Source organism: Tauraco erythrolophus, chromosome 28 (genome assembly GCF_009769465.1).
Source record: "Tauraco erythrolophus isolate bTauEry1 chromosome 28, bTauEry1.pri, whole genome shotgun sequence".
Taxonomy (NCBI): Eukaryota; Metazoa; Chordata; class Aves; order Musophagiformes; family Musophagidae; genus Tauraco; species Tauraco erythrolophus.
In genome coordinates, this window is record NC_141492.1 from 4,274,399 (window position 1) to 4,389,092 (window position 114,694).

Genomic DNA, 114,694 nt, shown 5'->3' on the forward strand with positions numbered 1-114,694 from the left:
TGGAAGCAACTTTGTCCCCGATGGAAAAGGCGGATGTGGCCGGGAGCCAACCCTTATTGCTTGGCAGCATAAATAAAACAGCTGCTGCTCAAACAGCCGGGAATGAAACCTCCGCTCCCCTGACTTGCTGAGCAAAGTCAGACTTTGTCCAGCCCTCAGGAGTGGATGTAACAAAGGTGAAGCAGCTCCTGGCTCGCTAACGGGGATGGAGATGCTTCTTGCTGGCTTCTAGTCCCAGCCATGTCCTGTGCTGTGACTTTCCCCCAGGCTGGACGCTTGCTGGCCTGCCTGCACTCGTGTGTGTGCGAGGCACAGCCAAGCTGGGAGTTGCCCCATTCTCCAGCTGCTGCACAGTTGGACTTGATGGTCTTCAAGGTCTTTTCCAACCGTAACAATTCTGTGATTCTGTGCTGCTGCCTGTGGTGCTCCAGGCTGGGTTTGCAGGGCAGGCTGTGGGCTCCTCTCCCTGCAGCCTGGTGCACAAGCCTCTCGTTGGGCTCGGCAAGCGATGGAGAGGCGGCACGGCAAGGGAAAATGGAAAAAGGCCCAGCCTGGGGGCTGAAAATGGCAGAGGCATCAGAAAACAGGATGGAAGTGAAGTCAGTTTATCTCCTTCAGCCACCAGCAGCAGGGCAGCTTGCTTCCTTCCAGTCTTGCCAGTTCTTGCCTATACTAGCAGTGAGGAAGGGCTGTGACATTGATTTATTTAACTCTGAAATTGAATAATGGATCACACCCAAACCATGCTTCTGTGGTGAGACAGTTGGTTGTACCGTTGCTGCCCGTTTCCTCTGACCGTGCCCGTTCCTGTCTCATACCTCCCAGCCTAAACAGAGCTTTTCCTTCCCACCCGCTGCCCCACCACCACCTGCAGCAGGGCCCGGAGCACACAGCCCTCGGAGAGAGAAGTGGCAGCGCTTTCCTCCATTATTTTGGCAGCGAGGAAACCCAGCTCCGTGGAGGGTGACCAGGTAAGGGCAGAGAATAGCTTGATCTTTGGAGTTTTAAACAGATTTGCGTGTCCTTCAAAGCTAGAAGGCAGTATGAGACCTGAGCTTTCCCAAGTCCCGCGTTACAACGATATGGGAAGATCTGAGCTCTCTCCGGCCGATGAAGGTTTGGACTCTCAAGCAGGGAACGCTTTTTGCTATTTTCCTAAACATTATCTCCAGTGTGGGCTGGGCAAACTTGCAGCTTAAGCATACAGAACAGGCAAGGGACATAGTGGATTTTATTCAGATTTATTGAAGCAGCTCCAGGCTGAGTAATAAACACACACAACTGCTGTATAAAAAAAAAAAAATTAAAATAAATGTACAGAACCAGCCCACGGGCAAAGTACTGTCATGTATTAAGACATTTCAGGCAACTGCCTCTGGTGCCACCTGCGTTCCGAGTCACAGCAGACAGCAGCGCAGCCCAGAGCTGCCCACCACTTACTTAAGTTTCCTGTGTCCTTTCTAGTAAATATCACTTAAACAAAATATTCAATGAAAGAAGTAAAAAAAAAATATTCCTCTGGTTCCTGCTCTGAGATCACACGAGTTAGGAGAAAACTTGGAAACCTTTTGCTGTCTCACGGGACAGCACAAGCTGCCAGTCCAAGGAGGTCCCTCCGTGCTCGTGTCCCCCCCCGGTGTGAACGAAGGGGATTTACAGAAGCGGTTCAAGGCCAAAGCTGCGCTGCCTGAGCCCGGCTGATGCTAACGAGAGCCACGCAAGGGCTGGCATCCAGGACTTGCCAGGTAGGAAGAAGCACTTCTACTGCCCATGTCTTCGGTCTGGATCCTCGGTGAAGTGAGACACTGGCAAAATCAGGTGCAAAGCCTGTAATGCAGAAGAGAGTATCGTGAGACCAGCGTGCAGCAAACCTGAGAACACTCCTCGGGCCTCGAAACCTCGAACGCGCTTACGGTGGAGTGATGGCTGCTTATTTCCCTCTGCATCCAGGGATCTTCTATAGGTATCACAAGATATTTCATGACATTAAACAAGTTCATTTGAGTAGTACGTCTCTTGCAAGGGGAGAAGAAAAAGCCTGCAGGGATGTGTGATTTGCTGGCATCTTTTCTGCCAAGAGCCTTTAGAAAGGTTTAATTCCAGTTGTAAATTTTTAAAAAGTTAATCGCTGCCTAGCAGTGAAGAAATGGCACAAAAAAGGACACCAGAGAAAAATGAGAAGCGGAGAAACCCTGTGTTTATATGCAGACAGGGCTTGTCTTACAAATGCAATTACCAACCCTTCTGGGACTAAATCCCAGCTATAATCTTGTTCTGGCACCAGCTCGCAGCCCTCGCGTCCCACAAGACATTTGGGTGCCACGAGCAGATTAACCGTGGCACCGGGAGGAGGCGGCTGTGCTAAAAGCAGCAGCCAGCCCCCCATGGCACCGCGCGGTCTATCCCAGCTCCTGCAGACAGGCTGCCCGTTCACAGGAGGATCGACTCCAGGAGCATTCCCCAAAGTCTTTGCATAGGCCAAGGCTCGGAGGAAGGGCTCGGATGCCCGGTTAAGTGTCTCGTTATTTATACTAATCTTCTCCCTACAGCATTTCAGCACCTAAAGAGAGTTCCTCTTGCAGAATTTTAGATTCCAAACTACCAGCCTGGAAGCACATTTCTGGAGCTGATGTTTGCACAAGGCTAGGACAGCTCCAGTCCGGATCCACCCGCATCTGCTCCTCAAGGTTTAACCCTAGTGCAGTGCAAGGTTAAATAGAGGAGCTCTGGGTTGATCCACAACTATTTACCTTCCAGGTTCTTCGCCACACCGTGACTCAGGCAGACAGGTACTTCCAGGTGCTGACGAAGGCGGTGGGGATGAGGGAGTAAGGCACCGTCGTGACGCTGCTCCAGGTGTCGGATGATGGGTCGTAGCAGTCCAGCGTCTTGCAGCGCTGAGCCCCGCAGTAGCCTCCCACCACGTACAGTCTGTTGCCCGACGTTACAGCACGGCAGCTGATGCGCTTGGCGGTGACGTCCCCAAATTTGGACCACTGGTAGGTGTCGCTGTGGAAGCGGTAAGCGGAGCTGGCGGAGAACTCCGTGTCCCCCCCGATGACAATGATGTGGCTGCCCACCACGGCGGCGGCTGTGTAACGCCAGGGCTGAGGGCAGCTGGCGGGCACCGTCCAGCGGTTCTGGCAGGGATCGAAGCACTGCACCTTGGGCAGCTTCTCCTGGTTGGCGCTGGTGCCGCCGAAAACAAACAGCTTCATCTTGGCTCCCACCACGGCGGCGTTGCTTACGCCTTCTCGGAGAGGAGCCACCAAGGACCATTTGTCCAGCTGCGGGTCGTAGTGCTCGACTTGCTTGAGAGAGACGGAGGGAGAGGCCGGGAAGGCACCGCTCACTGCTGTGTGACCCCCCACCACGTACAGGCAGTGGTCCAGCTCAGCGGAGCCGTGGCCAAACCGCGCCACCAGCATGGCAGCAGCTTTCGCCCACTCGTCATGGAGGGTGTCATAAACCCAGACGTCTTTGGAAGCGCCGTTCTCGGAGCCTTTGCCGCCGGTGATGTACACTTTGCACCCGATGGCGCAGGCACTGCACTCTTTACGAGGGCTGGGGATGTCGGCACGAGGAATGATCTCGCTGGTTTTATGATCCAGCATATAAATCTTGTCGCACATGAAGGTCTGGCCACCGAGCAGCAGCAGGGCCTGGCTGACCTTGCGGGGTCGGGCACAGCAGCCTGTCACGAGGCCATCGTTCTGCAGGATCTTCATTTTGCACCGTACGGCGTCAGCCACGATCTCCTCCCCCAGCTTGTGGCTGGTCACCAGCTTCTCGCAGGCCACTTGCTTCCGCAGGTAGGACTCGGGCAGAAGGGCCAGGCGGACGGAACGCAGCAACTCCGGCAGAACTTCATGGCGTCGGGGCAAATCGTACCGGATCCAACCTATAACAGCTTCGTAGACCAGCGTCTCATCCTCTACCTCCAGCTCTTCGCTCTCCACCAGCTCCAGCAGCTTGTCTTTGGGCAGTCGCAGGAAGTCTTCGGTCTTGCAGAGCGAGGTGAAGTTGGCCAACGCCATCCTCCAGGACAGCTCCAGCAGCCGCTCGCAGCAGTGGGCGTCGGACAGCAGCAACATGTTCAAGCAATTCCCAGGGTAGAGATTCTTCTCCAGAAAGTCGGCCGAAGCATCCCGAATGTCCTGAAACTGCAGCATGTCCCCAGCCTCCAGCAAGGACTCCGCGTTCTCCTCGTTAATCAGCACCCGGGCCGAGTAGGCGTAGTCCAGCAGCAGCTCCAGCACCTCGGGGTGGAGGGAGTCGTGGAAGTTGACTTCGGCGTCTCTGCTCTCCTTCAGCCCCCCGCTGAACATCGCGTCGAAGTAGCGGCTGCAGGAGGCCAGGACGGCGCGGTGGCAGTGGAAAGCCTCGTTCCCCGCCCGCAGCACCACGTCGGTGAAGAGGTGCCGCTTGCGCAGCAGGTTGAGGTGGGTGAGGAGGCTGTCGGCGTGGCCCGGTTTGTGGAAGAGGTGGATGTTCATGGAGCCGGAGCTCGAGCGGGATTTCCGGTTCTCGTGGCTGCTGACGGACATGGTGGTGAGGCTGCTCTGCAAGAGAAAACCGGGGAGTCAGCACGGGAAGCCCGGCAGCGCGGTCACCGGGGCCCGGGACGGGCAGGGGTGCAGCTGGGGCCGCGCCGAAGGGCTGCGGAGGGAGCACGGTGCCCGGCCGGTAAGGGGAGCTCGGAGCGGGCCGTCCCGCAGCGGCGGGGCTCGCCCAGCGCAGACCGGAGCGGGGTACCGGGCAGTCCCGGACCCAACGCCGGTGCAGGGCACGGCCCCACCGGGCCCCGCGGAGTACCGGCGGGCGATGTGCGCTGCCGGTGCTGCCCTCGCCCCCCCCGCCCCGCGCCCCCTCACCGCTCCGGGGCTCGCTCCGAGGCCGCCGCACTCGCCACTCGCCACTCGCCGCCCGCTCTGCCGCCGCGCCCCGCCGCCGCCGCGTGGCCGCCCCGCCGCCGGCCCCGCCCCCTCCCCCGCCCGGCGCGGCGGAGCAGCCAATCAGCGCCCGCAGCGCCCTCCGCTCGCGCTTTTTTGTGAATGGGAGCCGGGGCCGGGCGCGCGCATGCGCCGCCCCTTAACCCCTTCCTCGCCGTGCCCCTCGCTGCCCGTGCGTCTCCGCCTCACAGCGCTGCTCCCCACCGCGGGCCCAGGGGCCGCTCTCCCGGGGCAGGAGCCCCGCTCCCTCCCGCAGCGAGGCGCAGGCCGCAGGCAGGAGCCGAGAAGGGGACGGTGCGGCACAAGCGACGCTCCCAAAGCCCGGCGTCACGCCGCCATAAGCGGCCGTCAAAGCGGGAGCCGGGGGTGGGAGCTGGAATCAGCAGCTCGGCTGCGAACGGCCTCTAGATCCCTTGCTGACAAAGGGAGGTCACGGCCGGAACACACCGTCCCTGCTCAGCAAATGTTTTCTTGCACGGGGCAAAGCAGGAGCGGAGTTGGGCTGATGGCTGCCCCAGAAAAGAGGGAAAACAAAAAGAAAAGGGAAAAAAAAAAACAGTTTTGGGAAGATCAGGTCTGCCTACAAGGTTTTGTGCTGAAAAAGGGCGAGTGCTGCCCTGGACAGTCGGCAGCAGCAGCCACCACCGGTGCTTAAACACTGTCACTGGGGACCAAACACTCTACAGAAAATAAGAATTTCAGAAATTCTGAATTCCCAGATTTTGCTTTATCATTGCACATTTCAATTTGTCCTGCGCTTCACCAGCTGCAATTTAAGATGACTTCATCGGGAAGCGGATGAAGCAAACACGCTTAGACCGGTTTACTGCGTCCTTTCTCTATGTTAAACCAAAAAGCGTGGTTTGGAGTTTTACTAATTTGGCGTTGGAGGCACATGGATTTGGTTGGGGTTTTTTAAATGGCTGTAGCCACCCCTTGTCCCATGCTAAGCAGGGGAACGTGTCCTGGAGGAATGGTTTAATGAGGTTAAGAACACAGAGAATGTGATTTCTTATTAAATCACCAAACTGCAGCAGGAGCCACCACAGCTGGTGGCAGCTCTGGGCAGGAGCTGCAGCTGCCCCGAAGCAGCAGGACCCGGCTGCTCCGCCTGTTGGCACAAGACCTGCAGCCTGACTAGAGAAAAAAACAAGTCTCTTCCCGATAACACCTGCCTACGCTCCGAGTTGCACCAAAACCTGTAAATCTGACAGCAAATTCTGAGCACAGTCAGGAAGGCGTCCTCTGAGGCACTTGGCAGGGTGAAGGTCCAGGTAAGCAACGAGGACAGGGCGAAGGATAAAGAGTACCAAGACCTCGCTCTGCTCTTTGGACACTGGCAGGAGATGGCTTCCCTGTGTCCGTGCCAAAAACAACAACATAAAAAAAGAGTTCAAACATCCCAGGTCTGCGCCGCAGGGAGCACAAGCGCCGCGCAGAGTAAGCAGAACCGTTTTCAAAAGATGCATTTCCATGACAGTTAGTCAGGTGCTCCGAATTATTTCGGTAGAAGGAAGGCTGGTAACAGATGGGGAGCTGCAGCCAGCACAGCACAAACGTTTCCTGTCGCCCAGGCGCTGTTCGGAGCTTTCCAGAACCAGATAAAGAACGTTTGCCCCGTTGTCAGGAGTAACAATCACTCGAGGCCACCTTTGAAGCATTCGTCTCGTTTATTATTTTATTGGCACCGCCTTGAAACATAACTGTAAAACTCATCTTGGCATTGGTTTGATTGGTCCTTTGAAAGGTGATTAAAAAAACTGCCTTTTTTTTAAAAAAAAAAAAGGCTGCTGGTTGCTGCCAGAGCCTGGTGGAAGAGCTCCACCCGGTGGCATCCCGTAAAGGCACAGCTGGAGGCTCAGCGCTGCCCCTTGTTTACCCGGGAATCAGAGAATCATGGAATGGTTTGGGTTGGAAGGGACCTCAAAGACCATCCAGTTCCAACCCCCCTGCCACGGGCAGGGACACCTTCCACTACACCAGGTTGCCCAAAGCCTCATCCAACCTGGCCTTGAACACTGCCAGGGAAGGGGCAGCCACAGCTTCTCTGGGCAACTTGTGCCAGTGCCTCACCACCCTCTGAGCGAAAAATTTATTTCTTATATCCAATCTAAATCTCTCCTCTTTCAGTTTAAATCCATTTCCCCTTGTCCTGCCACTACACGCCCTTGGAAAAAGCCCCTTTCCAGCCTTCCTGTAGCCCCTTTAAGTACTGGAAGGCTGCAATAAGATCACCCCGGAACCTTCTCTTCTCCAGGCTGAACAGCCCCAACTCTCTCAGCCTGTCTCCATAGCAGAGATGCTCCAGACCTTGGATCATCTTCGTGGCCTCCTCTGGACGTCTCAACTTCCAATATTTCTCCCTAAACAAGCTCAGCAGACTGGAAGAAAGCCTCACCAGGCACTGCCTCCAAGGAAACACAACCGTCACAAACGAAATAACCGCCCTGGGCTCAGACAACAAAACATCTGAGGCAGAAACTCCTGCGACATGGGTCACCTCCCTGGTTCAATGGGGCACCAAGCACCGAGCCTGGAGCTCCAACTCGCAGGATCCGTCCCGTAGAAGTCTTGGCTGACAGAACCGTGGCCATTTCTCCACCTCACGCTGACTTTGTGCTCTTTTAAGTGACAGCGAAGACTGGACGGGCGCATTTGTCTTTTGGGGCATGGGGAGGAAGGACGGAAGTGACTTTTTTCTTCTCTATTTTATCAGTCCTAGGAGATTTCTTGATTTTTCAGAGGATTCACCTGAAAGATTTCTCTGATGAAGAGTGGTAAAAATCGTTAATTGTAAACAATCCTCTTGGTAATAGACATCTTGGCTACGGTCCCAGTTACAGGATGCATGGGATTACAATCATGGACACCCAGGAAAATTAAAATACATCCTGCCTCACTAAAGGCATTTTTACCATGTAAAAATGTGGCTTCTGAAGCTTATTTATGGTTTATACAGCCTCAGAGTTTCCTCTTCTAGATGCTTGGTAGATACCACTCAGGGAAGTCATGGTCCCCAGGAGACCTACCAACCATGGAGGAAACCGCCCAGCCCAAAGAAATCCCGGAGGCAGCCAATGGATTGCGTTGGAGAGATCTGCCATGTTTGTGAGGATGCTCAAAACTTCAGTCTTCGCTTGGGCTTTCACTTCCTTTTCACTCAGAGCTGAAGGTGTACTGTCGGAAGCAAAAGTAATACCAGTGGTAGCCCATAATGCAATAATAAATAGTGACAGCTCACAAATGACAACAGAAACGTCTGGGTTAAATCGGCTGTACAGCCAAGGAGAGGAATCATACCGCTTGTGCTGCCTCAGCTTTCTTCTGAGCAGGAACAAGACTCTCAAGGATCTGAAAAGAAGAGAACAGAGTTCTTTCTCGATTAGCATCGAAGCGGAGGTTTTCCACCACCATCAACCACATTTGTGAGGAAGAGCACCCTTCTGCAGCCCAGAAGGTCCTTCATTGCAGCCTGATTACAGGGAACATAGAATCACAGAATGGTTTGGGTTGGAAGGGACCTCAAAGACCATCCAGTTCCAACCCCCCTGCCATGGGCAGGGACACCTTCCACTACACCTGGTTGCCCAAAGCCTCATCCAACCTGGCCTTGAACACTACCAGGGATGGGGCAGCCACAGCTTCTCTGGGCAACCTGTTCCCTGTGGGTCTCCGTGCTGCCGCGGACTGCGCGCCCCCGCCAGCCTTACCGCAGGATGCCCAGGAGCAGGGAGACGGCCCAGAGCGCCGTGCTCAGCGCCCACCACTTCTGAGAGCCAACGCGGACGACGCCGGCATCGGCTGCCCACGCGACGTGCTCGCAGGGGTAGTAGAGCTGGTTGGCCACATTGCAGAGCACCGACAGTGCCCGCACCAGCCCGTCCTCTTCCTGTGGGGAGCCGGGGGGAGAGGCCTGGGTGCCTGCGGCGCGGCCGGGCAGGCTGCCGGCGTGTCCCATGCCCTGCGCTCACCTTGGGGCCCAGCCCGTAGCCGTAGCTGTAGCGGAGCATGGCGAGGTCGTCGAAGAGGCGCAGGGCCGCGCGGCAGGCGCTCAGCTTGGCCGACACGGCCAGGAGGCTCCCGGGCAGACCGGACGGCGCGGCCTGCGGCCCGGCCAGCACCCCGCCCGCCAGCTGACAGCCATAGCAGAGAGCGCGGACCTGCGGAGGCACAGCCCGGTGAGGGTCCGGCCGCACGGGCAGCGCAGGGCCCCACCGGGCCGCTCCCGCCACTCACCGCCCGGTCGCGGCCGCGGTAGGTCTCCAGCGCGGCGACCAGGCCGCTGAGCGCGCCCGCCGCCATAGCAACGCTTCCGGGGTGCGCCGCCTGGAGCTGGCGCGGGGCACGCCGGGAAGGTGGCGGAGCCGTCGCCATAGCGACGCGGCCTGGCGGCTCCCCGGGCCTGGCCGGGGCCTCCCGCCCGCCCGGCGATGGCGGCCGCGGCGGTGCCCGCCGTCCCGGCGCCTCTCCCGGGCCTGCCCCGCGTGCGGCCGGGAGCGGCGCGCTCTGCGCCGGGAAGCGCCTGGCGGCCGTTTTCCCACAGCCAGTTCCGCCCTTTCTGGGGGTTTTACCGGGCGGTGCCGGCCCCGCCGCCCCGCAGCGGGCAGGTGCTGAGCGCGGCTCGGCGCGGCGGCTGGGAAGAGTGCTCGGAAACCCGCCGGGCGTTCCCAGAGAGGCCCCTGCAGCCGGTGGCCTCGGTTGTTCCCCCGCAGTCGGCCGTCTGCATCCACGCAGACCCCCGCGTCCGCGTCCTCACCTCGGTGGCGAGGGAGAGCTTCCCCTGTCCCCCGCCCGCCCTCCGGCCACCCCCGCTGCCCGCCGCCCAGAAGTGGAAGGACGCCATTCCTCGTGGGGACAGAGAGAAAATCGGGCTCCCCCCGTCTCTCTCCCGCTCCTCGTACCCGGCGCACCAGCCCCAGCCTGCGGCCAGAACGTGGCACCCGCGCCGGGGTGAGCGGGTGCACGGTCCGGTCTGTCCCCCACACACCGTCCCTGCAGCCCGCGATGCCCTGCAGCCTTCCCGGGCACCGGGCGTTCCATGGCTCAGAGTCACACTGCCAGCGTTAAAACCATGAGAACCATTTGGAATTTTGCTTTCTCTGTTTATAGCTGAGCAAATCGATCTGGCGCCCATCAAACGGGTCACTAGCACTACCTAGAGCCGCTCGCCAGCCACGCGGGTGCTGAGCAGCCTTTCCAGCCGTCGTCTTCGCTCGTTGCATCCTCAGATGCAGCAGTTCTCGCATCACGGCTGCAGCACTTCGAGGCACTGCATCCACGCTCTGCAGGGTTGCAGCTCACCCTGCTGCAATTTGGGCAGAAAATTCCATTTTTGCGTGCAAACTAGTGAATAACCATAAGCCTGGCCTATACAGGTGTGTGTACCTGCGTTCTTCAGGCAAGCAGAAAGCTCTCCAGGGAACTAGTTTTGTTCTTTTTCCCTTTCTTTCGCGATAGATTTGTGAAAGAAGGAACAAATGAAAGAAAAAGAGTGGTCTGCATGTAATCGCGAGAGTGAATGTTAATGGGACATGTGGGAAATACTTCTATATTACAGAGCACAATGTTGCTCATTTGCTACAAGACATGATGGAAAACCAAATCTTTCCCTTGTATTTTGTTTTCCATTGTTTTGCCATTTCAAAGTGCGGATCTGATTCAGGAGCACGAAAACGCTAAAAAGAGCAGCTTCGATATCGTTGATATTTCCTTACACTGGTAAGCAGCATTTTTAGAAATAACACCATTTCCCCCTCTGGCTGTTTGCAGGATGCGTTCCCGTTATTCAAGGAGATGGACAGTCCTATTACGAGACTTCTCATCAAGCGCAGTTTAGAGGGGAATGGAGTCCACCTGCAAAGCCAAGTAAAAAGGTAACGGCACGACTCTGGGCAGGACCAAGACACAGTTATAGGGCAGCACGTTCCCATGTTAAATTGTGTCCCAAAAGGGGGGGGATCCGTGCAAGTGAAAACCAGATGGCTGGAAAGAGAGAGGGGAAATGAAGGGATTATGTTTTAAGCCTCTGTTCCGTAGCTCTGTTGGCTTCCCTTCAGCGCCTGTCTGCTATTAAATTTGGGGATGCCAGAATCAGTGGATCGATGAGCGAGCAGAAACACGCCTTCAGAGCCCCAGACAAGAGAACACACAGGTATGAGCAGGAGAGCCTGACAGGCATCCCCAGGAGCTGCTCTTTCTGATGAACATTGCTATTTCAGCAGCTGGTGTCTGGTATCTTGCAGGACCTATAACAAGGAACATGCTGCCTCCCAGATCCACCGCACGAACCTGCAGCTGGGAGATGGCTGCACCAGACTCCCCACCTCGACATCAGAGCTCTTCCCAGTACACAATCCAGGTAGAGTAAGTCTGTGACACAGAGGCAATGTGTACAGACCACTACTGAGGTTTATAGTCAGCTGAACAGTGTATTTTATCACTTAGTTTTAATGATCTAGATAAAGATACAATGCATTCGTGTCATATGATGCGCTGGGAAGGGTGGCAGCCCGGACATCTGGGCTTGGAGATGGCAGGAAGGCACTGATGCAGCAGCAATGTCTTTAGTGAAATGAGGACAGGACAGCCGTGCTCAGCCCCGTGCCTGCTGCTGCTGGTTCTCACAGCGACTGCTAATCTCGGGCACTTTCACTTCCCCAAGTGCCATCTCATTACCAGCCCCTTTGAGGCCTGTGCCAGCCAGAGGCATTCGCTGCCATCGGACAGCAACGTTTTGCGTGTTCGGTGCCGTGAATGATTTCTGAGACACAAACCAGCGGCTCGATCTTTCCCCCTTGCTACATTTGTTTTTAGAAGTTGTTTTGGGTTCGTGTTTGGGAGGAAGGAGAGGATTTCAATCAAACGCTGCTTATGCATCCTCCGGAAGGGATGCGGTTAGAGCTGGTCAGGGGAGGCATGAACAGCCTCCTCCGACACTGGTTCCTGTTTCTGATGGCCAGTGCTCTGCAGCTGAGAGAGAGGTCTCTTCATGCCATGTATCTGTTTTTTAGCCATTTGTTTTACCAAATGTGGAACAAATCACAGTTGAATTGATCTTTTCCTTGGCCTCAAACTTCTGGAGCAGCTCCATAACTACCGTCTGGAGTGATATTCCTGTAACTGCCATGTGAATTTCTTCATTTACCTCTTCACCCTGAGAATCATTTTCTGTCTGGGCAAAGGTTTTCAGCAAAGTGCTGACGGCAAAGCCCGTCTTTTCCTCTCGTTAATGGAAACGCGCACAGATCTGTGACTGCAGGTCAAACTGCAAAGCTTTTCTTGTCGCTTCCTAATTTACTGACTTGAATTTACTTTTTACTTCAATTCCATCTGTCGGTAGATGAAAGTTCTGTCTCAACCATGCAGGCCTTGCTGGTCCCACACGGACAGCAGAAACGACAGCCCTCCAAAGACGTGCTGCAGCAGGTAGAGCCAAGAGGCCTGGATTTACCACGGGGTGGCTTGGGGAGTGGGATTGCACCAAGCAAAGCTGTAGCCTCCTCATTAACATCGTCAGTTTTGGTGTGTGCTCTTGAGCTACTTGAGGTGGGGCAGCCACGCATCAAATCCTGTCCACCTCCAGTCTCAAGTAAATGCTCTGTGGGAAGCAGAGTCGTAGCTGAGAAAAGTCTTTGAAGGGAGAGGAAGGACAGGCCACTGAATCCCTGAGCCAAGGAACGTTGGATGGAGAGGGAAGGTGGCTCTGGTCCCCTCAAAGGATCAGATGAGGAAAATCTCAGGCATAAATTGGCATGGCTGGAGGTGTCCAGCCAGGATAAACGTCCCTTTGCACCACCAGCCATAGAGGAGGACGCGGGCAGGCACGGCTTGCAGCTGCAGGGCGGGTGACCCTTCAGGCAGCAACGCGGGGCTCAGCCGTAGGGGCTGCCAGGTCCTGCGTTACGTCCTGCCCCTTCCCCAGCCCCGTGCCCATCCGCTGAAAGCTCTTCTCTCTCCTCAGATCAAACACTCCCCCCTGGGGCTACCCCGGAGGGCGCAGGATGTCTTCGGGACTGAGCAGGAAGACGAGTTCACACCCAAGTCCAGAGCCCCAGCAGGAATCCAAAAGACAAACTCCCAAGTGAGCTGCATCCCCCAGGGGACCCGGAAAGGATCCTGTCCACGGAGGAAGGTGCACTTTTCACTGTGATGTCCTCCCTTCTTCAGTGACCGCCCAGAACTTCCTGCACCGTGGGCTGCCTACACGTCGCGGTACCTGTCAGCCGTCCTGGTGCCCGGCGCTTGGCCCATCTCTGTGTTGTTACAGGGAATGTTTATTTCTCAGATTGAGTTAGGACATAAGAAGGTGTTGTGGAGCAAGAATAAACACTGGGGGATTAGCCAAAGGCGTGGGTGACACATCTCTGGATCGTGAGACCCACTGGAGGAAGCAGGTGGGGTAGGGGGAAGCTCAGAGAAAGGACAAGAGATCAGAAGCAAAGGGAGGTGCTGTCAGGGCTGTGTGGGCTGGAATATTCTCTAATTTTCTGTTTGGATTTTGGTGTCAAGGCCTGAAGCCAAAGGTCAGTGACCAGCAGGGCAGAGAGGTGGCCCTCCCCAGCTAATGATGAGTGAGCTGTTTGCCTAGAGGTGAGCCGTGTGGGTTTGTGGAGTTGATAATTCACATGGGTTTCCAGAATGCTGAGCTTGCACTAACTCTGTTTGGGATACAGGGATTTTAAAGAGGGATCCACGAGGGTGGATGAGCCCCCTCCCTTGGGAGGCCGAGTGAGCCGGGTCAGCTGCTGCTTCTCCCAGCTGCCACTCCACAGTTGTGCTCTTCTCAGCCTTTTCATGCCGATGGGCCTGATGGACGCGTGCCGTGAGCCAGCACCGAAGCATTTGAGCATGGATCACTGAACCGTTTCCGATTGCTGCAGTTCGTGCGTGCGTGAGCAGTGGCTGAGCCCACGAACCTCCGTGCTTTCCTCTTGGGATTTGACTCTGCATCTTGTGGGGAAGGTTCAGGCTTTGCTCCACACGTAGCAGGCTCAAGTCTTGTAGATGCACGCTGGCACCTCGCATCGGTGTCTTACACCGGTACGGTGCAAACACCTCGATTCAAACACCTAGATTGCATCGTTGGGTTTAGTAATAGGGACTTGCATCTGCTACCAGTCTGCCCCATTGCTTTCACGTGCCCCTGAGGTGGCCTTGCCACCCGTGCTACCGCAGAAACAGAGAACATCCCCCTTTTGGTGGAACCAGCTGGCTGGGGAGCTGTTGCCGGGAGAACCCTGTGGTTATTCACTTTCTTTTTCATGTGGGTTTTGATACAACTTCAGACATAGAAAGTACAACTGGCTTTTGGGGTGAAGGTGCTTTCTAAACTCCTCTCCCACCCCTTCCAGGAATGCCTGAACCGGGAAGGCCAAACAGCCTTTCTTTGATTCCTCCAGCTCTGTGAAATCTGCCAGCACGGCTTGTGGTGCGTGACACCCCTCCCTGCCAACGGAGCCACCAGCACGTACCAGTTGCGCGTCAACAGCGTCTGCAACTCAGAGATAAGATGAAGTCATGTTATTTCTCGATCCGTTTAAAAACACATCACTCATCCCCGCGGGCCCGTCCTCGGCGCGGCATCCGCCTCACGCACACGAGGTCAGCGCTAAAGCGTCACCGCAAAACAGGATCTCAGTGCAACCCTGGGGAAGATTAGGCCTTCAGGGCTGGGCCAGTTAGGGACAGGGGGAAATTAGGGGATCTTGGCGTAGCCTTTGCTCTTTCCTCCCTTCCCTGGAGGGCCGCACAGCTGCCCGGTCCGCTCGCCTCAGCCCGGTGGGACCGGCCTCCCGGCGCTGCCGGATAAGCGGGGCTGGCAGCGATGCAGCCCCCAGGGCGTGTGCGGAGTTTGGTGGTGGAGCTGGAGCACGGGCAAGCCTGGGGCGCCTACGGCAGCGGGGAGCTGCTGCACGGCCGGGTGCAGCTGGAGCTCCGCGGCACGCTGCGGCTCCGGGCACTGGAGGTGTACGCTCGCGGGCGCGCCGTCACGCACTGGCTGGAGAGCCACAGCGTGGGGCTCAACATGGTCTACCGCGACTACACAGCCTACCAGACCTTCCTGTACCGCCGCCGCCAGCTCATCCCCGGTAAGGCTGGGGTGTGGGGGTGATTCTCTGCTCCAGGGCAGTGGGTTGGGACCCCCTTGGAGGTCTCCTGCAGGATCCCCTCTGGGAGGACCTCTGCGCTGGTGGGTGCTTGCCAACCGAAGCAGGGTTGTCCCTCTTGGACACCTTCTTCTCACCTTTGCCAAGGTTTTCTCGGCTGCTGGTTTCTAGGAGGCTGCCTGCAAACTCGGGGCTGGTGAGCACGAAAGAGTTGTGGCTTTTGTTCTGTTTGCACAGGGAAGTGCAAATATAAGTGTCCGTTCGCAAGTGTGGAAAGAGCACTTAGTAGTTGAGTCAATATTTATTTTCAGTTTCCTGATGCTGGGACTGCGTGCCCAGCTGGCACCTTGCTTGCAAGAGGACAAGCCACTTGAATTCTTTGTGTGGTTAGGATTAAGTGATCCAGAGCCGAGGGATATGGAACATCTCAGCCCTCCATCCGTTCATGACATGTCTTTTCTTACGAAAGTGCGTGTCTTTTATCCTCCCCTCCAATGACCCCGTTACAGTCATGGCTCTGTGGCTTTTTCTCCCCCTTTCCCTGCTCCTGATGGCCTCGTTACTGCCTGTGGCACAGTGCCACGTGCTGCCCAGCCCTGGAGATGCCCGTAGGACTTCACTCGTGCTGAAGGCGTTTAATTGTGTCAGTGGCCAAGCGCAACCCAGAGAGTCGTGCCAGCCCTCGCTGGCGAACGTAGGGGTTGCAGGAGGAATAGAGAGGTGGAAGCTCAATCCCAGCAGGTCCCGAGCACTTGGTCGCTGCAGCGGTTGGACAGTGGCCACGATACTGTAAGGTCACAGGGCGAGTTTTATTCCCCATTATCCCTGCAGTGAATGTCTATAGGGAAGCCACGAGCTGCTGCGAGCGTGTTTGGATTTTGCTGCTGGGATTGTGTGCGATGGAAGCCCCTGGAGCCACGCAGAGAAGGGTGCTCGGGCAAGGGTGGGAGGAGCAGCACAAGCTGCTCGGCCTCAGCACCCTGCGCTCCAGCAGCTTGGAGCTGATGGGTTCTGGCCCTCACCTACGGCACAGGGAGAGGTGAACTGGGCTCCCTGGGGAGCAGAGAGCCTCGCCAGAACTTGTGGGTTGGGGTTTTATTGTCTCTGTCCATACACGGGTTCCTTTTCTGCTTCATGAGAGGGACACGGGCGCGTGATCACGGGAGTGTTTTAAGGGAGCGAAGGCTGTGGGCTGCAGAGAAGGGCTGTTCTGCAGCCAAAATCATTTCCTTTGGATCCCGCCGGGTCCTGCTCCATCCCACTGTCCCCAACGGCAGCGTGAGGACCTTCCTGACGTCAGCGAGAGGCTGCTGGAAACCTGCCATCATCTGAAGGTCCCTGTGACTGCTCCCTTCTTGTTGCTTCTCCAGGAGATCAACTGTGTCTGTGCAGTGTTTAAAAACGGCAGGTTTTTGCCATGGTAACGGGGTAGCTCAGAGGAGGGAAGCTGGGCAGAGATACCAGCCCTCCCTCCTGCTCTCCCCCGAGCCCTGAGTTTATCTGCAGTTCCCTGGCCGGGCGGCGAGCGCTGGCACTGGGGTGCTCTGCTGCGAGACAAGAAAAAGGGTGAAAAAAGGATGTTGAGGCTGCGTGGCAGGGCCATGAAGTGTGGATTGTGTAATCATCTGAGGGAGAAGAGGACAGGAAAAGATGGGGGTCTCGTGGTCCAAGGCAGCACGAGGAAAGCCCCCGACTCTTCTGCACGAGGCGGTGTGCGAGCCCTAGGAAACATAAATGCTTTTTGTCTGTCCCAGGATCCTGCAGCACTTCCCAGAGGTGCAGGTCCTGCCCCGGTGAGAGGCGAATGTCTAGAAGCCGTTTTATTTTCACGGAGACATCTGGGAGAGTTGTGGCATGGGGGTAAGGGCACGCCAGGGCCCTGTCCCGCTGTGGGGTGGCCCTCGATCAGCGCCTTAATCCTCCTACAAACGCAACGCGCGCAAATCTGGCGCCGACGGAGCTTATTCCTCAGGCTGGGAGTGTGCGCTTGTGCCAGGCTCGGTGTTGTCCCGTCTTGTCCCCGTGTCGGGTCAGGGTAGAGCTGCTGACTCGCCTTTTCACCCACTGCATCCCCCTCTCTCTGGCTTTCCAGGGTCCCTCGTGTGGCTCCGGGGGCACTGGGGAGAAGCCACTGTGTCCCAGCAGGACCCCTTGGAGCCGGGCAGGGTGTCAGCTCCTGCTGGGACCAGCTTGAGCTGGGCCAGACTCTAGGTGGGGCTGAAGGGTTGGAGATCTTTCCTGCACCCGGCCTGGCGTTCAGTTGGGTTTGGGCACCCAGGAGCCTTCTGGAATGGAAAGCCCTTGGCTGGGCTGTGGTCCCACAGCCCCTGGAGATCCCGGGCAAGAGGCGAGACCCTCTGCGGGCAGTGGGGTCCCGAATGGGTCAGAGAGGGGTGGGAAGCTGACGCGGAGCCGACGCGGGGTGGCCGCGGACGTCTGGTGCAGCTGCCGCAGGAGGGAGGTTTGCAGAGATTCTGGTCCCGTGGGCGAGGGCTGAGTCACGGGCTGGGGGCGTGCGGCGACAGGCGGCAGGGGGAAGATGCCAAGTGCAGGATGGAGCTGCCTCGGCTTGGCCAAGGCTCCAGCCCCTCTCCAGAGCCCCACCACCTCTAATGTCACCGTGGGGACACCAGGCACCTTCCCAGAGCTGGCATCACCCATCAGCTTGTGCCGTGCCATGCCGTGCCATGCCTTCCTTCCTTCTTTCCCTCTCCCTTTACAGCGTTTGCGCTGATTCATGTTTGCTTCTGGCAGCACATAAAATAAAACACGGTCTCCTTCCCTTGGGGAAGGGGACGGACAATTCCAGTTCGCTTTTGGAAATGGCTAAAGCTTTGCAAAGCTTCAGCGCGGCTCATTTTCAGTGGCTGAGATCAACCCAGTTCAGCCCAGCAGGTCCTGCCCAGCACAGCTGGGAGCAACTCGAAAATCCTCAAAACTTTGGCGGCCAAACGCTGAGTAACATTTTTAAGGCCTGTTTTGTCTTATCCCCAGCCCGTGCCTGGGGTGGAGAGCTGGAGAGCACTGGTGCTCTGCAAATGTGACCATTGTGATTAAAGGGCAAGTTTCTAAAGCTGCATTAACCCTTTGGGGGGTGGGCATAGACCCCTTTCTCCTCCTTTTTACAACATCTCGGGGTGCTGCTAACGGCGATATCCACCCTGAGAGTCACTGGCTCCTGGTTTTCATGCTTTTACCTCCACTGAGCACGGCCAGCAGCAAGTTCCCACGCGGGGCCTGCCCACGCAGGTGGAATTTATCGCTGGGTTTTGGAGTGGCCCCACACAAACTCCGGTCGGAGCCGGTAGGAAACCAGCGCTCGCCTGGTTAAATTGCGCAGGGAAGATGTATTGCTGCCTCGGTAATTGCACAAGCTGAACTGGCGCCAGTTCTTGATTTCTTAGAAACGAGCGAAGCCATGTCCCACACCAGTTTTCCCTTCCTCGCCAGTTGGCCTGGCCACGCCGCATGAGGAGCCCAGATCCAGTTGCAGCCTGTTCCGACTCCTGGGAACGGCTCTTGGGAAAGGGAAGGACGTGGATCGTGGATCCGTGTGCAGTGTGGCCCTCAACTCTTGCCTGCAGGAACTGGGGCGAGAGGGGGCCACTGGCTGTGACCCTGGGAACAGGGATTCTGGCCGGTGCTGAGTCAAGGACGTGGATGGGATGGGACCGCAGGATGGGAGCTGGAGGGGGGTTTTGGGGGGGCACTGAGCAACACGACAGCAGACGGGGGGGTTATCCACGGCTTCCACGCACGTGTCCCCTGTGCAGTCCCCGCAGAGCTGGTGCCGCTCAGCCCCGTGAACCATCCTGCTCCCGGCCCCGTTCCCTCGGTCCGGACACCCGTCGGGAAGTCCCGGTGGGGTACCGCGGTCCCGGCGGAGCCGCGTGGGGATGGGACACGCACCTCCACGGGCCAACCCCCCCCAGGAGCCCACGGAGCCGGGGGGGAGGGTGTTGGAGGGGGGGCGGCCCGCACATGCTCGCTGCCTTGTTTTGCAGCGCCGGCGGGGCCGCCCCGTCCCGGCCCGGCCCGCTCCGCCCCGCCGCGGCCGCGCTTAAAGCGGGGGCGGGCGGGCGGCGGGGCCGGGCTGCGCCACGGGCCGAGCTCTCGCCATGATCTTCGATCGCCTTAAACGTTTTTCGATCGTGCTGGAGGGTACGGAGCGGGACGCCCCGGTCGCTTTCAGCCCCGGGCAGGCGGTGTCGGGCCGCGTGGTGCTGGAGCTGGCGGCGGCGGCGCGGCTCGGAGCCCTGAGGCTGCGGGCGATGGGCGCTGCCCGCGTTCACTGGACCGAATCCCGCAGCGCCGGTTCCAGCACCGCCTACACGCAGAGTTACAGCGACCAGGTGGAGTTTCTCAGCCACCGGGACACGCTGCTGGCACCCCCAGGTACGGCACCCCCCCACCCACGGCACCCCCCCGGCGCGGAACCCCCGGGGTGCTCCGGTGCACCGGTCGGCTCCGAGAGCGGGGGGGTGGGTGCACCGGAGACCTCAGGGGCTGAAAAAACGGGTGTTTGGGGCAGCCTGGGACACCCCGGCTGCTGGGTGCTCCAGACACCCCAACCAGCTGAAATCTGGGTGCATGGGACACCCCGGCTGCTGGGTGCACAGCACCCCAAACAGCTGAAGTCTGGGTGCATGGGGTGCCTTAGGGTCGGGGCACTCTGGGGTCTGGGTGCATAGGTCCCACACAGACACCTCAAATGCTGAGTGCACCCTGGGGTGCGCGGCCAGACCCTGCTGCTGTGCAGGGCACACTGGTTAGGAACTGACCCCACACAAGACCCACGCTTTGCTGTGGGTGCTCCCCGGCTGGGAAAAAGCATTGGAAAACTCATTCAGAGGTTCAGGAGCTCGCTTTGAGCAGGGGGGTTGGACTTGGTGATCCCCAGAGGTCCCCTCCAAGCCCAGCCACTCTGTGCAGTGCAGGCAGGATGGAGGGCACAGGGGGGCTTGGATGCCCACCCTCCTGGAGCTGCTCCTGGCTTGGCCGGGCATCTCTGGGCTCTTGCTCCTGAGCCACAGGATGAAGCGGAGCCCTCCCAGGGAAGCTGCCTGGCTCTCCAAGGGGATGTCCTTGGGTTGCGTGTGCCTGGAGGCACATGGATAGCAGACAGTGCCCATGGAGAGCAGACGGTGCCCAGCACCCAGGGGACGTGCCCAGCTCTCATGTCGCAGCTGTGTTACTGCTGCTGCAGTTTAACCTCGGCAGAAATATGCCTCTGCCATAATGCTGCTCTTTTTTTTACTGTGGACTGTACATATCTGCCACCGATTTACTCGGGGAGGAAGTTCTGCAGGAGGGAGATAATCGTCTTAAATCTGTTTTGCCCACAGACAATGGTGAGGTCACCGTCCTGCAGGCAGGAAGGCACGAGTTCCCCTTCACCTTCCAGCTCCCCGAGTAAGTTGACATTTTTTTTAGTTGCTTTAATGCAAAAGGTGAGAGGAGCTGCTTGGTCTGTGGCACAGCTCCTGGGATAGGGCACCTGGAAAAGGAGATGATTTTAGCAAAGCCTTTCTAAGTTGCTTGTTGCTCGTACACAGGACCTTGGCCACCTCCTTCGAGGGAAAGCACGGCAGCGTGCGCTACTGGGTGAAAGCCAAACTGCACAGACCCTGGTCGACAGTGAAGAAGGTGAAGAAGGAGTTCACTGTGATTGAACCCATCGACATCAACACGCCTGCGCTGCTGGTGAGCTCCCCTGGCTCTGCCTCGGGCCAGTGCCATCCAAATCCTCCCTGGGAAGCCCAGGGGAAGGTGTCTGCCTCCCCTCCGGCATTACAGCACAGGCCCAATTTCCAGAGGGAATATTTGCCCCCCTGTAACTTGTGCCCTCCAGCGTTACCTGGACTGGGCGGAGGTCATCTGTGTCTCTTAGTTTTTGGAAACTTCAAGGCATTGCGACAGCATCTTGCATCAGATACCCAAGAAGTTGCCAATGCTCCCCGGCAGGTTCGCGGTGCCAGGGAGGTGCTTGCGTGGAGTTTCATCCTTTCTTACTAAGTAGCTGAAATATTTCCCTTTCTTCAGGCTCCCCAGGCAGGTGCTAAGGAGAAACTTGCTCGTGCCTGGTACTGCAACCGTGGCCAGGTTTCTGTGACTGCCAAGATCGACCGAAAAGGCTACACCCCAGGTGAGATGACGCGCTGGTGCCCTTGAACCTCAGTGGGCCCTGGGGTAGACCCCAGTAGGGGGGGATTCGGGGTCACTGGGAGCTGGGCTCTTGGCTTCTGGTGTGAAATCAGTCAGAGAGAGCTTTGGTGTGTGCACCTGACATGGGCAACCTCCTCGGGACAGGCTCGTGCTGGATTAAACCTTGTGCCAGCAGTGCCAGATAGCGTGACCGACCCTGGGTGATCCTGTGCAGGAATTCCTTGAGGCAGGATCAGGCTCTGTCTCCCCTCCTCCAACGTGTGTGTCTGTTTTGGTAGGTGAGGTCATCCCTATCTTTGCTGAGATTGACAACTGCACGAGCCGAGCGGTGGTACCCAAAGCGGCCATCATCCAGACTCAGACCTTCATCGCTCGGGGCACCAAGAAGCAGAAGAAGTCAGTGGTGACCAGCATCGTCGGTGATTCCATCGCAGCGGGGAAGCGGGAAGTGTGGCACGGGCGGGCGCTGAAGATCCCGCCGGTGGGTCCATCCATCCTCCAGTGCCGCATCATCCAGGTGGAATACTCCCTGAAGGTGAGGGACCTCGCAGGGAGCGTGGCAGGCAGCTCGGCTCGGTGCTGAGCGTTCCCCTTCTGCTCAGTGTTCCTTTTTTTCGGCTGGGGCGGAGGTTTTGGGGCCGGTGATGTGTCTGAGGTCTCAGGTTCCCCCCGTGCAGCGGTGGCTGCTCTCCCTGTTGCCCCTCGTGCACGGCACAGGGGCTTGTGCTGGAGCGTTTGCATCTCTCTTCACATCCCACTGCAAGAATTCCCTCCTGGCCAGCTCGAGCCAGTGCTCTGGGGCGATCCCTGCCCGTCCAGACTGGGAAAACACCGATGGCTGAGCTTCCCTGCTGTCTCCTGTCTCTGAAGGTTTGCGTGGATATTCCTGGGACGTCCAAGCTGCTCCTCGAACTGCCGCTTGTCATCGGAACGATCCCGCTGCACCCATTCGGGAGCCGCACGTCCAGCGTCAGCAGCCAGTACAGCGTCAACCTGGACTGGCTGAGCCCCATCCCGGAGCAGCTGGAGGGTGAGCATCTCCCTCTCCCTGGATCTGTCTGGGTGCTGCAAACCCCCCCGGTCACCCGGCTCTGGATAGCGAGAGCCGGAGCAAATTCTCAAGCTTACCTCTTGCTCCAGGACCAGCTTTTGCTTTTTTTGCTTCATTTTTCGGTTGTGGTGCTTCACCTCCTGGGTTCCCTCCCTGGGAACTGGGAGGCTTTGGGAAATAGTGGGTTCAAAGCCCTTTTACCTGCGTGTCTCCCGTTAACAAACGGGGAGGGTTTCCTGTTCCCTGACGCCTCTCTCCTCTCTTCAGCCCCCCCCGAATACTCAGCGGTCGTGTCCAGCCCGGAGGCCGAGCAGAGCCTGGCTCCGCCGTGCCGCAGCGAACTCGGTGGCATCGTGGAAGGTCCCTTCTTCGCCTACATCCAGGAGTTTCGCTTCCGACCACCTCCGCTGTATTCGGAGGTACCGAATGCCCCTGGGCTGGGAGGGTTGGTGGAGCTGGCTGGGATGTTCCTGCTGCCGAGGTTTTTGACCCTAGACTTGGCTTTGCAGGTTGATCCCAACCCCACTTCAGACAACATCCGTCCGCGCTGCATGACCTGCTGAGAGAAACGCATGGGATGCGGTTGCCGGCACGGCGATCCCTCGGGATGACCACTTGCACCCTTGCAGCACTTCGGTCTGGAAACGGCAACGCGGCGGCCGTGAGACCAGAGCTCCTGCAGCTCCGTTCGCTGCCCTCCGCTCCTCTTGCCGTGCCTGTCCCACGGAGCGACACGGAGCGTGGTGGTGTGGACTCGTGCGCGGTGGGAGAACACGTGAGACTCCGTGGCGTGGAGCGGCTCTGCCCGTGGTTGGGCAGGACGCGGAAGGTTAATCACTGCCCGGGATTTTGGGGTTAAAACGGGATACTCGACGTGAGCCGGGATCGCTCTCCCCTTGCCTGCGGTGGCCGTGCTCTGACAACTCCTGTCGTGGAAAACAGGAGCTGAGAGGTTTTTCTCAGGATTACTGGAGAGTATTTTGATGTTGGTGGGGTTCGAGTCCCGTGGCAACGCAGACACGTTCCCTGCACTAACCCACCAGGGCTGCGGTTCCCTAAGAAAGTAAAAGGCCTTCTTCTGGCCGGATGAAGCAGAGGCTTCGTCCGCTGCCGATAATCTTTACCCCAAGCCTGGTGATGCCTGCAGGAGCGATGGTTTGAGCTGGTTTACCGAAAGAAACCATAGAGGCTGTTACCAGGGCTTGGGAGACGAATTTGTGATCCGTTGGCAGCGTTTTGGTGCCCTTAACCAAGAACAGGAAAGCTGGTTCCTGCGTGTCGGCACCAAACCTGCCCCATGTGTTGCTGCTTCCCCCACGCTGGGGCTGAAAACCAACCCCCAAACTGCGGTACTGCCGCAGGGCTGTCGGAGCTGCAGCTCCAGCATCTCCCTGGTGACCAAGGAATAGAGAAGGAAGCCCGATCTGGGGCTGGTGGCAACCACAAATGCTGATGGAGTTGAAATGAGTCCTTCAGGGTCAAGAGTCATGATCCTGCACCCGTAGAGGGGTCGGTGACCCTGGCGTGGCGAGGCCAGAGCAGCAGCCTGCACTCACCAGTGCAGGAACTGGTGAGCCAGGTGTTGTACTCAGGACTGGTCGAGCACATGTGCCAGGGGCTGACCCTGCTCGCTCCGGCGTGGCCTGAGCAGAGTTTGGGTGCTGAGGACCTTTGCATTCCCTTCACTGAGACAATCCTGGCTTCCCTGGGCACAACCAAAGCCAAGCGTGCCTCGGCCACCGTGCTGGGGCTGCGCTCCACTCGCCGGGGATTGCTCAGAGGATTTGGTTTTTGTATCTGTGAACACTTTTGTAACGACCACTCTCGTCTCTGATTTATTCCTTTTGTACGATGTTTTGTCTGGAAATTTGTTTGAAATAAATTCTTGAAACCCAGACATTGCCCATGTGTTTTCCCGTCGTTCTGCGTCCCGTTGCCCGGAGCCGTGCGGCTCACATGGCTGTCGGGATGTGGGAGCGGAACGTTCCCTCCCTTCATCGCCCCGTGGGCACCCAGCTCCACCCTGCGCCCCGTCCTGCTCTGCACCCGTGGGATCCCCTGGGTGGGATCCCCTGGGTCACTGGACCAGCGCTGCGCCCGGCAGCAGTCGGGGACGGGATTGGACCCCTGTGCTTGGAGCCCTCATTCCCAGATGTCCGGTGAGCCCCGAGCGATGCTCCGGGCTGTGCCTCCAGCTCTTCCACCTCCGTGCAGGTTTGGCCAGTTTCCCGGCGCCGGCTTAGCACGGCTGCGACCGATCCCGTCGTGTTGTTCCGTGCTCGCTTCCTATCTGCATCCAGGCTGCTGGAGCACAGCCGCGCTCTCCTCCATCCCAGGAGCCTGGCAGGGACCCGGCGGCTCCAGCTGGGAGCCGGGACGCTGCGGGGATGGCTCAGCCGTTCCCAGGAGGGTTGGGATCAGCCCCGCTGCTGCGGCATCGGAGCAGGGGAAGGGCTCCTTCCCTGCTTCCCTGGATTGGGATTTGGTTTTTAATGGCATTTCTGTGCTCCGCAGCTCAGCGGAGCCCAGCGAGTGACGCGGGGCTTGAGTCGGGTTTCGTTACTGCTGTTTAAAAATATTGCTGCTGAAAGGTGATTTATACTTTTTTCCCCTCTTTTTTTTTGTTTTCCCGGTTGGTTACCGACCCGTTCAGCACCGCGGCGGTGCTGCTCCCGCGGTGGGCTGGGCGCTCGGCCGCAGCCCAGCGAGATAACTCATCCCTGGCTTTGCCCGCGAGAGCCCGGCGCTCTGGCAACCTTTGTCCAAATCTGATTGATGTTTTTGATTTGGCATCCCTGGCTGCTCCGAGCAATCCTGCTCGGAAAAGGAGGCACCGGCCTCGCGGTGAATTTGCCTCCTCATTCGGGGTGATGCTTCGTTCAGGGTGATGCGCGCCCGCATCTGCCGCTGGCGGTAGCTGGTTCAGCCGCGCTGGGGCTTTTCGGTGACATCAAAGAGGGCACGAACCGCAAGGGCTGCAACCGCCCCCCCAGTTAAAGATGCCTCCCAAGGAAACCCTGTGATCAGCCCCCCCGGGGCCGGCGTGCAGCCGAGCTCCACCGCGCCGCGGCACGGCACAAGGGAGCCATTCTACGCTGGCAAACGCCGAGTGGCAGAGATGGCCGGGGGCTGCTGGTCAGACCCCGATCATCTGCCCCGGCTGCACAAGGGGACGCTTATTCCCAGGGTTGGAGGGGGAGAAGAGCCACCGAGCACCCCGTCCGTCCCGCTGCACCTTTTGGGAAAGCACATCATGCCGTGACGGTGACAGCCACGGGGACAGGCCATGCCCGGCCAGGGAACCCACTGCCGGTGGGCACCGGTCCCGGTCCCCACGTGGGAGGGATCTTTCCAGCTGAAATTCCTGCAAATGCCTCCAGGTTTTTCTTATAAAGCTGGACAGCAGCGCAGGAGGGAGGGAGCTGCGTTCCTGAATCCCAGAGGGGCTAAAAATACCCTGTCTGGTTATTTGGAGCCGGAGGGGGAGGCATGGACACCCCCCACCACCCCCCGGCAGTGCTTTCACAACCGCCGGCCGTGCCACTGGTGCTCCCTCCAACCTTCTGCTGTTTGTTTTCCCCAGCTCCAAAGTCCTCGCTGAGCAGCCCAGGCTGGGCACTGGGGGGGGGGGGCTTTGGGGCATGCGGGGGGTCCCTGGGGGTCTGCTGAGCCCCGGTGGCCCCGTGCCATGTGCGGCAATGGCGGAGACCCGCTGCCGGGCAGGAGGCGCGTTACGCAATTACAGTGCCCGGGGTATTTATAGCTCTTGGCCCAGCATGTCGGAAAATGCTTCCCAGACCACCCGGCAAAATCTGCTCCTCGCGACGGGCACGGAAATAACCCCCCCAGCCCCCTCCACCCCCCAGCTCTGCTCCTTTCCCGTTGCCTTTTGGCTCTTCAGTCCCAAAAATGTGAGGGACCCCTCTGCCCTGGGCACTGGGGTGCTGGAACCCCCCCAGCGCAGCTCACGACCCCGCAGGGTGCCGGGACCCCCCCGTTGTGGCTCCACAGCCCCTTTCTGCAGCACATGGGGGGGCTGCTCCTTCCCCCCTCCCAGCTCTCCCAGTCCCCGGAGGATGCTCGGACTGGCACGGCAGCCGCGGCCTTCGCCTGTGGCTGTTGTCCTCCGGTGGCGGGTCAGCGGCGCGGAGCCAGCGTGGCCGTGCCGCGGGGACGGTGACACGCGAAGCTCGCGGCCGTCCCGGCGTTTGGCAGGGACAGAATGTGCCGGTGCCGGCGCAGCCTTGCGAGGGCCGGGGATTAACTGAGCGGCTGCCACCTCCCAGCCCGGGCACCCATCCAGCTCCCAAAACAAGCACTGCTTCCCCCGGCCCAGCTGGGGGAAAATCCACCGCGGACTGGTGGATTTTGGGAGGGGGTGGTGGTCGGTGATGATCAATCTGGATTTTGCTCAAAGTTCAGCATCTTTGCAGCTCCCTGTGGAGCGGCGAGTCAGAGCTGATGGTGCTCGGGGGCACGGAGACCTCTTGGTTCCCAGGTCGTGCTGTGCCCGCGGGTCCCCGAGCACCCTGGTGGCACACGCACGGTCTCGGCAGCACTGGTTCTTGCTTTGGTTTTCCTCCAACCTCTGGTGCCGCAACTGGCACAGCTCGGTCCCAGCAGCATCTCCGGGGTCCCCCTTGGCATGGCAGTGGCAGAGCTCTGCCGGGGTGCCGGGAAGCAGCCGTGCGCCCCGACATGCCAGGGCGGCATCACGGCTGTCCTCTGCCTGCTGACTCAGCTGCCTGTTTGCCGGAGCTGCTGCCGCCCACGGAAACCACAGGCAAAGTCCCACATCCCTGCACCGGGGCTTTCCACGCCGGCTCGACAGGAATCGCAGCTTTTTCCCGGAGCGGCAGCCGGGCCGGTGCAAGGGGAAACTGTGGCAAAACCAGGGTGGCTTTATGCCATAAAACAGGGTCTCGAGCAGTTGGATGGATGTGTCGCACGTGCCACGGGTCCCATCCCCCAGGAGCATCATGCCGGTGCGAGCGGGCATCGCGGTGCTCACCGAAACACCCCACGAGCCCCGACGGCAGCGGGCACTCCCAGTGCCAGCGCAGGGTTTGCCACGAGGCCGGGGCCCGCCGGGAGCAAACCGCCACCTTTATTCACTATATCAAACCCGACCCCTTGTTCTTCTGGGGCCGACCCCCCCCTTTTGGGCTCCCTCGCTGTGGCACTGCCCGGCCCCTCGCGCCGTCACCGCTCCCTCCCTCGGGCAATGGAAAATTTTTATGACTTTTTGACTTTTATCCAGTTGTTTGGGAGCGAGGAAGGAGCTGGGCGCCGCGCACAAACATGTCTATGTATAAACAGCGGGGACGGTGCCGGGTGCCAGTGGGGACCCTCCCCACTGAGCCGGGTGTCCCCTCACCCTCTGGAGCGCCAGCACGGCGTCCCAGGCTCGGTGACCCAGATCCAAGGACGCAAATATTTTGGCTTTGTTCAAAAAAAACAACAACACTAAAAAAAACCAACCCCCCTCCCAAGTCATCCGACGGCGGCGCGTGATGTTTTGGCACACAAACAGGGTGCGTGGGGACAGGACAGGGACGTGGCACGGCTCTCACGCCTCTCACGCTGGCATGCGGAGATGGGCTGGGATCTGCGGGTGACACGGCCGTGCCCGGTGCCAGGGATGCAGCACGATGGGACTTTGCTCCCAGCACCACTCCCCACCCTGGCTGTGTTTGCCATCCTGGACGCTGCTTCACAAGTCGTGCAGAAACCCCCATCTGGCACGGGGTGCCCAGCCCCTGCTGCAGCGCAGTGGGACGCAGCGCTGTGGCATCCCACACCCTGACTGCCACCTCTCCCCGCGGCTACAACCTTGCTCTCACGGAGCGTTCGGCACCGCGGCGGAGGCAAGCGGCACCGCTGCCCTCACCACTGGGCCACCAGACCCTGCCAAGAGGCGAGGACCTGGGAGGCTGTCACCCCCACTGCTCCCTGTCCTGCCACCCGGCCCCGTGCCCAGGGCAGCTCCTGCGATGGGTTGACCCTGGCAAACCCCACAGCTCTGCTCTCCCCTCCCACTCCCCAGCCTCAAAGTATCCAGAAATGGGGTTAAGCCCATTTTTTTCTTCCCCTTTCCCCCCCTCCCTCACTGAATCAGCAGTTTTGAGCTGGTTTCAGCAAAAAAACAACATGGGCCAAGCCCAGTTTGGGGGAGAAGGAGAGGGGCCAAGGCAGCTTGCAAGGATGCCCCAGCATCACCAGGAGCTTCAACTCCCTCCCCATTTACTGACCTCGTTAGCAAGCCTGCACCTAATTATTTTTTAAATCGAGGGCTTATATGGAGCAGGGAGAGGGCTTTTCCTGCTGAGCAGCTGTGTAAATGCCACCGTATCCCAGCGCGGCGATGGAGCTGGTGATAGCCCAGGGAGGGGTCCCAGCCGGCTGGAGGTGGCTGTGCCGGCAGCAAGAGCAGCCACGGCTCCACTGGACGGTCCCGGGGGGCCCTGAGCCGGTTGACTCCGCTTCCTCAGTGGTTTCACGTGCGAAAAAATGAGGGAGAGTCAATCTGTTTGCAAAGAGCCGGTAAACATCGGGGGGAGCAGACCGGGGTGGGGGGGAATCGCTCTTGGTGCTGTATGTTTTGCTGCCGTGCTTGGCTGGTTGCTTGCTCCGGGATCAGCCCTTTCCCTGCATCCACGGGTGGGGGTTTGCTGCAAAAATGGGATTTATTTTTGGGGGGGGTGGGAATGGAGCTCTGTGATTCCTGCCGAGCCAGTTGTCCTTAGCTCAACCCCGGCCACCCGCTCGAGCAAAATATGTTTACGCCGCAAACCTCTGGCCGGCTCCGCTGCCAAGCGGGCGGGGGAACGCGGGTGCCGATAAGGGCACCGCGTCCTTCCTTCCCAATAGCCAGGGAAGCACGGGGAAGTGGCCCCCCCGGCTCTCAACACCCTCGTTTTACCATTTCTTTCCTTATTATTACGACAAGGTTTCAGTTGAAAATAGCAAAACTCAATCGCTGCGGTTTTGCCGTGCCGAGCTGCTGCCAAAGCCTGGAAAGCTTCGGCCGTGCCAGAGGCTGAGCTGCCCCCGGGGCTGCCGGCCCTGAGAGCAGTCGGCCGAAAACATTTAAAAACTGCAGAAAAATAGTGTTTCCTGCCCTCGCCCGTGTGTTTCTTGCGTGGCAGAGGGAGACAGAGGGTTTCCAACCGCTCCTCTCCTGGGGCACACAGCATCCCGGTGGGATTTTGCACCCATCTGAGCATCCACTGCAGCCCCCTGCCCACCTTGATGGGAAAAAAAGTTAGGAAATATTGCGTTTTGCTGCTGTTTCAAGTCATTTTCCAGTCTTGGGTTTGGAGGTAACGCTCAGCCCCGGCGAAGCTCTCCCGGCCCCATCCTGCTGCAAGCAGGAAGGAGCCCGGCGGGTGCTGAGCGGCCGCCGGCCCCGTTTGCAGAACAAAACTGCGCTGGTTGTTGTTGTTGTGACACTCTACGGTTGCGAAACGCCGGCGCTGAGATACCCGTGACTGTCAAAACAAGCTGAGTCCAGCTGTGGCCAGTGGCCATCTGTCCAGCTGCGGCCCCTACAGCCCCTGCCCCACTGCTGGGGTGCCTGTGCCAACGATGCTTGGAAGGGGAATACATTTTTGGGGAGGGGAGAATCCTAAAAAAAGCAAAACTTCCCCAGCCACAGAGGTTTTTCTGCCCCAAGGATCTGCCTGCATGGGGGTTTGATGATGCCAAGGTGAGGGGGTGGACAAGCCGCCCCCCCCCCGGGCTGAGCCGCAGCCCTTGAATTCTGCTTGAGGAATTAAAAGGAAAATTATCCCCAGGATCGGTTTGTTTGCTTAGAGATTAAATCCAAGCAGCTCCCGAATGGTCCCTTAATCCCCCCACCCACCCTGGAGCGGGTGCCATTATGTGGGTGGTGGCAGCGGTGGCTTTTTGCCCAGTGAATAATCCACGGCGCGTGATCGGGGGCTCGTTGGCATCGGGGTTCGGGGAGGGAGAAAAGGGGAGGTGGGTGTAGGGAAGGGACCGCCAAATGGTGCCAGCGTTGCCCCGACGCCGGGGGCGAAGGTACCTTCGCCCCCGGCGTCGGGGCAACGCTGGCACCGGTGGGTGTAAGGCGCCGTACGGAAATAGTCGGCGTACCGGGCGATATAAAAAGGCGTCGCGGGACATAATCAGGTGTCGTCCCCTAAAAATAAAAAGCTGCAGGTCTTAAATAAGCTGCTTGTAAAGGCGTCGGGGGGTGTGGGTGCGCATGGGTGGGGCTGCTCCGCTCCAAATCCCAAAATCAGGGGGGACTCCACGGCTCCGGGTGCCGTTGGGATCGGTACCAGTCCAGCCGTACTCCCGCTGTTCACCGGTGTTGGGCTGAGCTTGGTTTGTCCCATCCTGGCAACTTTTTGCTGCTTATCCCAGAGCTGTCCCAGTGCTTCCCCAGTTGGTGTAACGAGTTGCCCGTTCTCAGGCTGTGGGTGGTGGCGGCAGCGGCTGCCAGGCGTAACCGATGCCCCGCGGTGCGTCTGGGTCCCGCGCGGTGCCGGATCCGGGCGGAGGCGCAGGGAAGGTCGCATCCTGGCCGTGAAAGCCGGCCTGGCCACCGTCCTCGGGTCGCTGGGCTGAGACCGGCTCCCGGCGACTCGTTTGGAAAACAGTCCTGCGAAATTGGAACTAATTAGAAAATCCCCAGCCGCCTGCTCGCGCTAATTGGTAAAGCCACCTTAATTAGTTTTCCCCGCCACGGTGCCCGCGGGCTCTGTGCGGCACCGTGTTCCTGGCTGAGCACCGGCCAACTCGGGACACGTGTGGGAAAGGATGCACGGAGCTGTCGGTGGGGATGGGGCTGAAGGTGCCAGGGGGCACCATGAGCGGTGCCGCGGGGGAGATGGATCCCGGAGCGTGACCCCACTGGGGTGGTTGGGGGGGGCTCCCACGTCCCCATCCCCGGGGTGTTTTTAATGTGGCGATCGGGACTGGCTCTCTGTCCTGGCACAAAAACCACTGGCAGAGCCAGGCCTGAGCAGGGCAGCGTTTACCACTGGCACCACCCAACCGCGCCGAGCCGTGACCACGGTGTTGCTTCCTTCACTGCTCCGGCCCCAAAAACGGGCTGTAAACAAGGGCTGGAGCTGAAACCCGACCGGGCACCCGTGCCAAGCCGGTAACTGAATACTTCCTCTGCACGTGATCGGGTCTGACGGCGAGCCTGGCATCGCCCAAATCCCAGTAAAATCCCTAAATCTGTTCTCCTGGCTGGGTTTCTGGAGCCGGGAGGATGCCTGATCCCTCAACTCCAGCTGATCCCCAGGGATTTGGGGTGCCAGCAGGCTGCTGGCACCGCAGGGGCCTGTGTGGTGACACATGGCGGCGTGGCAGGGAGGGAAAGATGGATTCGCTCTGCTGGGAGGTGGGGAACCACCGTGGGGACGCAGGGCTGGTGCCACCTCGTGGCTCCTCCGGTGGCTGAGACACCTCGGGCCGGCGGTGCTGGGCACCGGTGGACACGGTGGTGGTGCCGGGCACTGGTGGTGGACACAGTGGTGATGGGTCCTGCACGCTGGGACCCCCAGCCACGGGAAGAGCCATAAATCCCAACCGCCCCCCAGCTGGTGGAGGTCGCACACTGGGCAAACGTGCCGAAACGCGGCCATGTGCCACCCCGGTTGCGCTTCCCCGGCGCGTTATCTCCGGTCGACATCGCCGCGGTTTCCGCCGGTGCTGCGAGCGCAGTTTGGGTGAAATCCCTCAAAAACACGAGCGGGGCTCCGAGCAGCAGCGCGGCGGCCCCGCCGTACGGCAGAGACACCGCGGCTGCGCCGGCGCTGCCTTTTCCCGGACTTCCCCGTGCTACTAACCCCTTTTTTGGGGTGGGTTTTTTTTTAAATCCTTTTGCTTTTTTGCACTCTCAGCAAGTCAACGCTGCCGCCTCCGGCCCCGGCGCCCCGAGCAGCCGAAACCGCGAACCGCTTCTCGCCGCGGCACCTCCTGCCCCACATACGGCCCCACAGACACCCCCACGGCCCTAAATCCCAGCTGGGATCCGCCCGGGTCAGGCCAGGGATGCCATCCCGGCCCTGCTGCTTCCCACGTTTGTCTTCAGTTTATTTAGTAATTTTTGCATCTTTTTAATTTTTGTATATTTTAATTTCTGCATAATTATTTTGCATCTTTCCATTTCTGCATCATTCCATTTCTGCATCATTCCATTTCTGCATCTTTTTATTTTTGCATTATTATATTTTTTGCATTTATTTCTTCTTTTTTTGCGTATTTTTATTTTCTGCATGGGGTTTTTTGCGTTTATTTTTTAATCATTGCATATTTTTATATTTGAATGCATTTATTTTTTTGCATAATTTTATTTTTACGTGTTTCAATTTTCATGTATTTTAATTTTCCGATTTTGGGGTTTTTTTTGCAAGATTTTATTTTGCATGCGTTTTTATCTTTTGTATATTTTTTTTTTTTGCATATTTTTATTTTTTTGCATTCATTTTAAATTTTGGCATCTCTATTTTTTCATATTTTTATTTTTGCCTTCGTTTTTCCATTCTTTTCATCATTTTCTTTTTGCATTTATTTTTAAATTTGGGCATATTTCTAATTTTTGCACGTTTTTCTTTTCGCATCGTTTTTCTTTTTTCCAGGTTTTTCCTGATTCTATTTTTTGGCGTATTTTTTTTATTTTTCAGAGGTAGCCAGTGGTTGGTGCTGGGCCTCTCCATGCCCCCATCCTGCGGCGGCTGCGGTGACGCTGGCCCTGGCTGCTCTTGCCCCCCCCTTGGCCCCGGCCGGACTCTGCAGCCGCCATCCCTCGTTATCAATCGCTAACGAAGGGCTGAGGCTGGGAAGCGCAGGGCCAGATCCAGCTGCACCTGGAGGCGTCGTCTTCCGTGTCCTGGAAACCAGAAAACTCCCTAAAAGTGCTGGTGAGACCGTGAGCCTGTGGGGTGGGTGCTCAGCATCCTCCTGGGTGCTCGGCATCCCACCGGGGTGCTCGGCATCCCGTGGCCACCCCCTCATCCCCCTCCTGCCGTCCGTCCCCGCTGCCCGCAGCGCGGTGGTGGCTACGGCACCGGCTTCTCCAGCGATGGGTCCCATCCTTCCTGGTCCCTGATGATGACGGGTTTGTCAGAGATGAGCAGGGCAATGGGGACCAGCGGCTGGCGCAGCCCCCACCTTCCTTCCTCTTCCTCCTCATCCTCATCCTCATACTCCTCGCCAGGTGGGCAGCCGGAGCAGCCGGTGCTGCCGGGCAGTGGAAATCCCACCGGGCTCAGCACCTCCTGCCTCCGGTAAGTGAATGGCAGCTCCTTCTCGCAGCCCGGCGGACACACCACAGCCGGTTCTTCCGCCGCCGGGCCGGGCCGCGTGCCGGGCTGTGTGCCGCCATCGCTCACCGTCTCCTTTCCAAACTCCGTTACCAGCAGCTCAGCCGGGCTGTACCTCTCCGAAGGCTCCACGAAGCCCGGCCGGGGCTGGCCCTAAGGGTCGGATGCATTTGGGGTGGGAACTCCCCGTGCCAGGATTGCGCACCGGTGCTCGCCAGGGTGCAGGATCTGGCCCCTCTGGCGCCTCGTGCCTCACCTGGCTCATTTCGCCGGTGGAGAACTGGACGGCTTTGCTGCCTACGGGCTCGGGCAGGGGTGGGAAGAAGAGCTGGCGAGCCCTGGGGAGGGGGCAGTTGGGGAGGGGGTGGGTAATGGGGCAGCTGGCAGTGAGCCGGGGGACGAGGGTGCTGCCATCACCTCTTTTTGCTCAGCTGGTAGACGGCGGCGGCGGCGGGGAGCCCGAGCGAGATGCCCAGGTACTTCAGGTTGGATTTCCACGCTGCTCCCTGGGGACCTGGGGACGGGGACACGGGAGCCGTTTCGGGGTGAGGACGAGCACCCCACGGAGAGCGGGGCCAGGGAGGGGCCGGGGGCTCCAGCCGTTACCCAGCGCCTTGGTCTGGAAGCGCCGCCACGTGGCGCAGGTCCCCCCGCTCCGCGCCGTCACCTCCCGGACGCCCACCCTGTAGGTTGTGCCAGGCTGGAGGTTTTGGAGGGTGAAGTGTGACGCCGCAGCATCTGCTTCGGCATCTGGGCAAACGATAATGAGCAGGCGGTAGCCCAGCGGTAGCCCACCCTCCTCCTGCCCCATGGGGATGGGGGGTCCCACTCACACGTCACGTTGTCCCCCTCGGCCGCGTAGCAGATGAGGTACTTGACCAGCGCCCCGGGACAGGCGGCACGGGGGGACGGGCTCCACCAGAGGATGACGGCGGCATCCCCGGTGCTGGCGTTGATGCGGATGGGGACGGCCAGTGAGGCTGCACACAATGGTGCAAAATAAATGGGTTTCCAGACCCCCACACCCTATTTTTGCAGTTAAACCGGGCGCGGATGCTCCGTGTTTCCGTACATACCGTTGCCGGCGTAGTGATGCTGCACGGCGAAGGTGGACCAGCCCCGTGCCGGGGCCCAGCTGTGCACGGCGAGGCGGTAACACGCCGGTGCTTCCAGCGCTCCTGGGGCAGGAAGCGGGGATACTGGTTAAACCCTGCGCTGGGATCTGGCCCTGAGGGTGGGGCTCAGGGTGCTCCCTTGCCTCTCTCCTCATGGATGCTCTTGGCAGGGAAATCCCGTTGGTTGCAATCGCCTTGTTTCAGGGCTCCCGGCACCGGCTGCTGCTCGAAGCAGAAGGCAAAGCCACGGCTCAGCGCTTCCCACCGCGCCGTCACGGTGCTGCCGGCCATGCCGATGTCTTTGAACCTGAGATCTGGGATGAAGCAGAGGGTGCAAGGGACGGCTGGCATCCTGCCCAGTGGAAAACCGCTCCCTTGAGGCTGCCGGGGAGCGCGGTTCTTCTGTCGCGGTGGGTACCTGGGTGCTGCTCTGCCGGCACGTGGAGCTGGTGTGCCGGCGCCGGCCCGGCGGCATTGGCCGCCGTCAGCAGGATTTCGTACTCAGCCCCGGAGAGGGTGAGGTTGTGCGCCGTCACCTCCGGCCCCAGCGCCACGGCGTCCTCCTCGGCCGGCTCGGTGCAGTTGCATGCCCGCATGCGGGCGCGCAGCGTGTAGGTGACGTCCCCCTGCTCCTGGGGGGCTCGCTGGGGGAGGGAAGGAGAGGGGGCGGCTCGGGGGACCGAACGGTGGGGGAACACCCAGGAGGATCCCCGGGGATGTCACCGTACCTGCCAGCCCAGGCTCAGCACCCGCTGCCCATCTCTCCCCAGTTTTCCCAGCTGGTATCTCAGCTCTGGGCTCGCCAGGATTTCTGCAAAGGAACGAGCCCGGCCAGGTCAGCGATGTTTTGGGAAGCTGTCAGGATCCCACCCACCTGCCCTCCTCTTCCTCACCCTCGGGAACGAAGATGGAGCTGCTCCAGTCACTCCAGTAGCTGCTCCAGTGCGGGAGCTTGTGCCGGAGCTGGACCTCGAAGGCTCCATTCCCCCCCAGGGCACAGGTCACTGTAGGGGGGCAGGGGCAGGTCGGGGGTCACCCCCTCCTTTCCCCCAGCTCTTGGCCATGGGAGGTGCTGGGGGGGGAGTGCGGGGCAGAGCTCCTGGGCATCCCCGGGAGATTCTCTTCCCCTGCATCCCTGCAGGCAAAACCCACCGGAGTCATCCTCGTCCATCACCATCTCATCCGTCACTGTCTCGCACGTCACCTGTGGAGTGAACCGCAGCCGGAGGCACCGCCCGGTAAAACCAGTGTGTTACTGGGACGTGAGGGCAGTGCTGTCCTGCGTCACTCGGCCACCCAGGGGGCTGGGGGAGCCAAAGGGGCTGCCGGGGTCACAGTGGCCAGGAGGAACCCCTGGGCCACGGTAACACGGCTTTGGCCATGGGACCCTCCTGGCAGCAGTGGAGGGGGCGGGGGCGTCCCCAGCTGCAGGGGGGTTCACTGGGGACGAGCGTCCGGTTGCATCGTCACCATCATTAGTATAATCTGGGGTTTTGCCTGCGTAATCCCCGCGAACCGCGGCCTGATCCCGTTACGTGGCCAGGAGGACAGGCAGAGCCGCTAACGCCACGGAACAGATGGGCCATGGATGGGTTTCGGGGAGATGATGGCGTCACCGAGCCCCTGGGCTGCCGCGATGCCACCAACCGTCCCTTTGGACACCGCCAGCTCCGGCAAACAGCGGTTTTACCTGCATCCAGCCATGGTCACCCATCTTCTGGAAGCGAGCCTCCCGCTGCGGCGGCTGGCTCCCGTGGTGGCATGATGGCCAAGGCACCCGCAGCCGCAACCGGCCGCCGGTCTTGGTGAAGGGCATCCCGGTGCGGGGCGGGTCGGGCTTGACTGTAAAGATGGGGTGGTCTCACGGTTACCGGTGCCAGTGCTGGCGCCCAGCCCGGTCCCGCTGGTACTTACTGGCCTCGTTGAGGTACAGCGTGAGGTTGGGGGTCCTGTGGACGTGGTCCCCCCAGTGCGCCTCCACCCAGGCTGTGGCGTTGGTGAGGACGTAGACGTGGTGATGCTTCAGAGTGTAGGTCATCCTGGCACCTGCCTTGAACCGCTGGCACAGCTGGGGTGATGTGTAGCTGCGGAGGGTGGGAACAGGCGCAAGGTGGGATCCGGATGGGGTCGGGGTGCGGAGGTCGTGTGTCTCCATATGTCCCAGTCAGGACACATCCCATGGGCTCCCTGGCACACGGTGCCCATCCCCACCGCGGTGCCCAGCTCACCAGAGTGTCAGGAGGTAGGAGGTGTTGCCGGCGGGGCCGAGGGGCTGCCAGGAGCAGAGGAACCAGCGGGAGCCACATTGCTTCCAGCAGGAGAAGCCAGGGGCTGTGGCGGTGCCTGTGGGAGAGGGCAGCGGCTGGGGGGTTCCCGCACCCCAAACCCTGGCGCGGTGGGCAAGGCCAGGAGGGAGGAGCGGTGTGGCTGTCGCCCGATCCCCCTGTGCTCCTCGCCCGGGGGATCGGAGCAGCCACGCAGGCGATTCTCACCCAAAACCCCACCATTTCCCCCCTCCCCAGAGATGCGGTGCTGGCTGGTGCCACTCGCCCCGGCTCTTGCCCGCTGCCGGCGGGGATTCACCCGGCTTTCCTCTGTCCCTGTGGTTTGGGGCGAGCGTCTCCATCGCAGCGGCAGCTCCGCGGGCCTTATCGCCCCCGAATCATTCATTGAAAGTCTTCTGAAGTTATCTCTCATCTCCCGGCACCGCAGGAGCACTTACCGCCCCGCGCCAGCGCCGCCGTCAGCGCCGCCAGCAGCCACCCCAGCATCGGCAGCCCACGCTGTCCCACGCCGAATCCAGGGTTCCGCTGCCCTTCCCAGCTGCCCGGTCCCCCAGCACCCAGTGGGTGCCCGCTCTCGGCTCGGTGGCGGTGCTCGGCGCGGCTCTGCACTCCCGGCGTTTCCTCTTCTGCGAAGAGCTCGCCGAAGGGCGGCTGCTCCCGAGCAGGGCAAAGGGCGAGGCGCCAGTGCGTGCCTCGCTTTTACCAAAAGCAAAAGAGAAAGCAACCAAAATATCCCCCTTTTTCTGCCGGCACGCCTGCTCGGACTCGGTCAAACCCTGCCCCGGTGGCACCGCATGCCCCGGCTGCACCGCGTGCCGCGGCCCGGCGAGAAGCACAAGGTAAGTGAAAGAGATGTCTTGCATTTTGGGGGTTTTTGGTGGTTTTATTTTTTTTCATTTTTTTGCAAACTTCATGGCATGTTTTTGGTTGGCTGCCCGTAACCGGGCAAATCTCCAGCGGACGCTCCGAGGTTGGGGACGTTCGGGTTTTTGGCAGCGTGCATGTGCGGGCACACGTGTGTGAGTGTGGCTGCCCCCAAAACTGGGCTCCTGCGCCCATCCCCGGCACGACTTGTCCCCATGGCCACGAACAAAGGCCCAGTGAGGCAGGAGTGCGCGGTGTCACCCGGACGCCAGCTGCCGCGTGACGGGGTGGCTGACCCTGGGACAGCGGAGCTGGGTGGCACCGCGGGCTGTGCACAGAGTCTCCTTGTTCCCACAGAAAGTGTCCCCTTGTGCGGCTTTTCCTTGGGACCGGAGGGCAGTGGCAGCATCCCTGTGCCGGGACGGCACTGCCGGGACCCCTCTGTCCCGCTGCCACGGGCATGGCCGGGCTGGGGGTGCAGAGGGTCCCCTGGCACCTTCTGCCTCACTGTGTGCCCCCTCCTGCCCGCCCAGATGGGGGTACATGCCAAGCTGTGCAGTGCCAAACTGAGCCGTGACGGGTTTTGCCATGCCACAACATACAGCAGGACTGTGCTGTACTGGGCTGTGCCGTGCCATGCTAAACCAGGCCATGCTGGACCATGCCATGCCAGGCCATAAGGACCAGGCTGTGCCAGACTGACTGCGGGACAGACCAGAGCTGGACCACACCAAGCCAGAAGGGCTGTTCCCACCCTGTGCCCTGCTGTTCCAGCCCCAGGTCATGCCATGCCAGGCTGTACTGAGCCAGGCACACTGTGCCAGCCCTATGCTGTGCTATGCCAGTCCCAGGCTGTTCTATTCTGAGCTGTTCGAGCCCTGTGCCATGCCATGCCATGCCAGACCCTGCCATGCTGGATTATACCAAGCCAGGAAGACTGTGTCAGTCCTGGGCTGTCCTGTTTTTTGCTGTGCCAGCCCCATGCCGTGCCATCCTGTGCTGTGTGCCACGCTGTGATGGCCTATTCCAGCCCTGTGCCATTCTGTACTGTGCTTTGCTGTGCCATGCCATGGCAGACTCTGCCATGCTGGGCTGCACCAAGCCAGGCAGACTCTGCCAGCCCCGTGCTGTGCTGTGCCAGACTCTGCCATGCTGGGCTGTACCAAGCCAGGCAGACTGTGCCAACCCTGTGCCATGATGTGCCGCAACAGCCCCATGCCATGCCATGCTGTGTCAGCCCAGTGCCGTGCCGTGCCGTGCCAGTCCCGGGCTCGGTGCTGATGACGCGACGGGGCCGCTGGGCGGCGCACCGGGCGGAGCGGGGGCACCGGGCGGAGCGGGGGCACCGGGAGGAGCGGGGGCACCGGGCGGAGCGGGCGCACCGGGCGGAGCGGGCGCAGCGGGAGGCGGCGGCGGCGGCGGGCGCGGCGGGATGGACGAGCCCAGCATCCTGCGGCGCCGGGGCCTCCAGGTGAGCACCGGGAAGCGGCGAGACGCTTCCCGGGAACCGGGCACCGGGAGCGGGGGCACCGGCGGCGGCCCGGAGCCCGGGGGGGCACGGGGGAAAGCCCAGCCCCGGTGAGCCTGGGATGCGGTGGGGACTCCGGGTGCGGGTCTGCAAGGGGTGGGTGCTGCGGGCGAGAGTGGGCAGGAGGTGGGTGCTGTGGGTGCGTGTGAGATGGGTGCTGCGTGTGCAAGAGGTGGGTGCTGTGGGTGAGAGGTGGGTGCTGTGAGTGTGTGTGCATGTGCTAGAAGTGGGTGCTGCGTGTAGCAGTTGGGCACTCTGGGTGGGTGTGTGCAAGAGGTGGGCGCTGCGTGTGCAAGAGGTGGGCGCTGCCTGTGCAAGAAGCGGGTGCTGCAGGCGAGAGGTGGGTGCTGTGAGTGTGTGTGTGCAAGAAGTGGGTGCTGTGGGTGAGACGTGGGCGCTCCGGGTGCATGTGTGCAAGAGGTGGGTGCCATGTGTGCAAGAGGTGGGTGCTGCACGGCAGCGGTGGGTGCTGCGCGTGAGCAGCGCGTGATGTGTGGGACAGGAGCTGGGTGCCCAGGGCCAGTAGTGGGGCAGAGTACAAGCCCCAGCCACACTGCAGGGTGCTGGGTGGGGGGCACCCACCTGTGCAGAGGCTGGGGGCTCCCACGGGAGCTCCGTGGTCCCTCCAGTCCAGAGCCTGATGCCAGCTTGTGCCAAACCGCGGTGCCAGCTCCGACTTGCCCCTCTGAGCAGCCGCCCCCTCCGTCATCCTGTGCTCCTTCTCCCACCAGGCTGAGGGGCACTCATCCTGCACCTGCTCCCCAAAGGCCCCCCAGCACCCACTGCCATGCTCAAAGGGGTGACGACCACAGCCCCCCCAGCTCGCTGAGCTGAGCCTGATTTTCCGGGTGACTTCACGCCTCCATGCCCGTGTGCAGAATGGAGCCGCGGTAACTGGGGGCCCGGAGCGAGCTGTCTGGGCGGTTGGAGGATGGCACCGCGCTGCCTTCATCCAAGCTGGCAGCTCCGCGGGGCAGCCGCGCTCCCGCCGCACGCTCAGCCCTGCGTGGGAACTGCCTTGCCGCCGGCACGGCTGCTCGGAGCCACGGCCAAGGGGTTCAGGGCTCTTGGTGTGGGTGTTGGTCCTGGCAGTCCCTGGGGAGAGCAGAGTCACGGGGCCAGGGCTGCGTGTTGGCATCGCCGTGACAGGAGGAGTGGAAAGGGGCCCCCACCAAAGCGCTGAGCAGCGATGCCACCCCCGATGCCGTCCCCGCAGGGATCAGCTGATGGTTAATCCTGGTTCCCACCAGGACCTGCTAATGGGAGATGAACCATGCTGGGTGGGTGCATCAGGCACCCCGTGGGTGCTGGCCCTGGGCCCCACGCAGGTCCCCAGGGCCCTCAGGGGATGCTTGGGCTGACCCCAGGGGTGCAGCGTGGCTGGAGAGTCCCCGGCAGCGATGGGTGTTGGGTGCTACAGGATCGCTCTGCGCCCTTGCACCCATAGATGTGCGGGGAGGCTGTGCTATGGGGTAGGGGGTGACTGTAGGGGACAGAGGTGTCTGTCCTCTGTCCCCCTGTCCTATTTGCACATGGCTGAGCAGTAAAACCCTCAGTGTGACCCTTCTCTGACTCTTCCTCTGCCCCGGGGCCAGTGGCCGGTGGCACGGTCCCAGCGGTGGGTGAGGATACAGGCTGGGTGACGGCAGGGCTGGGTGGGGGTGCTGGGGGGCTCCTGCTCCATGCAAGGACTCTGCACCCCCTTCCCCAGCCCAGGCCTGGGGTCACCCAGTACTGCTGGGTGCCCTGGGACACCCACACCCACCCCAGGCACCCTCCTCCTGGACCCACACCCACCTCCCCAGCACCCACGCCACCCCGGGGCAAACACACACTCGTGGGCCCTGGGGCTGCCGAGGCCCTGTGCGCCCAGGCATGATGTCACTCGTTGCCATGGTGATGCTGCTGCATCACTGCGTTACAGCTCGCCCCAACCCCGGGATTTCCGCAGGGGCTGCGTGGCGTGGGCAGCAGGATGGGGTGCAGGGTGCATGGGTGCTGCCGTGTGCCCCTGTATGGGTGGCAGCAGCCCCTGCCCACAGGGAGCTCCGTGCCCACGTCACGAATGTGTCTAAGCTGCTTAGGGGTATGGGGCCGGCGGGCACCGGTGGTGGGCACCGGATCAGAGCAATGCCACGGAATTAACCAGCACGTGCACCTGCCATGTGTGCCAGCATCCCGCGGTGTGCCAGGGCACGCGCCGGCCTGTCCAAGCCGTGCCCCTCGCCGCGTGCCGGTGGGATCTGTGCCACTCTCTGCGGTGTGCCTGATAGCACACAGGTGGACACTGGGTCTGTGCCAGAGATGGCCAATGCCCACCACACCGGCAGGACGGTGTGGGCTGGGGCTTCTGCCCACACAGCTGCCCTTTGCCCTGTGGCACCACCTGCCAGCAAACAGCTCTTGCAAGAAATATTCCCAGTGGCTGGAAAAACAAACAGTGCGGGGGCTGCCGGCTGCTTCCCGCATCTGGTGGCCAGGGGATGGAATGGGGGACAGTGTGCAGCTACCCCTGTGGGGGCCATGCCCCAGCCAGGTGGCCGGGCACTGCTCCCGCTCTGCCACCCTCATGCCTTGGTCCCGTACCTGGCTGTGGGGCCACCACCTCTGGGGACCTCGGGAGGTGTCCTCGTTCCCTGATCCCAGCTGGGTGGTTTGTCACCCGCCCCTGGCACGGCAGAACCATGGCACTCTGGGCACGGTGAGTGGGGACTGATTCACTGATCCTGCAGTGACAGCCTGGTGGCAGGGGCCGGGGATGCTGCCGGGCATGTGGCTGTGGCCAGTTGGGTCCTACACATGGGCACCCCTCTCGCCTGGGGCCACGCTCTGACCCTGTTTCTTGCTTTTCTCGTTGCAGAAGGAGCTGAGCCTGCCACGCCGAGGAAGAGCGTAAGTCTCCAAACTGGGCCACGTGGGGCGCGGGACATGGTGCCACTGGGAGGGATGCACTCTGGGACACAGCACGGGCAGCAGGGATGGGCAGTGGATGGTGCTGGGGTTTGTTGTGCCCAAATCTGGGGTGGCATCGCCGTGTTCTCTGATACTGGAGGGATCTGATGCGCCTGTGCTGGGGTGTGCTGGGATGTACTGGGGTGGGCTGTGCTCTGCTGCAGGTGTTTTAGAGTGTATTGGGGTGTTCTGGGGTGTTCTAAGCGGTATTGGAGTGTACTGGGATGTATTGGCATGTGCTGGGTGTTCTAAGCGGTACTGGGGTGTACTAGGGGGTGGTAGGAGGCTGTTGCGACGCCATGCTTGGAGTGGTGTGTTGGGGTGTGTTGGGCTGTACTGGGGCTGTTCCAGGCTGTTTTGGGGTGTTGCAGAAGTAACGCAGGGGGTTCTCTGTGCTGGGCTGGGGCTGTCAGGTGGTCACGGGGCTGCGTGTTGGGGGACGCAGGGACTGTACTTGGGGGGCACTGGAGCGGTATTGGGGCTGTGCTGGGACCGTGCTGGGGCCGTACTGGGGCTAGGATGTCTCAGCACCGCCAGCGCGCCGGCACATCCCGGCAGCGGTGCGGATCGGGGCTGCCGCCGGACCGGGCTGGGCAGGGTCAGGTGCGCCGGGGGCCCGGGGGGGACCGCGCCGGGCTGGGCCGGGCCGAGCTGAGCCGTGCCGTGCCGCAGGGGCGGGCCCGGGCCCGGCGGGCCGAGCAAGGAGCCCCGGCGGGGCCGCCGCTGCCGCCCGCCCGCGGGAGCCGCCCAGCGCGGGGGCAGCCGTGCGGCGGCGGCGCGGGGAGCGGGGAGCGGAGCGGGGCGGCAGCGGCATGAAGTCGCGGCGAGACAGGCTGAAGATCCCCTCGCTGACCTTGGAGTGAGTCGGGGCCAGGGCGCATCGGTACCGAGACCGGTACCGGGGGCGGGCGGCGGCGCCCAGGGGCATCCCCATCCCGCAGCATCCTCATCCCGGTCCGTCCCCATCCTGGAGCATCCCCCGTCCCTCTGCAGCCCCATCCCGGTCTATCCTCATCCCAGAGCATCCTCATCTCTGTGTATCCCCATCCCGGAGCATCCTCATCCTCGTCCATCCCCATCTTGGAGCATCCTCCATCCCAGAGTATCTCCATTCCAGCCCATCCCCATCTTGCTCCATCCCAGTCCATCCTCACCCTCGGGCTGCAGGTCCCAGCCCTTCCTCCCACATCCACAGCCCCGGAGCCCCTGTGACACCCCTGCCTCAGCAGCACCAGACCACCCGGTGTCTTCCTCCCACCGCTGCAGCCATAGACCCCGCAGTGTCCCTGCTCCCCCTCCAGCTCTGCCCCACATCCCCCTCCCCTCCCTGCCTGTCCCCCCAGCCCTGCTCCCCCCCTGCCTCCAGCCCTTGGCTCCCCTCCACCCCTTGGCCCCTCTGCTCTTGGCCCCTAGCCCCCTTCAGACCCCCCAGCCTGACTGGAGGGCTGTGCCACCGGGATGCCCACCGGCACCCACTGACACCGCGCTGGCACGTCTTGCTTTGCAGCTTGTCTCCGAGCAGCCAGAGCCCGACGCTGCTGAGCCCCTGCAGCCCCTGCAGCCCCTGCAGCCCCTTACTAACCCTGCACCCCTGGAGGTAAGACCCCCCCAAACCCTTCCCGGGCACCGTGGTCACCAGCTCCAGGGAAGGAGTGGCGGGAAAAGTGGAGATGGGGGCAGCAAGGTGGGTGTCCCCCACCAGGGATGCCCCGGGGGGCCCCAAAAGCGGCGCTGTCTTCTGCAGGGCTATGTGGCCAGGATCTGTCCCCAGCCCCGCGCACCCCGAAAGCAGCCTGGGCTGGCCGTGCCGGTGGGCTCTGTCTCTGCTGCCAACTGGTCTGTTTCAGGGAGCCCTGACGGGAATGCCATGGCTGTAGCTCGAGCTCTGCTCTGAGCATCATTGTTTTGAGGTGGAGATCACCTCGAAATCGGACCAGGGCACCCGTGACAGAAGTAGGGTGGGCGTGGGGGTAGCACCTTCACCCCACCTGGGAAACCTCCTTCACCGCCTTTTCTGCAGGGAAGGGGGTTTGGGCTGCTCTGGGGGATGGGTACCCCCCACCCAAAATGCCGCAAGCTCCTTGCGGTGCCCCATGGGTGCTGCTGTCGCGGAGGTGGGCAGCCAGACCCTGCGGTGTGTGCCAGTTGCGCTCTGCCCTGGGGACAAGGTGCAGTGGGTGTACTGGCACCTGGCTGTCACACCCAGGCCCTATGTCCTGTGGTGGCTACGGGGCAGAGCTGCAGCCTGCCTGGCACCCACAGGTGACGTTGGGTGCCTCCGTCTGCTGCGGAGAGCTGCTGGCGCCAGGCGAGAAGGAGTCAGCGGGGAGCCGTGCCGCTGCTCAGCAACCGGCAGAGCCATTTGTTGCGGGCAGACAGGAGCCAGAGTGCTGCCCACGCTCTGCCCGCACCCGGGGTCCCTGCCTGCCACGCTCCCGCCACGGGCCCTGGCTGCCACCCCTCGCCCACCGTGGCGGTGGTGCGGGGACAACCAAGTGCAGCCACATGGTTGCTCACCTCGGGGACGGTGGTTTTGGGGTGGTCATGGTGGGGATGGGATGGGGACAAGGATGGGGATGAGGACAGGGATGAGGATGGGCAGCCTGGCAGCCCCCCTGGGTGCCTCCACGTGCCAGGCTTGGTGCTGCCCTTTCACCATGCTGAAACCCTGCCCAAACCCACCGGCGCTGGGATTTCTGGCCGTGGCACTGACCGGCTGCTGCCCGGCAAGCGTGGTGATACTGTCCCACGTGGCTCTGGAGGCTCTGCTGCACTCGGTGTGCCGCCACGTGGGGTTTTGCCACTGGCACTAAGGAGGGTGGCTGTCACTGGGTCTTTGCTTGGGATTTTTCTTGATTAAACGGGAAAGCCGGAGTGGGAGGAAGGCTGCGGGGCGCTGCCCGGGGGTGCCAGGGGTGTGCTGGAAGGGTGCCGTTAGGAGAGCACTCCCCTTGGGGGAGCGCCCAGGCTTTGGGGTAACCCCTGCTGACTTGGGGAGGGGGGGGATTTGTACCCCTTTAATGCACAAGCGGTGGATGCTGCATCTCCATGGTAACCCTGACCCCATTTTGGGGTGTTGTCCCATCTCTACGATAACCCCGACCCCATATCGGGGCGCTGCCTCGTTTCTATGGTAACCCCGTCCCCCCCCATTCCTCCCCCACCCCTTTTGGGGGTGCTACCCCCGTCTCCATAGAAACCTCGACCCTGTTTCGGGGCGCTGCCCGTCTCCATGGTAACCCCGGCGCCGCCGGGCGGGAAGGGGCGGGCGGGCGGCGGGAGGCGGCGGCGGCGGGAGCGCGGCCCGGCCCCGGTCCCAGCCCCCGGCGCGGTCCCGGCCCCGCGCGCCCCCGGCGGCGCCGCTCGGCCGTGCCGGTGGATGCGGCCGGGCCCCGGTGGGGCCGAGCCGCCCGCGATGTCGGACCCGAGCTGCTGGGGAGCCGCCCGGCCCGGTTACCGGGGCCAGCGGGCCGCCGGGGCCCTGCTCCAGCGCTCCAAGAGGTACCGGGCGTGGGTGGGGGGCACCCCGGCGGGCGTGGGTTGGGGGGCTGGGCAGCGGGGTGCGTGGTTTGGGGGGGGGGCTTTGCACCGGCGATGCACCCGGGGTGCGTGGGGTTGGGGAGGGGGGGAGCGGGGGCGGGGGGCAGTGGACTGCATGAGTTTGGGGGGGCTGTGCGCTGGGGGCATAGTTTTGGGGGGTGGGGGTCTCTGCACCGAGGAGAGCACCGGGAGGTGTGTGGTTTGGGGGGGGGTCTGGGCACCCCCAGGGGTGCACACTGAGGTGTGTGGTTCGAGGGGGTCTGGGCACCCCCAGGGGTGCACACTGAGGTGTGTGGTTTGGGGGGGGTCTGGGCACCTCCAGGGGTGCACACTGACATGTGTGGTTTGTGGGGGGCAGGCACCGGGAGTGTGTCTTTTTGGAGGGTAGGGGGGGCTGTGCATTGGGGAGGGTGTTGGTTGGGAGCCCAGTGCCATGGGGGGGGTGCAGTGTTTAGGGTCCTGGGGCATTAGGGGATGCCTTTTTTGGGGTGCTGTGCGCCAGTCCCCGGGGGTTGCAGCTCTTTTCACCAGGGTTCATGTTGGAGGGGGGGTCTTGTAGGCATGGGGGGTAATACCCCTGTGTCAAGGTGGGCGCCGCACCCATAGGACGTGCCACATCAGGGTGAGGGTCCCCAGGGTGCCATGGGTGGGTGGGAAGGGGCCAGTCCTGTGGGGCGGGCAAAGTTGGGGGGCAAAGGGCTCACACGCCCTTTGGCAGTGGGGCTGGGAGGGGTAGCCTGAGCTGCTGGGGGGGCTACCCGAGCTCTTTGCTGCTGGGAGGGCTACCCGAGCTCTCCAGCTGCAAAGCCAGGCTTGGCACAGGTAGGTAGGTGGGACATGTCCCCAAGGAGGGGGACGGGCACCTGGGAGAGGTACAATGAGCACCCGCTGAGCCCCCAGGTGCGGGTGGTGGAGACTGGCACCTCCACCCAGCAGATTTGGGGTGCGGTAGCCAGTCCAAGGCATAAAACCCTTCCACGGCTTTATAATTAAAAAGGTGTTTAAGACAGCGCGGAGGCGGAGGGGACATATTCCCGTGGTGAACGGTTTTTAATATTCCCGTGGGCTGGCACGGCACGACACGGTTGCTTAGCAAATGGATCCATCCAGCGCCGCTCCCAGCCCCGGGAAGGCACGTGCTTTGCCCAGGCTGCGGGAATTACGGCTGCCGGCGTGCGAGGACGGGCGAGAGGGACTCTTAATAAATGAGAAAAGGCATCGGATGAGGTTTTCCAACGTGGGATGGTGGAGCTGGGGGGACCCTGGGAGGGATGTGTAATGGGAGAGATGATCTAGGCTGGAGTCATCTGTCTCCAGCTGAGCGTGATGAGGCTGTAATTCTCCTGAAGGGCAGAGGATTTGCTCTTCTTTCATCAGTATTCCTAGAATCCACGGCGAGAACCGATCTGGCCTATTTTAGAGCGGCCAGAAAGCATATGATGTTATTTAGTGGGATTAAGAGATCTGAGGGATCCCAATTTCCTGCGGGGCGGATGCAGAGATGGCCAGCCTGGGGCAAGGCGGCTGGCGATTCAGTGGCTGATGGGGCTCTTCTCCTGCGTGGATGCTGCCCGTGGCCGTTCACACCTCGCACGCCGCAGGGAAACGTGCCAGCAGACGTGACAGGTACTGTTCCCTACCCGCCGATGGGAAATCACGGCACAGGGATGCGCTGGGATGCATCCCAGGGCACGGGGCGGTTTCTTTAGGCTATTTTCTTGCAGCGCAAAGAAATAAATCAGTCTATACCCAATTTGTCACCCCACAATTGCCTGCGAGGATTTGGGATTTTGCTCTTGGGAGGTGCCCGCCGTGTCGCTTGGTGCCCCCGGGTGGGTTCATAAGAGCATCCGCAGCACCAGGCTTTCGGCTGGGGTGGGACGAGGGGCCGGAGCAGCTCTGCGGAACGATGCTGGGTGCTTGGTGGGGTTGTGAAGATGCGGTGGGGTTGTGCAAGGCCTGTGCCAGGCCCTCCAGACCCCGGTCCCCAGCTTCCCCCATCCCAGCCTGCCCCATCCCCAGGCGCAGCGGAGCTCAGTGCTGTCAGAAGTCACACCGAAGAAACGTCGTGGAGAAATTCGGGATGCAGCTTCCTGGTTCAGCAGGTTTCGACATTGAACACAGACATATCCCACTGGAAGATGTTTTTTTCCCAGACGCAGTTATCCACAGCACTTCCCCAAATCTCCAGGCACGTGGGCACCGCATGCCACTTTGGGGGTCATGGAGGAAAACCGTCATCCGCAGCCACCTGCGAAAGGGAGCTGGGAGCGCCGGCGCGTGTTCGGAATCACGCAGCCAGGAGCGGAGCCGCCGGCTGCACTTTGAGACTGTGCCCACTCCCTTATCGGCCCGACCTGCCCTCGCAGCCGCGCTGCCCCCACCCCCCTGCACCCACTTCACCCCAAACCACCGCCTTGCTGCCTGGTATTTGCCCACCGGCAGTGCCCAGCATCGGGCTGGCATCTCACACACGCTGCTCAACCCTCCTGGGAAGTTTTAGGGGTCGGATCCTGTGGGAGCAGAGCGGGACGCTGCAGTCCCTCCGTGTGTTTCCCAGCGCTGGCCCTGCCTGTGGCCGGGGGGTTTAGCGGGACCCTCGGCATTGCACGGTGCCGACTCTTTGCTGCCAAACGCGGCTCGCCCGGATCCTGGCAGAGCCATTTGCTGGTTAGAGCTGTCGGTGTTGTGCTGCGCAGCCAGATCCTGCCCTTCCCGCAGCTCCGAGGAGGCAGCCTGCGGGAAGCTGCCGGATTTTGCTCTGTCTCCTGCCTGTGGATGTGCTGGCTGTGCCATGCCGTGCCATGCCGTGCCGAGGCCCGGGTGCTGGCACCAGCAGGTAGCGGGGAGGTGCTGGTTCCTCCTCGTGGGCAGCCTCGGGATGGGTGACACGTTATTGTGCTCCAGGTTTTGGGCTCACACCGGCTGTCACGCACTCTCTGCATCCCATAAAATATGTGCCGGATGGCAACGGCAGCACCGCGGCTGAGGCAGCCTCAGCATCGGCAGCGCGGGAGATGCCGACGGCAATTTTCCACTCCATTTTTGGTACCAAATGTGCAATTAGGTGATGGAGGCAGAGAGGGCAGCAGCCCCCAGCTCCCGCCTTCGGGGTTCCGCAGCTCATCCCTACCCCGGGCTTGTTTTTGGCCCCCGGTTTCGGTGTGGGGCAGGATGGGAACCAGCCGCAGGCGAAGGGGGGTTAAAGTGGCGCAAGATGGTTGCGGAGCCGAGGGTGGAGCGCGGAAACAGGAAGCGTGGGGCCTCCCTCTGTGTCACCCTTACGGGAACTTGCTTCGTTAAAGCTTTGTTTTCGCTTCCAAAATGAAACCTCATGAGCCGGATCGAGCCCCTCATCCCCTGGGATGTGTGTCCCCCCCCAGTACAGAGATGCACGTGCACCCCGGTCCTCGTGGCACGGCCGAACGGCCGAGCCGGCTGCTTTCTGCAGCCCTCCTTGGCTCATCAGCCCCTGCTCGTGCCACTCTGCTGGCACGGCGCGGTTGGTTGCAGTGCCTCAGTTTCCCATCCGGCGCCGGCGGCACGAGGCTGCGGTTTGCTGTCGCTCCGGGGGTGGGTGCTGGGCTGTGTGTTTGTGGCGGTGGGTGCTGCAATGGGTGCTCAGGCCCGTGTTTAAGCAAGAAAAGCAAACAGAGGGGCTGGGAAGGGGTGAATGGTTGGGGGGGGGGGGGGGGGCAAAGATTTCTGTGCCCCCCGGTGTCACAGCTCAGCTCTGGTGCTGAGCAGGAGGCTCTGAGCCCTCCGGAGCTGCTGCAGCTCTGGGTGAGCTCGGGGCGGTCAGAGGGTGCATGTCCCAGGGACCCCTCATCCTGGGTGCAGGGAGGGGGCAGCTGGCAGAGGACGGCTTTGGGGGGGGGGCCCGAGGAGCCTCCCCAGTCACCAGCTTGGCTGAGATGGTCAGTCTCGAGCAGAAGAATTGGGGCTCCCAGTGGAGATGGAGGACGGGGAAGGTCGTCCTCGGGCTCGAGCTTCTGCGCAGCGCTGTGGACATCCGTGGGTCCCTCTCGGCAGAGTGAAAGAGAACTTCAACGAGCTGGTTGTATTTTAAACACAAGGACACGGAGCTGCTGGAGCGGGTCCAGAGGAGGCCACAAAGATGCTCAGAGGGCTGGAGCACCTCTGCACTGGAGACAGGCTGGGAGAGTTGGGGCTGTTCAGCCTGGAGAAGAGAAGGCTCCGGGGAGACCTTCCAGCACCGTCCAGTACCTAAAGGGGCTACAGGAAAGCTGGAGAGGGGCTTTGGACAAGGGTGTGGAGTGACAGGACAAGGGGCAATGGATTTAAACTGGAAGAGGGGAGATTTCCATCAGATCTAAGGAAGAAATTTTTCCCTCTGAGGATGCTGAGGCACTGAAACAGGTTGCCCAGAGAAGCTGTGGCTGCCCCATCCCTGGCAGTGTTCAAGGCCAGGTTGGATGAGGCTTTGGGCAACCTGGTGTAGTGGAAGGTGTGCCCGTGGCAGGGGGGTTGGAACGAGATGGTCTTTAAGGTGTCTCCCAACCCAAACCATTCTGTGGTTCTACGATTAAATGGGATTGAAATGAGCTGCGTAGGGCAGGAGCGGGGCTGCAGCATCCCTGCGGGCCGGTGGGCTTTTCCAGGCTGGGCCACACTTGCAAGGCAACCACGGGCTCGGGGCTGGGAGGAAAGGAAGAAGGAAATTCCTGCCAGAAGAACTGAAATCTTGTGAGTTGAGAGGGTGGGAACGGAGACGGTGATGTGAAGGTGGTGATATGGAGATGGTGATACGGAGACCTGGCACTTGCGGACACGGCGTTTCGGTTGTTTCGGAGGAGCTCCGCGGGATGCTGGGGCATGGCAGCGGGATGGGATTTTCGAGATGGAGCAGGATGGATTGTGGCCGGCAGCCGCTTGGTGTTTCCATCGCTTCCTCCTTTTACATCCCTTTTTCTATCCCTGCCCTTGGCACCCTGCCCGAGAGGCTGCCCGCCCCTGCCCTCCCAGCGAGCCAAAACCAGAAGTGGGACCTCGACGAGACGGTTCGTCGTTAAAAATAACCCCGGTGGCTCATCTCCGGCAGCGCTGAACCGGGAACGGACCTTCCCTGCGGTGGGAGAGATCCGTAATCGATGGGGTGGTGGCAGCTGACTCCCCTGGCACGGGGCATCACGTACCAGCAGACCATACGTGCCCGAGCCCATCCAGCCCTGCCTGTCCTTCCCTTCCCCAAATTAATTCCCTCTTTTTCTTCCCCAGTTGCCGAAGCAGCAATAGGAAGAGCTTGGTGGTGGGCACCCCCTCTCCCACCCTCTCGCGGCCTCTCTCCCCGCTTTCCGTGCCAACAGGTAAGGGATGTCCCAAGGGGTGGCTCCAGCATCTCCCCAAATTACCCCAATATTTTGGGGGGGGACCCTCCTGCTCCGGCAGCACCTCGTTAGCGGCAGCAGGCTGGCTCCTGGCCGTGGGTGCCTTTTCCAGGAGGGAATAGCTCGGGAAATGACTGATGCCCTCTTGCCCCGTGGCACCCCGGGCACCGTGCCGGGGCGGCTGTGGGAGTGACCTCTCCCGCTTTGTCCCCGCAGCCGGGAGCAGCCCCTTGGACAGCCCACGCAACTTCTCCGCCAGCACCTCCATCAACTTCCCCTTCGCTCGCAGGTGAGCTCCCAGACCCCCTTGTTATTAATTATGATTATTTGTTAATAATCATTATGAATTATTGAATAGGGAATAATTATAGTGAATAATTATAGTAAATATAGTGAATATATAGAATATAAATATACTGAATAATAATTATTATTCCCTAATAATATAATTATTCACTAATAATTATTATTCACTAATAAATTCACCAGCTGGGACTATTCTGTTGATCTCAAGTGATTTGTTTTGATTTTTTTTTTCCTTTCTTTTTTTGTCTCCTGGATTTTTGATCCGGTGGCGTTTGCCCTGCGGTGCCCGGTGCCTCCCACTCCCCCAGCCATGCTCCTCGGACTGACAGGCAAGTACTGGGAACGGGCTGGGGCTGCGTTCGGGGTGGGATTGCTCTGGGACCAGGCTCCCTGCAGCTCTGGGAGCAGAAATATCCCTATTTCCATCACACCGTCCCGGCCACGAGCTCAGCACCAGCGCAGACCCGCTCCCAATGGATGCTCAGCCGATATCCGGGGATGGATGCTCGGCCACGTCCCCGCCGAGGCGGATCTTGCTGCAGCCCCTGCCCAGCCTGGCTGCTCCAGAGATGCCAAAATCCTGTTTAAGTAATTAATTAATTGTGCACATGGAAACAAACGGCTGATTTTAACCCATCGATCGTCACATGGAAAAAAGCTGGAGGCTTACAGATGGTTTTCACGCTTGTAACGGAGCGAAAAGCCGAACCGTGGGGCCGGGGGTTTGGGAGCCTGCACGCGGTGGGGCCGGTGCCAGATCCGGCACCGTGCCAGCTCCTGCTGGCCTTGGCCTCACATGGGAAACGGCGACGGGAGGCGAAGGGCCTCGTCTTGACCTGGACGTTGCCCCATCCATTAGAAACGTTTCCGAGAGGAAGCGTTCGCCTACGGATGAGCCGTCGCCTTCCTGTTTATCAGCAGGCTCTGCTCCGCGGCGCCTGCGTCCTGGGATGAGCCTTTGGGAATCCCCGTTTCTCATAGAACTGAGTCCCAAAAGGCTGAATTTTGCTCTAATTAAAAATCAGATTCTCACAGGGGTGATTTTTTTTTTCCCCCTCCGTCTGAATCGGATCCGGTGCCCGGCCGAGCCCCGGTGCTGTCACTGTCCCCATGGATACCTGCATGGAGGGTTATGGAACAGCCCCCCTCTCCTCCAAACCCCTCTTATGTCACTCAATTTCAATCCATTCTGAAAAGCTGTTTCAGGGCTTTATTATCCCAGCCAAACCTGCATCCTCCTCCCCATCCGTATCGCTCCGACGTGATTTATTGCCACTCAGATGTTGGTTTTCCCCCTGATTGTCCCCTTTGCTCGTGCAGGGCTGATGGCAGAAGGTGGTCACTGGCTTCGCTACCCTCCTCCGGCTACGGGACCAACACCCCCAGCTCCACTGTCTCGGTAACGTTCGCTTTCTCGTGGCAGCAGGCAAGAAAAAACCTCTAAACCCTTGGGTTTTGGTGAAACGCTCACCGAGCCCTGCGGCGCCGGGTGCTGGGCAGCCCCTTCCTGGAGGACCGAGTGCTTTGGCTGCACCGCGCTGTCCCGATGTGCCTTTAAGAAAACTATAGAGCCCAGCGAGTGGCTCACAGCATCCCTGGGGGGTCTCGGTGTCCCCAGGGCTCTCAGCATCCCTGGGAACCACAGCATCCCATCCCCAGGGGTCACAGTGTACCTGGGAGTTCTCAGCATCCCATCCCTGGGGGGCTCAGCATCCCATCCCTGGGAGGTCTCAGCATCTCATCCTTGGGGGTCACAGCATCCCTGCGTGTCACAGGTCGAGCACACGGGGCCCATCCTGACCACACGGGGGAATGGCCAGGCAGGAACTGCCCGGGATGCTGCGGGTACAAGGGATGGGGCTCAGTGGAGCTGGACTGAGCGGGAGAGTGGGGGGTGGTTTGGGGTGGGAGTGGGCAGCACAGACCTCCTGGGCCGGCCTTGCCGTCTGTATTTCCCATGATGGAGCGCAGAGTGTGCTGCCCATCAACGCTGCCAGCCTCCAAAGAGGCTCCAAGGAATATTTCCCTCACGGGTTTGCTGGTTTCCACCCCAGTGCTGGGAAACACGGATCCGTCTCCTGACGCCTGGCATCTCTCTTCCTTTCCAGTCGTCTTCATCCTCCCAGGAGCGCCTGCACCAGCTGCCGTACCAGCCCACCCCCGACGAGCTCCATTTCCTTTCTAAGCATTTCCGCAGTACGGAAAGCGTCACGGATGAGGAGGGGCGGCACTCGCCCTGCCTGCGCCCACGATCCCGGAGCCTCAGGTACAGCACCCGCCATGGGGAGCATCCACGGTGCTGCCAGGATGATGGCACCGAGTACCGGCGCGTCCAGCGCATCCTCTGCCCTCTCATGAGCTGTTCCTGGGGCGTCCTGGTCCTGCTAAGCCCATTCCGTGGTGTTGACCCCCATGTGGGTTTTCCCCTGGCAGGGGAGCAGAGAAGCTACAGCTTGAGGTTGTAGATGCCCCATCCCTGGAAAGGTTCAAGGTAAGGTTGGACGGGGCTCTGAGCAACCTGGTCTAGTTGAAGTTGTCCCTGCTCATGGCAGGGAGGTTGGTCTAGATGACCTTTAAAGGTTCCTTCCAACCCAAGCCGTTCCATGATCCTATGATCCCTGGAAGTGTTCAAGGCCAGGTTGGATGAGGCTTTGAGCAACCTGATCTAGTGGAAGGTGTCCCTGCCCATGGCAGAGGAGTTGGAATGAGATGATCTTTGAAGTCCCTTCCAACCCAAATCATTCCATGAGTCTATGACTCTATGATCCTAAGCGCCATGATGATCTGGTTCTCAGCATCTCCTCGGCTGTTGGGATGTGGCATTGCTCTCCTGGCAGCAGACAACGCCTGAGAGTGAGATTTCCTGGGGCTGAAGCTGGAGAAAGTGGGATTTGTTCCAAAATAGTTGGTTTGCAGCTTTCTGCTCGATTGTCTCAAAGGTTTCGGTGGAGAGGAGGTGACCAAGGAGCAGAAGCCCAAGCCATGGCCTGACCTGCTGTTAAATGGTTAAAAATGGTTAAAAATCCCATTTCTGGGCTTGGATTGGGGAACAACACCTGTGTTTGCTGGGGCTGAGGATCAGCCTGGCCTTTGCCTCTGCAAAAAAATCAAGGAGCGGAGGTGGACGGGCATTTGCAGGCCGGAGAGAGGAAAATTTGGAGAGAGCATCGAGGTGGTGGCCATAGTGTCATGTGCCTGACCCTACGGACCTGCCAAGCTGCACGTTGTTGCTCCACGACTGTCTCCTGGGCAAGGAGCCGGTCACGTTTCCACTTGCCCAGCACTGGGAGCTTGTGCTTTTTGCAGGGGATGTTTTGGTTAAATCCTCTTTTCCTCGGAAAAAGCTCCCGCCCCTCTTTGCGCCAGAGGCAGAGCCGTAGCCCTGCGTGTTGCCGGCTGAAATTTTATTAAAATCAGATTAATTATCTGGCAAGGGTCTTGCAGGTGGTGAGGTTTTCACCGAGGAGATGCCAGCTCCGTGGTCGGCACGGCATGGCACGGCAAAGGCTGAGCTGGGGGTGGGCTGGGCCGACGGCGAGCGGCTCGGGTCTGGTTTTAATTACCGCGTTTATTAGAGAGCGGCTAACGAGCTGTTGGCTGCTCCTGCGACTCGCTTTGCATAAAGGCATCACCAGGCAGGGACAATGGTGGGAAGGTCCCTGCGTCCACCCCGGGAGTTTGGTTGGGTTTTTTTTTGGCTGATGAGCTGGAAAAAGGGCAACGATGGCAAGAAATTGCAGGATCCAGAGGGAAGGAAAGGATGAGGTCACGCTCCAAAGCCAAGTGACTGATGCACCAACCTCTCAGCTCCGGATTTTCAAGTGACTTGAGTTTGGAGACTTGGCTTTGCGGGAGGTTAACCGTCGCTGGAGCGGGTCCCAGGGACCTGCAGACCCATGCACAGTGGGAGGGATGCTGCTGGAAGTGCTGGCCCAAGGCTGACGGCTCTGCTTGGATGAGCTTTAACCGCTTGGGATTGGGAGTTAGGAGGAGGGAACAAATTGCTCTCCAGGGGCAGTAGCTATTTGCATAGATGTAAATGACTTGGACCTCATAACCCAACTGCCTTCCTCCCTCCACAGCCCTGGACGGACGAGTGGAACGTTTGATAATGAGGTTGTGATGATGAACCATGTCTACAAGGAGCGGTTCCCCAAGGTAACTGCTGGGACCAGGGAGGACGAGCACGTTAGTCCCTCTGTGGCATCCTGATAGCATCTTCTCCAGAACAACCTCTTCTCTGTGCTGGAAGATAGAATGCATGGGTAGATACTGGGGAGGGGTGTTGAGGACACTGGAAACGTGGGAACATGTGGGTCTGCATCATCACACACGCAGGCAGTGGTCTCTGGAGACTTTGGTGGAGCTTTTCCAGCCTGCTGGAAGTTGGGTCCCAGGTGGGGCCATGATGTGCACGTGGATGTTGGAGCTGCAGGAGGTGGTAGCATGAGATCTGGGCAGGCCAAACTCAACTTATGGTATGGGGTACGTGTTTCTGGGCATCACCATCCATTCCACCTTGCAGGCCACGGCCCAAATGGAAGAACGTCTGCAGGACACCATCACAAACTTCTCCCCGAGCAGCACTCTGCCACTGGCAGACGGGGTGCTGGGCTTCATCCACCACCAAATCATCGAGCTGGCCCGCGACTGCCTGGCAAAGTCACAGGGAGCTCTCATCACCTCCCGTTACTTCATGGAGCTGCAGGAGAAACTCGAGAAGATGCTCCGAGATGTGAGTACGGGGTAGTTCCATGCCCAGTGTCATCTTCTGAGGCCACCGATAGATGGCTGGCTTTTGTCTCCTCTTCGGCAGGCTCAGGAGCGTTCGGAGAGCGAGGAGGTGAAGTTCATTGACCAACTGGTGAGGAAGCTGCTGATCATCATCTCCCGTCCTGCTCGTCTTCTGGAGTGCCTGGTAAGACATGGCAGCTCCTGATGTGTCTTGTCTTTCATGGTCCTCTGCTCCTCACCATCCTGGCCAGGCTGTAGCAAGGAGCTAAGACCATTCCTAGCATTAAAAACCATTTCTCGGAGAGGAGAAGCTGTTTTTTCCTAGCAGAATAGGGAGATGTGAACTTCTTGGCCAGCTTTCTCATCCATTTTCAGGTTGTTTTTTTTCTTTTTCACCTGTTGTGCTGAATTTCTAAAACCTTCATGCTGTGGTTTCTGCAGCTGGAAGGAGCTCATGGGGTCTTATTTTTTTTCCATCAACCCTTTAGAATCTTGGAATGGTTTAGGTTGGAAGAGACCTTAAAGATCATCCAGTTCCAACCCCCCTGCCATGGGCAGGGACACCCTCCACTACACCAGGTTGCCCAAAGCCTCATCCAGCCTGGCCTTGAACACTTCCAGGGATGGGGCAGCCACAGCTTCTCTGGGCAACCTGGTCCAGTGTCTCACCACTCTCAGAGGGAAGAATTTCTGCCTTAGATCTCATCGAAATCTCCCCTCTTTCAGTTTAAAGCCATTGCCTTGTGTCCTGTCACTCCATGCCCTTGTCCAAAGCCCCTCTCCAGCTTTCTTGTAGCCCCTTTAGGCACTGGAAGGCTGCTGGAAGGTCTCCCTGGAGCCTTCTCCAGGCTGAACAGCCCCAACTCTCTCAGCCTGTCTTCATAGCAGAGGTGCTCCAGCCCTCAGAGCATCGTCTTCGTGGCCCTTTACATTGAGAACAGTGGGGGAATGATGGTAGAAACAGGAGCAGAGCTTTAACTTTCTCCTGCAAGCACCCAGGGCTTGTCCTCAATGACAGGTGTCACCTGTGAGGCTTAGAGGAAAGGCTTAACTTTGCAAAGTCTTGCTCCTCAACTGTTCTTGGTTTTTCCCCTGTCCAGGAGTTTGACCCAGAGGAGTTTTACCATCTCCTGGAAGCTGCAGAGGGACATGCCAAAGTTGGCCAGGGCATAAAGACCGATATTCCCCGATACATCATCAGCCAACTGGGGCTTGTCAAGGACCCGCTGGAGGGTAAGGAAGAGCTTGGGTTGGTGGCCCTGAGGTCTGCAGTGGGATGTGGACTCCCAGTTTGGCCACTGGCAAGCGTGAACAAGTGCATGGAGGTGGCATGGGGAGAGGCAGGGTTGAGTTGGTGTCATGGAGTGGGTCACAGCAGGACCAGGGCAGCATCCAAGTCTCCTGGCCAGCCCCACATCCCTCGTTATTGCTCCCAACACGTTCAGCAAAGCAGATTAAGTTCAAGAACGCTTAATCCATAGGAAACCATGGCCTTGGCGGGGGGAACCATAATCCCCGAAGAACACAGGAATTACTATGGAAAAAAGAATTATGTAAATGTTTAACCTTGTGCTGAACCTCTTAACGCGATGACCTGGATTTCTCCTTGTGATGGCTCGGGCAAAGCGTGTAGCTAAATCCCCATGGGATCTCCGAGTTTGGAGGGAGAGTGGTTGGTGGGGGGTTGTTTTGGTGGGGGTTGAGCATGAAGAAGGTGAAAACCATCCCTGTGTTCTGCAGAAATGGTCCAGCTGGATCACTTTGACAGCGGGAACACCATCACGCCGGAGAACGATGATGCCTGTGAGGTGAGCGCGGTCCTTCCTGCGTGTCCCACCTGCTGCCTCCAGCTTCGTCCTGCCTCACCCCACACTGAAGCTCCTTGCAGCAGCTCCTCTCCTGTCCTAGGCTGGGAGACATTAATTTGGGTTGTCTCCGAGGGTGACTTCTGTATTCAGGCGTAATATCTCACAGTCCCTCATCTGGCTTCTTGAGTGGGTGGAGCTCAAGTCGGCTCTTGATCCGCAGAGCATCTTGGTCTTGTGGTTTGGGGTTTGTGGCTGGAGAGGGCTCAGGGAGGAATGTCCTCTGGCAGTGAGGAGCACTCGGAGGTGATACATGATGGTGCTGGGGGAATTCCTGCCTGCACTCAGAGCTCCAGCACGCTGGGAAACGTTAAAAACCTTCTGTGTCTTCTTCAGAGCCAGCCTTCGGCCACCGCTCCTCGGAGGAAGCCCTGCGAGGGTGACTTTGAGACCATCAAACTGATCAGCAACGGGGCTTACGGGTGAGTTGGGAAGTTCCTAATGCTCATCTCCATCTGTAAACGTCTCCGAAGTCCTCCTCATCCAAGCCCCGCGGCGCTGCGTGGTCGGTCCTGCCGGGTGGAGGACGTGTTCTGAGGTCCAGCCGTTTCGCTCTGTCCTAGGGCCGTGTTCCTGGTGAGGCACAGGGAGACGCGGCAGCGCTTCGCCTTGAAGAAAATCAACAAGCAGAACCTCATCCTGAGGAACCAGATCCAGCAGGTGTTCGTGGAGAGGGACATCCTCACCTTTGCGGAGAACCCCTTCGTGGTCAGCATGTTCTGCTCCTTCGAGACGAAGCGACACCTCTGCATGGTGATGGAGTACGTGGAAGGTGAGAACAGGACTCAAGGCTGGAGGGAGGCGGGAACATCAATGTCTGAGCATCAAGGACACCACCCAGACATCTCCTGCCCTGCTGTGCTCCAGGGAGCGGAGGGAAGCATGAGGAGATGCTTCGGCGATCCTGAGTCTCACCTTGATGAAGGTGGTGGCCATGCTCACCCTCATGCCCAGGGATCAACGCTGCTCTGAGGAGGGATGGGAGGGTCTAGGTGGGAGCCTGGTTGGCAGGAGAGGCAGAATAGCCCTACCTGAGGACCTCCGTGCCTTCTCTGAGCCCCCTGTGCTCAGGAGGACCCATGTCCCCACAGGGGGGGATTGTGCCACGTTGCTGAAGAACATGGGCCCATTGCCTGTCGACATGGCGAAGATGTACTTCGCCGAGACTGTTCTTGCGCTGGAGTATCTGCACAACTACGGCATCGTCCACCGGGACCTCAAACCCGACAAGTGAGGACGTGGGTCAGGTCTGAGCAAGGACGAGGTTGGGTTTGGATGGGGAAGGGAGAGGTACTGATCCAAGCCAAGAGGGTAAGGCAGAATGAGGTCATGGGTTTTGGTGCCCAAAGACCTGGTTCTGTACCATTGCACCTGGACCAGAGGTCCTGGGGTCCAGCTGGTCCTGCCCAGGTTCTCCCCAAAAGCAAATGGCATCATCACGGGGCATCTGTCTTCTCTTCCAGTTTGCTCATCACCTCCATGGGCCACATAAAGCTGACAGACTTTGGTCTGTCAAAGATTGGCTTGATGAACATGACTACAAACCTCTACGAAGGGCATATGGAGAAGGACACTCGGGAGTTCATGGACAAGCAGGTACGAGGTCCTGCTCTGCTTGGCCGCTCTGCCATCACCAGGGCCTCGGGACCCATCACAAAGGGCATCGCAGAGGTGTCAGCCGCTGCTTCCCATGCAGGTCTGCGGCACTCCGGAGTACATCGCCCCAGAAGTCATCCTCATACAGGGCTATGGGAAGCCTGTTGACTGGTGGGCCATGGGCATCATCCTCTACGAGTTCCTGGTGGGCTGCGTCCCCTTCTTCGGAGACACCCCCGAGGAGCTCTTTGGGCAGGTCATCAGCGGTGAGTGTCGGTGGCCCCGTTGCTCCTCGGTTCGCTGTTCCCAGCCAGCCCAGGAGTTGTGGTTTGTCCTTCACGTGTGGACAGCTTTGTTCTTTCATTTCACACCTACTTAATTCTCACCGCCCCCCAACACTCCCTGTCGAGCTTTGTCAGAGCCTCCTTGACCGAGACTCCGTTGAGTGTCGAGGATGCTCCTCAAGCTTCGATTTCCCAGTTTGGGAGATGCTTTCATCTGCTGTGGCTTCTGGAGGACTTTCCTCTTGCCCAGAAGTGACTTCTCCTGCGACCTCATGTCATGTCCAAATTCTCCCAGCCGCTCCAAACTCTTTTTCCTTTTTTTTTTCTTTTTTTTCTCTTTTCTTGCAGATGAAATCATGTGGCCGGAAGGTGATGAGGCTCTTCCCACTGATGCCCAGGACCTGATCACACGTTTGCTGAGACAGAGTCCCCTCGAGCGCTTGGGCACCGGTACGCGTGGCAGCTCCTGTGCAGCGCTCCGGGCCAGGGGTGTCCCAGCACCCCGATTCCGGTCAAGCTCGCGTGGTGCTGAGACCAAAGCGTGTCCTGCTGCGTTGGGGATGCTCGGAGGAGGTCCTCTGCTCGGAGTTCACCCCGAGAAAGTCGCACAGGGCTCCGGACCATCCTGTTTTAAGCCATTGGCTCTGCATGGAGGAGGCACTGTGCCGTTGGGGATGGGAGCGGGAGCATCCCGGATGCTGCCCCGGCTCCCTGACCCGGGATCCTGTGCCTGGCAGGGGGAGCGCACGAGGTGAAGCACCATTCCTTCTTCCTCCACCTGGACTGGAACGGGCTGCTGCGGCAGAAGGCCGAGTTCATCCCGCAGCTGGAGTCAGAGGACGACACCAGTTACTTTGACAGTGAGGCCAAATCCATTTTCTCCCTTTGCCCCATCCCCTTATCCCAGCTGCCGCTTGGATGCTCCCGCGGGAGATGAACATCTCCTGGGTGAAGCCGAAGTCATGAAACAGATGCGATCCTGCGGCTGAAACTCTCACTGTCGCACCCCAAAAATTCTCTGGGATTTGGGACCAGGCTGCCAGCCACATTACAGCTCCCGGCGCATGTCGGTCGCACCGGGGCAGGCGGCACGCGGTGTGCTGCCGGCGGGTGACAGCGCTGCCTGCTCCGGCTCTTGCTTTCAGCTCGCTCCGAGCGGTACCGCCACTTGGATTCGGAGGACGAAGAAACCAACGATGAGGAATCGTCCGTGGAGATTGGGCAGTTCTCCTCCTGCTCCCATCGCTTCAGCAAGGTGCTCCGACCCCTCCTCCGGCACCCGAAACGATGGGCGCCACGGTCGTGCTGAGTGTCGGCGTCCTGGCTGACGCCGGAGTCCCTGGCTTCCCGAATTTCTCCTCCTCGCTGACAGCTTGTCTCCTCCTCAGGTGTACAGCAGCTCCGAATTCCTGGCAGCTCACTCCAACCTCAGCCTCTCGTCCTCCGACCAGAGTCACAGCGAGGACAAGGAGGAGCGGTGGGACAGGCACTCAGGCGACGAGGACAGGAACCGGCTGGCGGGCACAGAGCCCCGGTGCGTGCCGAGACGGGGAGTGCAGCGCTGATGGGGGCTTGTGCCAGCGCAGAGGGCTTGTGCTGGCATGGAGGGCTTGTGCTGGCACGGAGGGCTTGTGCTGGCACGGAGGGTTTGTGCTGGCACAGAGGGTTTGTGCCGGCACGGAGAGTTTGTGCCGGCACGGAGGGTTTGTGCCGGCATCGAGGGTTTGTGCCAGCATCGAGAGTTTGTGCCGGCACTGGGGGTTTGTACCAGCACGGAGGGTTTGCAGAGGTGTCGGTGGGACACGTCTGGGGTGCCGCAGCAGCTCGGTGCCATCCGCCTCGCCCATCTTTGGTTGTCCCGAGCCCTCCTGCTCTCCCCGCGCAGGCTCCGCTCCTGGACATCCTGCAGCTCCACGCCGTACACCTCCCGGCACGAGCGAAGCCGCAGCCCTGCCGCGCTGCCCAGCACCTACAGCCTGGACACCATGCCCAAGTTTGCCTTCTCCTCGGAGGATGAAAGCCCTTGTGTGGCGTCCTCCAAGCCGGAGAGACCCAAGTTTGTGCTGGGAGACCCCGACCTGGGGACCGGCGGCACGGTGAAGCCATCGGCGTTATCCGGTGCGTAGGCTGCGGGTGCCAGTGCGGGATGCTCCAGGGGCAGCGGGGGTCCTGCATGGCGTGAGGTGACTTCTCCACACCCCCAAACTCTCCCTCCTCCCCTCTGTGCAGCCGATCTCGTCAGCCTGAACCGCATCCGCCTGCGGAGCAACAGCACCGGCACCAAAAACTCGACTCCGCGGGGCCTGGAGCCGGGCAGGAGCCATCGGCCGAGCAGCCAGAAGGACGTGCCAGACAGGCAGAGAACCTCACCGGGCAGCCGCGTCCCCAAATCCGCCTCCGTCTCAGCCCTGTCCCTCATCATCACATCAGGTCCGTGTGCCGCGTGGTTTATCCTGCCGGATGGTGGCTGCCACATGGTTTTCTGGGGCTGAGCCGGCTTCTCCTGCTTGCAGATGACTTCGGCAGCGGCGCCCTGATGAGCCCCATCTCCCCCCACTCCCTCTCGTCCAACCCTTCTTCCCGTGACTCCTCGCCGAGCCGAGACTCGTCCCTCGCCATCGCCAGCCTCCGGCCCCCCATCATCATCCACAGCTCGGGCAAGAAGTACGGCTTCACACTCCGAGCCATCCGCGTCTACATGGGGGACAGCGACGTCTATACTGTCCACCATATGGTCTGGGTACGTGGCCTGGGGTCCGCGTGGGGTGGGACTGGTGGTGCTGGATACTGCGTTTCCCAATGGGAAAAACCCCAGGAGGAAACTTAGGTTTGGTATCCGAATAAAACCTTGGTGTTTGGCTGGCAGAGCGTGGAAGAGGGAAGCCCGGCGCAGGAAGCGGGGCTGAGAGCGGGCGATCTCATCACACATGTGAACGGCGAGTCGGTGCTGGGTTTAGTTCACCGGGACGTCGTGGAGCTGCTGCTGAAGGTAAGTCACCGGAGCCACTCTGCTCACCCGGGACCGGCGCATCAATCCCGCGGCTCTCCGGCGTCACTGAGGCAGGAGCCGGTTCGGATCCGGTGCTTGGATCCGGCACGCGGCAGCGGTTTGTTTTCCATCCCTCAGAGCGGGAATAAGGTGGCCCTGCGGACCACCGCCCTGGAGAACACCTCCATCAAAATCGGCCCCGCTCGGAAAAACAGCTCCAAGACGAGGATGGCGCGGAGGAGCAAGAAGAGCAGGAAGAGGGATGGGCAGGACAGGTGGGTAGAACCGGGGCATGGTAAAACGGCATTTGTCCTGGGGTGTCCTTCCAGGGGGACACTCCAGCTCCACCATACCAGGGGGGTCCAGTGGGGTCCGGTCCTGCCAGCACTGGCTTGGCACTGGCTCAGCAGACTCTCAGCCACTGGCTTTAAGGAGAATCATAGAATCATGGAATGGTTTGGGTTGGAAGAGACCTTAAAGGTCCTCTAGTTCCAGCCCCCCTGCCATGGGCAGGGACACCTTCCACTACACCAGGTTGCCCAAAGCCTCATCCAACCTGGCCTTGAACACTTCCAGGGATGGGGCAGCCACAGCTTCTCTGGGCAACCTGTTCCAGTGCTTCACCACCCTCATTGTAAAAAATTTCTTCCTTGTATCTGGAAGATATGAGATATATCTGGAGAAGCTGAGGCTGTTCCTGTCCCCCTCCCAGGAGAAAATGCCTTTTCAAGAAGATCTCCAAGCAGTCGTCGGTCCTGCACACCAGCCGCAGCTTCTCTTCCGGTCTCCACCACTCGCTGTCCTCCAGCGAGAGCCTCCCGGAGTCCCCCACGCACAGCGTGTCCCCGGGCCCCCCGACACCCTGTCGCAGCCCCGCTCCCGACCTGCCCCCAGGTACCCCGACCTACGGCGAAGGCTGGGGGGGTCTGCTCCGCCACGCGTCCCCCCCATCCCTCACTGTCAACTGTTTCTCTTTGGCAGATGCCGTGTCCCCGCAGAGCACCTCTCCTTCCTCCAGCACCCCGACGTCACCCGCCGGCCATGTGCGCCCCAGCTCCCTGCACGGGCTGGCACCCAAACTGGGTGGCCAACGGTACAAAGTGGGACGTCGCAAATCCACCAGCAGCATCCCCCCCTCGCCCCTTGCCTGCACCCCTTCCTCCGCCCAGCGCCCACCTTCCCCCCAGCGCTCCCCGTCCCCCCTCCCCAGCTACCCCAAAACCCCCCACTCCTTCCAGGGCAAGACCCTGTCCCCCCCCACCATCGTCCGGCAGAGCTCGCGGCCCCGCAGCGCCGACTGCCCCCGCTCCCCCCTCCTCAAACGCGTCCAGTCGGCCGAGAAGATCGTCACCATCCTGGCGGAGAAGAAAACCGCCGGCGGCCGCAAGCTGGGGCTGGAGCTGCCGCCCATGGATGGGGACGCCGCCAGGGAGGGCGAAGCACCGGCGTACCCCGGTGAGCACGGTTATCACCCCGCCGGCTGCCGGCTCGCGGAGAGGCACGACCGGGACCAGGAGGTGGTTGTCATGCGGCGCTTGAACCTCTCCGAGCGTCGAGACTCCTTCAAGAAGCAAGAAGCGGTTCAAGAAGTGAGTTTCGATGAGCCGGAGCCGGTGCCGGCAAGCGAAGCCGGCGGCAAGAGTGAAGCCGGGCAGGGTGCGGCTCTCCGGTGCGGCGGTGTGGAGCCAAAGCTGAAGTCCAGCCCGGTCCCGCAGATCGCGGTGCAGGGCTCCGAGAGCGACGAGCAGGAGCTGGCGGTGGCCGAGTGGGAATGCCAGGGCTCCTACCCCATCGGCAACGCCGAGCAGCTGGACCGCACCATCTCCTCGCCGTGGCGGGATGCGTGCGAGCATCGGGACCGCGGCTCCCGGCAGCACCGGAACTGCGGGGAGAGAGCAACCAGCCACCGGCATCCACCATGGGTGCCACCAGCACTGCCAGGACGGGGCCAGGAGCCGGCGGGCACTCAGCTCTCGGCACCCCGCGGCAGCGCGTGGAGCGGGGCCAAGTACACCTGAGCCCCGCGCCAGCACTCAGGGTTGGTTCCGGCTTCCCACGACATCCCACCACCTCCCCGAAAAAACCCATCCTGCGTGGTGTATCCATGAGATCAACGTCCCCGGAGCCGTTTTGGACGTCGGCGCTGGCCGTGCCCTGGCCCTTCCGCTCCCCCGAAGGCTTTTTGTACTCCCTGAAAGATGCTCATATTTTTCTAGAGACGCGGGAGCTTTTCCGGCAGCGGCGGAAGCGGCGTTTCCCCGGCAGGGCCCCAACCTTTGTGTATAGAAAGGACTCGATGCAAATATTCCATAATTAATTTATTACTTTTATAAGCTAAACGGGCCGTGTGGGACTGTCACAGGGTCCGACCCGGCTCCAGGGTGGGAGATCCCAGGTTTTTCCGTGCATCTCGCAGCCGGATGACACGCCGTTTTCTAACCTTGCAAAGACCCACTCATTTTTCCCCACTTTTTAACTTGAGTTTTAGCTGGAAACACCCCAAAACTCCTCAGAAACCCTCCTCAGAGGGAGTAATTGTAATATTTAAAATAAAAAATCCCCCAAAACCCCCAGCAGCATCCCCAGAGGCTGGCAGCCCAAGCGGGGATGCGTATGGGTGATGCGATACGCGTGTGGTTCGTCGTACAATGATGCATATGGTTTGTTTTACACGCGGGTAGCGGATGTAAAGGTTTTAATTCTTTTATTTGGAGCCTTTTGGAGCCACCCGGCTGCATCCGCCCTTCCAGTTGGGAAAAGCTGAGATGTCCCCACGGGGTCAGCAGTCGGATGCGAATATCAATGGGATTTTAGGGTCGGTTTTTGCTCTTTGCATTTCTTCTGCCGCCATGTCCCACGGTTTTTGTCAGTCGGTGCATACGGGCAGCCATAAAAAGCCAATATATTATTATTTTAAAAAAAAATCCCCCACCCCGCCAGCGCCTGTGCTGCCGTTTCATTCGTAATTTGGACATTTCACCCCCCCTCCTCCCTCCCGTCGCTTTTTATCCAGCAAACCTCACCTCAGCCCCCCGTTTCCCCCCGTTTCTACTGGTTTTTATGATGTAAACGTTTCCGTTTGGTAACGCATGAACCGGCTTTTGCCCCCCCTACCCCCCCCACCGCTGCGGTTTGCTGCCGCGGTGCTTTGAGCATCGTGTTGGTGATGGGGGGGCGTCCCCGGTTTGCCGACCCCACTGCCGTTGGGCATCACCGCGCCGCTGCTGACGGGCACGTTTCCTACCCCGGAGCGGGTGGTGGATTTTTTTGGCTGCGTGTTGGAATATTTTGGTCACATGTGGTTTGTGCCGGGCTCCGTATCCTGCTTCTTCCTCCACCGTCTGTATTAAGGTCTCGGGAAGGCAGCGGGGTTTGGGGGGAGACACTGGGCACCCCCTGCCCATGGGCACCGTGGGAAGGGGAGCTCAGCCGTGCACTGGCAGCATGGAAATAGCGGGAAAAGGATTTTTTTGAATGGAAAATGTCTTAAAAGCCGAGGGGCCCGTGTCTTCCTGCCCAGCGCCCGGCTCTGTTCTCACCTTCGGGAAGTTTTATGTTGTATTAAAATTGTTCCTTGCTATGAGCCGCGGCGTCGTGTCTGCAGCAGGGGGTGGATGTGGTGCTGCTGGCACTGGAGTGTGGCTGGGCAAGGAGCACCCGCTGCACAGGGTGATGGCGAGGGGTCAGCGGGGGTTGGTGGGTGCCAGAGCTGCTCCAGCTCAGGCAGGGAGGGCTGGGGAACGTGGCCCTGCTGGCAGCACGCCTGGCACCGAGCCTGTCTCTGGCCCTGGGCCTGGACTGTCAGTGCCACCAGTGCCTGGTGCAGTGCCCCGTGTCCGCAACACCCAATGCCCAGTGCAGTACCCCAGGCCTGGTGCAATCCTGATGCCTGGTGTGGCGTCCCATGCCTGGTGTAGTGCCCGGTGCTATGCCTGCTTCTGTGCCCCATGCCTGGTGCAGTCCCAGTGCCCAGTGCAGTCCCGGTGCCCAGTGCAGTCCTGGTGCAGTGTCCCATGTCCGGTGCAGTCCCGGTGCCCAGTGCAGTCCTGGTGCAGTGTCCCATGTCCGGTGCAGTCCCGGTGCCCAGTGCAGTCCCGGTGCAGTGCCCCATGCCCGGTGCAGTCACAGTGCCCGGTGCAGTGCCCCATGCCCGGTGCAGTCCCGGTGCAGTGCCCCATGCCCGGTGCAGTCCCAGTGCAGTCCCGGTGCCCGGTGCCGTCCCGGTGCAGTCCCGGTACCCGCTGCAGTCCCAGTGCCCGGTGCAATTCCCGACCCGCGGCCCGGCCCGCCGCCAGGGGTCGCCACCGCGCTCTCCCGCAGCGCCGAGACGCGGTTGGCGCCGGCGCCTTCGGCTTCTCCCGGAGCGGCTCGGGCGAGGGGCGTGGTCCCGATCGCGGCCGACGGCCGCGGGAAGAGGCGGGGCCGCCGAGGCTTCGGGCACATTCGTCCCTCTCCGGCGTCTGTCGGGTCTTTCCGGGGCGGGTTCGGGCCTTTCCGGCGGCGCTCGGGCCCTTTCCCAGGCTGCCACCGGGCTGGGAGGCAGGAGCGGGCTGGAGCCGAGCGGCGGCGGATGGGGCCGGCGGAGAGGTGAGACGGGGCCGGGATCGGAACCGGGCCCGGGGCCTGGCGGGCGGGCTGGCCCCGAGACCCGCGGTGAGCGCGGCCCCTCGGCGTGAGGCGTCCCGGGGGGGCCTGGGCGGGAGCGCCGCGCCGGGCTCCCCCCGGGCCGGGGCTCTGCCCCCTCCCCGGGGCCAGCACTGGGGCTGTCCCCGTCCCTCTCCCGGTGGTGCCAGCGCAGGGTGCCCCGTTGCCAGGGTAGTGTCACCCCCGCCCCGCGGTGCCAGGGCAGATCCCCTGTGCCACCCCCACGCCGCGGTGCCAGGGCTGTCCCCTCCCTGTGCGAGGGCTGAGCCCCCCGGCCCCCCCCAGGCTATCCTCATCCCCAGCAGTGCCAGCACGGGGATCTCTGTGCCCTTCTCCCTGCAGTGGTGCCAGCGCAGGGCCCTCCCTCCCCTTGGCAGGGTGCACCCCCTGTTGCTGGGGGTCCTGGGCACCCTCTCTGGGTGGCAGAGCTGGAGGAGAGCAGCCTGTCAGGCCTGCGCAGCTCCAGCCTGGGCCGAGGGCTCGGCCCCACCGCGGTTCTGCCCCAGCAGACCCCAGGCTGGGGCGGGATGGACCAGGATGTGCCTGACCCTCTGGATGTGCTGAACTCCGAGCTTTGCTGTCCCAGGACACGGTTCTCCCCACAAAGCCTGGCTCTGGGACGGTGGCCAGCCCACCTCTCTCCAGTGAGGCTTGTGCTCTTCGTCTCTTCCAGTCCTGGGGACGTTCATCAGCCCATTGAAGAGGAAGGTTCCCATGGTCACGTACCTCCAAAACCGAGGGTCCGTGTTCGGTGGGAAATACAACCTGGGGGGAAACCTGTCTGAAAGGAGCTCCACGAGAGCTGCAAAGAGCTGGAGCTGCACCAGCGTCGCGCCTTTTGGCACCCCTGCCCGGCGCGGCGGAGGAATGGCTGCCTCTCCTCATTAGTGTGCGGCTCTTATTTCCCAAGTAGCTCTTGGAGCCACTGGGGAACTGGCCCTGTGACTTTCTCTGTGAGAGCAGAGAATGGAGACAGCTGAGTAAATATAGCCTAAATCACTGCTTTCCTGGCCATTCCCCCGCCCTTCCCTAACATGCGAAGGGCTGGTGTGTCCCCGAGGCTGGGTTGGCCTCTGCTCTAGTCATCGGCTCTTCCATGATGTGGGAAAGTCCAAGCAATGGTTTGGTTTCTTTGGTGACTCTGTTCTCTGACGTGGGCAGATCCTGCCTCTGCGGTTCGCGACGAGGCTTCGGTCCTCATGAAGGTGATCGCTGCCCTAAACCCTCGGTTTTGAGCTCCCTAGAAACAAGGTCTTTAAGCACGCAGGAAAATCCTTGCTGCCCGCAGTTGGGTCTCGCTGGACAAAAGCTCTGGGCTGGAAGAGAAACCACGGCTCGGCTGGAATGCGGCGAGGAGCAGAGTGGTTTGCGGAGCCAGTTTGGAGCCATGTCAGAGCGCCGGCGCTTCGCTCCGAGTGTTGGGGTGTGTTTACAATGAAAAAAGAGTATTTATAATATCGAGGGCTCTTTTAATTCCTCTGGGAATATCTGGAGCCGCAGCTTGGAGCTAAAGTAACCGAGTAATGGAAGATAAAAGGCAAACAGAGGAAGGGACAGTGGGTTTCTCAAGTTGGAAGGTCTTGCCTCTCTCAACCGATGCCCGAATGATGTTGGCCTGCTAACGTGGCTGCTTCTCACCTTGTAGGTTACTTCGTGTGACTGCTGCGCTGTGCAGAGCTGCTAATAAATCATCCCCTAAATTCCAAATACCCCGGGGAATGTGATTTTAAGCAGATGAGTTAGCAAGAGCAGTTGGATTATTTTATTTTTTGCGCACTCAGTTTTTTTCAGAACTGTAATTCTTGAGGGAAGTAGCTCAAATACAACTCTTGGGTTTATTACTGAAGACAAAAAGCCCCTAAACCCAGCCCCGTGAATGATCCTAAAATGGAAGTAGTGTGTTCTTGCTGCCTGGGGGCTGGTGTAAAGGAAGCCTGGAGTGAATTGACAGTGCTTTTATAAGTTTTTCGGCTCAGTGTTGGGGTGTCAAAGTCTCTGGCCAAGTTAAAAGGCTCTTGAGGGGAGGAAGAGAAAGTTCCTGAGGTGGGTGAGACAGGACGAGCTTCAGCTGAAGCAAGAAAGTCTGACATCAGGAGAAGCCTCTGGACATATGAGACATCTTGGAGTAGGTCTGCAGGTTGCCCGAGGTGCTCTGGGACTCAGAAGGAGGTCGCTGAAACCTCTGGTCATCCTGCAAAAAAGGGGAAGGTATCGGTCATCCTGAGGCAGGGATTTATTGGACTCCTCAGGTCCTTTCTAACCATAATGTTTAATTTTTCAGTGAAACGCTTCAGATGTTCCTTCTGTTCCTTGGCCTTCAGCAGATCAAGCTAAATGTTTAATGAAACTCAAGCCCGAGCAGTAAGTGCTCTGTGCCCCTGGCAAAGGGCAGCTGGTGGCCGCGGGCAGGAGGCTGCTGCTCCTTGGGCAGCACTTCTTGGTGAGAAAAGAGGTGAAAATGGCCTTGGCAGCCCCCCGTGCCTCGGCTGCGACACGGTCGCTCTCAGGACACCAAGGCCGGCTTGGGCACAGTTCCCTCCCTGTGTGGAGGGAAATACCAGCTGGTTTGGCAGTGCCGTGGCTGTCGCCAGCCCGGGAGCGTGAGCCTCCGGCACAGCTCTGGTTCTCCCCGCTCCCCGGGGGCAGCTGGTGGAGCTTTGCACCCGCGCCAGCTCCCCACGGGCTCGCCCTGCCCATTCCTCCACGGCTCCTCGTGGCATTGCCGCCTCCACCGCGGTCTCGCTTGTGGCTCAAGCCTTGCGAGTCGTGGTTCGGGCTCTTCGGCAGGGCCCAGGAGGGAGCCGGAGCGGGACGCTGCCTGGGAGCACAGAAGATTGCTGTGCTGTCTGTCCCGAATTACAAACCAGGGGTTGCCAAGCTCTTGCTCTCTCCACCCTGGTGCTGCTCAGGGGTTCGGTTGCCTGTGGGCACAGCGTGGCACGCTTGGCACTGCTGGCTTCTCCTGCTCCGGCGGGGTGCAGTGCCAGCAGAGCTGCCCTGGCTACGTAGGGCAGAAGGACTCGCTGCAGCAGCAGTCATCACGACAGGGCATGATGTGGCAGGCGGTTCCGTGTCCGTCTTTATTTCCATCCCTCGTTGCATTGTCTTATTTTCTCTTTTTTGTGAAAGGAAAGGTTTGTTCTCGTCGTTTGTAACCCATTGCCATGTAGCGTTTTGCGTTTCCAAAGTTGATTTGGTGACTTTTTTTTTGGCTCGCTAAGGATCTGATGTAACTTAGAAAGGTTTGAGGTGCGTGGATCACTGTAAGCATATTCTTCTTTTAAATGTTTGTGTGCGTTCTTTCGCCTCGCTGGAGGGAAAGTAACTCTCAGCCTCGCTTCGAGTCAGGCTGCACTTTGAACTGCGTTTGGAACTGGGTTAAAAAGCACAGGAACCACATTTAAAACGTTAAGATGCTTTTATTTATGTGCTGGGCACACACAAAAAGACTCGTAATGTGTTTTTTGTTTCAAACCGATGTATCAAACAAAGAAAGTATTGACAGCGGTTAATGAATCGAGGGATTGTTTCTGGGCGCTGAGATAGATTTAACCAAAGGTATTCAGATGTCTGATGCATGGGATTTTCGGAGCGGCCTCCGCCAGCGCGGACACACGAGGTTCCTCTCCGAGAGCCGAGCGAACCTGGAGCCGGGCCCAGCCGAAATCTTTTGGCAAGCTGCTCCCTGTCTCCTGCGCACGCAGAGCCCCGGCTCCGAGGTGTGCTTCCAGCCGACAGGCTCGTGCGTGTCCCGGGCTCTCGGCGCTGCCTCCCCCAACTCGCAGCCTCTCCAAAGAGCTGTTCCAGGGCTCTTCCCCAAAAGACGAAGCGATTCGGAGGGGTGCAGAGCTTTCCTGCACACACAGCTCAGCCCAGGCAGCCGCTCGCCGGGTCCGTGGCAGGACAGAGGACAACTGTTTTCCCTGGAGAGGACGGCGCTGGCGTTAGCCATGCGGATTTGGGTTTCCCAGAGGCCTCACCCATGTTCACAGGCACTTGATCCCCGCATGGACTGAGCACAGGGAAGGCAGGTGAGGCTTCTCCAGGACCAGGCTGGCTTTAAGTTATCTGTATTTTTTTCTTCACGTGCCCAGTGACCTGCTGGGATGCGGAGAGCAGGGTGGCACAGAGCTGCGGCTGTTCCCACCGCAGGGAAGGAGGCTGGAAGGAGTCGACGGAGTTGCGGGACCTGCGCTTTGGAGAGACTCAGTGCTCCGGAGTGACTCTCTCCCCACCCCTCCGCACAGGTCTGCTTTTAAAAGCTACTGAACAAGTTTGCCAGGGCTGAACGTTTTGTCCTTCCAGCCTCTTCGGCTGCATCGGCTTGTCTGCGGCGCCTGGAGTCAGGGCTGGGATCTGCGGATAGAAGCTGGGGAGGTGCCTGCGAGGGAGCGTCGACCCCGCAGGGTTTGGGCTCTGCTGCCTCTGGGTGCGTTACGGGGTCTGTCCTCTCCGGGAGGAGCGGGAGCTGCCGGCACCTTTCCCGGCAGGCAGCGGCCGCTCGGGCCCCTGGCAGTCAGACAGCAGCCCTGGCGCTGCCGACTCGGTTCCGTCAGACCCTGACAGGCAGTGTTCGGAGGGGTGAGGGGCAGGCAGCAAGCCAGGTCATAAATCTCTCTTTATATTCTGGATTATGAAGTAATATTTTCCTGGCTGGGGCTGGTTGGATTGGGGAAACGCAGGCTCTGCTGTGAGTTCTCTGCAGCCGCTGTCCCAGCGTGGTGGGAGCTTGCACGGCAGCCGTGTTGGGATTTGCTGCTCCTCCTGCAAACACTCCCTGTCCCCAGGTTTTCTCCGTAAGTTCTGCAATCCAGTGTTGCTCCTGGAGCTCCAGAGAAGCTCTCCAGCGACCTGGGTCAGGCTCAATCCTGCTCCCCACCTGCTGGAGCCTGGCTACAAGTGTCCTGCCTCCCCGAGGGCAGCGCCTGCTCATTCATGGCAAAGACAGCCTGGCTGGGACGCTTGCCCAAGCTCGAGCAACTAGCACGGGCCCTGGCTGCTGCACAGGTTTCATGTGCCACGGCCGCTTTGTGCCTTTCTTCTTCACCAAGGGAAGGAGCCCGCGGCGTGGTGCTGGGCTGGAGAGCCTGGCTGCGGAGAGAGACTTGAAACAACCTCAGATTTTCTGGTAACACACAGGGGGTGATAGCACGTGCAGGAGGAAAGAAGGGCTTGTGAACTGTAACGTGTCGCTGGACCGAAAGGGTTATTTTTGAAATACTGCAGGTCACCAGCGTTAGTGCCCCTCGCAGAGCCCAGCCGGCCGTCGGAGCAGCCTTGGCTTCGTGCCGTGCTTGGTGGTGTGTTGACCCCGCCAGGAGGGGTGCCCTGGCTCCCTTTGCCTCCTTGCTTCCCTCTCCAGAGGCTCCCGCAGCCCTGAGAAGCGCCTTCCTGCTCGCTAATCGTTTTCAGATGAGACTCAAGAGTCTGAGCTGGGTTTGGTGGGTTCTGGGCCAAAACAGCTCAAGCCGTTAATAGGAGCTGCAGTGTTCCAGCGGGCCCGGCGTGTCCCTGGGAAGGCTGGTTTCTGGCTGCCCCCAGTGCCTCGGAGGTCTGGTCCTTGGTCGCATGCCGTGACTGCAGGAACTGGAGCACTGGGATTTGCCTGGGGGAGGTGGAAAACTGGCCTGTGCGGCCAGGAGGGGATGGGAAAAGAGGACGTGCCTGGCTGGTGGGAATGCCCCGGCTCATACATCCCTTCGACAACATGTTATAACCCAGGTTTGTTCTTTTGGGTGGATTTCTGGGCAGGGCAGGCAGCATGTTCTTCAATTTCTCTCTGAATAGCTGAAAGGCAGTTAGCAGCTTGAAGCAGACTTGAAGGCTTCCAAAGATTATTGTAACTCCTCTCACCTCCATCTCCGTGAAAAGAACCCGTGCCCGCGCTTGATGCTGCTGCTGCTTTTGAAAAGTTCAAAAATTGACTTTGCTCAGAGCAAAGCTTTGAAGTCGGCTCTGTGGGAACAGCAAAGCATCTCGAAAGCCTTTCGTTGAAAGCTCGGTTAACCTACGTTTGTGGGCAGAAAATGACTTTGTAGGGGATTGCATGGGGACGTGTAAAGGTGAACTGTGAAATTCAGTCGATTTAACAAGGAAAGGTTAAATCTGTTTGGTTTGCTCCTGTTCAGGACCTCCAGAGGGTGGTTGCAGGGTGACCCTTTTCTGTGTGCAAAAGTTTCTGCGTAAAGGAGGTTTTGTCCCGCTTGTTGTCTTCTTGTTTGCGTAAGCGCTGCGAGGAGGGTGAGCTGAAGAAGCAGGAGTGAACCTCTTCAAGATGCAGAGCTGGTGCCTGGCTGTAGCAGAGAAGAGGTGGTATTCCTGCCCGCAGCCACTGGCTCCTCTCTTGCTTTTGGGACTTTAAATTGGTAGTAGTGTGTCCTGATTGAATCTGGGGCTTGGCACCAGCTGGTGGGTGGGAGAGAAACAAGTCCTGCCTCTCTCAGCTGCTCGGATGAACTCATAGTTTGAATGTTGGCATCTCAGGAGGGTGCAGGGTGCCTGGCTGTGCAGTCACGAGTCTTCTCTTTGCAGGCACTGGAAAGGGAGACGTAGCATGCCACGCCGTTCCGGGCTGGAAACGCGCCGTGCCTTTGCCCCCTGGACTCCAAGAAACCTGCTTCTTTTTTGGTGAAGCGGACCCTGATCTCCTGTTTTCTTCGCTGCATGCCCGCTCACCACTGCTGGATTATGTTTGTCTCCTTCTCCCTTTGCTCCATAATTTGGTTGAATCGCGGTTTCAAGCTAAGGAAAAGGGGCTGCACCTAAGCGTGCCGGAGCACCCAGACCAGGCTCCTGGGGGGTGCCGGTTCATGCAGAGACGTTCAGAGTGCTGATGGGGGAGAGCTGCCTCTGAGTTCCCTCCTCTCCTGCCCGAAACACGCTGTTCAGAGCCCTTCTTCCCACGACAGAGAGGATGGGCAGCACCGATGGGTTCCAGTACCGTGCGCTCTACCCTTACCGCAAGGAGCGCGAGGAGGACATTGATCTGCTGCCTGGGGACATCTTGGTAGTGAGCAAGGGGGCCCTGCAAGCTTTGGGCTTCAAAGACGGGGATGAGCAGACCCCTAATCAGATCGGGTGGATCCTGGGCGTCAACGAGCGGACCAAGCAGAAGGGCGACTTTCCCGGCACGTATGTGGAGTACGTGGGGCCCGTGAAGATCTCCGTCCCTTCTCACCGGCCCCGAGTGCAGAGGCCCTTGCCCGCAACACCCGGGGCCAGCGGCTGCCGGCTGCAGGAGGCTCTGGAGCAAGGTAAGCCCTGCTGCCTGCCGCGTTGCTCCGAGACGCCTCCGTTCCCGCTGTGCGGCGGACAAGGAGGTGTGAGTGGCTGCTGTGCGGTCGAGTTGCCTGGGAGTTGTGGGCTCACACTTGGTCCTGGCCAAGAGAAAAAACACGTTGTTCCTCCAGCTTATTGATCTGCTTAGCAGAGCTTCTTGGGGTGAGCCTTGTCCCACTCTTACCTCTCCAAGATCCTTCTCTCACTCTGGCCTGCGACCAGCCAGGATCCCCGTGGTCCCACTCCCTGCTCTGCTGAGAGTTTTGCTCTGCTCTTTCTCTTTAGGAATAAGTCCTGACCTCTCCCAACCACCTCCCTGCTTCTGCCTCTGGAGCGCCCGGGGCATTGCTCCCTGCCAAGAGCCGCTCAGCCCTGCTGAGACACACAATGACTTGTCTCTGGGCAAGAGGAGAGAAGTCAGGGTCTGAAAGAGAGCTTCCGAGAACTGCAGCTAATTGCTTGTCTGCCTGGCGCCCGTCCCTCCCCACGGATCTGCAGAGCTCTCGCTGGGGCTGGGCAGCCGCCCTCGGGCAGTGCACGGACCATCCTGCACCTGCGCTGCCGCCCAGCCAGCACTGGGCTTGGCACAGACCCGGTCTGGGAGCTGGGAGACCCACCGTGCCTCAGTGCTGCCTGTAGAGCTGCAGCAGCTGCCTTCTCTTTGCCTGTTTTGTTTTTTTTTTTCTTGGCTCCTAGGCACGTAAACCCTGTGGCAGGGGCTCAGCAAGCCCTGGGTGCTCCGAGATGGCACACAGGGGCGATAGCCATGCCCCACCTGCCTTTGCTCCTCTTGTGCCATGCAGAAGACCTCATGCACAGGAGGAATAGGGTCAGCAGCAGGAGCTGGTGGGCATCAGAGCACTTTCCCAGTCCTCCCCATCCCTCTCTTCATAGACTCATGGAATGGTTTGGGTTGGAAGGGACCTCAAAGACCATCCAGTTCCAACCCCCCTTCCATGGGCAGGGACACCTTCCACTACACTAGGCTGCTCAAAGCCTCGTCCAACCTGGCCTTGAACACTTCCAGGGATGGGACAGTCACAGCTTCTGTGGGCAACCTGGTCCAGTGCCTCACCACCCTCTGAGTGAAAAATTTCTTCCTTATATCTAAAGGAAATGTTCCTGGGATCCATGGCTGTCCCATCAGATGCTTTTAGCTGTGTGAAACATCTCTGGAGATGCTTTTAGCTGTGTGAAACATCTCTGGGGTCATAAGGAACAGAAAGGAGCCTCTGCCTCAGAAACCAGCGTGGTGGGGCTGGGTGCGCAGCCCCCCGCCACTGCGTCCCGTGCTCCCGGAGCTGGAGGGACAGCCCCAGGAAACGTCTCCGCAGGCTGGGAACGCGGCCGGGCCGTGCATTTGGCTTGGCAGCAGGAGCTGCTGACCTGAGTCATCCCACTCGCAACCTGCCTTTCCAAGAAAGCGGCTCCTCTTGGGAGCCCGGGGCATGCTCTGCGGTGGATGCGCTGGCCTTGGCTGCATCCAGCCCTGTGCTCCCTCCGAGGCTGCGTTTGTGCCTTCGTGGTCTCTCTCCTCCTCCTCTTCTCAAGCGGGGCTTGGTAGAGGTGTGTCTGGGTGGTCAAAGCCATCGCCCTGTGCTGGGGTGGGGATCTTTGGGATATGGAAGAAGATACGTGCCGAAGCTCCCGACACACAGAAAAGATGCAGTTGGGAAAGAAACCAGAAGGCATCTGTGTCCTGCCTGGAGATGGAGCAGGGAGAGGGTGGGGTACCAGGTAACCCGCAAGGGATACCAGCCCTGTCCCCTTTGGGTGCATCCCCTCAGCCAGCCTTCACCTTGAGCACAGCTGGGACGGCGATTTGAACACCCAGGGCCACTTTACACGCAGCCTGCTGGGATGCTGGTGGGGAGACATGTTGGGTTTGCAACTGAGAAACTGTATTGAAGCCAAGCTGGTGATATTTCTTCATGGTCTGTGATTCGGGAGTCACAGAGATGTCTCCTGGCTGCCCCATGGAGCTCAGAGCTGGTGGCATTCCTGCCCTGTTTCCTGGGTCCTGCCCCGGCTGGCGGCTGTCCCGTACCCCTCCGGTGTTGCATGTGGAGCGGAGCTGGTGCCGTGGCAGTCACACAGCCGGGGAGCAGGAATGGCCCCGCGGAGCGGCGAGACCCAGGGCTTTCTGCCGGTGGATTTACGAGCTGCCTGGTGTTTGCCTTCCGCAGAGAACACGAGCGGAAAATGCGGCTGGGAAATATTTCCGCAGCTGCCCCGGCCGTGCTGTGAGCTGCCTTGTTCGCGGCGGCCCAGCCCGGAGGCCCGGCAGGCTCGGGAGCCGCTGCTGGCTCCGGCACAAGCTGCCTGATAAAAAAAGGCAAGCTGCTGCCTGCTGAAGCAGCACATTCCCGGCCGGACCTCGTGGGCAGTGCCACTATTTACTCTCCCTTCAGCCCTTCCCAAGGTTCAGGCTCGGAGCTGCCAGCCTGGCAACTTGCCTGCGGCTTCCCCACCCTGACCAGCACCGCGCTGAGCCCTTTCTCCTACCCAGGGGCTCTTTCTGGCAGGGCATTGCCCCCCCACCACTCCAGCAGCACAGGCCCTTGCAGAACTGCTGGGTGCCTGCCCCATCGCTCCCCTTTCCACAGCTGCACCGACACGGGTTGCTTTGTCTTCCCGGCGAGGCCGCGGGTGCAGGAGGCTCAGCCCGGTGCGGAGTTTCAGCTTGCCGCGCCTCGTGGCAAGACCGCACCGGGGCGAGTTCGGGTCAGATCCATGACAACAAGAGCCGTGTTTCGCAACGGCGAGCAGCCTTTTGGCTTTGCCTTCCCAAAACGGAGCGTGCTGGGTGTCCTCCCTGACCGTGGGCTCCCCAGGGTCTGCCTGGTGCTGTGGACCAGCGCAGAGGAGCCTCCTGCACCAGCTGGTGCTCAGTTTGGAAGCGAGACAGAGCCTGGCACTGCTCGTCCTTCGGCAAACTTCCCGCTGGCAGCTGCTCGGCCGGGCCTGCACGCTCCTGCCCTGGCATGTGTCACCCCTCAGCACAGGGGAATGGGGTGCCCGGAGCTGGGACCTCAGGATCTTCTGGAGGTGGCAGTGAAACGGCACCTGATGTGGGGCTGTAGATGCCTCCGGAAAGGGGGGGATCCCCCGTCCTGTGCCACGGGCTGCCCGCACCCTGTAGCAGCTTGCACGGAGGCTGTGGGCTGGCGGGGAGGGGGAGGCAGAGGGCTGGTTTCCATGTTAAACGAGCAATCAAGGGCAGGAATTTGCTGACATGGCGTTCTGTCTGAATCGCTGGATTAATCACAGCTCACCACGGAGAACGAGCTCCCTGGCCGAACTCCTCCGCCAGCCCCTGTGCTTGGGCAGAGACCGAACCCAGCCTGAGCTCCGGGAGCCCCGGTAACGCCTGCACTGCCTGCCCGGGGTGCCAGGGTCCCCAGGGAGGCTCGCTCTGCCTCCCAACCTCCGCAGGGAGCAGTGGGGACCCCCCTACGCGCACCCCATTGTGGGGTCCAAACAAAACCAGGCTCAACAAGTGCTGGTTTCTGGCCCAGCTTGCAGGTTTCCCATGGCCTCCGTGCAGCGTTGCCGTGGCCACAGCCTGCGGCAGGGCCCACGGCTTTCCTGGCTCTCGGACGCTGCCATTGGGAGCAGTGTTGGTTGTGCCGTGGCCTGGTACCGCTGCAGAACATCTGCTGGGGGCTGAGCCGGGGCTGACCCCTTCCTCTCCCTCCCTCTCTCCCAGGGTCTCCTCTCCCGGACTTGCAGGAGCAGTTCAGCCCTCCAGAGATTGCCCCGCCGCTGCTGGCAAAGCTGGTGGAAGCTATTGAGAAGAAAGGTAAGGGGGGATGCAGGGAACCGAGGGGCCGATACTCCCCAAAACCCCCCAGCGAGGGCAGGGGGAGGCAGCTGTCTTTAAAAGTTGTTGGTGTTGGGCTGAGCATCGTGGGACATGGAGGATGCCTGTGGAAGGGGGGATCCTCCAGCTTCCCCCTGGCTTGAGCTGCTGTTCCCCAGAGGCGGGCTTGACCCCACTGTGCCATCCTGTGGAGGTGTGGGATGAGGGTCCTGGGTCTGCACATGACGCCTACGCACCCCAGATGGGTGCTGGGGTTTGGGAAGCGCTTCCAGCCCAGATCTGTGCCACAGAGGAGGAATGGGGCCACTGAACCGGGTATCCTAGGGGCCAAGGGGGCTGCGGCACCAACCGCAGGCGGTCGGCTTGGACACCACCCGGGCCGGGTTAGCCGTGCCGCAGCCATTGCCCGGCTGGCGCCGAAACGGTGCATGCGCTGGGATCTGCGCAGCTCGCAGCTAACAGCGGCGTCCTCGCTTCCGCAGGGTTAGACAGCGAGATGTTGTACAGGACATCTGGCTCCGAACTGAGGCAAGCGCTGAGAACCGGTAAGAACCAGCTCCGCGCGGCGAGGAGGCGCATCGGCTCAGATGGAGGAGATTAGTGGATGCGACAGCGCCAGCAGTAATGCAATCCAGGCCGGGCTCGCCTGTCCCCGGCAGTTCCCGGCTCCCAGCATGCTGCCTGTGGGGCTGGGCCGTCCCTGTCCCCACACGTCCCCCTCTCCCATGGAAGGGACAGGAGAGGGGAGGGTTCCTGCCGCCGTCCTTGGACGTGGCGCTGGCCTGGAAACTCGCCGGTCAACGAGGGAACCCCTGTGCTTGCCTCTGGCTCTTCGGGGCGCCCCGCTCTCGGGGTGCTCTGCTGATGGGCTGGCGGAGGCTTCTCTGGCGCTGTCACACCACTAATAAGCAGGGGAGGATCTTTCAGCTCAGCTTGGTGGCTGGAGCCTTGGCTCCGCCATGCCGGCGGCTGATGTCTCTGCCGGGGAGCCTTCGGAGCTGTCTGCCTCTCGGCTGGGCTTGGGCCTCATCCAGCACCGCGCTGGCTTGTCCCCTGCCACAGACATTCTTGCAAACCCCGGCTACGTGGTGCTGTCAGCTCTGGCTGCGTTGCTTTTCATAGAATCATGAAAATCAGGAAAATCATCCCCTTTTGGGACAGGCTTTATGTGCCCGCGTTCGTGGGACGGCACGGTTCGAGGGAGATGCTTTCCCCGTTGGGTTTGGCGTGTGGCTGGTGGGCTCGTTGCCTCTCCGCGCTCGTCTCTGCCAGCAGCAGGGAACAAAACTCTCACCAGAGTCGTGCGTGCCCAGGATTCCTGTGGCAAGGCTCAGGGCAAAGGGTTTGGGCACCCAAAGTGACCTCTGCCCCTTCCCAGGGGGAACTGCCTGGGTTCCCAGAGCCAGCTTATTCCTGGAGTGCAGGGGGCACTTCCAAGCATCCTCCGCTGTGTGCCAAGGGCTGCTTGAGCTCCCTTCTGGTGCCAGGCTGCTGTGTCCCCTGATAGCTGGCCAGGCAGTGCGTGATGGGGTTTGGGACAGGTGCTGGCAGCACCGGAGCTGCCGGCTGGGTGCTTGGTGCTGCGCCCACCACCCATGGGAAATCTGTGCCCTGGCAGATTGGACCCTGGGCGACCTGGAGCCCTTCGACGTGCACTCCCTGGGCGAGGCGCTGCGAGGCTACCTGCAGGACCTGCCCTCCCCCGTGGTGCCGGTGTCCGTGCACGGAGACGTCCTTCGTGTCCTGCAGGGTAAGGGCTTGGGAACGGGTGGCTGGGTGGGACGGGCACGTTCGGGGGATTAAAATAAGTCTTGTCCCCATGGGGTCTGGCCCACGGCCCCTGCCGCCGACAGCGCTCCCACGCCGTCATGCAGCCGGAGTGTGGAGAGCGGTGCCGGCTGTCCCAACCCTTCCATCGTGTCTTGTTCTCTCCCCAGAGATCCCCCAGCCGGAGAATTGCCGGAAGCAGCTGCTGCTGGCCCTGGAGTCGCCTGCGGTCCCGCTCCAGAACACGCTCACCCTGCAGTTCCTGCTCCGGCATCTGGGGAAGGTATCACAGCAAGCCGAGAGCAACAGCCTCCACCCTCGGGCCCTGGGAGAGATCTTCGGCCCCCTTCTCCTCCGGCTGCCTGGCGCCAGGTACGTGAGGCTCCCGGGCTCCAGCCCTGTACCAAGCGTAACCGCGGTGCCTGCCAGGATGAGGAGACCTGCCTGTGACAGCAGGTCTGCCCGCAGCCCCTGCCTTGGTGCACGTGGGATTGAACTGCTGGCAGCACGCGGAGGTGGGACTCAAAGCCAGGGCAGAGCCCTTGTTTCTGTATCAAGCCTGGGATCTGGCAGCTGGGCCTTACGCTGGGATGGACCAGCCAACCCTGGCTGCCCCTTTGCCCGGGGGGCACAGGAGCGGTGCCAAGTTCTCCCCACGTCTGCTGATCCTGGCTCCTCTCTCCCTGCAGCCCGGAGCTGAGTCCTGACTTCTCCGTGCTGTTTCTGGAGATGCTTCTGCAGACAAAGGAGTTGGAGCCAGAACAGTTGCCTCCAGGTACTACTGAGATGCCCCTTCCTTGGGGCCTGAGGCGCCGGCGTTTGTGTTCCGTGGGTGTGGAGTCTCTGCCCCCATGAGCGGGTTGCCGAGGGCACTTCTCCAGCCGTGCACAGAGGACAGCTGGAGGTGCTCCTCTGCTGCTGTAGATGTTCCTGGAGCAGCTCCCGGCAGCGTGGCGGCCAAGCGGGGCTTCCCAGGATGGTCACTGCAGGGACGGGTGCTCAGTGCTCCCAGGAATTGTCCTTTGCAAGGGTGGGGAGCTGCAACTTGGGCTCACCATGCCTCAACCCTCCTTCTTTTACAGCCTTGCCTCCGAAACCGCCTAAGCCAAAGCCCAGTGCAGCCAGCCTGGCCAACGGGAACAGCGTGCCCTTGCAGGACGCCGAGTGGTACTGGGGTGACATTTCCCGGTAAGAGGGTGGCCAGCAGCTCACGTCCCGCGTGCCCTGTCCGTCGAGTTACCTGGGGGAGCTCTGGTTGCACCTCACAGGCCGTGACAATCACGTTCTTTGCAGGGAGGAGGTGAACGAGAAGCTACGGGACACGCCAGATGGTACCTTCTTGGTGCGCGATGCCTCCAGCAAGATCCAAGGGGAGTACACGCTCACGCTCAGGTACGGTGTGGGGGTCCCCCGAGAGCCTCCGCTGCTCCGGGATGCGGCTGTCGGCACGAGCCGACTACAGCTGCCTGGACGCCCAGACGTCAGGCTGGCACCTCGGGCTGCATCCAGGCTGATGCAGGGTGCTGGGCTGGTGGTAAGTGCCCTCTCCTCTCCCCTCCTCGCTGCAGGAAGGGAGGCAATAATAAACTGATCAAGATCTTTCACCGGGAGGGAAAGTACGGCTTCTCAGAGCCGCTGACTTTCGGCTCAGTGGTGGAGCTCATCACCCATTACCGGCACGAGTCACTTGCCCAGTACAACGCCAAGCTGGACACCAGGCTGCTCTACCCCATCTCCAAGTACCAGCAGGTGAGGCCTGTGCCACAGGGATGCTGCTGGCCAGCACAGCCAGAACCGGGGGCATTGGCTCATCCATCCCTCATCCTTTTGGTAGATGACAATGTCCCACCTCTTCCCCTGTGCTGGACATTGTGGGGTGACGGTCAACCTGCTTCAGGGCTGGTGGGGTTTCATGGCACCAGCTGCCTTGCAGAGGGGCTGCCGTGGGGCAGGAGCGGGTCCTGACCGAGACTCTGCATATGGCAGGACCAAGTGGTGAAAGAGGACAGTGTGGAAGCCGTTGGGGAGCAGCTGAAGGTCTATCACCAGCAGTACCAGGACAAGAGCTGGGAGTACGACCTGCTGTACGAGGAGTACACGCGCACATCCCAGGTACGCAGGCGCTGCCTTCCCCTTGGGAGCATGGGCCTCCTGGGCTGCTCCGACGTCCCCTGAACGCTGGCACCCGCGCTGCTGTGCATGGAGGAGGGCAGAGATCGGGCACGTGCTGCCCCATTCGTCTGCTGCTGGACTTGAGGGGACTCCCCGGAGAGTGTGCTTTGAAGAGGGGGATGCAAGGACAGTGCTGCTTTTGGGAGGCGAGGAAGAGGGGACGCCAAAGGGCAGAAACCTGCCCAAACGCTTCCCCTTCCTCAGCCCTCCCTTCCCTTCTCCGCAGGAGCTGCAGATGAAGAGGACGGCAATCGAGGCCTTCAACGAGACAATCAAGATCTTTGAGGAGCAGTGTCAGACGCAGGAGAAATGCAGCAAGGAGTACATCGAGCGCTTCCGACGGGAGGGCAATGAGAAGGAGGTGCAAAGGTGAGGACAGGGGGATGATGGTGACCTGCTCTGCCTGGAGAGAGGCTCTGGGGGGGCTGGAAGGATCATCCTGGCCCAGCATGGAGCCGAGGCGTGTGCGATCCTTGTCTCTCCAGCAGCGTGCTGTGGGCTGGAGCTGGCAGGCTGCCTCCTCTGCCTCCCTCGCTCTGGCTCACAGCCCAAACCCACCCCCCTCCTTCCCCCAGGATCCTCATGAACTCGGAGAAGCTCAAGTCTCGCATCACGGAGATCCACGACAGCAAGATGAAGCTGGAGCAAGACCTGAAGAAACAAGCCTCGGAGAACCGGGAGATCGACAAGCGCATGAACAGCCTCAAGCCAGACCTCATGCAGCTGCGCAAACTGCGAGACCAGTATTTGGTGTACGTAGCTCCTGCCGCCACGCAGGGCTGGGAGCGGGACCCTGCTTCCCCCTCCAGCCCAGCCCCGGAGCGATCCAGCTGACTCCTTGAGGGCTTTGGGACTTGTGGGACCAGCTGGAGGGCTGCTGGGTGCAGGAACAAGCCCTGCAGCGTGGAGCCTGGGGGCACGACGGTCCCTGGAAGGGGACGGCTGCTGCCCTCTGGCGATGGCTGCGCCGGCAGTGTGTGGCTCAGACATCCCGGGCTGGGCACGCTGCCCGCCCTGAGCTCTGCCTCTCCTTCCCCAGGTGGCTGACCCAGAAGGGTGCCCGGCAGAAGAAAATCAACGAGTGGTTGGGCATCAAGAACGAGACGGAGGAGTGAGTGTCCCTGCTTGTGCACTGTGGGATGTGGGAGGCTGCCAGGGCACAGGCTGCGCGGCCAGTTCTCCCGGCTCCAGGGCCGCGGGCAAGTCCTGTCTCCCTGCCTGAGGAGCTGAGGATGCCTTCCCTGCCGGAAGGGGTGACAGCAGCTGGCGGTGGGAGGGGGAGATGTGGGGTCCATGTGCCCAAACCGAGGGGTTCTGACCCTGCCTGTGCTCGACTGCAGCCAGTACTCCATGATGGACGACGAGGAGGAGCTGCCCCACCACGAGGAGCGGACGTGGTATGTGGGGAAGATCAACCGCCTGCAGGCAGAAGAGATGCTGTGTGGCAAGCGAGACGGCACCTTCCTGATCCGCGAGAGCAGCCAGAAGGGATGCTACGCCTGCTCCGTGGTGTGAGTACCCCCAAGCAGACGTGGCGGGATGGGAGCTGGCACGAACTGCACTCCCACGTCGCGCTGCCCTTCTCTTGCCAGATGCTGGAGGCTGGCGGAGGCGTCAGCTGGCAGGCTGGGCTTCCCCGAGGTCTCCCGTCTGCCTCAGCTCCTCCTGCCAGGGCCAGATGTACCTTTGGGCTGCTTCAGTGATGCCCACTTGGGCTCTGCTGTCCCTGTCCCTGTCCCAGCGGGGCTCCCTCGCGCTGCGGGGGCTCCGGCGTGCCGCTGACCCGTGCTCCCTTGTCTCCCTGGCAGGGTGGACGGTGACACCAAGCACTGCGTGATCTACAAAACGGCGACCGGCTACGGGTTCGCTGAACCCTACAACCTCTACGCCTCCCTCAAGGACCTGGTCTTGCACTACAAGCACACGTCCCTGGTGCAGCACAACGACTCCCTGAATGTCACGCTGGCTCACCCGGTCCTTTCCCAGCCGCCGGCCAGATGAGCAGCCCGTGCACAACACAACAGCTGCCTTCAGCTTCTCCCCAGGGCGCTGCTTTCTGGCTCTGGACTCTTGCACCCTGTATAGTTGAGTCTCTGTGCTCCTGCCCCTCCAGAGCCTCCGAGATGTCCGTGACCGTTCCTGATGTCCCTTTTGGTCAGTAGCTGAAACCCGTGTTGACTGGTGGGACGAAAAGGCTGGACTGTTGATTCCCAGTGGGCTCCAGCATCTAGGAGGTGGGATGCAGTCGTGATTGAATTGTTGGGGGGCGAGCTCAGCCCCCTCCCCTTCCCCAATCAGCAGGTCAGACCCCTTCTTGCTGGCAGGTCGCCCCGCTACACATCACTGCAGAGCTAGGTCCCCGATTCCTCGGTGCGCTACGGCGTCAGTCACCGCAAGCGCCGCTGTGGCTGAGGGGCTCCGTGCCAGGATGCCGAAGGAGGCAGAGGAGGAGGAGGCTCTGCTGAGCGTGCGCATCCTCCACTCTCACTTCCCTCGGTGATCTGGCAGGCCGCGGCGGTGTCTGGTACGAGGGGTGCTGCTTTTCCGCGCAGAGACTCGTTTAGAAAAGAGAAACCCCGTCCTCTGCTGGGCTTCTCGGCGAGGTCTCTGCTCCGTGCCGTGCCCCACCTCCCCGTCTTGTTCCCGGGTGTCATAACCACCTCTTGAGTGTTGCTGGGGAGGGAGGATCCGGTTAGCAACGAATCTCTCGCCTTAGTTGTGCCAACTAAGCTGTGAAATCCGTGTTGGTACCCGTTTTTTTTTTTCCTGGCAGAATCTGTGGGATGCACAGCTTGTTTTTTTCCAGCTGTCTTCGGTGAATCTGCAAACGTGACCTGTTGAAGCTAACTGTAGCTCTGTAAATACGATTCTTTTCCTAATCAGCTGCTTACCCAGTACCGGTGTTCGCTGAACTCCCACTATGATACACGAGCGCGTGGGCAGCAGCCGGCCATGCTGTCCCAGACCCGGATCCTGCCAGCTGAAGCAGGAGGGGGCTGGAGTCCGACGCACGCTGCGAGCCCTTACACGAAATGAAGGACCTCTCTGCTGCAGGAGGAGGGTATCTCCGCAGGGCCAAGGGCCTCAGCGCATAGAAATGTATCTGCATGATGTTATATGCCAAGCACTTATAATCATGAGTACTGTATGGGGGCTGCCGTAGTGCTGCCCGGCGTTGGCTGGCACGGGCAGGGATTTGTCCGAGCTCAGAGGGCTCGAGGTGGCCCTGGAAGAGCTTTAAAAGCTGGACCCCGGGCTGGGAGTTGAGGCCATGGTGGCGTTTGCTTTACTGGGTTATCCCGTCTGCCTGGCTTGAAAAAAGCATTAATTGTTCTCCTGATTTGCCGAAGAGGCTCCTTCCCTTCGGGAGGCCGCGTCCTCGGGACGGGCTGGCCGATGCCGTAGGCTTTGCCGCTTCTGCTTTGCGTCGCGACGCGGGCTGCGCCGGATCTGCGGGGTGCCGCGTGCTCGTGCTCCGTCGGGAACCGCGCTGTCCCTCCTGCCGCCCTGCTGCCTGCCATGCTCTGGGCTGCTCCCCAGCTCCTTTTAGATCTGGGATTGCTGGAGCACCATCCCATTCCCATTGCCTTGGCATCTCTCATGCGCTCGACTGTACAGACCCCATTCCCTGCTCTGCGTGCCCTCTCCGGGCCCTGGGCCTGGTTTTTGGTTCTGGTGTGTTGGTGTTTGGTGCTCGGAGGATGCAGGGCAGCGGTGCTGTCTCTGACCCATCGCAGCTCGGGTGCTGAAGTGCCACGGAAGGGGCTGGCGATGGGTCGGGGGGGGCTGCGGGGTGCGCGGCCCAGGAAAAGGCTGCGTGTGGCTTTGGGGATCGCTTGGGGAAAAGCTGTCAGGGATAATTAAAAGAATAGTTCGGGCTCAGACACACGAGAGATGAGGCCAGGTGGAGATGGGGCAGGGAGACCCCATGCTCGTAGCCCTCGGCAGAGGCCTGGGGTCTGCGGGGGGGCTCGGGGGGCTGTGCCACCACCCCAAAGCTTTCTGCCAGGCTCCTGCACCGGTCGCAGCAGCGCATTTCCAGCCCGGGGACTCAGTGCTGGTCCTGTCCCCCAGGTCCTGCACTCGTCCCCATCCTTCCAGCATGTCCCTGCGCCACCGGGGGGGCTGCAGGCAGATGGGTCCCCCACCACCGTGAGCTCAGGGCCGGTCCTGCCGAGGGGTTTGCTACCAGCTCATGCCAGGACCTGCCAAACCACAGCGTCTGGCAGAGCCTCAGCTTCAAGCCATCGCCTGTCTTGACTCTTCGCTTGGTGCTCGCCCCGGCTCTGCTGGCCAGGGAAATTCCAGCTTCTCATGACGGCGGGGTTTTTTTTACCCTTTCTGCTGAATTTCTGCTGTTGTCCCCATGCTGTCCCCTCGTGCCACCCAGCTGGCGCCTCTTCCTCCCCATGAGCGTGGGCAGCTCAGTGTGAGCACAGCGCGAGGGTGGTCACAGTTGCCCCTCTGCATCTTCCAGCACTGCCATTCCTGCCCACTGGCACCCATCACCGCAGCCCGGCCCTGGTGGGGCTCCGCTCCCAAGTCCTGTGTACAACGAGGAGGAAAATGCCCTTTGCCAGGGCTGGCCTTCCCGGACGGTGCTTGACCCAGCTCCCTGAAATGCATCTTTTTCCCTCGCCTCCTCCCTGGGGCGGAAGCCCAAGCGTGGAGCTCCCTGCAAGCGCAGCTTCTCCCGGAATAAGCCAGTTGTGATTTGTCCTTCCGTGCTTCCGCTCGTGCTGTTGGCGCTGCCGCATGAACCTGGCAGCCATGTGTTTCCAGGCCCTGGGCCGTGCTTCCCTGCTTCGTCACCCCCCCTGTGCCCCCAAACCGAGCCACGCACCCGCGTGCCGCGGGCGCAGCGTGACCATTCCCGCTCCCCGGGGCACAGCTCGGCTCGTGTCCTCGCTCCGTGCCCAGGCTCGAGGTGCTCCAGCTCCCGCCGTGTAACCCCCTTCCCGAGGGCTCCCGGGTCAGCGGCAGCTTTGGGCTCGGAGAGGCCGCGGTGGCCGCGTGAGCGCTCCCGAGATTTTAGTTCGTTAGGTATATGCAATAATTAATAACTCGCCACTTCAGCTCTTCGTTACCAGCAGTAGTTCTCGATGCTCTTTCTGTTGATGTTTACTAATGTAAACCCAGTATTTGTTACTGTAAGAGGAATTTTTTTTTTTTTTTTGTACGGTACTTCAAAAAAACCCACAAAAACTAAAAAAAAACCCACACACAAAAAACTAAAAAACAACAAAAAAAAAGAAATAAACAGAATTAATGAAACGGCTGTGGGGGATTTCTGTGGGACGGATGTTAAGCCGGGGGAGCGGAGGCGGGAGGGTGTTGGGGCTGTGCCCCAGCTCCTGGGCAGGGTGCAGGGTGTGACCCATCGCCCGGCCGGTGCCACGCCGTGCCAGGGCTCGGCTCCCCCACAGTCTTGCAGCAGGGGACAGCCCCGGGCTCACCGGCCGGGCAAGCAAGGAGCCGGCAGCTGAGCCCAAAGGGGCAAAAAATAGCCGGAAACGGCAGCTGTAAACAGCGTGGGGAAGTGTGATGTTCCTCCACGCTTGGCCTCAGGAATGAACCCAGTGGGTATTTTGGGCAGCACTCACCGCCCACACCCAGAGCTGCCAGCCTGGGGGTGCTTCGGCAGCTGCACCCAGCGCCAGGGGGCTTGGCAGGGGTGGGACACGCAGCCACCCCCCTGCCTGCTGGGGGGACGCCGAGCGTGGGCAGCTCACTGTTGGGTTTCTGTCCCCCAACCTGTCGCGACCTGCGGGGAAGCGGCGGCCGCCGGCGGGGCTGGTGTGAGGGGCTGCGACCCCGGAGCCACCGTCTGGGGCTGTGGCCCCCCAGTAGGACAGTGGGGACGGGGTGGCCAGAGGCAGGAGGCCCCGCGTGAGTCAGCAGCGTCGGCGTCACATGAGGCGTCCGGTGGAGCCAGGCAGGAAGGGTGTGTGGAGGCGGGCGCAGCCGGGCTTTAAAAGTCCTCGCGGGGACGGGTTCGCCTCCGCGCCACCCCACCGTCCCCATGGCCCCCGCCATGCCGCTGGCTCTCCTGGTGCTGGTGGCTGTGCTGGCCCCGGGGCTCGGGGTGGCCCTCACCGGCTGCGACTACCCAGCCCACCTCCAGTGCAGCTCACGGGAGATCGCCGTCGCCTGCCAGGTCAGAGCCACTGGTGCCAGGGCTACTCCAGCTGCCCACCTGCGCTGGCAGCCCACATGGGGCAGGGCCACCGGGCACACGGGGAACATGTCCCGCCGAAACAGCACGCGCGGGGCTGGGGCGTGCGGGGACGGTGTCAGGGCATCGCGTGCCCGCGGTACCTGGCTCAAGTGCCGGCTCTGAGCATCCCTGCGGCACAGGCTGGCACACCGCGGGGATGCTCGGAGCCCCTGTGCCATGCTGGCACCACGGCACTCTTCAGCATCTCCAGGGAAGTGCTGTGCAGCCAGACCCAGACCCCGACCCCGACCCTGCCCTGGGAAGCGCTGCCACTTCTGCTTTTTCAGCGTAAACCAGCTTTCCAGCTTATTCTGCCCCGAACAGCCGCGGACGGTGACACCGCTGCGATGGCAGGTCCGGCAGTGCCCTGTGAGCCCCGCGGGGCTGCAGCCAACGCCGGGCGGTGGGTGCTGGGCTGCACCCCCCACTCAGGCGCATCGCAGCCATGACAAATATGTTTTCCCTGAAAATATTTGGGGAAGTTCCCGTGGAAAGCCCCGGCGCTGCGTGCTGGCGGGGCACAGGATCCTGTGGCTGCATGCAGCCCTCCAGCCACTCTCACTTCCCTCCCGGCCCTGCACACCCTCATCCCCCTCCTGCCCCACACCCTCTGAGCTGTGCCCCAACCCCTGCAAATACAGGGGAGGGGGCTGCAGCCATACTCCCCTCCACGTGCCCCGAAACCTTCCCACACGCAGGCGGAGAGCCGCTGTGCCAACCTCTCACGCCGGGCAGCCGCCCCCGTGGAGCTGAGCCTGTTCTATGAGAGCCTGTGCCCGGCGTGCCGCGAGTTCCTGGTCCAGGAGCTCTTCACCGCCTGGCTGCTGCTGCCCGACGAGGCCCTAAGCATCACCCTGGTGCCCTATGGCAATGCCGAGGTAGGAGCCAGCCCGACCCGGTGCCGTGGGCGCTCGCCCTGGTGCCGCTGGCCCCGCTCAGACCGGTTGGTCCTGCAGGAGAAGAACATCAGTGGGAAGTGGCACTTCCAGTGCCAGCACGGCCCAGAGGAGTGCTTGGGCAACATGATCGAGGTGACAGTGACAGTCCCTGTCCCCGCGGTGCTGGCACGGGGGGGGTCCAGCAGCCCCTCACTGCCCACCCCATCCTTGCAGACCTGCCTGATGCACGAGGCCAAGAACTTCAGCACCTACTTCCCCGTCATCTTCTGCCTGGAGTCGGGCAGTTCTGTCACCAAGAACCTGGAGGCCGTACGTCCCCTTCCCCGTCCCCCGCTCCCTGCCACGGGGATGCCCCCGTCCCCCTGACCTCCCCAGGCGCATGTCCCCTGTCCCAGCAGTGCCTGCAGATCTACGCCCCGCAGCTGGACGTGGGCCGCATCGTCGCCTGCGTGCAGGGGGACACGGGGGCCACCCTGATGCACCGCAACGCCCAGCTGACGGACGCGCTCGACCCCCCGCACCAATACGTGCCCTGGATCCTTGTCAACGGGGTACGGCGGGGGGGTCACTGGGGTGCCAGAGTACAGCGGGGAGGTCACCAGGGTGCCGGGGTACGGCAGGGGGGCATCACCGGGGTGCCAGGCACGGCTGTGGTATGGCGGGGGGGTCACCGGGATGCCAAGCAGGGCCGGGACACCGCGGGGAGGGGGTCACCAGGGTGCCAGGCAGGGCCGGGGTATGGCGGGGGGGATCACTGGGGTGCCAAGCAGGGCCAGGGTATGGCAGGGGGGGGTCACCGGGGTGTCAGGCAGGGCCGGGGTATGGCGAGGGGGGGTCAGCAGGGTGCCGGGGCACCGCGGGGACCCTCTGACCGGCCCCACTTTCCCCCCCGTGCAGAAACACACGGACGAGCTGCAGGCCGAGGCCCAGGCCTCACTGCTGGGGCTAATCTGCCGCCTCTACCAGGTGGGGCGGGGGCCCGGGGGGGACCGGGGAGCGCGGCGCTGTCCCCACCGGGGCGCTACCGGCCGCTCTCCGGCAGGGGGAGAAGCCCGAAGCCTGCGGGGGCTCGAGGGCACCGAAGGCGGCGGGCGGCTGCAGGCGCTGAGGGACGGCGTGGGAGCACCGGGAGAGCGGCGAATAAAAACGATGGTTTTAGCGGAAAATGGAGCGGCTCGGAGTGGTGATGGCGGGGAGGGGCGGGGGGAAGCGGGGAGGGGGCGGCCGGTGCCCCGCTGCGGTGCGGGGGCAGAGCGGGAGCTGCGCCCCGGGGCGCCGGGCCCGGCCCCGCGGGAAGGCGCTGCCTCGGTACGTGTCATGGCGGCGGCCGCGGCCTCGGTACGTGTCATGGCGGCGGCCACTGCCGCGGTACGTGTCATGGCGGCGGCCAGTGCCGCGGTACGTGTCATGGCGGACACCGGAAGCGGAAGACGCTCCGTCACCGGACGGGCCACCGCTTCCGCGTGCCGGTGGCGGAAGCGCGGGGCGGTGAGCGGAGGGAGGGGCGGGGGGATGTGGCGGGAGCGGCCATTGATGTGGGAACGGGGTGGGGGGGCACGGGGTGGGACTGGGGGGAACTGGAGGCACGGGGGGGGGTTTCCCGAGGGGGAACTGGGAGGCTCGGGGGGAACGGGGAGGGCGGGGGGCACGGGGGGGGTCAGTGGGGGCACGGGGGGGTAAATGGGGGGTACAGGAATAACTGGAGTGAGTGGGGGCGTCCGTCAGGGATAACCGGGGGGTGCAGGAGGGTAACGGGGGGTATGAGGGGAACTGGGGGGCACTGGGGTGACTGAGAAGCACTGGGGTGACGGGGGAGGGGGTCAGCAGGGGGGTCTGGGGGGCAAAGTGGGAGTAACGGGGCACGGGGGGAACTGGGGAGACTGGGAGGGTTCGGCAGTGCTGACTGGAGGGCACAGCATGGGGAACTGGGGGTCATAAAGGAACTGGGGGGCACAGCATGGGGAACTGGGGGGCTATAGAGGAACTGGGGGCAAAACATGGGGAACTGGGGGGCACAGAGGGAACTAGAGGGCACAGCATGGGTAACTGGAGGTCTCGGGGAACTGGGGGGCACAGCATGGAACTGGGGGGCACAGCATGGAGAACTGGGGGTCTCAGGGGGAACTGGGGGGCACAGCATGGATAAATGGGGGCACAGAGGGAACTGGGAGGCACAGCATGGATAACTGGAGGTCTCGGGGAACTGGGGGGCACAGCATGGAGAACTGGGGATCTCAGGGGGAACTGGGGGGCTCAGCATGGGTGAACGGAGGACGGACACAGGAGTGACTGGGCTGCACGGGATGGGGGGGATGTTACATCAAGGGTAACTGGGGGGCTGTGTGTGGGGGCTCCATCCCCGCTGACCCCTGCGGCAGGGGGCTCTGGGGGGGTGTCTGCCCGCAGGATGCTGGCTCGGGGCCGGCGGCTCCTGCGCTGCTGGAAGCCGCTCTTCAGCGGCCGCCTGCTGCTGCTGACCAACACGGCGAGCTGCGGCGCGCTGCTGGCCGCCGGCGACACGCTGCAGCAGGCCTGGCACCGCCGGCGGCACCCCGGCACCGAGCCCCAGGCGGCCCGGACAGGTGAAAACATGGGGGGGGGGACACGACACACCAGCCCCACGCATCCTTTAATCCACGCTCGTTGTCGCGGGGCGGGGAATTAGGGTCCGGCTCCCTGGCACCACGCGCAGCCACGCTCCCATTGTGCCTTCCCGAGCCGGATCCGCTGTCGGGGGGAGCCTGGGGAGCTGCGGGGGGGGGTCACATAAATAATTCACCGGTCACCGGCGCGGTGTTGTGTTGCAGGACGCATGTTCGCCGTCGGCTGCAGCATGGGCCCGCTGATGCATTACTGGTACCTCTGGCTGGATGCCACCTTCCCGGCGCGGGGTGTGCGGGGGCTGAAAACCATCCTCAAGAAGGTCCTAATCGACCAGCTGGTGGCATCGCCCGCCCTGGGTGCCTGGTATTTCCTTGGTACGTACGCCGCGGCGGCACCCGCCTTGTGTCAGTGTCACCGAGGACGGAGCGTGGCCCACGCTGCCGGTGACGTGGTACGTTGCGTGGGTGCCAGCGTGACGCCTGTCACCCGCCCTTGGTGGGGCAGACGTGGGTTTCCTGGAGCTCCCTCCCTCCCGCTGGTGTTGGCACTGCCCTTCCCTCCCACGGTGGGGGTTTTTTTGGTGTTTTTCGGTGTCTGGCACAGCTGAGACGGCAGTTCCCATCCACGCTCCCCAGCGTGGAGCCTCGTGGGTGCTCCCATTCCCGCTGACGCCTGTCCATCCCCGCAGGCATGGGCACACTGGAGGGCCAGTCTCTAGAGGAGAGCTGGGAGGAGCTGAAGGAGAAATTTTGGGAGTTTTACAAGGTAAATACACCCCCCCCCCCGAGCTCTCCCTCCCACCCCTGGTGGGCACTGGGCTCTGGCAGGAAGCGCCTGGCTGCTCTTGGCTCTCGGCAGGCTGACTGGTGCGTCTGGCCAGCGGCTCAGCTCCTGAATTTCCTCTTCGTGCCACCCAAGTACCGGGTGGTTTACATCAACGTCGTCACGCTGGGCTGGGACACCTACCTCTCCTACCTCAAACACAGGGTGAGTGCTGGCACCGCGGTGCCACGCGGCCGTGCCGCGCCGCCGCAGCCAGCCGGGCTCACGCCGCACGTGCCGGGTTTTCTCTTTATTTTCCAGCCTGGCAGCCCCCCGAGCGCCGGGCACGCCGTGCCGCGTGAGAAGCAGCGCGGAGTCGGCGTGTAAAGAGGCAGCTGCTCTCGGCGATGGCGACGTTTTCGGAGGCTCCTGCCCTCCGCGAGCAGATTTCTGGGCATCGCAGCAAGCGTGGCACAATCCACACAAGGAAAACAATGAGCGGAGACCACCACAACCGTCTGCTCCTGGGCGGATCTTCCTGATTTACTCATCTCCTGCTTGCAAGGACGGGTTGGGGTCGTGTTTGTAACCGAGCTCGTGTCACGGGCGACGGTGCCCTGCGAAGCCATTTCGTGTTGGATTCCCCGGAGCAGGGCGGGAAGGAGCTGCCACAGCGATGCTTTGCCTTCGGTGCCCCGGGGAAGGGCCCTGGCACCCTGCCCTCTGCTGCAAACAGATTTTTTTGGGATTTTTTTTCCCCTTCTCCAAGGTGAGGCTGGCCCTTTGCACCCCTCCAGCACCCTCCTCTGCTCTCCGGCAGAGCCAGCCGCTCGCATCCCTGCCTTGCTCCCGCTCCGGCTGCTTGGCAGAGGGATGCTGCCCCTCCGCTCCCACCGCAGCTCCTCGGCCCTTTTCCTGCTGCTTTTTGTCTTCCAGCTGAAGGGAGAAGCCACCCGGCTGCTGCCTCGGCTCCTTTTCGCTGCCCTGTGCGCCCACCTCCCCGGCACCGTGCCTGGGCTCCACCAGGCCGGGCCGCAGCCCCCCAGTTTTTATAGAAAACAGCGGTGCCATTGCCGCCACCGGCTTTGGCAGCGGCACAGTCGACACGGAGGCGGCTGGGGGTATTTATGGCAAATTTTTTTGCAGCATTTGGACCATCCCGCTCATCCCAGCTCCGCAGCTCCCCAGATGAGCTGGACGCTTGTGCCAGAAGCTGGGAATTTATTTCCAGCATCGCTGAAAACTGCCTAAATGTGATTTTTTTTTCTTTTTTTTTTTTTTTTTTTTTTTTTTTTAAAGCTTCAAGCTGTGCCTTATTTACAGCTCTGTCCTCATCCCTCCTGCCACACACCCCCGGGGTGACACCAGCCCTCCCAGTGCAGCAAACAGAGCTGCCGCGCCACGGCCGGAGCCATTTGGTGAACGCTCATTAAGAAACCAGATCGGTTTTGCTCTTCTCCGGCAACGAGCTCGCCAGGTTATTGGCACCGAGCAGAGGGGACGGGCACCGCTGCCCCCTCCCCACCTGCAATGACGCCCCAGGAACCGGTGATCAGCATTGATTTATTTCTTCACAACCATTTCTTTTAATACAGTGATTTTTAGGAAATTGTACTCTTTTTGACACTTTTGACATTTGTACAGTACAGTGTAACTCTTCCATAAGTAAACTTCACAAAAAAATAGGAAAGAGGGAGAGGAGGAAGGATGGAACAGGGGTCTGGGAGGGGGGAAAAAAAAATAAATCTGTAAAATAAAGACACAGCGCTCCAAGAAAAAAATAAATAAGAGGGCAGCAAGACCTCCGGGTCCGGCATCGCTACAGGAATATCCACTTATTCACAGTCTCCACAGAAGCACAGTACTACAGGAACACGCGAGGAGCCCAACGCCCCGCGGCAAATTAGCGCCGCTCCTCCGAGCCCCGCTCACCCCCCCCCCCCCATCACCCAAAACCACGGGGGGGGGCGCTCTGCAAAGGTCCCCATCCCTGAACTGAAGCTAATTTGCTGCGGCTTGTTTGGCTGGCCTCGCTCGGAATTTTTTTTTTTTTTTTTAAACCTTTAAATAATAGATGATGATTTTTTTTTTTTTCCCCAAAAGCTATACTCACAAGCCAGGTTACCACACCGAGAAAAACCAAAATGGAAATAAAACGCACCAACACGGCCACAGCACGGCAGGTCACGCGCACAGCGTCACTTCCTACGCCTATTTACAGGGAATCTCTTATGTACAAGGAGGAAGACGGCGGGAGCATAAATTAGCATCTATTTATACAAATAAACAAGAGTTAGGAAATATCCATCCATCTCGGGGGGGGGGGGGGTGTGGAAACCGGGCACAAAGAGCCCCCCAGGAGCTCTTTGGGCAGGTAGGGGGCACACGGGGAGGCTCAGCTGGGACATGAGGTTTTGGGGTCCCGTCACAGCCCCCCCAGCCCCTGCCCTGGGCAGGGGGCTCGTCCCTGCTCCCCGTGGAGGGGGCGGCAGGACCAGGGGTGATGTGAGCCGGCGAGGGCGAGCAGAGAAAATATTTCTCAGAGAGGGGGGGCTTGTGGAGCGACTAAAAGCAGAATTGGGGAGGGGTTTCTCCTACTAGCCCAGGCTTAAAAATAAATAAGGGGGGGGGCACAGCCAAACTGAAAGGGGGGAGCTCCTAAAGGGGCTGCAGCCCCCGGAGGTATCAGCAGCAAAAGCCCCTGCGGGACCCCCAAGAAGAGGGGCTCAGGGGGGCTGGGGGGGTGCACTGACCGATTGTGGGGTGGTGGGGGGGTGGGGCTGGCCCTAGCAGGCACAGTCCTGGTGCGGGGGGGCCTGCTGGTCCGTGAGCTGGGGGCCCTGCTTGGCGCCGGTGACGGCGGGGTCGGCCGTGTCCAGCGACTCCGACATCTTCTCGCAGATGATGTCCACCAGCCGCTCGAAGGTCTGCTTGACGTTGATGTTGTCCTTGGCGCTGGCCTCGAAAAACTCAAACCCTGGGGGGCAAAGGGGATTGGGGGGGGGGGGGTGGGGAGGGCACGAAGCCACGACGTCAGGGCTGCAAACCCCCCACCCCGCGTCCAGCCGCCCGACGTCGGGAACTTTTTCCAGCTCCTCCTCCCTGCGTTAAATATTGAAGGGCTGCGTGTGCCGCACGCCCGCACCACCCGCCTGCAACCTGCCCCCGCACCCACCCGGCGATGCCGAATTTTCCCCGCCCCGCACCGCTCGGCAGCCGACAGCGGGTTTACGGAGCCGTAACAGAAACCGCGGCGCTCGCGGCTTAATTATCCCTTATTTTTTTCGTTAGGTGACAAGTCACCGCCGGCGATCCAAGCGGGAGAATTACAGCGAGGGAATTAAGCCCCTAATTAAATTATTTGTGGGAAGATGGCTGCGCCGCTCCCCCCAAACCCCCCCCCCCCCCAACTCACCGAGGTGCTCGGCAAGCTGGCGGCCTTTCTCCGAGGAGACGACGCGCTCGTCCTCCATGTCACACTTGTTCCCCACCAGCAGGACCTGGGCATTGTCCCAGGAGTAGGTCTTGATCTGGGTGGACCTTTGGGGAAGGAAAAGTGGGAAATGGTGTGGTGGGGGGATGGCAGAGCACGGCACAGGGGGATGCCTGTGAAGGGGAGCCGGGGATATGGTTGGGGAAGGGTCCCCGGAGCTCAGCCGGGCGCTCACCAGTCCTGCACGGCGTTGAAGGACTCCTCATTGGTGATGTCGTACATCAGGATGAAGCCCATGGCACCACGGTAGTAGGCGGTGGTGATGGTGCGGTACCGCTCCTGGCCGGCCGTGTCCTGGGTGGGGGAGCAGCACGTCACTCCCAGGGACGCCGGCACCTTGCAGGGTCCGGCCACCCTTTGGGGCACTCCGGGGTCTCCAAGGAACGTCCCTCCCCACCCGCAACACAGCCCAGCCGGAGCTGAGGGCACTCCTGCCACCACCGCCGGTGCTTCCAGCCCCGGCAAACGGCGGAGCAGCCCCACGCCAACCATCCCCTCCATGCCACACACCCCCTGTGCCGGCACGGGGACATCCGGGGGGTCTCACCCAAATCTGCAGCTTGATGCGCTTGTCATTCCGGTAGATGGTCTTGACCTTGAAGTCGATGCCAACGGTGCTGACGAAGGCGGGTGTGAAGGAGTCGTCGGCGTACCGGAAGAGGAAGGAGGTTTTCCCCACGCTGCTGTTGCCGATGATCAGGATCTTGAACATATAATCGAAGTTCTGGTCCGAGGATTCCTTCTGCCCATAGCGGGAGTCGGTAGCGGACGCCATCTGCAAAGCAGAGAAGATGCCATGGCAGGGCCGGCGGCTGCGAACACACGAAGCCAGGCACCGGCGGGCACCAGCACCGCTATCCGGAGCTGCTTCCCGGTTAAGTCACGTTTTGATTTAGGATGGTCAAGCATCACCGGGGGCGAGGTGCCAGTCGCTCGGCCATCAATGGCGATGCCACGCTGGCTCCTGTCACCCCCGACGTGGGGACCCCCAAGAAGATGCCCGCAGTGAACGCGGGCCCGGTGTTCGCTGGCGCGGGGCGGGGGTCCGCGGCCCTGGCACGGGGGTGCAGCCGGCGGCTGAGGTGCTGCAGCCTCTCCTGCATCTCCCCCACTAAACGGTGCCCCCGCACGCCGTGCCCAGCGCGGCCGCTGCTTCGGGGGGGTGCTGAGCGCTGAGGGGGGGGGCGATGCCAGGCAGGGGTGCAGAGAGGTGGGTGCCTGCCCGAGGGCGCTGCAGGTGCAGGGTGCTGCCGGGCAGTGGGTGCTACGGGGCGCGGGCGCTGCCGGGGAAGAGGGGGGGCGCGCAGGGTGCTGCGGGGGTGCCGGGTGCTGCGGGGAGGGGGTTCAGCGTGCTGCAGACACGGGGCTCAGCCCTACCCCTCCCCGCAGGCCCCAGCCCGGTGCACCCAGCCGGTCTCCGCCGCACCCCGGTGCACCGAGAGACCCCGCCCTGCAGCGGGGAGCGCAGGCCCCCCCCTCCCCCCCCCCCCGGCTGCATCTCTCCCCCCTCCCCTCCCCGCCCGCTGCAGTCGCCATCCCCGGCGGCTGCCGCGCACCCTCCCTGCCCCCGGCGCGGTGCAGCCGCTGCCGCCGCCCCCGGTGCCGGGGGGTGTCCGGGGGGCGCGGTGGGGATGGGGATGGGGGGGGGGGGGAAGGGGGGGGGCGCGGGGGCGCGCGCTCACCTCCAGCCCGCGCTCGCGCCGCCGCCTCCTCCTCCTGCAGCGACTGCAGCAGCGGCGCGCGCCGCCCCGGCGGTTGCAGAGCCCGGATGACGTCGCCGCGGGGGGGGGAGTGGGGGGGTGGGGGGGCGGGGCTTGGCATGTAAATGAGCGATGACGTCAGCGGGCGAGCCCCGCGGGGGAGCGCTGATTGGCCGGCAGCGCGCTGTGATGGACAGCCGGCGGGTGCCACTCCGGGAGGGGCGGGGAGGGGGAGGAGCCCCCCCCCTCCCGGCGCGGTGGTGGGCGCCGTCCCCCTCCGCGCAGCGCGCAGTGGTGCGGTCCGGTGGCGCCGCGGCGGCCGAGGGCTGAACCATCCGCTCGCCGGGCGGGGGGGCGCAGGGCGCACCATTCCTTTTCGAGGGGGACCCCGAGTCGTCGCTGCTCAACGAGGGGCGACGCCCCACAGCCTCCCCTGTCACGACATGACCCCCTCTCGTGGCGGCCAGCGTGGCCTGCCCAGGCCCCCGTGTCCTCCCTCGCCCTGCGGCAATCGTGGGGATTAGAGAGAGGTGGCATATGGCGGCCGTGGGAGGGTGGCGGGGCCCAGCCCGGGGCATCCAGCAGGGATGGATCCAGCAGGGATGGATCCAGCAGGGATGGATCCAACATGGGTGCTGCCCTCCCTCTCCTCCAGGCACGGGTTCCACCACCCTCTTTGGTGCAGCAGCCCCTCAGCCAAGCAAGGAGTGAAAGGGATTTTTCAGCCAGCTCCGGCGGAGAGCCTGGGGCCGGATCCGGGTGCAGCATGAGGCCATTCAGGGAGTGCTGGGAGCACGGAGCCTCGCCTGGTCCCGATCAACCTGCTGGCACACGGCCCTGCTCCATCGGGAGAGACAGGGGAAATGCCAGGCACCCGCCCGCGAGGTGCACAGAGCCACCCGCCAGCCCGCGCAGTGCCCGCGCGGTACCCGCACTCCCGGCTGAGCCTTGGAAACTGGCTGGGCTGGGAAAGGAGCATCCAGCTCCCATGGCCCCGCTGCCACTGGGAGAGCACGGGGCAGGCAGGAGGTGAGAGCTGGCGGGGCCCCGCGTGCCAGGGCAGTGCCACGGGTGGGGACGTGTTTGCAGATATAAATCACCGTTGGGAGCAATGCGGAAGAGCCGGGGAACGGGCTCTGCACCGCGCCAAGCCGGCGATTAAATATTTACCTTAGCCGGTTGTGTTTGCCAGTGACGGATCGACATTTCCAGGGAGGAGCTCGCTTTGTTCAAACGCGGAGCAGGGCCCTCCCCGGTGCCTGATGGTCCCTGGGGACACTGGCATGACTGGCACGACCACGGCTCCCACGGCAGCAGCACGATAAAGAGGCACTGACAAGGCATTACTTGGTGAAGAACAAACCAGGTTTAATCTCTGGAAGGTGAAGGAAGAAACTGGAAAGACCCCAGGGGGCTGCCCCGACCCCTGCAGAGATGTGGGGCAGGATGGTGGCACCCGCCAGGGCCCGAAGTGCAAAGTACAAACGCTTTTCGCGCGCCGATCACGGAGCCGAAACGCGTCTTTCTGCCGCAGGAACGCGTGCGAGCGCGCCTCGGTGAGGCTTGTATTAAAAAGTGAGCTACAAAAGGCTACAAAAGTGAACTTGTCCCCAAATAAATAAACCACTGACTCGTGCCCGTGCTGTGCCCCGGTGCCCGGCCATGCTGAGGTCACCGGCACCCACCTCGCCATCCCACCGTGGGGCTGCTGTTCTGCGAGGGGCCACCCAGAGAGACACTGAAATGCTTTTGGCTGTGCCTGGACCCATGAGGGACCTTTTCCCAGAGCCCTGTGGGGCATGATGTCCCCAGGGCTGGGATGGGGCAGGAGTACAGTGTCCCCAAGCCCTGTCTGAAGGGGACAGGGGCCTTTTCCAGCAGCTGTACACGGGGACGCTGGGTGGGAGCAGGGGACAGTTGCTGGGAGAGGGCGAGCAGCGTCCTTGTGTCCATCAGGACCTGCCCAGTTCCCTCACAGGGACACGCTTTGGGTCCCTCTGTGTCCCGGTGGCCACACTAGTCCCTGCGGTGCCAGTGCTCTCTCCACTTGCCAGGGCAGTGCCCAGTCCCACGTCCCCGCGGCAGCGAGGGCACCCACCGGCCAGTGCCGCTACGTGCCCAGGGGCAGGAATGTGACGTTGCCCTCCATGTCCAGGCACAGCCCCTGGCTGCCCTCAGACCCTGGCTCCGAGCGCCCACTGCCACCACCATCCTTTGGCAGTGTCTCCTCCAGCGCCCGTCGGTTGTCCACGTCCCTGGGGCGGGTGACAGGTGAGTCCTGTTCTCCGGAGCCCGGTGACAGGTGCTCGATGTCCGCCAACTCCGAGTCATCTGTGGCTGGTGTCTTGGAGCCACTGTTGTCTTCATCCAAGGGGCTCTCAGCTCCCTCTGGCTCTGTGTCCAACTCACCCTCCTCCTCCTCCTCCAGCGTCAGCTCGAACTGGAACTTGTCAGTGGTGGCGGGGGACGCTCCGGGTTCCTCAGGTGGTGGGGACGGGCTGCGTGGGATCATGCTCTGGTACCATTCCCGGTTGTCCTCCAGTGTGTCCAGGATCTCCTGGGCATCGGGGTGCACCAGGTCTGCCCACGTCTCCCACAGCGGGTGGGCGATGAAGTCGATGAAGCCCACCTGGGGGAAGGCATTGCTGAGCTCCCAGCCCGGCCCTGCGGCCCCAAGCCCAACCCCGTGCCGCTGCCCCACCTGGGACTTCTCCACGGAAGCGATGTGCTTGTCGCACATGGGGCTGATCTCCATCCCTTTCTCCCGTTCCCGGTCACCTTGGCGGAAGAACTCCACCATGATGCGGTCGGTCCATTGCCGGTACAGCTCCAGCGGCTTCGTAGGGTTGCTGAGGTCGGCGCAGTGCACCATGTTCTGCAGGACCTGCAGACACAGCCATGGCATTGCTTACCCAAAGTCCTTTGTCCCCCAAGGCCACCATCCTTGTGCTAGGCACCCCCTTGGCCATGGCCAGCTCAGGTTGGGAGGGGTGGTGGCACCGAACGGGACATCCCGGTAGCCCTGGCCAGAGCCAGGACCAACGCCTGCAATGCCGGGAAGGTTTCCGCACCCGTGTCCCCGTGCCTACCTGGATCCGGTCGGAGTAGTTGTCCAGCAGCAGCACCCCCAGGCTGGTCACCTTCTTGGTCTCCACCATGGTTTTCAAATCCGCCAGCAGATTCATGTGCTTGGACATGTCTGTGGCCAGCACCTGCGCAGGGCAAGCCAGTACTGGGGCTCAGCCTGATTCCACCACAAAGCCCCTCCAGCCCAGATCCCCCACCCTGGGTCGGTCCGAGCCCCCCCATACCATGTCGATGGCCATTTTGCGCAGTGACTGCCTCTGCTTCTTGCTCAGGTTTTGGAAGATGTCGCAGTTCTCCTCCTGGAGAAGCTTGAAGCCCACAGCCAGGTGGTGGTTCTCCAGCACCGAGGCATCGTTGTACATCAGTGCCAGTTCTGAGTCTGCAAGACAGCACCAGTCACCCCAGGGTGGCTTCTGGACACTGGGGTCCCCCACGCCCCCCCAGCTCCATCCCTGCACCCCGGCTCACTGGTGTTGATGAGGAACTGGTTGGAGACACCGGGGTGGTCAACATCATGGATGGCGCTGGCGAAGATGGCAGCCATGATCTCCAGGTCCGTGAAGACAGCCTAGGAAAGGTGGAAAAAGACATTGCAGATGTGTTATGGCCCCGCCAGGCATGCTTGGTGGCCTCGGTGGCCTTGGGTGACCAGGGCTCACCTCCAGTGCGGGCGTGGAGAGGAGGACATGGGTGGACTGAGCCACATCAGCAGCATGGATGTTGTTGTGGTAGGCCACATCGGCGTGGTAGTGATCCTCCAGTGTCAGCATGTAGGTGATGAAGGTGTTGACAGGGATGCGGAAGGTCTTCATCAGGTCACGCTCCTGTGGGAAGGTGGGAGGTGGCTCATCCCCATCCAGGCACGGAGATGGGGACACCCCGTTGGGATGCTCACCTGGAAGATGCTGTACATGATGACCGTCAGCGGGCGGTTGCCTGAGTACTCGGCAACTTTAAACACGTTGAGCCCCCACTTGTTGGTGTCCTCCAGCTCCTGGGGAGCAGAGGGACAGAGGTCCACAGGGGGCCAGCGCCGGGGACCCTACGGCCAGCCGGGTCACCTACGCTGGAGCCCACCTTGGCCAGCAGCTCCTCCTGGTCCGTCCGCACCCCAAAGCGGGGGATGCCAGCGGTGGCGAGGCTGGAGCCGTGCGTCAGCTTCCGGACACCGCTGATCTGGGACATGGGGCGCTTCCTCCGCTCCTTCTCCTTGTCCTTGGCCAGCGCCGCGGGGATCTCCACCTCGTGCTGCTTGTCTGGGCCAGCGCGGGGCAGGCAGTGAGTGAGGGGGAGCCCAGTCATGTCCCCCTGGCCCTGGCATCCCCCAGTCATGCCAGTGACATCAGCGGCACAGATAACACCGCGGTGCCATGGCAATGTGGAGGGCTGGGGGGTGGGTGCCCTCACCCCCTGCACAGGGCCACCTGCCTGCCATGGGACCCAGACCCTGCTCTGGGCAACCCCCCGTGCCATGGGGACAGCCCCAAGAGTCCCCCATGGTGCACCAGTATACACCAGTGTGCACCGTCACTTCTAGCCAGGACAAAGGCAGCAAACCCCATGGGGACACCTGGGAAAGCCCCCCCAGCCCCACTCCCCCCATTTAATTTACTTGCAAGATGCGAGCGGGACCAGCCGCTGGCACCGTCCCCGCAGGCACCAGCACCGCAGGATTAGTGCCCAGGTCCCCGTGGGCGCGAAGCCCACCTGGCTGCGGGCAGGGAGGTGACACCGGGCGGTGTCCTCGGGGTTGGGGAGGGGGGTCCTCACCCAGGAAGGTGCTGGAGATGTACTCGGAGACCTGGTTCCCCGAGCGGCTGGTCTCGGAGAGGTGCGTCAGCTCCCGGTTCAGCATCCTTTTGAACTGGGGGGCAGCGGGCAGGGCTCAGCGGGGCAGGGGGCAGGCAGGACCCCCAGCTGCCCGTCCTGGGGGGGGTCTCTGTGCCCCCTGGGGTGATGGGAAGCTCCGTGCCAGGTCCCCTTACCTTGTTGGATGCCATCTCGCTGACTGAGTGCCTGGTCTGCAGTGTCTCCAGCTGGTCCAGGCACCAGTCCAGCTCCTCCAGGGTCTCCCGCGAGAGCTTCTGGTGGGCATCCTCTGCTGGGGGCAGCCACTGGCTTGGTAAGGGACCTGCCAGCGGCACGGCCACCCGGCACGGCCACCCGACACGGGGGCACGTGCATGATCCCGGGCTGCGGCACCACGAGCCCCAGTGGGTGGCTGTGCTGCACCGAGCCCGGGGGCTCACCGGCGCGGCGGCTCACGTCACCCTGAGTGGGGTGGTCCGGGGCACAGGGGGATGCTGGGGATGGGGGTCGAGCATCGGTGGGCAGCGACGCTCAGCCTCGTCACACCGTCCCCGTCGCACGGCAGCGCCGTGGTGTGCCATGCTGGCCCCGCGGGGTGACGGCCGGCCCCGGGGCAGCCGCGCTCCCGTGGGGCCACGCTCGCCGCCGGGGTTTTATTAATGGAAGGTTTGACGTCAACGGGAGCCTTTCCACCGCCGCCGCGGCATAAACGGCGGCCAGGCGGGAGGAGCCGCCGAAAACCAGACATGGATCCCAAAGGGCAAAGCCGCAGCTCTGGCCCCCCACCCTAGGACCCAGCAGGACCCATCCCCGGGGGCACGGGGACAGCCCGCTCACCCAAAAAGCGTCGTCCCCATCTCCCCCCTGGCACTCACCGGCGAGGCTGGCCTTGCTCCGGACGGCAGGCTGCTGCTCGACGCTCGCCTGCGAAACACGGGGGGGCTGAGCAGACGAGACCCCCAGGGCAGTGTGTCCCCCCCTCCTTGCCATGGGTCGGAGTCCCCCACCCAGGCGAGACCCTCACCCTCCCCATCCTGTGGCCGACTCACTTGATGCCAGCACGGTCCTGGAGGTGGGTCAGGTTGCTCCGGACGGTGCGGAGGCTGGCCAGGACCTGGGGGGCAAGATGGGGTTGGGGTCAGGTGGACCCCCCCAACCCCGGGACACTCACCCTGCTGCTGGGTGCAGGGCCATGTCCCATCCTCACCGGGGCACGGGGACGGCACCTACCTGGGCGAACGGCGTGACGATCATGTCTTCTCCATGCCTGCGGGAGCGAAGGGAGCATGAGCCTCATGGAGGGGGACCGCGGGGGCTTCGGGTGGGGGTCAGGGTGGGGGGCACACACTTACAGGTCGCTGGCGATGGAGGAGTTGCGGGACATGGCTTTTGGGGACAGGTCATAGTCACTGTCGGAGCGGTAGAGGAACGACTCGCGGCGCTGGCCGTGGGGGAAGGTGCCTTGGAGGACCAGCCCCGTGCCCGGGCTGGCCTGGGGGTCCAGCGCGCCCCGGCCTGGGGGGCCATTGTCCAGGTCGAAGCTGCAAGGGCAGAGGGAACAAGGCTGGCATGGGGCGGGTGGTCCAGGACCTCAGCCCACGGGTGCGGGGGCACAGCTTGGCTCTCTGTGCCACTGTCGTGCTCAGTCCCGGCTCGGTGGCCCCTGCGGTGATGCCGGCCACCGCCCAGCCTGGCCCCACCAACTCCTTCACCCCGGTGCTGAGAACAGACGTAACTCAGTGGTGTCCCTCAGCACCCTGCCAGCACAGCAGGGCTGGGACTGGGGGCACCGGCCAGTGAAGGCGCATTGTCCGATGTCACCCAGGTGGGACAGGACCCCCTGCCCTGAAGCCCCCAGCTCCAGAGACCCCAGGAAGGGCCAGCTCCTGCCCATCCTGTCCCCAGCACTGTGGTCCCAATTGCCCCAAGTCTTCGAAAGTCCCAAAGCATCCATCAACGCGGGCTCGGGGCACCGTGTCTTATGGGGAGACAGTGTCCCAGCCGCAGCAGAGCCAGGGAAACCGCTGGGAAGCCAAGCCCTGGCCCTGGGGGACACCCCAGCCAGAGCCACCTGGCAGCCGTGCGGGTCCACGGGGGGACAGGGGACACGGGAACAGGGATGGTGATGCTGCGGTGTCCCTGGAGTGGCCGCGGCCGCCTCACCCAGCTCCTGCTCCGCTGGCCCCGGGGTCATGGGAAAGGCTGTGCACGGAGACGCAGCAAGGGCCACCCAGCGCCTGTCCCCTCCTGCAGCCGCCATGGGGATGGGGACGAGCCACCCCCGAGCACTGGGTGAACTGGGGAAGCGCGGATGCCACCAGAGCCACCCCGTCCCCATCGCACCGCTGGGGAGCTCAGCACCTACCCGATGCAGGAGTGCCGCCGGGACGGGCACCGGCTGCCCGCCAGCATCTCCCCACTCCAGCAGTGCCACCGCCAGCCCCGGTCTTCGCAGCGTGGCCGTCCCCAGCAGTGGCAGCGCCAGCCAGGCACCGCGTCATACCGTCCCGCAGCCCCTTGTTTTCCTGCCTCTGCTTCGCGTCCCCGATGGTACCGCGGACACAAAGCCGCATTGTGGCTCCGCCAGCCTCGCCGGTGATGCCCGCGCCTGTCCCCGGCCCCGTGCCATCACCTCTGACCCCGCTGCCAGCCCAAGGGACAGTCCCAAGCTCCCGGGGTGGGCGGGGGGGATACCAGCCCGCGTCAAGGGGTTCGTGCCGAATTAAACCCCCTCGTTTCGGTGACGGGCTGTCGGCATTAATAACCGCTGAGCGATGCTGGATGGCGGCGGGGGGGGCCGGGGGCCGCTATAAATAGATGCTGTTGCTGCTGAGGAGGGATCTGCTGATCCCCATGGCATCCACGCAGGTGGGGCCAGCACCCACCAGCACCCCAGGGTGCGGGCAGGGGGGCACCCCAAAACTAACCGTGTATGGCTCCAATGGAGGGGGGCAGCGAGGTGCCTGGCTGTGCCGCAGTGGGTGGTTTGGTGCTCGGTTGTGCCAGGAAAAGCCCCTCACCCTCCCCACCACAGCCCCCTTCGCTGTGGGGCAAACACCCTTCGCATCTGCCAGGTCCTGTCCCGGCCATCGCTGCAACGAGTGTGCCAGTGCTCAGCCACGCTCAGCCAGCAGCTCCCCCTTGCCCAGCTCAGCCCCTGGCTGCGTGGGGACCCCCACTGTCCCCTGCTTGTCCGCCACGTCCCCATGGGCCCGCAGCCCTGGAGACATGCCACAGTGTTGAGGGGGTCCACATTGACCCCATCCCGGCAGCGCAGCCCAGTGCCTCCTCCCACCCCTCCCGGGGCTGAGCGCAGCCCCTCGCCGGGCACCCGCCAGCGTCTCCCCCCTTACCAGAGGGGATGCGCCACGGTGAAACGCCGCTGCAGGCGGATGCTCTGGTTCATCAGGAGCTTCCTGAAGAGGACGGGGGAATTGCGGGGAGAATTGCGGGGGGAGTTGCAGGGGGACGACGCCGGTGAAGCCCCCGGCGAGCAGTGCGCAGCGGGCAGCATGGCACAGCCCAGGAACCCCTGGCACGGCGGCGGCGGGGACGGCGAGGCCACGCTGCCCGCTGGTGCGGAGCAGGGATCGTGCGGCTGTCCCAGCCCTGGCCCCGGCGGCCCCGGGAAACTTTCCATCCCCCTCCCGCCCGCGCCTGGGAAATTAAACAACTGTCTGGCTCCAGCAGCCGGCACATGGAGCGGGTTCCCCCCCCTCCACCGGCTGCGCCGGCCCGTTGTGTGCCCAGCGCTGGCCCCGTGCCACCGGCCACACTGCTGTCCCCAAGGTGGCAGCTGCTCCCACAAGGACAGGGGTGCTCTGCCCGGACATACAGCAAAACACCACGCAGAGCCCTGAGTGGCCACGATATATGGAGCGGCCACGCCATGGTACCACTGAGGGGTATGGCTGAGCCTGGAGCATCCCGGAGACACAGTGTGGACGCACCGTGGTGCCACTGAGGGACACAGTCAAGCCTGGAGCATCCTGGGCACATGGTGTGGCTGCACCACGGTGCTATGGTGCCACCGAGGGACACGGCCAAGCCTGGAGCATCCCGGACATGCAGTATGGACACACCACGGTGCCACTAAGTGACACGTCTGAGCCTGGAGCATCCTGGACACACGGTGTGGCTGTGCCACAGTGCCACTGAGGGACCTGTGAGAGCCAAACCCACCCCGGGGCTCACATCATGTCCCCAGCCCCTCCTCGCTGCCCATCGTGGGGTGGTGCCTGGTGGGGACAGGGAGGAGCAGGATGAGGCCTGGCCAGTGGCACTGGTGGGGGAGCCGCTGGCCTGGCCGTGGGACATGGCACCTGCCCAGCGGCGCCTGCGCGGTGACCCTGAAACCCACTGGAGCAGGGTCCTGGTGGAGGGGTCCCCGCTGGCTTCCAAGGGACTGCAAGCACGATCATGGGGACACAAGGGCAGAGGGATGCTGGGACGCAGGGACACCAGGGGACATTGGGGGGAGCAGAGCTGGCCCCTCGGGCTGCCTGGCACCCAGAAGCCCCTCGGACAGCCAGAGCCGGGCAGGATGGACTGCAGGACAGCCAGTCCCCGTCCCCAGGACAGCCAGTCCCCATGCCCTCCCGGGCTGCGGACACGTGTCTGTGCGGGGCATGGACGGCAAGTGACACCGGAGCCAGGTCCCTCGGCTGTGCCAGCCAACTGGGCTGTCCCCACAAACTGGGCTGGGACAGGCACAGGGCGGTGGAACGGCCCAAAAATAACCCTGTGAGAGGGACTGAGGTCACCTCCGGGCAGGGCCTGCCAGCCCTGCGGTGGCACCTGGCTTGGGGACAGCTGGGACAGGGGATGGGGACAAGGAGGGGACAGGGATGAGGACAGCGGGATGGGGACAGGGATGGGGGTAACTGGGATGGGCGTGATGGGGATGGGGGTGATGGGGACAGGCCACCAGCCAGTGGGGACAGGGACAGCCGCTGGGGACGGATGTCCTCGGGCCGGAACAGCGGGCACAGTGGCAGAGGGGATTGTCCCAAGCCCAGCGGTGCTGGCAGCAGCCGCTGGCACCGGATGCTCTACCGGTGCCGGTGCCGGTTCCCCCGGGGCCGGTTCCCGGGGCCGCTGTCCGCCCGCCGGTGCTGAAACCTGCCCTGTCCGGTAACCCCGACCCGGTACCACCGGGGCGAACGAACCGCCCCCTCCCCGTTCCGCCCTTACCGAGGAGGCTCGGACTCGTCGCCGCTGCTGGGGCCGCTCTCCTCGATGGTGAAGACCACCCGGGTGCCCTCGGGCTCGGGGCCGCGGGCCGCCTCCGCCAACCGGCAGCCCAACGGCGGCAGCAACGGGCTGCCGGAGAAACGCCGGCGGACGGCGCCCACCGCCGCTCCCGGTCCCGACGGGGCGGCCTCGGCGGCGTCGCGGCAGCGCTGCGAGGAGACGGGGCGGCGGTGAGGGGCGCGGGTACTGGTACCGGGGAACTCTGCAGGATGCTGCTGCCGGGGCGCTGCGCGGTGTCCATGTGTGTGTGTGTCCCGCCCGGGGCAGCCCCCCCCCGTCACCGGGCGCCGGTAACGCACGGCGCCCCCTGCCGGGCACGGTGCCGCGCTGCACTCCGGGGCACCGGGGAGGGGGGAGGGGCACACGGGGCTAGGGGCACAGCCGGTGCACCGGGAGCGGCTCGGTTCGCAGCGCACGGAGCCGCCGGGACACCCCGCGCCGCCACCAGAGAGGACACCCCCGCCCCCTCCCCCGGGACCTCCCCGGAAAAACCCCGGAGCCGGCGCGCAATTACGCGGAGGTGAATAATAATTAACCGCCCATTAAAGGGATAATTAACTCCCGCTGAACGTCGCCATCCCGGTTATTGCTGCCCAGGGGCCCGGCGCTGGGACGCTCGTACCGGGGACACCCCGCCCGGGGACACCCCCTCGCCTCCCCCTCCCCACTCCCGGTGCCGGTGCCGGTGCCGGTGCCGGTCTCACCTCCGCGCCGAGGAAGGGCAGCGCCGTCCGGCTCCGTCGCATCGCCGTCCCTGCGGGGGGAGCTCCGGGAGCCGCGGCCGCGGGGGGCTCGGCGACGGGACCCCCCCTTCGCCCCCCGCCCCGGGGCCGGGACACGCGGATTCCTCCCGCCCGTGATTTATGGGCTCCGGCTCTCGGCCGCGGCGGCAGCCCGGGCTCAGCTCCCGCCTCGAGTTTCAGGGCCCCTCCCCGGGCCCCCTGCCTCCCCCCCCCGCGCCCCGGTCCCCCCGGGGACGGGTCACCCGGGGGACGTGGACCCGAGGCCATGGGGATGGACCCCGGCCACAGCACCCACCAAGCTGTGAACCCACCGGCACCACGTTAATGATCAACCACGGGCACCCGTTACCCACCGTCCCCGGGGAACCGGGGTGCACCGGCGGAGGCTCAGCTGGTTGCACCCACGGAGCCCCTCCATCCCCTGGGCTGAGCCCCCCACACCCCAGCCGGCACCAGGAGCAGCCTCAGCCCAAGCCTGGGGGATGTGGAGCCCCGGCAAGGGGGTCCAGGCTGCTGCCAGCCCCCCGCCCTCACCCAGAGCCCCTTACCGGCACCCGGTCCTCGCGGTGTGCCGCGGTTCTCGCGGCGTGCCGCGGCCCCTGCCAAGTGCAGCGGAGCAGAAGGAAGGCGACGTGCGTGCCTGGCCGCGCGCTCCCTCCCGTCCCACCACGCCGGGGGGGGCTGCATGGCCCCCACCACCCTGCGCACCACCGCACCGCAACCCCACACCCACCCTGCCCGGCCTGGGGGCACTGCAAGGCCTCCAGCTCGGTGTGGAGGACCCCAAAACCCATCAGGGCCTCCCCTGGGACCGGGGGTTTTCCCCGGGGAAGGTGCAGAGCACACGGCAGACGGGAAACCAGAGCCAAGGCAGCGGCTTCTTTATTGAGCAGCGTGGGCAGCCGGGGGGGCCGCAGCGGGGGGGTCACCTCAGCACGTGGTGGATGACAGGGGACCCTTCTGTCACCTTGGTCTAGGGAAGAGAGAGAGCAGGGTGAGTGCCCACAGCCCCTCCCGCACCACCCCAACTCTGCTCCCCCAGCCCCCCCCCACGCACCAGGTGCACCTCGTCCAGGTGGCGGAAGCGGGGGATCCCGCGCTGGCACCGCCACACCAGTAGCACTGCTACTCCCCCCACCAGCACGCAGACGAGGAGGCAGATGACAACGACCAGGCCAGGGCTCAGCTCGGCGGGGGTCTGCGCTGTGGGGGCGAGATGGGCACCCCGTTACTCCCGCAGCACCGCCAAGCCTTGTGCCCGGCCTCCGAGCACCGTGGTGGATCTCGGGGTTCAAGATTGCACCACCCCCCCCATTGCCATCCCACCCCGCACAGACCTGGCACTCGGAGCCCCCCTGCCCCAGCCTCCGAGTGCAGCCCCTGAGTCGGGGGTCTAGGGCAGACCCAGGCAGCTGCTGTGCCCATATCTGTGGGCAGGTCCAGGGACTCCCTGCCTGCATGGTGCGCCCAGCCTGGCTCTCACCCGAGCTGCTGGCCACAGTGCTGGTACCAATGGCCAGTGTCGTTCCGGAGCTGGTGGCCAAGGTGCTGCTGGGACTGGAGCTCGCTGTGGGCACTGATGAGCTTGTAGCAGAAGAGGACCCATCAGCTGCTGTTGAGCTGGATGGATTCTCCGTGGTCAGGGAAGTGGACAAGGCTGTGGACAGGGACTGTGCTGTGGCTGTGTTGGATGCAGATGTTGAAGGTGCTGATGAGCTTGATGTCGTGTTGGTTGGAGACAGTGTCACGGTCGTATTGGTTGAAGACAGTGTCGCGGTCGTATTGGTTGAAGACAGTGTCGCGGTCGTGTTGGTTGAAGACAGTGTCGCGGTCGTGTTGGTTGAAGACAGTGTCACGGTCGTGTTGGTTGGAGACAGTGTCACGGTCGTGTTGGTTGGAGACAGTGTCGCGGTCGTGTTGGTTGAAGACAGTGTCGCGGTCGTGTTGGTTGGAGATGTTGAAGATGCTGATGAGTCTGTTATCTCGGAGGAAGATGATGTCGTGGATGGGTCAGATGAGGATGTAGGTGCTGTTGGAGTCGATGTTGTAGCTGTGCCAGACAAAGATGTCATAGATGCCGCTGTGCCCACTGTGCTGGATGAAGACAATGTCGTGCTGGTGCTGGACAGAAGCGTGCTGGCCGTCCCCGAGTCAGATGGGGACACACTGGCTGGCCCCGAGCTCGTGGCTGGGTTTGAGCTGGTATTGCCGTCATCTCCTATGTCTGAAGCTTGGAAGAGAGAGCTGGTCAGTAAGGACATGGCAGGGCTGCGGCGTGGGCAGTGGCACCTGCCCCAGCTCCTGGCCTCACAGTGCTCATTGTCCAGGTGTTTTCACCATACATAGAGGACAAGAAAACCAGGATTTAGCCAATATCAGATCCCAGAAACTCAAGGTCAGGAAGAGCCTCCCAAGCCATTGCGGCACAGGCACAGAGCCGGGGGTACGAGCAGAGCAGCACAGTGCTGGGGGGCATGTGCACAAGGACATGTGCCAGCCCAGCCCTCGTGGCACCCACCGGCCAGCCCCAGGCTGGCCGGCAAAAAGGGCTCTGCTGTGGCCACGTGGAACATGGCAGTGTCTGCCAGGCAGTGCCACCAGTGCCCTTATCCGCCAAAGTCCTGTTTGCACAAGAGGAGGAGCGGGTCCAGCCCAGCTCCATGAGACATCGCGGCAGAGCTGGCACCCAGCGCCACCACCCAGGGGGGATGGCGTGGCTGGCTGCTGAGGGTCTCCACAGCTGCCGAGCCCACCAGGATGGGCTGTTCCCACCCAGCCATCACCCTGTGCCAGGATGGCAATGACCCCAGGGCTGAGCACCCAGTGTTGGGTGCCACCTCCTGTGCCGAGACGGGCAGGCCGAGCCCCTCAAGGTGCAGGGGGTGCTGTTGAGAGCCCAGGCTGGAAACGGGGGGAACACAGCGCAGCACGGCCCACAGCGACACAGGGTACCGGGGCCCTTTGCCCCGGAGTGCCAAGGCGGTGCCGGAGCACCTACGCCACCATGAGCGCCAGCCAGCCCAGCCGGTTTGGCAGCACCGGGGCCGCATCCTGCCCCATGGTGCTGCCGGCTCGGGAGGGGCAAGGTCCTGGCTTCCAGCCCGGTGAGCCCCCGGGGTGGACTGTCCCCAATGGCCTCCAGGGACCCCTGGTAGTGGGTGAAGCCCACCCCCATGGCACGGAACACCGGCTGCCCCGGGCAGGGCTGGATCCGGCCCCGCTGCAACCCCCAGGGCCAGGACCCCCGTCCCGGTGAGTCCAGCCCCAGGAGGCACATGAATCCGCCCCCCCCCGCCCCCAGCACCCGCCGACCCCAGAGCGCACCGAGCCCGTCAGGGCAGGGCACGGGTAAACCCCCCGTACCCGGGAGCACCCAGCACCCCCCTCGCTATGTCGGGCTGGGCGGGAGGAGAGCACAGACCCACCCCCCGGTGCCACCGGGAAGCACACAGCCGCCCCGGTGCTGCGGGGCGCACAGACCCCAGGTGCTCCCAGGACCCCGTGGAGACCCCCGGGGCGCACGGCCCCTCCCCGGTGCCCTCCATCCCCCGGTCCCCTCCCGGGTGCCCCGGTACCTGCAGCCAGCAGGGCACAGGCGCAGCAGAGCAGCAGGCGGAGCGCACCCCGGGCCATGCCACCGCCCCGGGCCGCGCCGCCGCCCCGGGCCCGCTCTGCCACCGCCCGCCGCCGCCGTCGCCTTTATCTGCCTCGGGGGAGGCGGGGGCGACCCCGCCCGCGGCGCCTCCTGCCGGTACCGGGCCGCGCCGCAGCCCCCGGGAGGATGCCCCTTACCCATCTCGTGCCTCAGTTTCCCCCGCGAACTGTGAGATCACCCCGGGCACCTGGAACCACCCCTGCCTGCATCCCCGCGGGGAGGACAAGGGTCTGGGGGGGGGGACACAGGGACAGAGGGGATGAGGGGAGAGGGGGACATAGGGACAGGGGGACACAGAGACAGCGGGGATGCGGTGGCAGGGACATGGAGGAAACCGGGACAGGGGGATGTGGGGACAGGGGGACATAGAGGGACATAGGGACAGGGGGATGAGGGGAGAGGGGGACATAGGGGGACATAGGGACAGGGGGACACAGAGACAGAGGGGATGCAGGGACAGGGCGATGCGGGGGGACACAGGGACAGGGGGACAAGGGGGACACAGGGACGGGGGACGGGGGATGAGGGGACAGGGGACACAGGGAGGACGGGGATGCAGGGAAAGGGGGACAAGGGACACAGAGATTAAGGGACTTGGGCACACAGGGATGTAGGGACAAAAGGATCTGGGAACACGGGGCCACAGAGATGTGGGGACAAGGGATCTGGGGACATGGAGTGACTGGGATGGGGGAATTTGGCAATATTGGGACACAGGTGCTTGGGCACATGGAGATGTGTCGACACAGGGACCTGGGAACATGGGCATGTGGGGACACGGGGACACCAGACCTGCTGCTGGAGACAGCCATGGGGCTGCGCGGGCTCTGCCGCAGGGACGGGCAGACACCCCGACACCCCATCTGTCTCCGTGCTGGAGCAGCACATCCGGGGTGCAGCACAGCCACGCCAGGACGGGGGCCGCTTCCGCACGGCGGGGAAGGGCGCTTCCTCCTGGCAAACCGCAGCCGGCCCAGCACCGCACTGGGTCCCCGGGGAGGCCATGCTCCCCCCGCTGCCACCCACGGCAGGGCCCCAGCATGCCAGGCTCTCCGCCAGCCCCCGGGAACGGGGCAGTCCTCAGCATTGGCATGGTATGGCACAGCTTGGCACGCCGCAGCTGCAACAGGACAGAACAGCCGGGATGCCATCAGCACCACCATCCCCAAATGCTCCCAGGAAAGACGGTCCGTCCCTTGGGTGCTGCTCCATGGGATGGAGCTGGGGCCAGGCCTGGCAGGTGGAGCAGGCAGAGGAGGAGGAGCGATGGCAGTGCCAGGAAGCAAAGGCCAGCTGCCGAAGTCCAGGAAGCAGCCGCAGAGGCCCAGCCGGGTGCTGTGGGGTGACCCCGGGGTGCCAGCACAGCGGGGGAGTTGTGTTTGTGTGTGTTGGGGACCCCCCTAAAACCCCCCACGGAGGCACCAGCCACCCCATGGGTCTGGCAGGACAAGGGCCAGGACAGAGCCACAGCCGGCACCGGCAGCCAGGCTCACCCCCCAGCAACCCCAGAACAGCCCCCTCAGCCCAGGGGAGCTCCTTCCCATCCAAACCCTCCGCTATCGCCCGACGAGACCCCCCCCCCCGCCCCATCTTCCTAATCATCAAGGAACCCTCACACCCCACCCCCAGGGACTGCCCGAGCCCCCGCCAGCCCCGGGGATAACCCCCCAGTCCCCACCAGCACCCCACATCCCTGCGACCCCCATCACCCCCCCCCCTTCCCCCGCCGGTGGCCCTCACCCCCTCCGGCCCCGCTTCCCCCTCCCTTCCCGCGCCCCAAGATGGCAGCCGGCCGCACCGCTTCC

General features: G+C 62.0%; 11 protein-coding genes across 16 annotated transcripts; 6 read left to right on the top strand and 5 right to left on the bottom strand.

Moving 5' to 3' along the window:
* Nucleotides 1-1,336: 1,336 nt before the first annotated feature.
* Nucleotides 1,337-4,547, bottom strand: LOC104375579 (ectoderm-neural cortex protein 1-like). Its single transcript, XM_086627713.1, has 2 exons — nucleotides 2,751-4,547; nucleotides 1,337-1,827 (listed from the first exon to the last, which is right to left on the bottom strand). The coding sequence occupies exon 1, from the start codon at nucleotides 4,545-4,547 to the stop codon at nucleotides 2,778-2,780; it is 1,770 nt and encodes a 589-aa protein (XP_086483839.1). The 3' UTR covers nucleotides 1,337-1,827; nucleotides 2,751-2,777.
* Nucleotides 4,548-7,002: 2,455 nt separating this feature from the next.
* Nucleotides 7,003-9,254, bottom strand: PEX11G (peroxisomal biogenesis factor 11 gamma). The gene is made up of 5 exons (XM_086627749.1): nucleotides 9,189-9,254; nucleotides 8,924-9,112; nucleotides 8,663-8,841; nucleotides 8,253-8,303; nucleotides 7,003-8,129 (listed from the first exon to the last, which is right to left on the bottom strand). The coding sequence occupies exons 1-5, from the start codon at nucleotides 9,252-9,254 to the stop codon at nucleotides 7,904-7,906; spliced, it is 711 nt and encodes a 236-aa protein (XP_086483875.1). The 3' UTR covers nucleotides 7,003-7,903.
* Nucleotides 9,255-9,382: 128 nt separating this feature from the next.
* On the top strand, nucleotides 9,383-13,101 carry SAXO5 (stabilizer of axonemal microtubules 5). The gene is made up of 6 exons (XM_086627523.1): nucleotides 9,383-9,902; nucleotides 10,722-10,825; nucleotides 11,009-11,103; nucleotides 11,195-11,319; nucleotides 12,265-12,377; nucleotides 12,913-13,101. Exons 1-6 carry the CDS (start codon nucleotides 9,383-9,385, stop codon nucleotides 13,099-13,101), a joined length of 1,146 nt encoding a protein of 381 aa, XP_086483649.1.
* Nucleotides 13,102-14,513: 1,412 nt separating this feature from the next.
* On the top strand, nucleotides 14,514-24,171 carry ARRDC2 (arrestin domain containing 2). 3 transcript variants are annotated; one of them, XM_086627579.1, is made up of 8 exons: nucleotides 14,514-15,040; nucleotides 20,404-20,470; nucleotides 20,614-20,761; nucleotides 21,101-21,203; nucleotides 21,502-21,758; nucleotides 22,094-22,253; nucleotides 22,542-22,693; nucleotides 22,784-24,171. In XM_086627579.1, the coding sequence occupies exons 1-8, from the start codon at nucleotides 14,776-14,778 to the stop codon at nucleotides 22,835-22,837; spliced, it is 1,206 nt and encodes a 401-aa protein (XP_086483705.1). In that variant the 5' UTR covers nucleotides 14,514-14,775; the 3' UTR covers nucleotides 22,838-24,171. The 3 variants fall into 3 exon arrangements, with proteins under 3 accessions (XP_086483705.1, XP_086483704.1, XP_086483707.1); XM_086627578.1 differs by lacking the exon at nucleotides 14,514-15,040 and adding an exon at nucleotides 19,164-19,453; XM_086627581.1 differs by lacking the exon at nucleotides 14,514-15,040 and adding an exon at nucleotides 19,164-19,423 and having other exon boundaries at nucleotides 20,374-20,470.
* A 9,142-nt stretch (nucleotides 24,172-33,313) lies between these two features.
* On the bottom strand, nucleotides 33,314-38,494 carry IL12RB1 (interleukin 12 receptor subunit beta 1). Its single transcript, XM_086627524.1, has 16 exons — nucleotides 38,462-38,494; nucleotides 37,415-37,673; nucleotides 36,921-37,035; nucleotides 36,607-36,776; nucleotides 36,383-36,534; nucleotides 35,845-35,896; nucleotides 35,586-35,696; nucleotides 35,421-35,503; nucleotides 35,102-35,336; nucleotides 34,836-35,036; nucleotides 34,654-34,755; nucleotides 34,411-34,557; nucleotides 34,184-34,327; nucleotides 33,995-34,091; nucleotides 33,834-33,915; nucleotides 33,314-33,724 (listed from the first exon to the last, which is right to left on the bottom strand). The coding sequence occupies exons 1-16, from the start codon at nucleotides 38,492-38,494 to the stop codon at nucleotides 33,314-33,316; spliced, it is 2,394 nt and encodes a 797-aa protein (XP_086483650.1).
* A 4,639-nt stretch (nucleotides 38,495-43,133) lies between these two features.
* On the top strand, nucleotides 43,134-65,001 carry MAST3 (microtubule associated serine/threonine kinase 3). The gene is made up of 28 exons (XM_086627883.1): nucleotides 43,134-43,180; nucleotides 43,829-43,918; nucleotides 51,100-51,188; nucleotides 51,426-51,498; nucleotides 51,824-51,844; nucleotides 52,836-52,914; nucleotides 53,624-53,781; nucleotides 55,598-55,673; nucleotides 56,041-56,250; nucleotides 56,332-56,433; nucleotides 57,350-57,482; nucleotides 57,990-58,057; nucleotides 58,451-58,536; nucleotides 58,678-58,886; nucleotides 59,206-59,344; nucleotides 59,578-59,710; nucleotides 59,811-59,976; nucleotides 60,343-60,444; nucleotides 60,732-60,854; nucleotides 61,140-61,249; nucleotides 61,383-61,528; nucleotides 61,880-62,112; nucleotides 62,224-62,424; nucleotides 62,508-62,734; nucleotides 62,861-62,983; nucleotides 63,122-63,258; nucleotides 63,696-63,877; nucleotides 63,965-65,001. Exons 1-28 carry the CDS (start codon nucleotides 43,134-43,136, stop codon nucleotides 64,999-65,001), a joined length of 4,500 nt encoding a protein of 1,499 aa, XP_086484009.1.
* Nucleotides 65,002-67,531: 2,530 nt separating this feature from the next.
* Nucleotides 67,532-86,098, top strand: PIK3R2 (phosphoinositide-3-kinase regulatory subunit 2). Its single transcript, XM_086627884.1, has 16 exons — nucleotides 67,532-67,570; nucleotides 74,159-74,880; nucleotides 78,615-78,707; nucleotides 79,211-79,273; nucleotides 80,347-80,478; nucleotides 80,666-80,867; nucleotides 81,185-81,270; nucleotides 81,578-81,683; nucleotides 81,789-81,887; nucleotides 82,064-82,244; nucleotides 82,482-82,607; nucleotides 82,894-83,036; nucleotides 83,243-83,419; nucleotides 83,707-83,778; nucleotides 84,008-84,178; nucleotides 84,476-86,098. Exons 2-16 carry the CDS (start codon nucleotides 74,541-74,543, stop codon nucleotides 84,666-84,668), a joined length of 2,184 nt encoding a protein of 727 aa, XP_086484010.1. The 5' UTR covers nucleotides 67,532-67,570; nucleotides 74,159-74,540; the 3' UTR covers nucleotides 84,669-86,098.
* Nucleotides 86,099-88,689: 2,591 nt separating this feature from the next.
* Nucleotides 88,690-90,891, top strand: IFI30 (IFI30 lysosomal thiol reductase). Its single transcript, XM_086627890.1, has 7 exons — nucleotides 88,690-88,824; nucleotides 89,583-89,762; nucleotides 89,841-89,915; nucleotides 89,997-90,092; nucleotides 90,182-90,334; nucleotides 90,681-90,749; nucleotides 90,826-90,891. The coding sequence occupies exons 1-7, from the start codon at nucleotides 88,690-88,692 to the stop codon at nucleotides 90,889-90,891; spliced, it is 774 nt and encodes a 257-aa protein (XP_086484016.1).
* Nucleotides 90,892-92,190: 1,299 nt separating this feature from the next.
* Nucleotides 92,191-95,068, top strand: MPV17L2 (MPV17 mitochondrial inner membrane protein like 2). Its single transcript, XM_086627892.1, has 5 exons — nucleotides 92,191-92,365; nucleotides 92,591-92,761; nucleotides 93,076-93,152; nucleotides 93,246-93,374; nucleotides 93,471-95,068. Exons 1-5 carry the CDS (start codon nucleotides 92,191-92,193, stop codon nucleotides 93,534-93,536), a joined length of 618 nt encoding a protein of 205 aa, XP_086484018.1. The 3' UTR covers nucleotides 93,537-95,068.
* Nucleotides 95,069-95,935: 867 nt separating this feature from the next.
* Nucleotides 95,936-98,347, bottom strand: RAB3A (RAB3A, member RAS oncogene family). The gene is made up of 5 exons (XM_086627891.1): nucleotides 98,325-98,347; nucleotides 97,190-97,417; nucleotides 96,818-96,936; nucleotides 96,565-96,689; nucleotides 95,936-96,126 (listed from the first exon to the last, which is right to left on the bottom strand). The coding sequence occupies exons 2-5, from the start codon at nucleotides 97,415-97,417 to the stop codon at nucleotides 95,936-95,938; spliced, it is 663 nt and encodes a 220-aa protein (XP_086484017.1). The 5' UTR covers nucleotides 98,325-98,347.
* Nucleotides 98,348-100,452: 2,105 nt separating this feature from the next.
* Nucleotides 100,453-109,237, bottom strand: PDE4C (phosphodiesterase 4C). 4 transcript variants are annotated; one of them, XM_086627887.1, is made up of 17 exons: nucleotides 109,196-109,237; nucleotides 108,432-108,640; nucleotides 106,592-106,654; nucleotides 104,591-104,779; nucleotides 104,469-104,505; nucleotides 104,288-104,352; nucleotides 104,110-104,162; nucleotides 103,415-103,530; nucleotides 103,200-103,293; nucleotides 102,507-102,685; nucleotides 102,325-102,423; nucleotides 102,089-102,253; nucleotides 101,898-101,997; nucleotides 101,654-101,808; nucleotides 101,432-101,554; nucleotides 101,044-101,226; nucleotides 100,453-100,971 (listed from the first exon to the last, which is right to left on the bottom strand). In XM_086627887.1, the coding sequence occupies exons 1-17, from the start codon at nucleotides 109,235-109,237 to the stop codon at nucleotides 100,453-100,455; spliced, it is 2,391 nt and encodes a 796-aa protein (XP_086484013.1). The 4 variants fall into 4 exon arrangements, with proteins under 4 accessions (XP_086484013.1, XP_086484014.1, XP_086484012.1 ...); XM_086627888.1 differs by lacking the exon at nucleotides 106,592-106,654; XM_086627886.1 differs by lacking the exons at nucleotides 108,432-108,640; nucleotides 109,196-109,237 and having other exon boundaries at nucleotides 103,415-103,527; nucleotides 106,592-106,878.
* Nucleotides 109,238-114,694: the final 5,457 nt, after the last annotated feature.

Bases quoted from the DNA above. Each gene is read 5' to 3' on its own strand.
- IFI30 (XM_086627890.1), top strand. From the start codon at position 88,690: ATGGCCCCCGCCATGCCGCTGGCTCTCCTGGTGCTGGTGGCTGTGCTG. The intron at 89,916-89,996 runs GTGACAGTGACA...CCATCCTTGCAG, and splicing joins GCTTGGGCAACATGATCGAG to ACCTGCCTGATGCACGAGGC. The intron at 90,335-90,680 runs GTACGGCGGGGG...CCCCCCGTGCAG, and splicing joins CCTGGATCCTTGTCAACGGG to AAACACACGGACGAGCTGCA.
- ARRDC2 (XM_086627578.1), top strand. From the start codon at position 19,177: ATGATCTTCGATCGCCTTAAACGTTTTTCGATCGTGCTGGAGGGTACG. The intron at 19,454-20,403 runs GTACGGCACCCC...TTTTGCCCACAG, and splicing joins CACGCTGCTGGCACCCCCAG to ACAATGGTGAGGTCACCGTC. The intron at 20,762-21,100 runs GTGAGCTCCCCT...CCCTTTCTTCAG, and splicing joins TCAACACGCCTGCGCTGCTG to GCTCCCCAGGCAGGTGCTAA.
- PDE4C (XM_086627887.1), bottom strand. From the start codon at position 109,237: ATGCGACGGAGCCGGACGGCGCTGCCCTTCCTCGGCGCGGAG. The intron at 104,353-104,468 runs GTAGGTGCCGTC...CTTGCCCCCCAG, and splicing joins TCGTCACGCCGTTCGCCCAG to GTCCTGGCCAGCCTCCGCAC. The intron at 101,998-102,088 runs GTGAGCCCTGGT...CACCTTTCCTAG, and splicing joins TCTCCACGCCCGCACTGGAG to GCTGTCTTCACGGACCTGGA.
- PIK3R2 (XM_086627884.1), top strand. From the start codon at position 74,541: ATGGGCAGCACCGATGGGTTCCAGTACCGTGCGCTCTACCCTTACCGC. The intron at 81,684-81,788 runs GTAAGAGGGTGG...CGTTCTTTGCAG, and splicing joins TACTGGGGTGACATTTCCCG to GGAGGAGGTGAACGAGAAGC. The intron at 82,608-82,893 runs GTACGCAGGCGC...CCTTCTCCGCAG, and splicing joins AGTACACGCGCACATCCCAG to GAGCTGCAGATGAAGAGGAC.
- SAXO5 (XM_086627523.1), top strand. From the start codon at position 9,383: ATGGCGGCCGCGGCGGTGCCCGCCGTCCCGGCGCCTCTCCCGGGCCTG. The intron at 9,903-10,721 runs GTGAGCGGGTGC...GGCTGTTTGCAG, and splicing joins AACGTGGCACCCGCGCCGGG to GATGCGTTCCCGTTATTCAA. The intron at 12,378-12,912 runs GTAGAGCCAAGA...CTCTCTCCTCAG, and splicing joins CCAAAGACGTGCTGCAGCAG to ATCAAACACTCCCCCCTGGG.
- MPV17L2 (XM_086627892.1), top strand. From the start codon at position 92,191: ATGCTGGCTCGGGGCCGGCGGCTCCTGCGCTGCTGGAAGCCGCTCTTC. The intron at 92,366-92,590 runs GTGAAAACATGG...GTTGTGTTGCAG, and splicing joins GCCCCAGGCGGCCCGGACAG to GACGCATGTTCGCCGTCGGC. The intron at 93,153-93,245 runs GTAAATACACCC...GGCTCTCGGCAG, and splicing joins AATTTTGGGAGTTTTACAAG to GCTGACTGGTGCGTCTGGCC.
- IL12RB1 (XM_086627524.1), bottom strand. From the start codon at position 38,494: ATGGCCTGGTTTAGCATGGCACGGCACAGCCCA. The intron at 37,674-38,461 runs GTACAGCACAGT...TTTTGGTAAAAG, and splicing joins GCATGGCACGGCACAGCCCA to CGAGGCACGCACTGGCGCCT. The intron at 35,037-35,101 runs GCGACAGAAGAA...GCAGGATGCCAG, and splicing joins GCAGCACCCAGGTACCCACC to CCGTCCCTTGCACCCTCTGC.
- PEX11G (XM_086627749.1), bottom strand. From the start codon at position 9,254: ATGGCGGCGGGCGCGCTCAGCGGCCTGGTCGCCGCGCTGGAGACCTAC. The intron at 9,113-9,188 runs GTGAGTGGCGGG...GTGCCTCCGCAG, and splicing joins ACCGCGGCCGCGACCGGGCG to GTCCGCGCTCTCTGCTATGG. The intron at 8,304-8,662 runs GTAAGGCTGGCG...TCTTCTTTTCAG, and splicing joins CTGCTCCTGGGCATCCTGCG to ATCCTTGAGAGTCTTGTTCC.
- RAB3A (XM_086627891.1), bottom strand. From the start codon at position 97,417: ATGGCGTCCGCTACCGACTCCCGCTATGGGCAGAAGGAATCCTCGGAC. The intron at 96,690-96,817 runs GTGAGCGCCCGG...CCTTCCCCAAAG, and splicing joins TTCAACGCCGTGCAGGACTG to GTCCACCCAGATCAAGACCT. The intron at 96,127-96,564 runs GTGAGTTGGGGG...TTTGCCCCCCAG, and splicing joins CCAGCTTGCCGAGCACCTCG to GGTTTGAGTTTTTCGAGGCC.
- MAST3 (XM_086627883.1), top strand. From the start codon at position 43,134: ATGAAGTCGCGGCGAGACAGGCTGAAGATCCCCTCGCTGACCTTGGA. The intron at 51,189-51,425 runs GTAAGGGATGTC...TTGTCCCCGCAG, and splicing joins CCCGCTTTCCGTGCCAACAG to CCGGGAGCAGCCCCTTGGAC. The intron at 56,251-56,331 runs GTGAGTACGGGG...CCTCTTCGGCAG, and splicing joins TCGAGAAGATGCTCCGAGAT to GCTCAGGAGCGTTCGGAGAG.
- LOC104375579 (XM_086627713.1), bottom strand. From the start codon at position 4,547: ATGTCCGTCAGCAGCCACGAGAACCGGAAATCCCGCTCGAGCTCCGGC.